The sequence below is a fragment of the Haliotis asinina genome, chromosome 1 (genome assembly GCF_037392515.1).
Source record: "Haliotis asinina isolate JCU_RB_2024 chromosome 1, JCU_Hal_asi_v2, whole genome shotgun sequence".
Taxonomy (NCBI): domain Eukaryota; kingdom Metazoa; phylum Mollusca; class Gastropoda; order Lepetellida; family Haliotidae; genus Haliotis; species Haliotis asinina.
In genome coordinates, this window is record NC_090280.1 from 18,399,721 (window position 1) to 18,543,899 (window position 144,179).

At 39.6% G+C, this 144,179-nt stretch overlaps 10 protein-coding genes and 1 pseudogene across 11 annotated transcripts; all 11 read left to right on the forward strand.

Annotated features, from left to right (window-relative positions):
- The first annotated feature begins 5,643 nt into the window (after positions 1-5,643).
- Positions 5,644-15,262, forward strand: LOC137258304 (fibrinogen-like protein A). Its single transcript, XM_067795977.1, has 5 exons — positions 5,644-5,819; positions 13,519-13,637; positions 13,753-13,849; positions 14,498-14,662; positions 15,048-15,262. Exons 1-5 carry the CDS (start codon positions 5,651-5,653, stop codon positions 15,260-15,262), a joined length of 765 nt encoding a protein of 254 aa, XP_067652078.1. The 5' UTR covers positions 5,644-5,650.
- Positions 15,263-20,361: 5,099 nt separating this feature from the next.
- Positions 20,362-22,791, forward strand: LOC137255253 (fibrinogen C domain-containing protein 1-like; annotated as a pseudogene).
- Positions 22,792-34,225: 11,434 nt separating this feature from the next.
- LOC137259368 (fibrinogen C domain-containing protein 1-like) lies at positions 34,226-39,439 on the forward strand. The gene is made up of 5 exons (XM_067797070.1): positions 34,226-34,432; positions 35,276-35,394; positions 35,511-35,607; positions 36,583-36,747; positions 37,142-39,439. The coding sequence occupies exons 1-5, from the start codon at positions 34,264-34,266 to the stop codon at positions 37,354-37,356; spliced, it is 765 nt and encodes a 254-aa protein (XP_067653171.1). The 5' UTR covers positions 34,226-34,263; the 3' UTR covers positions 37,357-39,439.
- A 4,069-nt stretch (positions 39,440-43,508) lies between these two features.
- Positions 43,509-47,963, forward strand: LOC137287958 (fibrinogen C domain-containing protein 1-like). The gene is made up of 5 exons (XM_067820327.1): positions 43,509-43,714; positions 44,273-44,391; positions 44,508-44,604; positions 45,750-45,914; positions 46,294-47,963. The coding sequence occupies exons 1-5, from the start codon at positions 43,546-43,548 to the stop codon at positions 46,506-46,508; spliced, it is 765 nt and encodes a 254-aa protein (XP_067676428.1). The 5' UTR covers positions 43,509-43,545; the 3' UTR covers positions 46,509-47,963.
- A 4,034-nt stretch (positions 47,964-51,997) lies between these two features.
- LOC137287980 (fibrinogen C domain-containing protein 1-like) lies at positions 51,998-63,354 on the forward strand. Its single transcript, XM_067820348.1, has 5 exons — positions 51,998-52,208; positions 52,680-52,798; positions 52,915-53,011; positions 54,463-54,627; positions 61,062-63,354. Exons 1-5 carry the CDS (start codon positions 52,040-52,042, stop codon positions 61,274-61,276), a joined length of 765 nt encoding a protein of 254 aa, XP_067676449.1. The 5' UTR covers positions 51,998-52,039; the 3' UTR covers positions 61,277-63,354.
- A 3,397-nt stretch (positions 63,355-66,751) lies between these two features.
- Positions 66,752-71,404, forward strand: LOC137287939 (fibrinogen C domain-containing protein 1-like). The gene is made up of 5 exons (XM_067820314.1): positions 66,752-66,951; positions 67,606-67,724; positions 67,841-67,937; positions 68,592-68,756; positions 69,126-71,404. Exons 1-5 carry the CDS (start codon positions 66,783-66,785, stop codon positions 69,338-69,340), a joined length of 765 nt encoding a protein of 254 aa, XP_067676415.1. The 5' UTR covers positions 66,752-66,782; the 3' UTR covers positions 69,341-71,404.
- Positions 71,405-74,647: 3,243 nt separating this feature from the next.
- LOC137287927 (fibrinogen C domain-containing protein 1-like) lies at positions 74,648-77,501 on the forward strand. Its single transcript, XM_067820304.1, has 5 exons — positions 74,648-75,037; positions 75,690-75,808; positions 75,925-76,021; positions 76,672-76,836; positions 77,219-77,501. Exons 1-5 carry the CDS (start codon positions 74,869-74,871, stop codon positions 77,431-77,433), a joined length of 765 nt encoding a protein of 254 aa, XP_067676405.1. The 5' UTR covers positions 74,648-74,868; the 3' UTR covers positions 77,434-77,501.
- Positions 77,502-90,676: 13,175 nt separating this feature from the next.
- LOC137287969 (fibrinogen C domain-containing protein 1-like) lies at positions 90,677-95,145 on the forward strand. The gene is made up of 5 exons (XM_067820338.1): positions 90,677-90,951; positions 91,795-91,913; positions 92,030-92,126; positions 92,782-92,946; positions 93,332-95,145. The coding sequence occupies exons 1-5, from the start codon at positions 90,783-90,785 to the stop codon at positions 93,544-93,546; spliced, it is 765 nt and encodes a 254-aa protein (XP_067676439.1). The 5' UTR covers positions 90,677-90,782; the 3' UTR covers positions 93,547-95,145.
- A 3,817-nt stretch (positions 95,146-98,962) lies between these two features.
- LOC137287949 (fibrinogen C domain-containing protein 1-like) lies at positions 98,963-102,103 on the forward strand. Its single transcript, XM_067820320.1, has 5 exons — positions 98,963-99,169; positions 99,710-99,828; positions 99,944-100,040; positions 100,698-100,862; positions 101,249-102,103. Exons 1-5 carry the CDS (start codon positions 99,001-99,003, stop codon positions 101,461-101,463), a joined length of 765 nt encoding a protein of 254 aa, XP_067676421.1. The 5' UTR covers positions 98,963-99,000; the 3' UTR covers positions 101,464-102,103.
- An 18,754-nt stretch (positions 102,104-120,857) lies between these two features.
- On the forward strand, positions 120,858-136,603 carry LOC137287890 (fibrinogen-like protein A). Of its 2 annotated transcripts, XM_067820271.1 has the most exons (5): positions 132,304-132,579; positions 133,217-133,335; positions 133,445-133,541; positions 135,392-135,556; positions 135,959-136,603. In XM_067820271.1, the coding sequence occupies exons 1-5, from the start codon at positions 132,411-132,413 to the stop codon at positions 136,180-136,182; spliced, it is 774 nt and encodes a 257-aa protein (XP_067676372.1). In that variant the 5' UTR covers positions 132,304-132,410; the 3' UTR covers positions 136,183-136,603. The 2 variants fall into 2 exon arrangements, with proteins under 2 accessions (XP_067676377.1, XP_067676372.1); XM_067820276.1 differs by lacking the exons at positions 132,304-132,579; positions 133,217-133,335 and adding an exon at positions 120,858-120,899.
- LOC137287991 (fibrinogen-like protein A) lies at positions 124,043-129,341 on the forward strand. The gene is made up of 5 exons (XM_067820355.1): positions 124,043-124,336; positions 125,063-125,181; positions 125,298-125,394; positions 126,976-127,137; positions 128,044-129,341. Exons 1-5 carry the CDS (start codon positions 124,168-124,170, stop codon positions 128,256-128,258), a joined length of 762 nt encoding a protein of 253 aa, XP_067676456.1. The 5' UTR covers positions 124,043-124,167; the 3' UTR covers positions 128,259-129,341.
- Positions 136,604-144,179: the final 7,576 nt, after the last annotated feature.

The following is a 144,179-nucleotide window of genomic DNA, read 5'->3' on the forward strand; positions in this document are numbered from 1 at the left end:
AGTTATGGCTTCAGTAAAGCTGCTATGCTTCACGTTTCGTCCTACTTATTTTACGGGAAGATACCTTTGTGTAAACAGCTATATGTTCATTCTGGTAAAAAGGGAGAATATATCTCGTGAAAATGAATTTTGGAAGACTGCAGATCAACAGTTCCAGATGTCTCAACAACATAATTTCTAAAATACTTAGAGACCACAATCACGGAAGCCAAAGTAAATCTGTTCGAGTGTAGCAAAAATAGGGAAAATTTATTTCAAAAATAGAAAAGTAAACGCAAAGTCAATCTTGATTACATTACGTATTCCTCATAGCCCGATATAATGATTATACATTAATAGTATGGATACGTTAATGTATAGTTTAAACTAATCTCCTCAAGTAATCGGGACTGGATTGTCAAGCATAAACATACATATCAATGCCGCTCCATACCAATAATATAATTACATAACATACATGATAACACCACTTCATGTTCCGCTCGTCAAACGTCAGAATAAATTTACAGTTATCAAAGCAGACTAACAGGCCCACTAGCAGTAAAAAACAAAACAAAAACAAATAAATTAATATATCCAAATGAATAGATGGAATACTAAACACCACCAAAATATGCACACACCCTTTAAAAAGGTAGAGTGCAAAAGTGGCAAACCAGTAAAATATGCCAAGATTCAAACTCAAAACTATACAATCGTATTTTACTCGATAAATCAGAATGGTCTCAATGTCATAATGTGGGTAGTTATAGAATCGAAGCAAAATATTGTACATATATGCATCATGAAATAATAATTTATCAACTGAATAACACATAAAAATACTCTTATGATATGTATAACATCACATTTGAGTAAAGAAATGCATGCGTTGAGCTTGTTAGATGTTTTGAAGATCAATGGAATAGGTAGAGAAGGACACCCCCACTTGGGAACTTGGGAGCAGAGAGACGCCACGGTTCAGTGGTTACAGCTATAGGGCCTTCTGTGCTCTCTGCTCAATATATTAAGGGTGGTGATTAAGGTTACGCAGGAAAAGTAGGTGATGTGGGTATACTACGTCAACAGGTAGCTGTGCAGTCAACCAGATAGTTTGTTGTTTTAACCTGTCTGACAATTGTTACGCCTGACCAGGGAGACAATAACAAGCTGATGTTAACACATGTGATCTAACGATAGTTTTGCGTCCTTTAGCATGTTTTGGAAGGGATGGCCGTGATGTATCATTTATTCTTTCATTCATTCACATATGTACTTCTTTCTTTGATTATTTCTTTCATTCATTCACATATACTTCTTGCTCTTCATTCATTCATTCATTCATTCATTCATTGTAAGATTTCGACTGATACAGTAAACTGGCTGAAGTACTGTTAAACGCAGCCTAAGTTGCGATGGAGACGAATCAGGTCACTGTGTGCATTGGAGCAGGAGGAGGCGCATACTAATTAGTACAAATGGTAAAGAAAACAAGCGAGTGACCTACCCCTGTTGTAGATAATTTCTGGTCTGACAAATAGGAGATACCCCATAAAACCTCGGACGAGGAAAAGCCGGGACGGGCAAACGGGAATTACTAAAAATGGAGACCACACTATTCAAACGAAACATGCTAAACTGGGTAGGTACACTTAAAACTACTAGGTAGATACATTTGGCGAATGTCAGTGGAATTGACAAGACATATTTCAATACACTTTAAAGATCTCACAACACCGTTTATTAATGTGTCCCAGTATAGTCACTGGAGTTTGGTCACTCTTGATTAGGGCTTTCACAAACAACTTCAACTTCATGGATATAGGTTGAATTTTGGTATATTTATAGAATACCTAAATTCAAAAGAATCTCAAGGCTTAGTATTCTAAGTGCATTGTATATGTTGCTGGAAGTAAAGCTCTGTGTTCGGGACCCGTGAAGATCTGGAGTAGAAGAGGGCCTCAACAACCCATGCTTGCCATAAAAGGCGACTATGCTTGTCGTAAGAGGTGACTAACGGGATCGGGTGGTCAGGCTCGATGACTTTTGCTGGCACATGTCATCAGTTCCCAGTTGTGCAGGTAGATGCTCATACTGTTGATCACTGGATTGCCGTCGCCATATTTCTCGGATATTGCTGAGTGCGACATAAAACTACACTCACGAAATTAAACTGAATTTTCATTAGAATTTCATCTATTTTTAAACCATATGTTTGCAAAATAAAGAAAACGAGCAAACGAAAATATTTTCGTCCACGAGAGAGATTAGTCGAATTAAGACCGGAATGATTTCATTTTTTTTGGTCGTGATACTTATAAACAGATTTAAGTGGAAATCCAGATCCCATACTTGTTACAAATTAGCAGAATTAAGTCAAAATGAGTTGAATTTTGTGTCATGATACTTACAAATATATCCTCATTCATTTACAAAATCCAAAACACAGGAAAAGATATTCTCGCTCATGGGCCCAATGTTTTTCGCCCATGGGCGAGATGTTTTTTGAAAATCGGTCTCAATTAGCAGAATTAAGTCATAATGAGTTGGATTTTGTGCCATGATACTCATATATATATCATCATTCATTTACACCTCCAAACCACAGGAAAAGATGTATTTTGAGTGAAGGCAAATATTCTCGCTCATGGGCCAAAATGTCTTTCTCCCATGGGCGAGAGTTTTCAAAATTGCTCCCATTTAGAGGAATTAAGTCAAAATGAGTTGAAATTTCTGTCATGATACTCATAAATGTACTTTCATTCATTTACATCCTCCAAATACTGGAAAAGATGTGTTTGGGGTAAAAGGAAATATTCTCGCCCATGGGCTAAAATGTTTTTCGCCCATGGTTGAGATTTTCTTAAATAGCTCTAAATTAACGGAATTAATTCAAAATTAGTTGAATTTTGTGACATGATACTTATGAACATACTTTCATCCATTCACAACCTCCAAAACATGGGAAAAGGTGTATTTTGAGTAAAAGTAAATATTCTCACCCATGGGCCAAATGGTTTTCGCCCATGGGCGAGTCTTTTTGAAAAATCACTCTTAATTAGCCGAATTAAGTCAAAATAAGCTTAATTTCGTGTCAAGACAATAATAAATACACGTTCATGTATTGAAAGACTGCACAGCCTGGAAAAAAACATGTAGTTTCAATGAAATTAATTATTCTCGTCCATGGGCTAATATGTTTTTCACCCATGGGCGAGATTTTTCAAAATCGCTGTCAGTTAGCAGAGTCAAGTCACAACAAGCTGAAATTTGTGTCATGATACTTATTAACATTTTTTCATTCATTTACAACCTCCAAAACATTCATTCTAGATGAAATGAAACACTTTCGCCCATGGGCCTGCCCATGGGCCTACCCATTGGCCACTGTTCGCCCATGGGCGTGCCCATGGGCGAGCGAGTTTAAATTTTGAGTTTTCGAAAAAATTTTTTTTCATTTTTTCATCCTTAGCACACATACATAACAGCTGCCTGTTTAATTTTGCGAAATCCCTTGTGCGAGAGTGGCCACAGTGCTGAGAGTTTCTGGACTATTGTGAGTCCAGAATTAAATTGTGACGTGTTATACTAATAACCACACTAAATGAAATAAATTTTATCTAATTCCATTGAAGTGTTTTCGTTTTACATGCTCTCAGGTGTGAAAATTTGAATGAAAATCATGAATGGAATGAGTGATGAAAGTAGTACCAGTTATGTCAAAGTTCACGTATTAGCCAATCAAATCACTCGAAGGTGTTATGACACTCGATATAAAATGAAGATCAACTACATTTTGTGAAGAATATATATTATAGGATGTACAGACCAACGGTAGGTATTTAGGTATTAAGCTTTCCGAAGCTGGATATATCATAACAAAATGGAATTCATCGTCAATCCTGGCTATGTTACACTTTTCACACAGTCGCAGTGTTCTCATTAGTTATGATATCGCCCACGTTGTAGTCTAGCCATGCCAAGTCGCGACGATATAAGGAACAGTCACCATGTGTTAAATACACTTGCAGTTGTAAGTTCAGTATGAAAGAAGCATAAGAGTCATACTGCTACTACACTGCAGACTAGATTTCCATTCCTGATTTAAAATATCAGTAACACGTTGCTTAAACTCTGACAAATATACTTCAGGACTGCCAACACCTTATCCAGTGAATACATCATTTCATATGCTTTACGTAGATACCTATGATTAGGCATACGGGTAACTCTCAGCCAAAATTTGACACATCTCAACAGAGAAGACGGAGAATATACTTGGAATCTGCCACATTCGCCCATAACTAGAACATTTGGAGCCCTTGCACGAATGCTAAGAAACCGTTTGATAGTACTGTAGACGTTAAAAGCCCCACAACTCGGATCCGTATAACAGTGGCATGATTTGGGAGTCAAATAATGTAAAGAAAACCTTGAAGGTAAACTGCCAATAGGAATAAATCGTTCTTAAAACTTCAAACAAGGCTTTCTTGACCTTTATAGCAAGGGAACTGCAGCGCTGTGGAAAACGTAACTGACCTTTTAGACATATTAAGAGTCAAATCCCATGATTCACAATACCTTTGGAGACTATCAAGACGTCTCTATGTCCTGATTTCGCTATCTGCAACATGTAGACATGAAGGGAAGCAATTACAAGGAAATGATCAGATACATGGAAAGGGGATGAATCATAAACATGTGAAGTGATGACCGACTGACATAGCTGTTTGGGAACAAATGTGTAATCAATTTTGGTGTATTGTGTATTTCTCCTGTTTCCTGTTATCATCATGTTGTCATTTGTCCCACTTCTTTGCCGCCGTAACAGGAAGGTATCCTATTCCGCACAGAGAGATAACCGTTGACGTAAGCGTGACCTGTGCGAGGTTTGATAATTGATAATGTCGGTGTTGAAATCGCCTCACAAGACTGTGTGACTAGTTTCAGAGAGTTCATCAACAACGTCAGATGTTTCATTTAACCGGTCTTGATAGGCAGACAGTGCTATTGGTGGTCAGCCTCGCTGGGTTGATTGACACAGTTGAGCAGATCGATGCTCATGTTGATCACTTGATTGTCCAGACTCGATTATTTACTGACCACCTCCGTAACTAAAGTAAACTCACTCACTCACCCAAACTCACTCACTCACTCACTCATTCACACATTCAGAGTGTACTTTCACAAACAAATGTGATGTACGGCTGTAGACACGAAGTCCCTATGTAATTATTGCGATACATAGGTTTAGCTGGTGACCTGACAACTGAACGATCCACTTTGAAACCGGATCTATTTGGTTTACGTGTTGAATAATGGTTATACAAGTGTTCAGCTCATGTTCATCAAATGGCGTTAGATAAGTGGAAGACAAGTGTGTGCACCATGAGGAGATGGATACCAGAGAGGGCCGGGATTATGACTTACTTTAGTTACAGCAGAGGTCCACTTGTCCTGGCACTGTTTGTCAGTTCAATGTACAAGTACCTCTCGGTGTGTGATACAGCATATAAACACCACAAGTGTTGCCATTGTATGAATCTTATTCCTGTTACATATATAGGGTGTTTTGATTGGCACTGACGTTAGCCTTTAAATACACAGTACTCCACACTCAAGCACCCATTCACTCGGATTCAGTCCGTACAAACCGCTATCATAGAGAAGCATGGTGTTCCGACTATGTCTGTGTGTAGTGCTGGTGGTTGCTTGTGGATATGCTAACATATCCGGCGACTACTGTCAGGTTCTGGACAACTACGACACTTTCAAGACATCCATGGATAACTTCCTGGCTTCCAGGGATGAAACCTGTGGAAACACGGACAGGCGCAGTGGTGAGTACGTCGTAGTGTAGAAAGTTGCGGCATCACTGACTTTACAGATTTGTTAGTATTCTGACAGCTCTATATCTATGCATTTCAACCAGTGGTGAAGGTTTTTCCGAATAGACACACCTCCAAAATGTCACTGGAAAAAAAGTTCACCTTTACAAGCTTGTAAATCTCTTGTAAAGATGATGTTTACAAGACATTTACAAGCTTGGAAAGATGATGTTTACAAGACATTTACAACTTGTAAAGATCCACAAGGGGAGATAACTGGTGGGTGATAGTAAAACGGTCCGCAAGGCCTCAAAGTCACACCTAATAAATCCCAAAGGCTAATTACAGATTGACCCCTGGACATAATTAATGAGGTAATTGGGGCGTGAAATGAGAGTGGGACAGACCACTGTTCAGTGGAGAGTGGTCACTCTGTTACGGGTAGGATACTGATGCTCTTACCACAGTGTTCGGTGGAGTGAAGATGCATGGGTGTTTCTTTCTCTATGCGCAAGCTGTTTAGAAAATAATTCCGACTCAATATCCCACTTATTTTGTGTTTTTGGAACAGTGAATAACAATAACCATAAACAATATCACCTTGTCACCTCTGATAATATGCTAAATGATACAGATTGTGTTGTGATAACATAACACATGACAGTATATGTTGCTATGAATCATGTGGTCGATCCAACCTTTACCAATAGTACCAGTGATACAGATGGATAGGTCACCTTTTGAAATACTTTACAATCATATTTGATTTCTGTTGTTTCTGTTGATTCTTCCCTTCTGTGGTCAGCCAAGCAACAATCAACATAATCCCATAAAATCATTGAGGCATGAAGTCCAATAAGCCGAGTGAACTGTACCTAACTGAATAAGTTTAGGCTTCGTGGGACTACACCTGTTGTACACGGGCTAGTTGCAGTTAACACATACTGCTATATTTAACATAACTAAACAACAACCTTCAGGAATGGAACTCCATGACAGAAATGTGCCCTGGACAAATAACAGGTAAGAGGTTGGCATGGGAGGTTAAAGTAACTTGTTTGAAAAACCCATCCAAACGTTTTCGAGGTGATAAATTTCATGTTGGACTGGGGACGCAAATTAATAAACTGAACATGGTGCAACATAGTGCTGGTCAGACACTGTCCCCAAAAAAGAGAAACATCAAGACCTCCAGAGAGAACTGCCCACCCTGGAGCATAGGGCATTTTTGATATGTTGTATTATTTTGACAGGTTATCTCATGGAACGAAACTTTCTAAAAGGTCACATAAAAAAGGAAAACACAACTTTGCAGATTCTGATACCTTTCGGTATGCAGTTACCAAAACAAATCATAGAAAATGCCAATTCAGCCTATAAAGAAAAAAAACCGCGATGGAAAAAAAATCCGCGAATTCGGAGTTCAAGCGATTCACTAAATTTCACCCAGCGCTGGGGGAAGAAGTAGTTTCAACAGTTGTGCTGCGCTGCGCCCATAACATATACTCAGTGAATAGGTTCGCGGAGCTTGAAACAGTATGCATGCCCGGAGTATGAGATCGTGAGCAGTAGTCTAATCTTGGTTGTGTACACAAACAAGTAAATAATCTACTCGTTACATAAAAAAAACATGTTGATTGTAAGAAGCAGCCTCTACCACAGAGAAAGCTTAATGTCTGGTTTATTGACACCTGTATGTATGGCTGCCTGTCTGCTAAAGACAATATACAATACACAGCTTCAATCATTGACCACATGCCATTTGAACTTAACACCTATCAGGCTATACGCCATAAACAAAATAAATTGATTGATGTCTCATGCACCCGAGTCCTGTCTCAGCCACATTATGCTATAAAGCAGGTGTGATACTTGTAAATATTACGTTTTTTATGTCTCTGGGTTGCAAACAAACTACATCCATTTTTCATGGATGACTGGATCTCACGGAAACTGGTGCAAACGCTTGTCAGTTTCAAGTCCTGCTTTGTACTTGGACGAATGACAGTTTCCAGTAGTTCACCATCTCTACTGAGATGATTTTTGATTGGATCAAATTCAGAGATTTACAAAACCCAACATCTCTACATACATTCTTTATGGATAACAACATAGTGTATTTGATTTTGTTTGACAACGGTATATCAATCCATACTGAAACGATGCATCATATACAATACAAAAAGTTGATATCCACAAAGAATCTTACTTTCTTGTGACTCGCCATACTTCTAAAATGCCCATCAAATACATCTTTCTGAACACACTATGGGCCCCACCTTATGAGCGCTCGGCGTATCAGCAAATGAAGCAGACAATCGGTTGCCGTCGTTACACTTGAGTACACAGCCACCAGCTATGACTGGGTTTGGTCTCCCGCGGGCTTCCTTACGAGGGACGAAAGTCCAAGTACAACCAGGGATACTCTACAATACTCTATATAGGCTCCCTGGTACAACATATTGCACTTCTGAATCGCGATTGTACGCTTGCAATTTTATTTATTTTCTTACAAACAGCAGAACTGATATAATGGAATATATGTTACTAGTACTAGTACTTACAGTGGTGGAATATTTGACATGTTGATATTTCATATGTTTTGGGGTTTTTTTTATCTCGTGATCAATACTAGTAAGTTCTTATCCGCCTTGTGCCTGTAAAATACACAGAATGGCCTTCGTTCGGCTTTGTGCATTGTCATTTTATTCATATGGCATAGGAACCATATTTGAGGTGTGGCTAGTCACACTGCTTCCATTTCCCCCGCAACTCTACTGCATCTTTCTTGGATAAAAAATTGGATAAAAAAACATTTTGAGTTTTAGGCTGGTTTGACATCTTGTAGTGTCATCATCGCGATAATGCGCCGAGGAGTGGGTTGTTTAGGTGGTGAAAGTTGTAATGTGCTGAATGTGTTGCATGACGCGTGAACAAGGAATTTAGCATATCATAACATTGGAATAAATTTGATGTTCGCTTGATAGCGCTCCGTGGTCAATACTGCAGTGTTGGTGGAAATGGTATTCTATAATGCGGAATTTGTTTCACTTTTATAATACTCATGTCTTTCATGCGAATGAAATTACCCCAAAACAAATAGACAGTGTCAAGCTTACACTAGATGTTTATTTACAGATTACAACAAGAAAGAGGAAGATTAAATTTCATACAAAAACATTCCATTTACAAATTTACGGAAAACATGTTGCACATTATTATCAAATATACAATAAAAAAACAATGGGGTAGCATTGTAGTTGTGCATTCTTTAAAACTGGTTTATATTTTGCATTCTTATGGCTCGGGAGGTCTGCCTGTCGCATCCCTTCGACTCGATTTCTGAAGAAAACAGTCAGTATGATTATACTTGCATTAAGTGAATGGTAAACCAATGTGAAAATAGAATCAATGGTTATTCCCATAATCTCATATCAAGTATTATTGATACTTGTGTATTTAGTGCATTAGAACACAGGTGTTGTATGGTACAACCTTTTTTCTCCTTTGAAAGATCACACGGATTAATACAGACTAACAGCTAGTCTCTGAAATGAACATATTTTACTGAAAAACGTTCATAGTGAAAAAAATAATGAAATGGAGCCCTGAGACTTTCTTCATTTTCTGAAGCTAAGGAAATCTAGACTTGCCACATTTTCTAGACTTGCGTGGGCTTTCTTGGATATATATACTTCAGGGTCTGTACGACAGACTAGGATTAATACTGTGGAGTGATTGTTACTGTATCTCCCAGCCTTGAACAAAGCCTCAACACATAACAAGGCCTAATCCCTTGTTCATTGATGAGCAAGTCATGCCAGTAAGGGTTCATTAATTAACAAGGCCTAATGCCTTGATATCATCTCAGTTGAGATTCATCAATTAACATGCCTTCTTCCTTGTTATTTGATGGTAAGCTAAGTTACATAGTGCATCCTCTTAAAACAGTTTCATCTAATTCTTGATTCCCGAAAGCTAGTTAAATTGGTTTTCATGTTTACTTACTGTAGTTTTTCTGGAACATTTTCTCATGACATCACTGTGTTTGTTTTGGTTGTTTTTCTTTCTTGAGACGGTTTCCTTTTTTGTCTGCAAACATCTTGTCATAGCCATTGCAACAAACAAGATACAATACCCTGACAGAAACTTTATGTTTCAATAAAACTAACGTATATTATAGAGTGATTACAGAATTATAACAAGAAGTCGTCACCAAACACATGCAACCGATTCAAACGGTTGAACAAAATCGCCCTTGAACATCACATTTTGTTGCATAATTTTATTGTGCAACAAAAGTCACGTTTGGAGCTCAAGAAAAGAGCATTCTTATTTATATGACAGTAGGTTGTGCTCATTTTTTGCTGTGCACTGATGCATATAGGACAGAGCATTAAGCAGAACTGCAATACCTTGAAACTCAGCGTGCGGAATAACAGGGAGAGCTGCCTTAGCGTTCTTATTCTGTCCTGTTTCCAACCTGAAAAAATACAATTCAAAATTTATTGCACAATGAAGATAAATTCATGTAGAGGTTATTGTAGAAACACCAGACGTTTTACTTGTTGAATGGTTTAATGCATTGAAACTCTTGCAGTTACTGTATTTAAATCATATCAAATTATATTCTTACATCTGTTGTGGATTTAGGGTCATTCCTCTTACAGACTCAGCATTCCGTAGAGCCTGCCTCACAGTTGTCTGTGAAAGTAAATTCATGGGAAAAATGCAATTAGCATTTTGAAAACCTAACAAAATGAATAGCAGGTATTACAACTAAAGTCTTAAATAAAGTCGAATTACTGCTAATACAACATCGTCTAAGAATTTCCTGTCTGAAAACGTTACAAACATTTACAAAGAGATAAACAATCAATTTAGTTTTTAAAATATATTTGTGTTAAATTTGATTTTGAAATGCCTCAGCGATTTTGAAAAGGATATATCTATTAAGGTCACTATTCCATCCATATAATGACGTGTGATATTGGAGCTCAAAATACGTATATGCATAAATACTGGGATTAGTCTGTATTGCTCCGTCATTGTTGTTTTTGATGAAACCTATGTCTGAAAACATAAAGAAGAACGTTTTACGTCTGTAAGAATACGTCCAAAATCAGTCTTATACTAATTATACATTATAATTGAAATTACATGCAACAGGTAATCCTTCAGCTCAACCACAAAAAAAAAACAAAAAAAACAGCTGGTGTTACCTGGGGAATATATTCCACCCCCATAGCCTGATTAAGTCCCAGGAAGGATATTTATGACATGTAGGAAACCTTTGATCAGCCAATTAGTCGAGCTGTTGTTCTCATATCGTGATTCAATATACTAAACACTTACTGAATGGCAGGGATACTCTACGACTCTGTCACAAATATCGCTGACAGATATTCTGAACGGGTTTGTAGATGTAAAGTCTCAAATTCACGGCAGCAAAAATGTCCGTATGTTGGTGTGCAATGATCAACTGCATTTTCCAAACGGGTGTTCATATATGTATTTAGATCTCAAAAGGCCATCAAATTACTTTGAGTTACTCTTCCTCTCTGTAACTTCTCCAACCAAGAAATACCATGGACAGTGCACGTGTACACAACGGTTTGTGAAACATGTAAATAGAGGTATGTCACTTTAATATGAATTTTACCAATTGACCATGTTGTTGAAATAGACTATTGTTCATCAAGACTAAGCGTTATCAAAACACTAACTCAAATCAGCCAAATAATCCCACTAGTGATATCCTCGTTGGACTGAAGTTGTTTATTTTAAGTGTAAGAGGATTATAATAAGGCCTGCTCAACTGGGTTTGGTCGTTTAACTAATCCCACACAGCCATCACCAGCAGAGGGAATGATTTACACATTTCATTTTTTGTGCTTAATTATTGTGTTTGTTTTTAATTGAAAAAAATTAAATGGGATTGTGAACAGTTTTACAGTTTATATCGACACCGGTACCATACAACATACAATACAAAATTTAAATGCAGCATGTGTTGTCACATATGTATATAAATTTGAATTACAAACATGGGTAAAGCTTGAAGACAATCTTATATGGAAATAGTGAATTATCTGATCTTAATAATCTGTCCATCTTAAGATCTGCCTACCTCTTCGTCACTTCTTCTTTTAGATTTGATACTAAACATGATTGAAGAATTAACCTCGTGGTTTGTCATATGATAATCTTTTATTAGAACTTTGGTATATTTACCTTTGTAAAGTGCATTCCACACATACAAACTAATTGTATTAATATAGAGCATTTATGAGAATGTTATTGGTAAGATAATTATTTTTGGTGTCTTGATAGTTAAATTATGGATACTCACCGAAGTAACCATAGACTAAAGACAAAAAACATCTTCAAGCAGAAAGGAAAACCATGACAGAGTATGGAAAAGTTTTTTCCCATCTTGTTGAGTCAGTTGTGTATAAAGTGAAGTAGAAAGTGTAGAACTTTAAGAATTTCTTATATTTGCGAAAGTTACCAAATGCAAAACAGAGTGTACAGTTATGTAAGTTATGTTTTATGTATGAATGATAAATTAAAAAATTATGTACGCCGAACATAAACAAACAAATGATAGACCGGCACGCACCATTTAAATATTCTGTAACATACTTCTTGTAAATGATTATATAAATCTTGTTACACAATGATTTGTCTTAATTCATTTGAGTATTTGCTCATTCCACAGGTACTGACATCACAACCAATTATCTATTGACATGTTTATGAGATTTCTTGAATACGCCAATTACATAACACCGTTAATGAGCACCAACATAAAAGGTCTAGTGACATGTGTTAGTTAGAGAATGCATATAGTTCCCACGGAGTAGAGTGGTAAAATCACCGGAATGAGCTTGGGATGATGATCTCGAACAAAGGTAAGACATCTGTTTTAACAGGCACAAGTACTTGGTATATAGATCAATGCTGGCCGTACACATCAACTTTCATGTTTTCTCGCACCAGACGCAGTTGCATTGATATAAAGCACAAATGGACTATACAAATTATGGCTTATTCCTTTCCATTATTCCATTCAGTTTTCATGAATAAATATGTCACATGCAAGATCTATTATGCATATCAACAGTAAGAACTATAACAGAACAAAAAATATAATCAATTAGTAAGTATACAGATTCATGGGGATTCTTGAGAAATGGAAAAATTGAAAGAAGTAGTGGTAAAATCCTTCCTAAATTTACAAAAGTTTACAAGCCTTGTAAACATCACCTTTACAATCGTTGTAAATGTTTGTAAATATGACATTTAAATTTTGTAAATTTTTGTAAATCACCATTTTTTTTCTTGTGTGTCTTTGTACAATGGACATAGAAAAGCGGCACATTCCTCGCTCCTTGTTAAGGATTGTCACATGATGTCATGGCTCCGAGCTTGGTTGGTGAAAGTTACATTGTTATATGCTTCAATAAAATGTTATTCAGCTTTCTCCTGTTATTAAATTTAACATTCACTTTTCACCTCGATAGAATAATAAATGGTTGAGAATTTTGCGTTGATCCTGATTTTCAAGATGCAAGTAAAGAAGGATTAATTCCAGGAACAACATTCACTGTTCCAAGTGGTTGATATACGCCGAGACTGCAAGAGACATTATGTAAATGAGGAAATATCGAAATAACCCCAAATACACTAAGGTCTTCATATTGAACAGACTGTAAGAGCATGTTGGACGAGTTTCCCGAAGCTGAGGACGGAGTTTACCGAATCAACCCGACAGATGGGAAGGGATCATTTCTGGCCTACTGTGACATGACTGGCGGAGGATGGTTGGTAAGTTCCAGACAATATCTGCAGGATGACAATTCTTCCTTCATGTGTAATGGTAATGTCAATTTGTCATATATCTCAATATTCGCACAATGGGACACTGATTTTCCATGAACAGGTATTTCAAAGGCGACTGGACGGGTCAGAAGATTTCTATCGAACCTGGTTTGAATACATGGACGGATTTGGAAACCTCACCCGAGAGTTTTGGCTTGGTTCGTACAAACATCAATTTCCCGTCAGAACCAAGAAGGCTTCGTACTTCCGTGACATTATACTCTTTTCATGGTTTAAGTGTTGAGTATTTGACCACAAAAACACAGTGAAGCATATGATAGTGTTCTTCTGTCTTAGTTCTGGGTCTGTGATAACTTGGTGTCTGATATGTTGTATGTCAAATTGGTTTTCTGTAACTAGTATACAAAGAAACTGTTGTTACCGAGGTTTAAGACAAATATGCACAGCTTTCATATATAAGGTCGAAGAGATAGAATAGCGCTTCTTAAAAACGGATTTCGAAAAAAGTCGTGATAAATATTTTATTATATTTAAGCCAAAAGTAAATCATTCCCGTACAATTATGCATTTGCGACTGGATTGTGTGTTGGAGTGTGAACAGAGAGATCCTTCTTGTCGTCAGGTTGTACACAACGGCTGGATTCCCGACATGGAACAACTGAAGAAACTCAGGGTCTCTATTGCGGTTTTTCAGTAATACTCCATAGTATCTTGCTGTACTGACTGACTCGCCTCCTTGACCCGGGGTGTCACTAAAACCCATGATTGAGTTTTCATGTCATACAGTGTGTGACTGGAGTCTTCTCCAGAACTTCGTGAGAACTTAAGATGTGGTCATATTTCAGGAAATGAGAAGATACACAGAGTGACAAAGCAGAAAACCTATGAACTGAGAATCGATCTGGTGAACAAATCAGGAAATCACTTCTTTGCTGAGTACAACAATTTCCACCTGGGCAGCATGTCAGAGTTCTACACTCTCTTCATCGGGAAATATTCAGGAACAGCTGGTGAGTATGTTGGAAATATTACTTTGTGTTTGTTTCAGAATGTCATATATTCTTATTGTGTTGATTAAATCATTGTTCCTTCTAACTGGATGATTAGAATGAAGGAATGTAATACCCTATTGTGAAGGTACACATTTCTCCATAAAGGAAGCTATGAATCAGTTAATCGTTATGTGAAACGGGAGATGACACGTGAGCATGTTGCTCAATTTTAGCATAAATCTGTTTGTACACAGCTCTCGTTGACACTGTGTTCATACTATTCTGTGTTTGGCTCAGACGCATACAGTGTTGTTAAACAAGCCAGGACTGAGCAGTATGTTACGGCTCAGAATGGAGTGTTCAAGTAATAGTCAGAAATATGCTAATGTTTGTGTATTTTCAGGAGACAAGATGTTGTATCACAACAACACCAGATTCAGTGCAAAGAATTTGGATCTGGATGCACAATCCGGGAACTGTGCTGTGACACATAAAGGGGCTTGGTGGTTCAAATCGTGCTACAACTCACACCTGAATGGTCTGTACAGTGTGAGACCTCGATGGTTTGGTTTGTCAGGACTTAAGTTTTCCTCCATGAAGATTCGACCTCTCAACTAAATGATGATTACTTGGTCACGTAGAGTATCACCACCACAACAATAACACATTTACATCACACTATCACAACACGGACACTGACTCTTTTACATCACACTACACTGAGATCAAACAACTACGTAAAAATAAGAATTATTGAATCAATATTTAGTTATGAATGCAGGAGACATGTGGATGACAGTCTTAATAAACCAGAACTCAGAGCAACAGTAAAGTGTACTGACATGGAAGTTGAATCTGAAATCCAATCAATGTTAGGAATAATTATCCGACATTATCCTGGTTAGAGCGGTGTTTGAGGTAACTGCAGAAGTTACGTCACTTTACGCAATGAATACGAGAATGCCAATCAAGGTAGGTATGCAATGTTGTTGACTTTAACAGTGAAGGGTATTTTATGTGCGCTTGTATCAGTTCCTTTGAGCAAAGGGTGGTGAGGACGTTTGTGTGTGCACGTTTGTGTGTGCACGTTTGTGTGTGTAATGTGTGGTGTGTACATGCTTTTGTGAGTACAGCGTGCACAGTTCAGCTGCAGCTCACATAAACTAGCCATTGAAACTGGCAGATGTTCAGATATGCCAAGGCATGAAAGACTGTGTAAAGTCTGTAACACTGAATTCGTCGTGACTAAATGTCACTTCCTGCTGACTTGTGTAACTTATGGTAACCTCCACCAAAGATACACACCCCTTAAATATTCTGCATTCCTAACTATGGCAAAGTTAAACCTACTCATATCTTCCCACGACGAATCAGTTATAGGAACCGTGACCTGCTACATTTTCCATGCCTCCAACCTCAGTAACAAAGCTCTCGTATAGAATAAATCCTATGTAGCATACATCACTGATTATTAATATGGGACCTTACTATCCCAGCCTCTTGTGGTACCTGCACTCGTGTTTTGGATGTGTAAAACTTATTTCTATGCCCCGATATATCTGTACCTTGTCAAAACCCATGAATTACCGGTTACGAACCGTTCTATTTTCCAAGTCTTGATGACTTGTATGGGTATCCATGGTAACAGGTTGCATTTGATATGGTCTGTTATAACTGTTAGGACTCAAACCTCTTTTTTGTACCTTGTAATGTTGTATTATGCATCATTGATCGTGGAATGCTATATATTCCATGCGTGGACACACCTGTATAAACATTCTGTGACTATCGATTGTATGTATTTGTCGTACCTGCATAAGTCTTGATCACTGAACGTAGAATACAATGGCCTTCGTGCCCTGGTACACATAAATAGGTATTTTGCAATACAGATCGATAGTACCATCATATAGCCTTGCTTGCATTCCTGTATTATGCATAGACTATGCTGTACAGTGGGCTCTGTCATAAACGTTTGTACTTAGTAGTATGAAACTAGGTGTTTTGGATTGTGGAATGCTATATTTTTCATGCTGGGACACACTTAGATAAATTCTCTATCAAATAGCTTGTTTTGCTGTGCTTGCTTAAGTCTTTGTATAATGCATGGTCCTTGTTGTTGTACATAGGACGCACTCATTGTACTGAATAAGGAGAATTGAATTGAGTACAGCGTGGTGTGCATGTTTGTGTGTAAAGTGTGTTGTGTAGATGCTAGTGTGTGTACAGGGTGGTGAGTACAATGAATGAATGAGTGAATGAATGAATGATCTTTACTTCCTCCAGTAACTTCGGCGAGTGCTTTTTCTGTTAACCCAACGCACATACTTAACACAACGCACACAGTGATGTATTGTAAAGAGAAAAAGGGAAGTTTTACAATGGATCATTGTCTATAGCTCACTGTCTATACATGTACCAGTGATTTCAGGATCTTGGAGCTTCGAAGGCTCTGTGATTGCTTCGGCATAACCTCCCAAGGAACATCGGCTTCATTGTGTCTACAGTAGCTGTCACAGTCCTATAGCTAATCTTTTTGAATAGTTGGAACGATCGAAGATCTCTGACGAACATTTTACACAGTTGGTGTAAAGTGACGCTATATAGTTTCAATGTTATTTGTTCTTGTCCGAGACATATTTGACCACCGCTCACTCGCGTAGAAGGAGCATGGAATTATTACTCTACGTCATACAGTAAGACCACAGGGGCTTGTTTTGCTGAAAAGAATACGTCCTGGGTCCAACAAGCGTACACTGACATCCATATACGTGTACCTTCTTTGTATGTATGTGGATATGAGTGTACACGTGTTCTACCCAGGACATATTATTTTCAGTAGTACAAACCTCTGTGGTTTAGCCAACAGGTTGGATTTAGGCCACCAGCTCTAAGACCAATATCTCCAAGTGAGTTCAAGGTTTCTCTCGCCTTAGCACGAGATCTCGTACTCCTTTCGGATTCCGAATGAGTACTCATAAAGGATCCTGCGTATATTGTGTTCGATTTCATGGACGGTATGTGATTACCCAGGCTGAAAGGGCATGACTGGTCAATTATACCTTAACCCTGGAATGCTAGGACACAGTGTTTGCTGTATATGTCAGTCTCCATTGGCAAGCATATTGATGGTTAGTTTCTAAGGACACATGTGTCGGCCACTACTTATGACTTATGAGAGTCGTGATTAGGACTACTGTATGGTGATCACGTCCAAGAATAAGACCTTGTCGTAAATGATGAAGGCGTGCGACAAGGGCGTGTCTTATAGGCTACATATATGTTCATTTATATACACAAATAACATCCATGCGGATAAGACACACCCTTGCCGTACGCCTTGTCTGACTTTGAACGTTCGACTTGTCTTGTCAGTATGTTTGACACATCCAGTCGATTCATGGTACGACTGACGTATTATGTGTCAGTCTTTCCCTTGCACACCAAGCATAAATAGGTTTAGCATCAGCCTGTTGTGGCAGATGCGATCGAAAGCTTTCTCGTTGTCGAGAAAGAAAGTGGATCCGTTGGAGGACCTTTCCGAGTAAAAAGATATCACTTCTTTGAGTACATAGGTAGCCAAGTTTGCACCATCCTCTGGTTGCAATCCACACGGCAGTCTATGTGGAAAATCAGGTTCCATATATTTTACATACCTCTCAGTTCCGTCCAACTGTATCTTCTCAAACATTTTTTTCCGATGACGGAGATTAAGGTGATAACTCTGTAATTCGCTGGATCTGATCTGTACTTTTTGTTTCCTTTGTATATTGGAAGAACTGTTCCGGGTCTTAACAAAGCAGGGATATAACAGGCATGTGCCATCATGTTAAAGAATTTCCTTAATTGTTTGAGGACCACACCGAGAACGACACAAATATGTCCATTAGTGGTTTGGTTCGTTCGAGCTGATTTTCTCATTTTTTGGCATTGTTTCAATAGTTTAGTTCACACACGTCAATGTCCATTTTGAGTATAGTGGTATCGTCATGTATAGTGGTATTCTTAAGATCTGGTCTACCCTAGAGTGGGTCTCATTACGAAAGTCCTTATCAATCTCTGGCAGTTCAAGAGGTGATAATAGATCTGCATAGTTGTCTGCCCACAAATTACTAACTTCAGCCTTGTACTTCAGGTGTGTTCTAACGGTCTTAGTTTTTCTTTGAATCCTAACAATCCGGTTGAATTCAGGAATATCTACTTCGCGAGCAGAGTTTAACTCCATGTACATATCTTTATCCCACTGTCTCCCGGATTGTCTCCCTTTTACAATGCCGAAAGTCACATTTAACCTGTTTGTATAAGGTATACGAGTCGTTATCAGCACCTCGGGCCTGCCTTCAGTTGGTCAAAACCTCCCTGTTTCGTGCATCCTGTAGTGATACAGATCGAGATTCGACCGTTTCCAGTAAGGTTTCAGGTACGGTCTGTGGTGTCCACTAGGCATTTGCTCATCAGCAGACTTCTTTAATGCACTGACAATTTCGTCAAAGTAGTTCTCTATCATATCTGTTCCTGCAGTCCCAGTCACTGGCGTTATGTCACCTAGCAATCTATGTACCTCGGCTTCGAACATATCAGTTTGTAGTTGACTAGCTTTTGATCTCTTGTGGGGAGTAGATGGTATACTACCTTTACATGTAGTACTATTGAGCATGTCGACATGAAGGGAAACAGATAAAGGGAAATGATCAGATATATGGAAAGGGGGTGAATCATAAATATGTGAGTTCATGCCCGACTGTCCTAGGTGTTCGGGCACAAATGTGTAATCAATTTTGGTGTATTGTGTGTTTCTCCTGTTTCAGTGTTATCATCATTTTATCTTTTGTTCCACTTTGTGCCGCCATAACAGGAAGGTATCATATTCTGCTAAGAGGGATACTGTTGAAGTAAGCGTGACCTGTACGAGGTTTAATAATTGATAATGTCGGTGTTAAAATCGCCACACAAGATAGTGTGACTAGTTTCAGAGAGTTCATCAACAACGTCAGATGTTTCATTTAACCGGTCTTGAAATATGGACAGTGCTATTGGTGGTCAGCCTGGCTGGGTTGATTGAGACAGTTGCGCAGATCTTTGATCATGTTGACCACTTGATTGTCCAGTCTCCATTATTTACTGAATATCGCCCAATAACTGGACTATTGCTGAGTGCGACTTAACTAAACTAAATTAAAAACTAAAGTCACTCACTCACCCGAACCCATTCACTCACTCAGAGTGTACTTTCACAAACAAATGTGATGTACGGCTGTAGACATAAAGTCCTTGTGTAATTGTTGAGATGATACATAGCTTTAGTTGGTGACCTGACAACTGAACAATCAGTTTTGAAACCCGGATCTACTTTGTTTTAAGTGTTGAATAATGGTTATACAAGTGGTCGACTCATCAAGTGTAGTTAGATAAGAGGTAGAAAAGTATGTGCACCACGAGGAGATGGATACCAGGAAGAGCCGGGATTATGACTTACTTTAGTTACAGCAGAGGTCCACTTGTCATGGCACTGTTTGTCAGTTGAATGTACAAGTATCTATCGGTGTGTGATACAGCATATAAACACCACAAGTGTTGCCATTGTGTATATCATATTCCTGTTACATATGTAGGATATTTTGATTGGCACTGAAGTTAGCCTTTAAGTACATAGTACTCCACACTCAAGCACCCATTCTCTCGGATTCAGTCCGTACAAACCGCTATCAGAGAGAAGCATGGTGTTCCGACTATGTCTGTGTGTAGTGTTGCTTGTTGGTGGTGGATATGCTAACATATCCGGCGACTACTGTCAGGTTCTGGACAACTACGATACTTTCAAGACATCCATGGATAACTTCCTGGCTTCCAGGGATGAAACTTGTGGGAGTACGGACATGCGCAGTGGTGAGTACGTCGTAGTGTAGAAAGTTACGGCACCACTTACTTTGAAGCTTTGTTAGTCTTCTGACAACTCGATATTAATGCTTTTTTTTAACCAGTGGTAACAGCTTTTCCGAATACACACACCTCCCAAATGTCTTTGTACACTGGATAGTAAGACTTAGGAAAGTGGCAGATTCCTCGCTCCTGCTTGTTTTTGAAACTTACAATACATTTTCAGTTTCTGTTTTCTTACATACTTTTTGAATAAACAGTATTAGGAGCGTCATATGATGTCATGACTCTGACCTTGTTTGGTGAACGTTACATTGTTATGAGACTTTAACATTCACGTTTCACCTCGATATCTACAGTGTTTTAAATTTAATCGTATTGATAGAAGTATTGCCATAATTCTACGTCAATGCTGATTTTCAAGATACAAGTTACGAAACGTTGATTCCAGGAACAACATTTACTGTTCTAAGTGATTGATATACACTGAGACCGCAAGAGACATTATGTAAATGAGGAAATACCGAAATAACCCCAAATACACTAAGGTCTTCATATTGAACAGACTGTAAGAGCATGTTGGACGAGTTTCCCGAAGCTGATGACGGAGTTTACCGAATCAACCCGACAGGGGTCATTTCTGGCCTACTGTGACATGACTGGAGGAGGATGGTTGGTAAGTTCCACACAATATCTGTAGCATGACAATTCCTCCTTTAGTGTGTAATGGCAATGTCAGTGTGTCATATATTTGTGTCAACAGGTATTTCAAAGGCGACTGGACGGGTCAGAAGATTTCTATCGAACCTGGTTTGAATACATGGACGGATTTGGAAACCTCACCCGAGATTTCTGGCTTGGTTCGTACAAACATCAATTTCCCGTCAGAACCATAAATGCTTCGTATTTCTGTGATGATATACTCATTCCATGGTTTAAATTTTCAGTATTTCACTACAAGTGATCTTTGTTCTCGGTCTGTGATAAGTTGGTGTCTGATATGTTGTAAGACATAATTAGTTGTATCTGTCTGTAATTAGTATACAAAGAAACTGTCATTATTGTTTAAGGCAAATAAGTATAGATTTTATGTATAAGGGCGAAGAGATAGAATATGACTTTTTGAAAACGAATTTCGTGAAAAGAAAGTCGTGATAAATATTTTATTGATATTTAAGTCAAAAGTAAATCATTTCCGTAAAATTAAGCATTTGCGTCTGGGTTGTGTGTTTGGGTGTGAACAGAGAGATCCTTCTGGTCGTCAGGTTGTACACAACGGCTGGATTCCCGACATGGAACAACTGATGAAACTCAGGGTCTCCATTGTGGTTTTTCAGTAAGACTGCTGTATCTTGCTGTACTGATTGACTCGCCTCCTTGACCCGTGGTGTCACTAAAACCCATGATTGAGTTTTCATTTCACACAGTGTGTGACTGGAATCTTCTCCAGAATTTCGGGATAACGTACGCTGAGGTCATATTTCAGGAAATGAGAAGATACACAGACTGACGAAGCAGAAAACCTATGAACTGAGAATTGACCTGGTGAACAAATCAGGAAGTCACTTCTATGCCGAGTACAACAGTTTCCACCTGGGCAGCATGTCAGAGTTCTACACTCTGTTCATCGGGAAATATTCAGGAACAGCTGGTGAGTATGGTGGTAATATTGTTTCAGAATGTCATATATTCTTATTGTGTTGATTAAATCATTGTTCCTTCGAATTGGATGATTAGAATACCGCGAATGAAGGAATGTAATAAATTATTGTCAAGGTACACATTTCTACGTAAAAGAAGCTATGAAACCGTAAATCGTTATGTAAAAAGAGAGAGAACATGTAAACATGTCAATTTCAGCATAAATCTCTGTGTACACAGGTCTCGTTGACGCTGTGTTCATACTATTCTCTATTTCGCTCAAACGCATACAGTGTTGTCAAACAAGCCATGACTGAACGGTGTGTTACAGTTCAGAATGGAGTGTTCAAGTAATAGTTAGAAATCTGCTGGTGTTTTCAGGCGATCAGATGTTGTATCACAACAACACCAGATTCACAGCAAATAATCTGGATCTGGATACAAACTCGAAGAACTGTGCTGTGACGTATAAAGGGGCTTGGTGGTTCAACTCGTGCTACAACTCACACCTGAATGGGCTGTACAATAAGGGACCCCAATGGAGTGGTTTGTCAGGACTTAAGTCTTCCTCCATGAAAATTCGACCTCTCAACTAAATGAGGATTACTTGGTCACGTAGAGTATCACCACCACAGCAATAAAACATTTTCAGTTTGAATGTCAATTTGAATAATTTTGTAATCTATCTGCAAACCATAAAGAACAACATTTATCCTTCATCTTCCACCAGTGTTTTCTTGTTTACAACACATTCATAACCTGAACCGTGTACTCTTGCATACACAGTCTTAAACAGAGAAGTGCGCTTTCAGCAATTTATTTCCATAAATTCGTCATTCAGACAATTGCTTTGTTTCAGTTCCGTTAATGATACTGGGACTGCCTTATTTCCAAACGTCGAATGGCGATATTTCGGTCAGTAGCATTGAAAGTTTTATATTTTAAAACATATCTTTATCTCGAAATGTTTGTAAAGAAATTTGGTTTGGATTTTAGAGTCGATGTCGTCATTCATGTTTCCGACATATTGCTCGTGCATTACTGAGAAAAAGTTTTCGACATGCACTTTCAAGTATCATTTTCATGTTTAATAACTAACGTTTACAAGCATATTGTGTGATGCGTTGGCACATTAGTACGATTAATGGGACTCAAACATCGGAGTTGTCTTAATAAGGATAGCTGTCAAAATGTATCGAAATCAGCTTCTAAAAACGCCTATTCTATCATGAGGGTAACTTCATGAGGTAAACAAGTATCTTATCGCTACACAAACAGATTTACATGTACGCCTACGTTTGTTGTGGCTTCATCTTTGACAAGGACCAGTGCACTCAACAGTACTTCGGGTTATTGGTAGAACTGAATAGTGGTAGTGCAATAGCTGCGACAACTTCTATCTCAACAGAGTTAACAGAAGGCAACCTGACCGGAATGGATGGACCGGTGCAACGTCTTTATTTATGAAGTACGACCTCTCAACTAACTGGCGATGTTCCCAACATGTCTTGCTTCAAAACGAACACTTATTAAAGTGTCGTTTTAAGTCGCGAATGCTGACATAGATAGTTATAAATACACCAGAGGAGATAAGAGGACGCATCACACCCTCGGATGTTTCATTGTGATATCATCACATCTGATCCATGTGATGATACATTGATGTTCTTTTCAGTTACAATGTTCTGTGTACAGGGTTCTCTGTTCAGCATTCACTGTTCATTTTGTTTATTGTTCGGTGTTCGGTGTTCACTGTGTTCAAAGCGGAGTGTTCACTGTTCGGTGTTCAATGTTCAATATCTGTGTTCACTTTTCAGTCACAGTGATCCGTTTTGAATGATCGGTGATGGGTGTTTTCTGTTCAGTACTCAACGTTCGATGTTCATCGTTCAGTGTTTACTGTTATATTCAGCATTCAATATTAAGTTTAGAAATCACTGTTCGGTGTTCACTGTTCAGTGTCCATGTTCACTTTTCATTTACAGTTTTCCACGTTGAGTGATCGGTGGTCGGTGGTTGGTGGTTACTGTTCAGTAATCACTGTTCACTGTTCAGTAACAGTTTTAAGTGATCAGTGATCAGTGACGTTTGTTCACTGTTCAATATTCATAGAATGGTGTTGAGTTGAAGAGTATGTTTACAGAGTGAAATCTTCATACAGGGTATTGAAGACACAAATAAAGGCAGGGTTAGATTCATTCGAATATAATTTGGTAATGTATTGTAAAGACAACTTTATACGTCTTTGTGCAACGTAGAGACTGTCAACAGGTGAAGTTCTGGAAGACTCAAGACAAAGTCTTTGACCTTGGTGATGGAGAGAATCAAGAAGTTTAAGGTTGCTTTTGCAGGCTCCATCATAAACGATGAAGCCATAATCAAGTTTTCAACGGACCAGCGATCGGTATAGGTCTAGGAGGGTAGCTTGATCCCCTCCCCACTTGAGCCGGAAACAACTTTCAACAAATCGAGTGCTTTCAGGCGTTTGGCTTTACGAGACTTGATATGCGGCAAAAAAGTTAAATGGGAATCGCAAACTAGGCCCACGAACTTGGCCTTCTTTACAACTTTAATAAAAGTGCCATTTAAAGATCGTTCTGGGTCCTTATGGGGCTTATATTTTCTACAGAAATGTATACAATTCGATTTGGATTTAGAAAATTTAAAGCCGTTTTCAAGACACCATTTATTTATTTTGTTCTATATAAGTTTTGATCTATATAAGTGAAGGAGGGTAGCTTGATCACCTCCCCACTTTGAATTAGAAACGACTTTTAATAAATCCAGCGCCTTCAGGCATTTATTTTTAGGGACTTGATATGGGGGAGAAACGTTAAATGTGAGTCGAAAATCAGACCCAAGAACTTTGCCTCCTTAACAACTTTGATGGGAGTACTATTTAGAAACAATTCTGGATCTTTATGCGGTTTGTATTTCCTACAGAAATGTATACAATTGGTTTTCGTTTTAGAAATTTTAAAGCCGTTTTCTAGACACCATTTGTTAATTTTGTTTAAACATAACTGCAGTTGTCGTTCAATAGTATGCATATTTTTCCCGAGACAAGAAATATTAAAATCATCCACAAATAATGATCCATCAATTGAATCATTTAAAACCTTAGATAAGCATGGAATCCGAGAAGGGACATTGTCGCGTTGTCGCATTGTCGCGTTGTCGCCCTCTCAAAACCAAGCAAAATGAGGCAAAAATTAACCAAAGCGCGACAATGCGACAACGCGACATTTCGCCTGTTTGTCGCATTGTCGCGATGTCGCGTGTCGCGTGTCGCGTTTCGAATAACATTTTCTCTGTTCCTCCAAAGTACGACACGCGACATAGCGACACTTTTCAAGGTCAAAATATGTCGCGTTGTCGCATTGTCGCCCTATCTACGATGTGTAAAAAAACCTAAACATTTACTAAAACGCGACATGCGACAATGCGACATATTGAAATGTCGCATTGTCGCCCTTTCCGATTACCGATGCGATGATAAATGATAGTTTTTGGATTCCGCCGTAACTAATAAAACGCGACACGCGACAATGCGACAAAGCGACATTTTGACGAAATGTCGCGTTGTCGCATTGTCGCGTGTCGCGTGTCGCGTTTTAGTAAATATCTTATAATACATACTGTGGTCAATATTTTAACCAAACGCGACGCGCGGTAATGCGTGAATACATTTCATCAAAATTTTATTAGTTACGGCGGAATGTAAAAAAAAAAAACTATGACAAGCATGATTATTTTTCGATATTTTTAAAGGGTTCAGATAGCCAGGGATCGACATCAGAACAATGATAAATGAACGTACATCTAGTCGTAAAGTCCAGAGGGGTTGAGTGTCGTTGCTTAACGGGATGGTTCTATTCAGACTGACCCTTTTGCTGAATTTTTTTTGATACAGCAGCCGTAGGTTTGAAACGATACAAGTACATTTGTACATGTGTATCGCTGGATCTAGTATCCGTATGAAAAAATTATGAGGCATATTGTGAATCGGGTTATGTGCAGGATTAATAATATAGGATTCAAACGGAAATGAAAACGGGCATCACAATACATCATTGTAATGAAATACCGTGCTATTTATACCAATAAACCTTGGGTCAGTGGAGTGGAGCGGCGAGAAGAGTGAGAGGAGTGAGGGAGGGAAAGCTGGTTCCTGGCACTACAAGTGTACGCAACTCTACCAAGTGATGTCATTGTTTCTAATATCTTACTGCTAACAGTCCATTCGTAAGGCTTTTTCCCACTATGACGTTCAAAGTCGACCTAAACTGTCATTGAGGTGACGGATGGTTAAGTGATATCTCATTCTACTTGGTATCCATCCACTGCTGGCTGAACAGAGGCAGATCTCAGACAAATTCATCAGCGTCGGACAGGACTGTACCACGAAACTGTCAGGAGCCACATTATGGGACATAGTGACCCATTCGAGGACATCACCTGATGAATTTGCCGATGTGGCTTGAATTTTAACAATATTTTAGTTTTTCACAACCTGTAATCACAACCTGTCATGGAAATGTCCAAAGTGATTAATGTGTATGGTGCTGGTATTCGAACGTATGATAATAACTATCTGGTGTGACTAAGAGACTAACTCTGCTCAGCAAACTGCCCCGCCTTGAATGACAGGGGTACAGTGCGCCGTGATTACAATGAATAGTTGCGCTACTAATTCGATTTGCTGCAAGAACACACTTGACTGGCTAAATCCATTTGCAATATGTAAAACAATAAAGAAAGATTTGCATTAAGTTCAAGAAGAGAAGGCCCATTGCCATTTCGAGCACTACTTCATTTCAAAAACCATTGGAGGTAAGGAAGACCAGTGAAGTCTGGAATAGAGTATAACATTTTCAGCGCATGCGTAGATTAATTCACTTTCTACACATGCGCACCGGTAACAAAAAGGGCGACAACGCGACAATGCGACATACATTTTGTCGCATTGTCGCGTGTCGCGTTTCAGTCAATTTGTTAAATGCAGATTATGGTCAATATTTTAACAAAGCGCGACACGCGACAGTGCGACATCGCGACATTGAAATGTCGCGTTGTCGCATTGTCGCGTGTCGCGTTTTAGTGAATTCTTACATATCTTAGATAGGGCGACAATGCGACAACGCGACATATTTTGACCTTGAAAAGTGTCGCTATGTCGCGTGTCGCACTTTGGAGGAACAGAGAAAATGTTATTCGAAACGCGACACGCGACATCGCGACAATGCGACAAATAGACGAAATGTCGCGTTGTCGCATTGTCGCGCTTTGGTTAATTTTTGCCTCATTTTGCTTGGTTTTGAGAGGGCGACAACGCGACAATGCGACAACGCGACAATGTCCCTTCTCGGATTCCATAGATAAGCTATTGATCTTAATGCTAAACAATGTGACAGACAAAATACTGCCTTGGGGGACACCCTGATCCTGATTGTAATGATCAGACACGGTTGAATCCACTCGGACTTGAAATCTTCTATCTTTTAGGAACTGTGAGATAAAAAGAGGTAAACGACCTCTCAAAACAAAATCATGCAAATCCTTTAAAATACCATGCTTCCAGGTCGTATCATGAGCCTTTTCAAGATCAAAGAAAATTGATACAGCGTGTTCTTTATTAACTATGGCATTTTTGACAAAGGATTCTAATCGTACCAAATGATCAATGGCACTACGATTTTTCCTGAAACCACATTGATTGTTTGTTACAAGGTTATTGGTTTCAAGATACCAAGTCAATCTATTATTCACCATACGTTCCATGGTTTTGCGGACACAGTTAGTTAGAGATATCGGTCTGTAATTCGACGGATCTGTATGATCCCTGCCAGGTTTTGATATCAGGACTACAATGACATTACGCCATGAAGGTGGAAGTTCTCCAGACGTCCATATTTGGTCAAATATATCTAAAAGTGTCATCAGACATGGTTCAGATAAATGTTTCAGTAGCTGGTAATGGGTCACCAGTTGCAGTGTCATGAGCTTGCTTAAGGGCAGTTTGTAGCTCATGTAATGAAAACACTTCATTGTAATCTTCACCATTATTTGAGTCGAAATTAACTTTTGTCTTTTTCTTCTGTTTCTGATATTTCTGACACTCAGGGACATAATTTGCCGATGATGAATTCTTTGAACCATGTTCCAGACCTAGCCCATTGGTGTGCGTGAATTAATTTGGAGACAGTTCCTCCAAGGTTGTCGTTTGTTTTGTTTAAAGGTACGACGTGCCTTTGCATTCAATATTTTAAATTTGTTTAAGTTGAGGACAGTTGGGTGATATCGGAAATATTTTTCTGCCCTTTTCCTCGCTTTCCTGGCTTGTCTACAATCTGTATTAAACCATGGTTTCCGTACATGTGGAGTTGTAGAGGATTTTGGTATACACGCATCAGCAATTTCATTTAAAACGTCAGAAAAACACTTAACAGAATCAGTTATATCGCTGAAACATTCGGGTCTTAGTTTAAAAGTCGGTAAAGTTTGAAACAAGGACCAGTCTGCCTTAGAAAAGTTCCATCTTGTATATGATGGAGAGCCATATGGATTAATTTCTGATAAAATAGTTGGAAAGTGGTCACTTCCGCAGAGGTCATTGTGGACTGACCAATCAAATTCATTAAGTAGATTAGAGTCTGCAAGCGACAAATCTAGAGAAGAGTGAATGGCAGTTGCAGGATGCAGATAAGTGCTTGAATCGTCATTAGATATACACAAGTCATTATTGGATATAAAATCTCCCAATATTTTACCTTTAGTGTTAGTGTTTGCACCGCCCCAGATCGAGTTATGGCCATTGAGATCACCCATTATGATACAGGATTTAGGGAGTTGGTCATAGAGAGCTTGAAGATCAGACAGCTGGAGTGTCAAAGAAGGCGGAATATACAAAGAGCACAGTGTAAAGGTAACGTGAAGAGTTAGTCTCACAGCAACAACTTGGACATTAGTTGTGAGTGTTAGAGGACTGTGGATAACGTCCTGCTTTACAAGGATTGAAGGTGAAAAAGAATGATAAGCAAAGAACTGACGTAAATTAAAAGTATCTATCTGCTTCAGATAGGTTTCCTGCAGACAGAAACCTGATGGAGCAAAATCTTGGACTAATAACTGTAACTCATTAAAATTGGTCCGTAATCCTCTACAATTCCACTATATTATATTTTTGGAATGGACTATCTTTTAGGCAGAATAATTGGGGATCTATCCCGCCCCATTTTAGAGGGCGACAGTTATGTGCCCTGGAATGGGAGTGTTCGGACACGTCCATATCCTCAAGTGAACCATATTTATTATATAGCTGAACTGGATTTTCTGATCCCTTTGATACTCTGCTACTTTGAAGTTTTTTAGTTGAATCTGACCTTGGTTTCGGCTTGCTTTTAATGGCCTGTTGAACATTTGTTGATTGTTGATTGAGATGGTGATTTGTCCTGTGGTATGAACGTTTCACCTTGAGACTCAGATTGGATTTGGGATGAAATAACAACTGTTGTTTGAGTGGATTGTTCTGGGGAAAATCTCTCGGGAGTATCAGTTTTCACCCATGTCGAATCTGTTTGACAGGTGATTGACGTAGTTGGGACTTCGGCCTGTTTAAAACAAAAGGTTGTATCAGATAGCGTTCTGGAGACTGATGCGCACGTTTCGGTCTGTCCTTGGGTTTGTAGGAGTCTTTTAGCTTCTGCATAACTGATGTTTTTACTGAATTTAATCGTATTAATCTCCATCTGCTGTTTCCACATCGGGCAGTCCTTAGAGGAAGATGAGTGTGTTCCAAAGCAGTTGGCGCACTTTTTTAAAATTGCTGTCACAGTCTTCTGTTACATGTGTCTTCTCACTGCAGTGAGCGCATGTAAAAGACAATGTGCAGGTGTTCATACCGTGGCCAAACTTCTGACATTTGAAACATCTGAGAGGGTTAGGAATGTATGTATCAACCCTGATATTGCAGTATCCTGCCTTAAGTGACTGAGGTGCAGATATGTGTTTGTCTGGTGGATGTCTGATGGATGGTGATAAACCGTTTTACAAGGGTAACTCCTTGATCTTTCATTTTTGTGACTATATCCAGTTCTGTCATGTCAGCGAACAATCGATCCTGATCTCGTACAATACCTTTGCTGGTGTTAAGAGTTCGGTGCGCAGAAACTGAAACGGGTACACCTACAAACGATTGAAGGGAAAGGAGGTTTGATGCTTGCTGTCGTTTGCTACATTCGACTAACAAAGCACCGGAACGTAAGCGTCTAATGTTTTTCACGTCCCCTACAATGCCCTGAATTCCTTTAGAAACTGCAAACGGATTTAATTTCAGAGGCATTTTATCAATAGCCTCAATGACTATAAACCATGGCCACTAATCGATAGACTGTGAAGTGCGCTGTTCATCATTATTGTCGAGTGGACGTTTATTTATTTATTTTTTTAGGGAGTATCGTAAGCCATATTGAATTTTTATTGTTTCATCATCCGAGCTCCCCACCCACCACGAAGTATCACAAGGACAATGCTAAAAACAAGCGAATCTCCAGTTTGCAGCATCAAGGATACCCGGATGATTTACTAAAGTAGAAAAATCAATAGATTAATGATTCCACCAGACAGGCCTATGAGCCACTGCCCTCTGGCACACAACTCTGGGCAAAACCGTTATTGAATAATGTATTGAAATTCAGAGTCCAAAAAATTCGCCAAGACTTTAAAACATATCATATGATAATTCTCAGAATTTGGTGCAACAGTGTATTAATGTAGAACAGGGCTTGTCGTGACCAGCCGATTGATCGAATCGGGCCTATTCAACCACCCGTCTAGGTGAAGTTAGGGCCAAAGTGGTGTGTTGGGCAACAGGATCACCTAGTCCTTGTTCCAGTACCCTCAACCACCATGATTCCCTCCTCCACCGCCAACTGGTTGCCCAATTTGGTCGCCTCTTACGACCAGCAATGGGGTGCTGTGGACACATTCAGCCTCGAGTCCACACGGGAGAAGAGCACTTAGCGTTACCCAGCACCCACCACGAGCAGGCGGTTCTTCGCCGATGCCATGTTTACTGAGTAGAATGTAAGTAGAGATTATGGTAAAACATAAATCAGACCTACTATTATTACATAACTGACACGACAGGACAGGAGTTTCAGAAATAGCTGTCTGAAATGTATTTATCTGTGAGATGGGTTTAGTTTATTACATAATGCGTATGTTTTCTACATTATAAAAGAACGGATAAATATTGTATCTCGTTGTTTAAGGACATCTCAGTAACGTTAACGTCCAGGAAGGTGCTACTTTGTGTTAATGTAAACAAACATAGTGTCGTGCTTCTCCTTTGGCAACATATTAAAAAATCATATGTTGAAAGAGTTCTACAGTCGAACTTGTTGCATTGATAGAGAAAATATAATTCAATATATCAATTCAATTGTTTGTTCAGCATGTGTGGCCTCCGGTCTGTAGACAGATGATACTGCTGCAGGTTGGACGTTGTATGTTACAACCGTGGTTGTATGAGACTTAGGGCGTAGTAAACATGATGTTGTAGCTTGATAATAACTTTGTGTTTATACGTTTATATCATAGGATATGTAGGTAAACGGCATCGTTTGAGATCATACACTGGACATCCTAACATGAAGTTCACCTTCAATAATGGCCAACTTACACACTTTCCACAGTTGTGATCCATTTATTACATTACAATATTGCCCATATACGGATGATATAACCAGCAGGTTGAGATTTGCAGTTTACAACATTTGACATCTCAGACGTAGTGCACAGTGAACATAAAGTTGTAGCTTTATAACAACGTTTGTATCACTAGATGCCATTAAGTTAATAAAACTAGATTTTATACTCTTCAAAAACGTAGGGAATAATGAACAACTACGTTTGTAAGGAAATGGTGATGCACTCTCAAAACGTTCAATAATACCATGTGAACATTGATTGACTCCGAAAAATCTCCTAAATATTTTTAATCGTAAATTATAAAAAATGAAGATCCCCTACCTTTTTGACGAGTATATATTATAGAATGTACAGACCAACGATAGGTATTTAGTTATTTAGCTTTCATAAGCTGGACATATCATAACAAAATGGAATTCATCTTCAATCCTGGCACTTTTTACACAGTCGCAGTGTTCTCATTACGTTATGATATCGCCCACGTTCAACTCGTAGTCTAGCCATGCCAATACGCACTTTCGTCAAGTCGCGACGATATAAGGAACAGTCACCACGTACTAAATACACTTCCGGTTGTAAGTTCAGTATGGAAGAAGCATAAGAGTCATACTGCTACTACACTGCAAACAAGATTTCCATTCCTGATTTAAAATATCAGTAACACGTCGCTTAAACTCTGACAAATATACTTCAAGACTGCCAACAAACTGAAACACCCAGACGTACTGTAACTAAATAAAACTTGCCTAACTAATGAAGCCCATGTATGACGATCGACCTTATCCAGTGAATACATCATTTCATATGCTTTACGTGGATACCCATGACTAGGCATACGGGTAAATCTCAGCCAGAATTTGACACATCTTAATAGAGAAGACACAAAACTGGGAATCTGCCCCATTCGTCCATAACTAGAACATTTGGAGCCCTTGTACTAATGTTAAGAAACCGTTTGATAGTACTGTAGACGTTGAAAGCCCCACAACTCGGATCTGTATAACAGTGGCATGACTTGGGAGTCAAATAATGTAAAGTAAACCTTGTAGGTAAACTGCCAATAGGAATAAATCGTTGTTAAAACTTCAAACAAGGCTTTCTTGACCTTCATAGCAGGGGAACTGCAGCTCTGTGCAAAACGTATTTGACTTGTAAGAACTAAGCCCAAATAATTGTAGCTAGAAACTACATCCATATTAATCAGACTGTAGGTCGACTTTTCCACACATGATATTTTTTCACGCTCCGGAAAACCATTATTTTAATTTGAAACATACTAAGAGTCAAAGCCCATGATTCACAGTACCTTTGGAGACCATCAAGACGTTTCTGTGGACAATTTACGCTATCTGCAACATGTAGACATGAAGAGAAGCAATTACAAGGAAATGATCAGAAACATGGAAAGAGGGTGAATCATAAACATGTGAAGTGATGACCGACTGTCCTAGGTGTTCGGGAGGAAATGTGTAATCAGTTTTGTAGGATTGTGTGTTTCTCCTGTTTCAGTGTTATCATCATGTTATCATTTGTCCCACTTCTTTGCCGCCGTAACAGGAAGGTATCATATTCTGCTCAGAGAGATACTGTTGAAGTAAGCGTGACCTGTGCGAGGTTTGATAATTGATAATGTCGGTGTTGAAATGTCGCCACACAAGATACTGTGGCTAGTTTCAGAGAGTTCATCAACAACGTCAGGTGTTTCATTTAACCGGTTTTGATAGGCAGACAGTGCTATTGGTGGTCAGCCTCGCTGGGTTGATTGAGACAGTTGCGCAGATCGATGCTTATGTTGATCATGTGATTGTCCAGACTCGATTATTTACTGACCACCTCCGTAACTAAACTAAACTCACTCACTCATCCAAACCCACTCACTCATTCACACATTCAGAGTGTACTTTCACAAACAAATGTGATGTACGGCTGTAGACACGAAGTCCCTATGTAATTATTGCGATACATAGGTTTAGCTGGTGACCTGACAACTGAACGATCCACTTTGAAACCGGATCTATTTTGGTTTAAGTGTTGAATAATGATTATACAAGTGTTCAGCTCATGTTTATCAAGTGTATTTAGATAAGTGGAAGACAAGTGTGTGCACCACGAGGAGATGGATACCAGAGAGGGCCGGGATTATGACTTACTTTAGTTACAGCAGAGGTCCACTTGTCCTGGCACTGTTTGTCAGTTTAATGTACAAGTACCTCTCGGTGTGTGATACAGCATATAAACACCACAAGTGTTGCCATTGTGTATATCATATTCCTGTTACATATGCAGAGTGTTTTGATTGGCACTGAAGTTAGCCTTTAAATACACAGTACTCCACACTCAAGACCCATTCACTCGGAGTCAGTCCGTACAACCAGCTATCAGAGAGAAGCATGGTGTTCCCACTATGTCTGTGTGTAGTGTTGCTGGTTGCTTGTGGATATGCCAACATATCCGGCGACTACTGTCAGGTTCTGGACAACTACGATACTTTCAAGACATCCATGGATAACTTCCTGGCTTCCAGGGATGAAACCTGTGGGAACACGGACAGGCGCAGTGGTGAGTACATCGTAGTGTAGAAAGTTACGGCACCAGTGACTTTACAGCTTTGTTAGTACTCTGAGAGCTCTATATCTATGCTTTTCAACCAGTGGTAGAAGCTGTTCCAGATACACACACCTCCCAAATGTCTTTGTACACTGGACAGTAAGACATAGGAAAGCGGCACATTCCTCGCGCCTTGTTTTTGAAACTTTAAATACATTTTTGTACAGATTTGTTTGTATTCTGACAGCTCTATATCTATGCTTTTCAACCAGTGGTGAAAGCTGTTCCAGATACACACACCTCCCAAATGTCTTTGTACACTTTACGATAAGACATAGGAAAGCGGCACATTCCTCGCTCCTTGTTTTTGAAACTTTAAATACATTTTTGTACAGATTTGTTAGTATTCTGAGAGCTTTATATCTTTGCTTTTCAACCAGTGGTGAAGGTTTTTCCAAATACACGCACCTCCAAAATGCCTTAGTACACTGGATAGTAAGACATAGAAAAGCGGCACATTCCTCGCTCCGTGTTAAGGAGCGTCATATGATGTCATAGCTCTGACCATGTTACATTGTTATATGCCTCAATAAAATGTTATTCAGCTTTCTCCTTTGATCAAACTTAACATTCACTTTTCACCTCGATATCTTTTAATTTAATCGTATTGGTAGAAGTATTGCTAGAATAATAAATAGTTGCGAATTTTGCGTTGATCAAGAGGCAAGTTAAGAATTATTAATTCCAGCAACAACATTCACTGTTCCAAGTGGTTGATATACGCCGAGACTGCAAGAGACATTATGTAAATGAGGAAATATGGAAATAAGCCCAAATACGCTTCATATTGAACAGACTGTAAGAGCATGTTGGACGAGTTTCCCGAAGCTGATGACGGAGTTTACCGAATCCACCCGACAGATGGGAAGGGGTCATTTCTGGCCTACTGTGACATGACTGGCGGAGGATGGTTGGTAAGTTCCACACAATATCTGCAGCATGACAATTCTTCCTTCAATGTGCAATGGTGATGTCAATGTGTCATATATCTCAATATTCACACAATGAGACACTGATTTTCAATGAACAGGTATTTCAAAGGCGACTGGACGGGTCAGAAGATTTCTATCGAACCTGGTTTGAATACATGGACGGATTTGGAAACCTCACCCGAGAGTTTTGGCTTGGTTCGTACAAACATCAATTTCCCGTCAGAACCATGAATGCTTAGTATTTATGTGACATTCCATGGTTTAAATGTTGAGTATGTGACCACAATTGATGATATAGTGAAGCATCTGATAGTGTTCGTCTATGTGTGTTATGGGTCTGTGATAACTTGGTGTCAAAAATGTTGTATACCACAAGTGGTTGTATATGTCTGTAACTAGTATACAAAGAAACTGTCGTTATCGAGGTTTAAGACAAATAAGAGTCGATTTTATACTTGAGGGCGAAGAGATAGAATAGGGCTTCTTGAAAACGGATTTCTAAAAACAGGTTGTGATAAACATTTTTGCTGATGATTAAGCCAAAAGTAAACCGTTTCCGTAAAATTATGCATTTGCGCCTGGGTTGTGTGTTGGGGTGTGAACAGGCAGATCCTTTAGGTTTTCAGGTTGTGTGTTGGGGTGTAAACAGACACATCGTTTTGGTCGTCAGGTTGTGTGTTGGGATGTGAACAGATAGATAATCTAGGTCGTCAGGTTGTGTGTTGGGGTTTGAACAGACAGATCCTTTAGGTTGTCAGGTTGTGTGTTAGGGTTTGAACAGACACATCGTTTTGGCCGTCAGGTTGTATGTTGGGGTCTGAACAGACAGATCCTTTAGGTCGTCAGGTTGTGTGTTGGTGTTTGAACAGACAGATCCTTTAGGTCGTCAGATTTTGTGTGTTGGGGTGTAAACAGACATATCGTTTTGTTCGTCAGGTTGTGTGTTGTGGTTTGAACAGACAGATCCTTTAGGTCGTCGGATTGTACACATGGGCTAGATTCCCTACATAGAAACACTGATGAAACTCAAGGTCTCCATTCTGGTTTTTCTGTAAGACTGCATGACCCGGGGTGTCACTACAACCCAAGATTGAGTTTTCATTTCTTACAGTGTGTAACTGGAATCTTCTACAGAACTTCGGGATAATGTAAACTGAGGTCATATTTCAGGAAATGAGAAGATACACAGAGTGACGAAGCAGAAAACCTATGAACTGAAAATTGACCTGGTGAACAAATCAGGAAGTCACTTCTATGCCCAGTACAGCAGTTTCTACTTGGGCAGTATGTCAGAGTTCTACACTCTGTTCATCGGGAACTACTCAGGAACAGCTGGTGAGTATGTTGGAAATAGTACTTTGTGTTTGTTTCAGAATGTCATATATTCTTATTGTTTTGATTATGTCATTGTTCCTTCTAACTGGATGATTAGAATACCGCGAATGAAGGATTGTGATGAATTATTGGGAATTTACATATTTCTCCGTAAAAGAAGCTATGAAACCGTAAATCGTTATGTAAAACGAGAGAGAACATGTAAGCATGTCGCTCAATTTCAGCAGGAACCTGTATGTCCACGGCTCCAAATGACGCTGTGTTCATACCATTCTCTATTTCGCTCAAACGCACGCAGTGTTGTCAAACAAGCCAAGACTGAACCATATGTTACAGTTCAGAATGGGGTGTTCAAGTAATAGTCAGAAATATGCTGGTTTTTGTGTATTTTCAGGAGACAAGATGCTGCATCACAACAACACCAGATTCACAGCAAATAATCTGGATCTGGATACAGCCTCGAACAACTGTGCTGTGCAATATAAAGGGGCTTGGTGGTTCAAATCGTGCTACCAGTCACACCTGAATGGTCTGTACAGTAAGGGACCACGATGGATTGGTTTGTCAGGACTTAAGTCTTCCTCCATGAAGATTCGACCTCTCAACTAAATGATGATTACTGGGGGCATGCTTGGTCACGTAGAGTATCACCACCACAGCAATAACACATTTTCATCACACTACCATCAAGACGGACACTGACTCTTTTACATCACACTACACTGAGATCAAACAACAACGTAAACGATAAGAATAGTTAAACCAATATCTATTCATGGATGTGGGAGACATGTGGATACCAGTCTTAGTAAACCAGTACTCGGGGCGACAGTAAAGTGTACTGATATGGAACTTGAAATTGAAATCCAATTAATGTTAGGAATACGTATGCGACATAACTGCTTAACTGGTTTTAGCGGGTTTTGAGGCAACTGCAGAAGTTAATTAAACGTTACGCAATGAATACGAGAATGCCAATCAAGGTAGGTATTCAATGCTGTTGACTTTCACAGTGAATGGGTAGTTCATGTGCGCTTGTATCAGTTCTTTTGAGCAAAGGGTGGTGAGGATGTTTGTGTGTGCACGTTTGTGTGTGTAATTTGTGGTGTGTACATGCTTCTGTGAGTACAGTGTGCACAGTTCAGCTACAGCTCACACAAACTAGCCATTGAAACTGGCAGATGTTCAGATATGCCAAGGCATGAAAGACTGTGTAAAGTCTGTAACAGTGGGTACATGGAGACTGAATATCACTTCCTGCTGACTTGTGTAACTTATGATAACCTCCAACAAAGATACATGCCCATTAAATATTCTGCATTCCTAACTATGGTTTAATCTTCTCAAGTCTTCCCAACACGAATCAGTTATAGGAAACTTGGCCTGCTACATTTTCCGTGCCTCCAAGCTTAGTGGGAAAGCTCTCGTATAGAATAAATACTATGTAGTATACATCACTGATCATTAATATGGGACATTACTATCCCAGCCTCTTGTGGTACCTGTACTTGTCTTATGTATCACATTGTTGCATTTGTAGAAGTGCTCGGTATATTATCCACGTACCATTGATAGTGGCCTGAGTATATTTTCTGTGCTGCACTTAACTTCATGCACTCGTGTTTTGGATGTGTAAAACTTATTTGTATGCCCCGATATATCTGTACCTTGTTAAAATCCATGAATTACCGGTTACAACCCGTTCTATTTTCCACGTCTTGATGCCTTGTATGGGTATCCATGGTAACAGGTTGCATTTGATATGGCCTGTTGTAACTGTACGGCCTAAAACCTCTTTTTGTACCCTGTAATGTTATAGTATCCATCATTGATCGTAGAATGTTATATATTCCATGCGTGGACACACCTGGATATCATCCTGTAAAACTGACTGTATGTACATGCTGAACTTGCATATGCCCTCTTAAAACTTTTGTATGTCCACTTTGTAGTGTAATATTCGGTATCATTAAACTTATAATGTATAGTCTTTACGCCTGGATTCACATGACTAAAGAGTCTGTATAACTGATTGTTCCATAATATAGTCTATGTATGTGTTTGGACCATGTTGCCAACAAGACTTAGATTTAAAATTTTAAAATTAGGCATCACTCAATGTGGAATGGTATATCTCTGTAACAATGATAGTGGTGTCTGATATGTTATCCAGGCTGCACAGGTAGCATCCAATATTGTCTGTTATTTCCGCTAGGAGTCAAGCGTTTTTTTATTTTCTTGCATATCTACCCTGTAGTGTAAACTTGTTATCATTGATGATGGAATGGTGTATACCTCATGCTTGGACACACCTGTATAAACATTGTGTGACTATATCTTTTGTATGCATTTGTCGTACCTGCATGAGTCTTGATCACTGAACGTAGAATACAATGGCTTTCATGCCCTGGTACACATAAATAATTATTTTTCAATACAGATCGATGGTATCATCATATAGCCTTGCTGTTTTAGCATGCATTCCTGTGTTTTGTTTAGACAATGCTGTACAGCGGGCTCTGTCATTAACGTTTGTATTTAGTAGTATAAAACTAGGCATTTTGGATTGTGGAATGCTATATTTTTCATGCTGGGACACACTTGGATAAATTCTCAGTTCTCAAAAAACCTTTTTGCTGTACATAGGGCCGATGGCCCATTCATTGTACTGAATAAAGAGAATCGAGTTGAGTACAGCGTGGTGTGCATGTTTGTGTGTACAGGGAAGTGTGTGCATCATTCTGTGTGGTGTGGTGTGTAGATGCTTGTGTATGTACAGGGTGGTGTGTACAATGAATGAATGAGTGAGTGATTGATTCAATGATCTTTATTTCCTCCAGTCACTTCGGCGACTGATTATTCTTTTAACACAACGCACATACTTAACACAACACACACAGTGATGTATTGTAAAGAGAAAAAAGAAAGTTTTACAATGTCTGATATTTACATCATTCTGTTGAGAATTAAGTCACTGTCTACAGATGCAGCAATGATCTCAGGATCCAGGAGCTTCGCAGGCTCTGTGATTGCTTCGGCATAACCTTCCAAGGAACATCGGCTTCATTGTGTCTATAGCATCTGTCACAGTCCTATAGCCCTTCTTTTTGAATAGTTGGAACGGTCGAAGATCTCTGACGAACATTTTACACAGTTGGTGTAAAGTGACGCTATATAGTTTCAATGTTATGTGTTCTAGTCCGGGACATATTTGACCACCGCTCACTCGCGAAGAAGGAACATGGTATTACTCTACGCCATATGGTAAGACCACAGGGGCTTGTTTTGCTGAAAAGAATACGTCCTGGGTTCAACAAGCGTACATTGACATCCATATACGTGTACCTTCTTTGTATGTATGTGGATGTCAGTGTACGCTTGTTGGCCTCAGGACGTATTCTTTTCAGCAATGCAAGCACCTGTGGTTTAGGCAACAGGCTGGTTTTGGGCCAATATCTCGAAGTGAGTTCAACAGCGCCCCCCACCCCCAAAATAATTGAAGGAATTACAGCAAATTTGAAGGAATTGCATCTCAAATGTAAACAAACTCAGCCCACTCGCGAAACTATTGCAGGCATATCGGCAATTTAGTGGTAATAACAGAAACATATCGGCCATGTCGGAAGCAATATCGGTAATACTTGAAACATGCTCGGCCATCTTCGGAGATTTTTCGTCTCACTTCCCTGATTTGTCGGTCGCGAGCGGAAACTCACCAAGCAAAACATGGAGTCGTTGGAAGAAGTACTCGTCTCGGTGAGTTTTGTTTTTAGTTCCTACTGTTACATTTTTATACTTATCCATCTTTGACCACCCGTGTTGAATGCGTTTAGGTATGAGGTGTTGTTGGGGCTATGGCGTGTGTTTTTTAGGAAAAGACTGTCCCTGCAGAAGAGTGTCACAAGTCAGACCCTTCCAAGGATATTCTTCTGCAATGACAGTCTTTTCCTTAAAAAAAATCAGCTATAGTCCCAACATCACCTCATACCTAAACGCATTCGACGTCTGTTATTACCGCTAAATTGGCGATATGGCTGCAATTGTTTCACGAGTGGGCTGCGTTTGTTTACTTTGAGATGCAATTCCTTCAAATTTGCTGTAATTCCGTCAGTTACTTGGGGGGCCTGTTCAAGGTTTCTCTCGCCTTAGCACGAGATCTCGTGCTCCTTTCGGATTCCGAATGAGTACTCATAAAGGATCCTGCGTATATTGTGTTCGATGTCATGGACGGTCTGTGATTACCCAGGCTGAAAGGGCATGACTTGTAAATGTTACTTTCACCCGTGATTGCAAGGACACAGTTTTTGCTTGCATTATATGTCCATTGGCAAACATATTGATGGTCAGTTTCTAAGGACATACGTCGGCCACTACTTGTCGGACTTATGAGAGTCGTGAGTAGGACTACTGTATAGTGATCACGTCCGAGAATAAGACCTTGTCGTAAATGATCAAGGCGTACGAGATGGACGTGTCCTATATATGCTCATTTATATACACAAATAACATCCATGCAACTTGTCTTGTCAGTATGTTTGACACATCCAGTCGATTCATGGTACGACTGACGTATTATGTGTCAGTCTTTTCCTTGCACACCAAACATAAATAGTTTTAGCATCAGCCTGTTGTGGCAGATGCGATCGAACACTTTCTCGTTGTCGAGAAAGAAAGTGTATACATTGGAGGACCTTTCCGTGTGTATATAGGTGGCTAAGTTTGCACCATCCTCTGTTCGGAAACCACACAGTAGTCAGTGAGAAGTCAGGTTCCATATATATTTAACGTTCCTCTCAGTTCCGTCCAACAGTATCTCCTCAAACAGTTTCCCAATGACGGAGGTTAAGGTGACACTGCTGTAATTGGCAGGATCCGATCTGTACTTTTTGTTTCTTCTGTATATTGGAATAATTGTCCCCGATCTTAACAATGCAGGGATATAACAGGCATGTGCCATTCTGTTAAACATTTCCTTAAATGTTTGAGGACCACACCGAAAACGACACAAATATGTTCATTTGTGGTTTGGTCCGTTCCTGTTGATTTTCACATTTTAGGAATTGTTTCAATGGTTTAGTTCACACACTTCAATGTTCATTTTGAGTATAGGGTCATCGTCATGTGTAGTGGTATTCTTAAGATCTGGTCTACCCTAGAGTGGATCTCATTACGAAAGTCGTTATCAATCTGTGGCCGTTCAAGAGGTGATAATAGATCTGCATAGTTGTCTGCCCACAAATTACTAACTTCAGCTTTGTACTTTAGGTGTGTGCTAACGGTCTTAGGTTTCCTTTGAATCCTAACAATCAGGATTGAATTGAATTCAGGAATATCAACTTCGCAAGCAGAGTTTATCTCCACGTACATGTCTTTATCCCACTTTCCCCCGGATTGTCTCCCTTTTACAATGCCGAAAGTCACATTTAACCTGTTTGTATAAGGTATACGAGTCGTTATCAGCACCTCAGGCCTGCCTTCAGCTGACCAAAACCTGTCTTTTTCGTGCACCCTGTAGTGATACAGATCGAGATTCCATTGTTTCCAGAAGGGTTTCAGGTACGGTCTATGGTGTCCACTTGGCATTTGTTCATCAGCAGACTTCTTCAGTACACTGACACTTTCGTCAAAGTCGTTCTCTATCATATCTGCTTCTGCAGTCCCAGTCACTGGTGTTATGTCCCCTAGCAATCTGTGTACCTCGGCTTCGAACATATCAATTTGTAGTTGACTAGCTTTTGATCCCTTGTACAAGCAGTAGTATTGAGCATGTCGACGTGAAGGGAAGCAGATAAAGGGAAATGATCAGATACATGGATAGGGGGTGAATCATAAACATGTGAAGTGATGACCGACTGACATAGCTGTTCGGGAACAAATGTGTAATCAATTTTGGTGTATTATGTGTTTCTCCTGTTTCAGTGTCATCATCATGTGATCATTTGTCCCACTTCTTTGCCGCCGTAACAGGAAGGTATCCTATTCCGCACAGAGAGATACTGTTGAAGTAAGCGTGACCTGTACGAGGTTTGATAATTGATAATGCTGGTGTTGAAACCGCCTCACAATACAGTGTGACTAGTTTCAGAGAGTTCATCAACAACGTCAGATGTTTCATTTAACCGGTCTTGATAGGCAGACAGTGCTATTGGTGGTCAGCCTGGCTGGGTTGACTGAGACAGTTGCGCAGATCGATGCTCATGTTGATCACGTGATTGTCCAGACTCGATTATTTATTGACCACCTCCGTAACTAAAGTAAACTCACTCACTCACCCAAACCCACTCACTCATTCACACATTCAGAGTGTACTTTCACAAACAAATGTGATGTACGGCTGTAGACACGAAGTCCCTATGTAATTATTTAGGTGGTGCATAGCTTTAGCTTGTGACCTGACAACTGAGCAATCCACTTTCAAACCTGGATCTACTTTGTTTTAAGTGTTGAATAATGGTTATACAAGTGTTCAGCTCATGTCCATCAAGTGTATTTAGATAAGTGGAAGACAATTGTGTGCACCACGAGGAGATGGATACCAGGAAGAGCCGGGATTATGACTTACTTTAGTTACAGCAGAGGTCCACTTGTCATGGCACTGTTTGTCAGTTGAATGTACAAGTACCTCTCGGTGTGTGATACAGCATATAAACACCACAAGTGTTGCCATTGTATATATCATATTCCTGTTACAGATGCAGGGTGTTTTGATTGCTACTGACGTTAGCCTTTAAATACATAGTACTCAACACTCAAGCACCCATTCACTCGGATTCAGTCCGTACAACCAGTTATCAGAGCATGGTGTTCCGACTATGTCTGTGTGTAGTGTTGCTGGTTGCTTGTGGATATGCCAACATATCCGGCGACTACTGTCAGGTTCTGGACAACTACGATACTTTCAAGACATCCATGGATAACTTCCTGGCTTCCAGGGATGAAACCTGTGGAAACACGGACATGCGCAGTGGTGAGTACATCGTAGTGTAGAAAGTTACGGCACCAGTGACATTACAGCGTAAACAGCTCTATATCTATGCTTTTCAACCAGTGGTAAAAGCTGTTCCAGATACACACACCTCCAAAATGTCTTTGTACAGTGGACAGTAAGATATAGAAAAGCGGCACATTGCTCGCTCCTTGTTTTTGAAACTTAAAATACATTTTCAGTTCCAGTTTTCTATCTGTTGGCGCACATACGTTTTGAGTAAACATTTTAACTAGAATCACATGTAATATGCCTCAGTAAAATGTTATTCAGTTTTTTCTTTTTTCTAAACTTAACATTCACTTTTCACCTCGATATTTACAGGGTTTTAAATTCAATCGTATTGAGAGAAGTATTGCTAAAATAATAAATGGTTGAGAATTTTGAGTTGATTCTGATTTTCAAGATGCAAGTTAAGAAGGAATGATTTCAGGAACAACATTCACTGTTCCAAGTGGTTGATATACGCCGAGACTGCAAGAGACATTATGTAAATGAGGAAATATGGAAATAACTCCAAATACGCTTCATATTGAACAGACTGTAAGAGCATATTGGACGAGTTTCCCGAAGCTGATGACGGAGTTTATCGAATCAAACCGACAGATGGGAAGGGGTCATTTCTGGCCTACTGTGACATGACTGGCGGAGGATGGCTGGTAAGTTCCAGACAATATCTGTAGCATGACAATTCTTCCTTCAAAGTGTAATGGTAATGTCAATTTGTCATATATCTCAATATTCGCACAATGAGACATTGCTTTTCCATGAACAGGTATTTCAAAGGCGACTGGACGGATCAGAAGATTTCTATCGAACCTGGTTTGAATACATGGACGGATTTGGAAACCTCACCCGAGAGTTTTGGCTTGGTTCGTACAAACATCAAGTTCCCGTCAGAACCATGAATGCTTAGTATTTCCGTGACATTCCATGGTTTAAGTGTTGAGTATATGACCACAATTGATGATATAGTCAAGCATCTGATAGTGTTCGTCTATGCTTGTTCTGCGTCTGTGATAACTTGGTGTCAAACATGTTGTATACCACAACTGGTTGTATGTGTCTGTAACTAGTATACAAAGAAACTGTCGTTATCGAGGTTTAAGACAAATAAGAGTCGATTTTATACTTGAGGTCGATGAGATAGAATAGGGCTTCTTGAAAACGGATTTCTAAAAACAAGTTGTGATAAATATTTTTGCTAGATGTTTAATCCAAAAGTAAACCATTCCCGTATGCCATTATGCATTTGTGCCTGTGTTGTCTGTTGGGGTGTAAACAGACGCATCGTTTTGGTCGTCAGGTTGTGTGTTGGGGTGTCAACAGAGAGATCCTTTAGGTCGTCAGATTTTGTGTGTTGGGGTGTAAACAGACACATCTTTTCTGTTCGTCAGGTTGTGTGTTGGGGTGTCAACAGAGAGATCCTTTAGGTTTTAAGGTTGTCTGTTGGAATGTAAATCGACACATCGTTTTTGGCGTCAAGTTGTGTGTTGGGGTGTGAACAGACAGATCCTTTAGGTCGTCAGGTTGTGTGTTGGGATGTAAACAGATTGATCCTTTAGGTCGTCAGTTAATGTGTTGGGGGTGTAAACAGATTGATCCTTTAGGTTGTCAGGTTGTGTGTTGGGGTGTAAACAGATTGATTCCTTAGGTTGTCATGTTGTGTGTTGGGGTGCAAACAGATTGATCCTTTAGGTCGTCAGGTTGTGTGTTGGGGTGTAAACAGATTGATCCTTTAGGTCGTCAGGTTGTGTGTTGGGGTATGAAGAGACAGATCTTTTAGGTCGTGAGATTGTACACATGGGCTAGATTCCCGACATGGAAACACTGATGAAACTCAAGGTCTCCATTCTGACTTTTCTGTAAGACTGCATAGTATTTTACTGTACTGATTGACTTGCCTCCTTGACCCGGGGTGTTACTAAAACTCATGATTGCGTTTTCATTTCATACAGTGTGTGACTGGAATCGTCTCAAGAACTTCGGGATAATGTAAACTGAGGTCATATTTCAGGAAATGAGAAGATACACAGAGTGACGACGCAGAAAACCTATGAACTGAGAATCGACCTGGTGAACAAATCAGGAAGTCACTTCTATGCTGAGTACAACAGTTTCCACCTGGGCGGCATGTCAGAGTTCTACACTCTGTTCATCGGGAACTACTCAGGAACAGCTGGTGAGTATGTTGGAAATATTACTTTGTGTTTGTTTTAGAATGTCATATATTCTTATTGTTTTGATTAAATCATTGTTCCTTCTAACTGGATGATTAGAATACCACGAATGAAGAAATGTGATGAATTATTGTGAATTTACACATTTCTCTGTAAAAGAAGCTACGAAACCGTAAATCGTTATGTACATGTATGCATGTTGCTCAATTTCAGCAGGAATCTGTATGTCCACAGCTCTGGTTGACGCTGTGTTCATACAATTCTCTATTTCGCTCAAACGCACACAGCGTTGTCAAACAAGCCAAGACTGAACGGCATGTTACAGTTCAGGATGAAGTTCAAGCAATAGTCAGAAATATGCTGGTGTTTGTGTATTTTCAGGAGACAAGATGTTGTATCACAACAACACCAGATTCAGTGCAAATAATCTGGATCTGGATACAGCCTCGAACAACTGTGCTGTGCAATATAAAGGGGCTTGGTGGTTCAAATCGTGCTACAAGTCACATCTGAATGGTCTGGACAGTAAGGGACCACGATGGAGTGGTTTGTCAGGACTTAAGTCTTCCTCCATGAAGATTCGACCTCTCAACTAAATGATGATTACTGGGGGCATGCTTGGTCACGTTGAGTATCACCACCATAGGCAGTAACACATTTTCATCACACTACCATCAAGACGGACACTGACTCTTTTACATCACACTACACTGAGATCAAACAACAACGTTAAAAATAAGAATTGATTAATCAGTATCTATTTATGGATGTAGGAGACATGTGGATGGCAGTCTTAGTAAACCAGAACTCAGGGCAACAGTAAAGTGTACTGATATGGGACTTGAAATTAAAATCCAATTAATGTTAGGAATACGTATGCGACATAACTGCTGAACTGGTTTTAGCGGGTTTTGAGGCAACTGCAGAAGTTAATTAAACGGTACACAATGAATACGAGAATGCCAGCCAAAGTAGGTATGCAATGCAATGTGAATGGGTATTTTATGTGCGCTTATATCAGTTCCTTTGAGCAAACGGTGGTGAGCACGTTTGTGTGTGCACGTTTTTGTGTGTACGTTTGTGTGTGTAATGTGTGGTGTGTACATGCTTCAAAGAGAAAATCAACTCGACCGGACCAAACCACAAATAAACATATTTATTTCGTTCTCGGTGTGGTCCTCAAACATTTAACGAAATCTACTCAAGTGTTCCCAACACGGATCAGTTATTAGAAACTTGACCTGCTACATTTTCCATGCCTCAAACCTTAGTAGGAAAGCTCTCGTATAGAATAAAGCCTATGTAGCACACATCACTGGTCATTAATATGGGACATTACTACCCCAGCCTCTTGTGGTACCTGTACTTGTCTTATGTTTCACATTGTTGCATTTGCAGAAACCCTCGATATATCATCCTTGTAGCATTGACAGTGGCCTGAGTATATTTTCTGTGCTGCACTTAACCGACCTTCAACCACTCGTGTTTTGGATGTGTAAAACTTATTTCTATGCCCCGATATATCTGTACCTTGTCAAAACCCATTTATTACCGGTTACAACCCGTTCTATTTTCCAAGTCATGATGCCTTGTATGGGTATCCATGGTAACAGGTTGCATTTGATTTGGTCTGTTATAACTGTTAGGACTCAAACCTCTTTTTTGTACCTTGTAATGTTGTATTATGCATCATTGATCGTGGAATGCTATATATTCCATGCGTGGACACACCTGTATAAACATTCTGTGACTATCGATTGTATGTATTTGTCGTACCTGCATTAGTCTTGATCACTGAACGTGGAATACAATGGCTTTCATGCCCTGGTACACATAAATAATTATTTTGCAATACAGATCGATGGTATCATCATATAGCCTTGCTGTTTTAGCATGCAGTCCTGTTATAAATTCTCAATCAAATAACTTGTATTGCTTTCACGGATTTCCTGTGCTTGCTTAAGTCTTTGTATAATGCATGGAAATTGTTGCTGTACATAGGGCCGATGGCCCATTCATTGTACTGAATAAAGAGAATCGAGTTGAGTACAGCGTGGTGTGCATGTTTATGTGTACAGGGAAGTGTGTGCATCATTCTGTGTGTAAAGTGTGGTGTGTAGATGCTTGTGTGTGTACAGGGTGGTGTGTACAATGAATGAATGAGTGAGTGATTGATTGAATGATCTTTATTTCCTCCAGTCACTTCGGCGACTGATTATTCTTTTAACACAACGCACATACTTAACACAACACACACAGTGATGTATTGTAAAGAGAAAAAAGAAAGTTTTACAATGCCTCATATTTACATCATTCTGTTGAGAATTAAGTGATTGTCTATAGCTCACTGTCTATAGATGCAGCAATGATCTCAGGATCCAGGAGCTTCGAAGGCTCTGTGATTGCTTCGGCATAACCTTCCAAGGAACATCGGCTTCATTGTGTCTATAGTGTCTGTCACAGTCCTATAGCCCTTCCTTTTGAATAGTTGAAACGGTCGAAGATCTCTGACGAACATTTTACACAGTTGGTGTAAAGTGACGCTATATAGTTTCAATGTTATTTGTTCTTGTCCGGGACATATTTGACCACCGCTCACTCGCGAAGAAGGACGTGGAATTATTACTCTACGTCATACAGTAAGACCACAGGGGCTTGTTTTGCTGAAAAAAATACGTCCTGGGTACAACAAGCGTACATTGACATCCATATACGTGTACCTTCTTTGTATGTATGTGGATGTCAGTGTACGCTTGTTGGCCTCAGGACGTATTCTTTTCAGCAATGCAAGCACCTGTGGTTTAGGCAACAGGCTGCTTTTGGGCCAGTATCTCTCTCCCCCCCCCCCCCCCCCCAAAATGATTCAAGGACTTACAGCAAATTTGAAGGAATTGCATCTCAAATGTAAACAAACGCAGTCCTCTCGCGAAACAATTGCAGCCATATCGCCAATTTAGTGGTAATAACAGACGTCGAATGCGTTCAGGTATGAGGTGATGTTGGGGCTATAGCTGATTTTTTTAAAGGAAAAGACTGTCACTGCAGAAGAGTGTCCTTGGAAGGGTATGACTTGTGACACTCTTCTGCAGGGACAGTCTTTTCCTAAAAAAAATAAGCTATAGCTTCAACAACACCTCATACCTAAACGCATTCAACACGGGTGGTCAAAGATGGATAAGTATAAAAATGTCATAGTAGGAACTAAAAACAAAACTCACCGAGACGGGTACTTCTTCCAACGACTCCATGTTTTGCTGGGTGAGTTTCCGCTCGCGACCGACTAATCACGGAAGTGAGACGACAAATCTCCGAAGATGGCCGAGCGTGTTTCAAGTATTACCGATATTGCTTCCGACATGGCCGATATGTTTCTGTTATTACCGTTAAATTGCCGATATGGCTGCAATTGTTTCGCGAGTGGGCTGCGTTGTTTTTTTACTTGGGGGGCCTGTTCAAGGTTTCTCTCGCCTTAGCACGAGATCTCGTGCTCCTTTTGGATTCCGAATGAGTACCATAAAGGATCCTGCGTATATTGTGTTCGATTTCATGGACGGTATGTGATTACCCAGGCTGAAAGGTAAATGTTACTTTTACCCGTGATTGCAAGGACACAGTTTTGCTTGCATTATATGTCCATTGGTAAGCATATTGATGGTCAGTTTCTAAGGACATACGTCGGCCACTACATGTCGGGCTTATGAGAGTCGTGAGTAAGACTACTGTATAGTGATCACGTCCAAGAATAAGACCTTGTCGTAAATGATCAAGGCGTTCGAGAAGGGTGTGTCTTATATACTCATTTATATACACAAATAACATCCATGCAACTTGTCTTGTCAGTATGTTTGACACATCCAGTCGATTCATGGTACGACTGACGCATTATATGTCAGTCTTTTCCTTGCACACCAAACATAAATAGTTTTAGCATCAGCCTGTTGTGCCAGATTCGATCGAACGCTTTCTCGTTGTGAATACACTGGAGGACCTTTCCATGAGTATGTATGTAGGTACGTTGGCACCATCCTCTGTTCGGAAACCACAAAGTAGTCTGTGTGGGAAGTCAGGTTCCATATATATTTAACATACCTCTCAATTCTTTCCAACAGTATTTTCTCAAATAGTTTCCCAATGACGGAGGTTAAGGTGAAACCGCTGTAATTCGCAGGATCCGATCTGTACTTTTTGTTTCTTCTGTATATTGGAATAATTGTCCCCGATCTTAACAATGCAGGGATATAACAGGCATGTGCCATTCTGTTAAACAAAATCCTTAAATGTTTGAGGACCACACCGAGAACGACACAAATATGTTCATTTGTGGTTTTGTCCGTTCCAGTTGATTTCTCATTTTTCGGAATTGTTTCCATGCTTTAGTTCACACACTTCAATGTCCATTTTGAGTATAGGGTCAACGTCATGTGTAGTGGTATTCTTAAGATCTGGTCTACCCTAGAGTGGGTCTCATTACGAAAGTCGTTATCAATCTGTGGCCGTTCAAGAGGTGATAATAGATCTGCATAGTTGTCTGCCCACAAATTACTAACTTCAGCTTTGTACTTCAGGTGTGTGCTAACGGTCTTAGGTTTCCTTTGAATCCTAACAATCAGGACTGAACTGAATTCAGGAATATCAACTTTGCGAGCAGAGTTTATCTCCATGTATATGTCTTTATCCCACTCTCTCTCTCTCTCTCGGATTGTCTCCCTTTTACAATGCCGAAAGTCACATTTAACCTGTTTGTATAAGGTATACGAGTCGTTATCAGCACCTCAGGCCTGCCTTCAGCTGACCAAAACCTGTCTGTTTCTGCAACCTGTAGTGATACAGATCGAGATTCCGTCGTTTCCAGAAGGGTTTCAGGTACGGTCTATGGTGTCCACTTGGCATTTGCTCATCAGCAGACTTCTTTAATGCACTGACAATTTCGTCAAAGTAGTTCACTATCCTATCTGCTTCTACAGTTCCAGTCACTGGCGTTATGTCACCTAGCAATCTGCGTACCTCGGCTTTGAACAAACCAGTTTGTAGTTGACTAGCTTTTGATCCCTTGTGGGGAGTAGATGGTATACTAACCATACATGCAGTACCATTGAGCATGTCGACATGAAGGGAAGCAGATAAAGGGAAATGATCAGATACATGGATAGGGGGTGAATCATAAACATGTGAAGTGATGACCGACTGTCCTAGGTGTTCGGGAACAAATGGGTAATCAATTTTGGTGTATTGTGTGTTTCTCCTGTTTCAGTGTTATCATCATTTTATCTTTTGTCCCACTTCTTTCCCGCCATAACAGGAAGGTATCATATTCCGCACAGAGAGATACTGTTGAAGTAAGCGTGACCTGTACGAGGTTTGATAATTGACAATGTCGGTGTTAAAATCACCTCACAAGATACTGTGCCTAGATTCAGTGAGTTCATCAACAACGTCAGATGTTTCATTTAAGCGGTTTTGATAGGCGGACAGTGCTATTGGTGGTCAGCCTGGCTGTGTTGATTGAGACAGTTGCGCAGATAGATGCTCATGTTGATCACGTGGTTGTCCAGACTCGATTATTTACTGACCACCTCCGTAACTAAAGTAAACTCACTCACTCACCCAAACCCACTCACTCATTCACACATTCAGAGTGTACTTTCACAAACAAATGTGATGTACGGCTGAAGACATGAAGTCCCTATGTAATTATTGCGATACATATGTTTAACTGGTGACCTGACAACTGAACGATCCACTTTGAAACCGGATCTATTTTGTTTTAAGTGTTGAATAATGATTATACAAGTGTTCAGCTCATGTTCATCAAGTGGAGTTAGATAAGTGGAAGACAAGTGTGTGCACCACGAGGAGATGGATACCAGAGAGGGCCGGGATTATGACTTACTTTAGTTACAGCAGAGGTCCACTTGTCCTGGCACTGTCAGTTCAATGTACAAGTACCTCTCGGTGTGTAATACCGCATATAAACACCACATGTGTAACCATTGTGTGAATCATATTCCTGTTACATATGTAGGGTGTTTTGATTGGCACTGACGTTAGCCTTTAAATACACAGTACTCCACACTCAAGCACCCATTCACTCGGATTCAGTCCGTACAAACCGCTATCAGAGAGAAGCATGGTGTTCCGACTATGTCTGTGTGTAGTGTTGCTGGTTGCTTGTGGATATGCCAACATATCCGGCGACTACTGTCAGGTTCTGGACAACTACGATACTTTCAAGACATCCATGGATAACTTTCTGGCATCCAGGGATGAAACTTGTGGGAACACGGACATGCGCAGTGGTGAGTACGTCGTAGTGTAGAAAGTTACGGCATCACTGACTTTACAGATTTGTTAGTATTCTGACAGCTCTATATCTATGCTTTTCAACCAGTGGTGAAGGTTTTTCCGAATACACACCTCCAAAATGTCTTTGTACAATGGACATAGAAAAGCGGCACATTCCTTGCTCCTTGTTAAGGATTGTCATATGATGTCATGGCTCTGAGCTTGGTTGGTGAAAGTTACATTGTTATATGCCTCAATAAAATGTTATTCAGCTTTCTCCTATTATTGAACTTAACGTTCACTTTTCACCTCGATAGAATAATAAATGGTTTTGCGTTGATCCTGATTTTCAAGATAGAAGTAAAGAAGGATTAATTCCAGGAACAACATTCACTGTTCCAAGTGGTTGATATACGCCGAGACTGCAAGAGACATTATGTAAATGAGGAAATATGGAAATAACCCCAAATATTGATATTGAACAGACTGTAAGAGCATGTTGGACGAGTTTCCCGAAGCTGAGGACGGAGTTTATCGAATCAACCCGACAGATGGGAAGGGCTCATTTCTGGCCTACTGTGACATGACTGGCGGAGGATGGTTGGTAAGTTCCAGACAATATCTGCAGCATGACAATTCTTCCTTCAATGTGTAATGGTAATGTCAATGTGTCATACATCTCAATATTCGCACAATGAGACATTGATTTTCCATGAACAGGTATTTCAAAGGCGACTGGACGGGTCAGAAGATTTCTATCGAACCTGGTTTGAATACATGGACGGATTTGGAAACATCACCCGAGAGTTTTGGCTTGGTTCGTACAAACATCAATTTCCAGTCAGAACCATGAATGCTTAGTATTTCTGTAACATTCCATGGTTTAAATGTTGAGTATATGCCCACAATTGATATAGTCAAGCATCTGATAGTGTTCGTCTATTTTTGTTCTGGGTGTGTTATAACTTGGTGTCAAACATGTTGTATACCACAACTGGTTGTATGTGTCTGTAACTAGTATACAAAGAAACTGTTGTTATCGAGGTTTAAGACAAATAAGAGTCGATTTTATACTTGAGGGCGAAGAGATAGTATAGCTCTTGAAAACGGACTTCTAAAAACAGGTTGTGATAAACATTTTTGCTGATGATTAAGCCAAAAGTAAACCATTCCCGTAAAATTATGCATTTGCGCCTGGGTTGTGTGTTGGGGTGTAAACAGACACATCGTTTTGTTCGTCAGGTTGTGTGTTGGGGTGTGAACAGACAGATCCTTTAGGTTTTCAGGTTGTGTGTTGGGGTGTAAACAGACACATCGTTTTGGTCATCAGGTTGTGTGTTGGGATGTGAACAGACAGATCCTTTAGGTCGTTAGGTTGTGTGTTGGGGTTTGAACAGACAGATCCTTTCGGTCGTTAGGTTGTGTGTTAGGGTTTGAACAGACAGATCCTTTAGGTCGTCAAGTTGTGTGTTATGATGTAAACAGACACATCGTTTTGGTGGTCAGGTTGTGTGTTGGGATGTGAACAGACAGATCCTTTAGGTTTTCAGGTTGTGTGTTGGGGTGTAAACAGACACATCGTTTTGGTCGTCAGGTTGTGTGTTGGGATGTGAACAGACAGATCCTTTAGGTCGTTAGGTTGTGTGTTGGGGTTTGAACAGACAGATCCTTTCGGTCGTCAAGTTGTGTGTTAGGGTTTGAACAGACAGATCCTTTAGGTCGTCAAGTTGTGTGTTAGGATGTAAACAGACACATCGTTTTGGTCGTCAGGTTGTGTGTTGGGATGTGAACAGACAGATCCTTTAGGTCGTTAGGTTGTGTGTTGGGGTTTGAACAGACAGATCCTTTCGGTCGTTAGGTTGTGTGTTGGGGTTTGAACAGACAGATCATTTAGGTCGTCAAGTTGTGTGTTAGGATGTAAACAGACACATCGTTTTGGTCGTCAGGTTGTGTGTTGGGATGTGAACAGACAGATCCTTTAGGTCGTTAGGTTGTGTGTTGGGGTTTGAACAGACAGATCCTTTCGGTCGTCAGGTTGTGTGTTGGGGTTTGAACAGACAGATCCTTTAGGTCGTCGGATTGTACACATGGGCTAGATTCCCTACATAGAAACACTGATGAAACTCAAGGTCTCCATTCTGGTTTTTCTGTAAGACTGCATGACCCGGGGTGTCACTACAACCCAAGATTGAGTTTTCATTTCTTACAGTGTGTAACTGGAATCTTCTACAGAACTTCGGGATAATGTAAACTGAGGTAATATTTCAGGAAATCAGGAGATACACAGAGTGACGACGCAGAAAACCTATGAACTGAAAATTGACCTGGTGAACAAATCAGGAAGTCACTTCTATGCCCAGTACAGCAGTTTCTACTTGGGCAGTATGTCAGAGTTCTACACTCTGTTCATCGGGAACTACTCAGGAACAGCTGGTGAGTATGTTGGAAATAGTACTTTGTGTTTGTTTTAGAATGTCATATATTCTTATTGTTTTGATTATGTCATTGTTTCTTCTAACTGGGCACCCGTGGCGAGCCACCTCCTCGTGGTGGGTGCTGGGTAATGCTAAGAGCTCGCCGACACCCCCGGAGTGGACCCGGGGGAATATTTGGTCCACCGACCCGTTTGCCGTGGGTTGCGTCCCTGTGTCGGCGGAGGAGGGGATCCTGGTGGTTGAGGGCAATAGGGACCTGTAACCGTGTTCCTGTTGCTCAATACACCACTTTGGCCCTGACTTCGCCTAGACGGGCGGTAGAATGGGCCCGGTTCGATCAATCGGCTGGAGTATTTTTTATATTTATCAATGCACACATGTCATTTGGAATTTTGAAAATTTGGACTTGGTTTTATTATCTAAAACATTTTTGATTTTGAAATATGTTGTTCTATAATTTGCCTAGAGTCCTATGCCAGAAGGCGATGGCTCATGGGCCAATCTGGTGGAATTATTAATCTTTTAATTCTTCTGCTGGAGTATATCATCCGGGTATCCTTGGTGCTGCAAGCTGGAGGCCCACTTGTTTTTAGCATTGTCCTTGTGATACTCCGTGGTGGGTGGGGAGCTCGGATGATGAACCATTTACACTAACCATGGCTTATGAAAACACAACCAAAAAAAACCAAAACGTCCACTTGATATTGACCCTGTTGATAGTGACCACAGACCGTCTGCATCGATTGAGTATTGGCCGCGTTTCATCGTGATTGAGACTCCTGACAAGACACCGTTGAAGTTGAACCCCTTTGCTGTATCCAAGGATATTCAGGGTATTGCAGGGGACGTGAAGAACATAAGACGCTTACGTTCAGGTGGCCTACTAGTAGAGTGCGGGAAAAAGCAACAAGCAACTAATTTGCTGAACATCAAATCTTTCGTGGGCATTCCGGTCACGGTCTCTGCACACAAAACCTTGAACTCCAGCAAAGGTATCGTTAGAGATCGCGACCGATTGTTTGATGATATGTCGGAACTTGATATAGGTTCTGAAATGAAGGATCAAGGTGTACTCTACGTCAAGCGCTTTTCAACTCGCAGAAACAACGAAACCATCAAAACGAACACGTATCTGTTTACTTTTTCATGTCCCAATGCTCCCAAATCAGTGAAGGCAGGCTATTGTAATATTCCAGTTGATACCTACATCCCCAACCCGTTAAGATGTTTTAAATGTCAGAAATATGGACACGGTGTGAATACGTGCACATTGTCTGTTGTGTGTGCTCACTGTGGTGAGAAGACACACACAACAGAAGATTGTGACAGTGATTATAAAAAATGTACCAATTGCTCAGGCGATCATTCTTCATTTTCTAAACAGTGTCCAATTTGGAAAGAACAAATGGAGATCAATAAAATAAAATTCACACAAAATATCTCTTTTTCTGAGGCCAAAAAACTGGTAAAAAGATCTGATCTTCCAGAAAGTTATGCTACAATAGCAAAAACATCATCGGGTTCTAGCTCTAAAACAACATCAAGGCTGCCAAACTACCTTGACTTGGGTCAATTGTGATTCTCCACAGCCTTTGTACCCAGCTATATCATCACAGACTGAGGAGTCACTTTCAAGTACCTCAAAGTCGTCTTCTGATCACAAATCATCATCGTCTCAGTCACATTCAAAGTCTCAATCAACAGCTGATAATCAACAAACTGTGAAAAGTAAACCGAAGCCAAAGCCTGATGCTTCAAAACAACAAAGTGGCAGACCTCCTAAAGGGTCACAAAATAAAGTTCAATTGTTTAATAAATATGGGTCTCTTGAAGACATGAACGTTTCTGAAAACGTCCATTCTAGGGCACATAGCTTGTCGCCCTCCTAAAGAGTGCGGGGTAGATCCCCAATAAATCCCCCCAAAAGATAGTTTATTCCAATAATATTGTACAGTGGAACTGCAGAGGATTGAGGACTAATGTACATGAATTACAGCTATTAGTCCAAGATTTCACACCTTCAGCGTTATGTCTCCAAGAGACATATTTAAAACAAACAGATACATTTGACCTTCGTCATTTTAATGCATATCACTGCTTTTCACCTCCAGGTGATAGGGCCACTGGCGGATCATCCATTGTAGTCAGACAAAACGTTATTCAAAGCCCTGTTCCACTTAATACTAATATGCAGGCTGTTGCTGTGAGAATTACCTTACATGTAGCGTTTACACTATGCTCTCTTTATATTTCACCGTCTTTGGTGTTTACCAAAACCGATCTTCAAGCTCTATATGACCAACTCCCGAAGCCCTGTATTATAATGGGAGATTTAAATGTGCACAACCCACTTTGGGGAAGTGTAACTACAAACGCTAAAGGTAAGTTGTTGGAGGACTTTTGTTCTAACAATGATTTATGTATTTATAATGATGGTTCCAACACATATTTACACCCTGGGACAGGGACCTATTCTGCTCTTGACTTGTCATTGACAAATTCAGAACTACTAAATGAATTTGAATGGTCAGTCCACGATGACCTCTGTGGAAGTGACCATTTTCCTACTGTATTAAAAGCTGTAACTCCATCCGATGTTCCTCCATCATCAAGACGAAATTTTAAAAAGCCTAACTGGGCTTTATATGAAACACTGTGTGCTGAAAAACTTAAACCTGAACGTTTTATTGACGTTCCCGATTCTATTAAATGCTTTTCTGATGAACTGAATTCCATAGCTGATGAGTGTATACCAAAGTCCTCTGCAGTTCCACACATAAGAAAACCATGGTTCAACGATGAGTGCAAACAAGCTAGGAAGGCAAGGAAAAAAGCAGAACATTATTTCCGTCGCCATCCTATGGTGCATAATTTAATTAATTTAAAATTTTAAATGCGAAAGCACGGCGTACTTTTAAACAGAACAAACGCCAATCATGGCAAAATTATGTATCCAAAATAAATTCTCGGACACCCATGTCCAAGGTGTGGAAAATGGTCCAGAAAATCAAAGGTAAAGGTACTAAATCTACTGTCCATCATCGTACACATGGAGATCAGTTACTTACTGATAAATCAGATATCGCAAATAAACTGGGCGAAACTCTCGCTAGACACTCTTCCTCTTCTAATTATATACCTAAATTCCAGCAGTATAAAAAACAACAAGAAAAGAAAACTATTAATTTCAATTCTGATAATGGGGAAGATTATAATGAAACGTTTTCTATTCATGAACTGTATACTGCTCTTGATCAAGCTCATGACACTGCTACAGGTGCTGATAACATACATTATCAACTCCTGAAGCACTTACCAGAAACCTGTTTAGAGACGCTCTTATCAAGTTTTGATGATATTTGGACTTCCGGGAAATTTCCTTCTTCATGGCGTGATACCATAGTAGTACCAATACCTAAACCTGGACGTGATCACACGGATCCGTCCAATTATCGTCCGATTTCATTAACTAGCTGTGTTTGCAAGACCATGGAACGCATGTTAAATAATCGACTTGTTTGGTACTTGGAAACCAATAACCTTATCACTGATATACAATGTGGTTTCCGTAAAAATAGAAGTACTTTCGATCACTTAGTGCGACTGGAATCATTTGTTAAAAACGCACTACTTCATAAACAACATGCTGTGTCTATCTTTTTTGATCTAGAAAAAGCATGACACAACCTGGAAATATGGCATTTTGAGAGATCTACATGATTTCGGTTTGCGGGGTCGTTTGCCTCAATTCATAGCCAATTTTTTAAATGACAGACAATTTCAGGTTCGCGTAGGTTCTACCCTGTCTGATCATTATAATCAGGATCAGGGTGTTCCACAAGGCAGTATTTTGTCAGTCACACTTTTTAGTATCAAGATAAATAGTTTGTCAAAAGTTTTAAACGATTCAATTGATGGATCATTATTTGTGGATGATTTTAATATTTCTTGTCGTGGTAAAAATATGCATACTATTGAACGGCAACTGCAGCTGTGTTTAAATAAAATAGATAAATGGCGTCTTGAAAACGGCTTTCAATTTCAAATCCAAAACTAATTGTATACACTTTTGTAGAAAATATAAACCGCATAAAAATCCTGAACTGTTTCTAAATGGATCTCTCATAAAAGTTGTAAAGGAGGCAAAGTTCTTGGGAATAATTTTTGACTCGCATTTAACGTTTCAACCACATATCAAATCCCTCAAAACTAAATGCCTGAAGGCACTTGACTTGTTGAAAGTCGTTTCAAATTCTAAGTGGGGAGGGGATCAAGCTACCCTCCTGCATGTTTATCGATCACTGATCCGGTCAAAACTTGATTATGGCTCCATTGTATATGGTGGAGCCTGTAAAAGCAGCCCCAGGCTATTAGATTCTGTCCACCACCAAGGTCTAAGACTTTGTCTTGGATCTTTTAGAACCTCACCTGTTGCTAGCCTCTATGTTGAGGCTGATGAATCATCTCTTTCACAACGCCGTATAAAATTGTCTTTACAATACATTACTAAATTATATTCTAATAAATCTAACCCAGCCTATGACTGTGTGTTCAATCCGCTTTATGAACATTTGTACGACAAGAGGTCTTCTCTTGTTCCACCTCTAGGACACAGAATTAAACCCTTTCTTTCTTCGGCCGGCATTGAGCTGGAAAACATAGCTCCCTTCCGTCTCCTTTCGTCTCCTCCTTGGCAGCTGGTTAGGCCACAAGTTGACCTAACATTAACTACAGTTAAAAAATCGGAAACTAATGAATTACAATATAAACAAGAACATAATCAATTAAAAACTAAATATAGCAACTATAAATCCTTATTTACAGATGGTTCCAAGGACGGTGGTGCAGTAGCTTGTGCCCCTGTCATTGGATCCAGAACAATATCTTCTAGACTTCCAGATAACAGCTCTATATTTACTGCAGAAGCTAACGCCATATTAACTGCTCTTAAATATATTCAAAGACACCCTAAACATAAACAATATATAATCTATTCCGACTCTCTTTCTTGCCTTCAGGCTATTAAAAATATTTCTTGTAAACGTCCACTTTTAATAGAAATTATTGAATTGTACAATAATCTTGCTACTGGCTAGTGCAACGTCGTCCTTTGTTTGGTTACCTAGTCACGTAGGCATTTCTGGTAACACAATGGCCGATCTTGCTGCTAAAGCAGCACTCAACAAATCTGTGACACCACTTCTTATTCCATACTCAGATTATAAAGCTACAATAAGATCTTATATCCGTGATCTGATGCAGAAGAAGTTGGACACCCAAGTAGGTATAAATAAATTACATGAAATAAAACCTTATATCGGTTATACTTACTTGGGTTGTCAGTCCAGATTTGAGGAGGTCATTATGCGACGATGTCGCATTGGCCATACGAGGTATACTCACGAGTATCTATTAAAAGGTGAAGATCCTCCGTTTTGTATCCCTTGTGATGAAAGAATCACAGTCAAACATGTCCTGCTTGACTGTGTTGAATATTCCATCACAAGGGATAAATATTTTAATTCACGAACTTTGAAGAATCTTTTTAATTCTGTTAGCTTTCATTTAATTATTGCATTTTTAAAAGAATTAGATTTGCTAAATGAATTGTGAATAGATAAATATTTTATGCTTGGAAGTTTGAATTAGTAACTTAGAGTGTTAGTGGCTGTATCCTCGAGGGGGTTAAAGCACTGTAAAATTATTGTCCTCCTGAGAGGGTACGTAAGTCCCAAAACATTTGAAGTCAAATTTCATCTTCCATTTTGTCTTAGCCGTAGAATATGTGTCATTTTAATTTGTGGCTAATCTTGCATACAATCACCATCAGCTGAGGGGATGATGTAAATCCAGCTAGGGACCATGCAGGTAGCAGAAGTACTGTAAGTCCCCATGGCCCCTAGTATGGTGATATACATTCAGTTGTTGGTGATCTATATAGCCTGTTTTTATATTGTATTGTCTGAATAGGAATATTAGTTTTAACTTTTCACGCTAGTTTTATTTCTTATTGTGATATTCTAGTTGTTTTACTGTCCTTCGTCGACAGGTTTTTACCATATACATAGATTCCTTTTTTAAGAATGCTCTCGTCACGATATGGCTGCAATACTGCCGATGTGACGTTAAATGTTAACTCACTCACTCACTCACTCCTTCTAACTGGATCATTAGAATTGCGCGAATGAAAGAATGTGATGAATTATTGTGGATTTACATATTTCTCCGTAAAAGAAGCTATGAAACCGTAAATCGTTATGTAAAACGAGAGAGAACATGTAAGCATGTCGCTCAATTTCAGCAGGAATCTGTATGTCCACGGCTCTAATTGACGCTGTGTTCATACCATTCTCTATTTGGCTCAAACGCACGCAGTGTTGTCAAACAAGCCAAGTAATGGTCAGAAATATGCTGGTTTTTGTGTATTTTCAGGAGACAAGATGCTGCATCACAACAACACCAGATTCACAGCAAATAATTTGGATCTGGATACAGCCTCGAACAACTGTTCTGTGCAGTATAAAGGGGCTTGGTGGTTCAAATCGTGCTACCAGTCACACCTGAATGGTCTGTACAGTAAGGGACAACGATGGAGTGGTTTGTCAGGACTTAAGACTTCCTCCATGAAGATTCGACCTCTAAACTAAATGATGATTGCTGGGGGCATGCTTGATCACGTTGAGTATCACCACCACAGCAATACCACATTTTCATCACACTACCATCAAGACGGACACTGACTCTTTTACATCACACTACACTGAGATCAAACAACAACGTAAAGAATTGTTAAAACAATATATATTTATGGATGCAGGAGACATGTGGATACCAGTCTTAATAAACCAGAACTCAGGGCAACAGTAAAGTGTACTGACATGGAACTTGAAACTGAAATCCAATCAATGTTAGGAATAATTATCCGACATTATCCTGGTTAGAGCGTTGTTTGAGGTAACTGCAGAAGTTACGTCACTTTACGCAATGAATACGAGAGTGCCAATCAAGGTAGGTATGCAATGCTGTTGACTTTAACAGTGAATGGGTATTTTATGTGCGCTTATATCAGTTACTTTGAGCAAAGGGTGGTACATGCTTCTGTGAGTACAGTGTGCACAGTTCAGCTGCAGGTCACACAAACTAGCCATTGAAACTGGCAGATGTTCAGACATGCCAAGGCATGAAAGACTGTGTAAAGTCTGTAACAGTGGGTACATGGAGACTGAATATCACTTCCTGCTGACTTGTGTCACTTATGATAACCCCCAACAAAGATACATGCCCCTTAAATATTCTGCATTCCTAACTATGGTTTAATCTACTCAAGTCTTCCCGACACGGATCAGTTATAGGAAGCTTGGCCTGCTACATTTTCCATGCCTCCAACCTTAGTAGGAAAGCTCTCGTATAGAATAAATACTATGTAGCATGCATCACTGATCATTAATATGGGACATTACTATCCCAGCCTCTTGTGGTACCTCTACTTGTCTTATGTATCACATTGTTGCATTTGTAGAAGTGCTCGGTATATTATCCACGTACCATTGATAGTGGCCTGAGTATATTTTCTGTGCTGCACTTAACTTCATGCACTCGTGTTTTGGATGTGTAAAACTGATGTCTATGCCCCGATATATCTGTATCTTGTTAAAATCCATGAATTACCGGTTACAACCCGTTCCATTTTCCAAGTCTTGATGCCTTGTATGGGTATCCATGGTAACAGGTTGTATTTGATATGGTCTGTTATAACTGTTATGACTCAAGCCTCTTCTTTGTACCCTGTAATGTGATATTATCCATCACTGATCGTGGAATGTTATATATTGCATGCGTGGACATACCTGGATAATCCTCCTGTAAAACTGACTGTATGTACATGCTGAACCTGCATATACCCTCTTAAAACATTTGTATGTCCACTTTGTAGTGTAATATTCGGTATCATTGAACTTATAATGTATAGTCTTTATGCCTGGATTCACATGACTAAAGAGTCTGTATAACTGATTGTTCCATAATATAGTCTATGCATGTGTTTGGACCATGTTGCCAACAGGACTTGCTTTAAAAGTTTAAAATTAAGCATCACTCAATGTGGAATGGTATATCATCTCTGTAACAATGATAGTGGTGTCTGGTATGTTATCCAGGCTACACAGGTAGCATCCAGTAAGGTCTGTTATTTCCGCTAGACTCAAGTTCTTTTTGATATTTTTCTAAAAAAAAAACAATCTTGTATATCTACCCTGTTGTGTAAAATTACTCTCCACTGATCATGGAATGGTATATTCTGTGAATATCGATTGTATGTATTTGTAGTCCTTGCATAATAAGTCTTCACCATTGAACGTAGAATACAATGGCTTTCATGCCAGGGTACACATGGACAATTATTTTGCAATTCCGATCGATTGTATCGTCATATAGCCTTGCTGTTTTCGCATGCATTCCTGTGTGATGTATTGACTATGGTGTACAGTGGGCTCCGTCTTAAGTATTTGTACATTTGCTTGGCAAGATAAAACTAGGCATTGTGGATTATGGAATGCTATATTTGTTTCATGCTGGGACACACTTGGATAAATTCTCAGTCAAATTGATTATATTGCTTTCACAGTTTTCCTGTGCTTGCTTAAGTCTTTGTTTAATGCATGGACCTTGTTGTTGTACATAGGGCCGATGGTCCACTCATTGTACTGAATAAAGAGAATTGAATTGAGTACAGCGTGGTGTGCATGTTTGTGTGTACAGGGAGGTGTGTACATCATTCTGTGTGTAAAGTGTGTTGTGTACATGCTTGTGTATGTACAGGGTGGTGTGTACAATGAATGAATGAATGAATGAATGAATGAATATCTTTATTTCCTCCAGTAACTTCGGCGAGTGATTATTCTTTTAACACAACGCACACACTGATGTATTGTAAATAGAAAAAAGAAAGTTTTACAATGTCTGATATTTACATCATTCTGTTGAGAATTAAGTCATTGCCTATAGTTTACTGTCTATAGATGCAGCAATGATCTCAGGATCCAGGACCTTCACAGGCTCTGTGATTGCTTCGGCATAACCTTCCAAGGAACATCTGCTTTTTTGTGTCTATAGTAGCTGTCACCGTCCCCAGCCGTACAGTTAGTTACCGCGGTCGAAGATCTCTGACGAATATTTTACGCAGTTCGTGTAAAGTAGCGCTGGATAGTTTCAATTTTATTTGTTTCTCTTCGGGACATATTTAACCACCTCTCTCTCGCGAAGAAGGCACATGGAATTATTATTCTACGTCATATAACTAATGCTCAAAAGAAAGTATACACTTGAACAAGTACATAAAAACGTTTTAAAGTAAAAACTTAAGACATTATCCATACTGAGCCATGTTACCAATGTAAAGACCCATCCTTTCAGAGAACAAACTGAAGCAAAATTTTACGATTCGCATAAACGCAGCATAAAATAGAAAAACAGCATTTTCGTGTGCAACACGAAATGGACGTGTATTTTGGCGGTATTACTAAGTCGATGGGACACGTTAGGGACACAGTGATCAGAAAATCACAAGAGGTATGCCAGGTTTGAAAGGATCCTGCCTTTATTGTGTTCGATTTCATGGACGGTAAGTGATTACCCAGACTGAAAGAGTCGTGTCATCCGCGAGAGTCGCGAGTAGGACTACTGGATAGTGATCACGTCCAAGGATAGGACCTTGTCTTAACTGACCAAAGCGACGTATAAGCTCATTCATATACACAAGGAACATCTATGCGGATAAGACACGCCCTTGCCGTACGCCTTGTCTGACTTTGAAGATTCGATTTGTCTCTTCAGCATATCTGACACATCCAGCTGATTCATGCTGACGGCGTATTATATGTCAGGCTTTTCCTTGCACATGAAGCAGAACTACTTTTAGCAGCAGTCCGTTGTGCCAGATTAATTTTCTCGTTGTCGAGAAAGAAGGGTATAAATTGGGGGACCTTTCGGAGTAAAAAGGTATCACTTCTTTGAGTATATAGGTAGCTAAATTTGCACCATGGGAAGTCACGTTCCATATACTTTACATACCTCTCACTTCCTTCCAACAGTATCTCCTCAAACAGTTTCCCTGATGACGGAGATGAAGGTGATCCCTCTGTAATTCGCAGGATCCGATCTGTTGTTTTTGTTTCCGTTGTGTATTGGAATAACTGTTCCGGATCTTAACAATGCATGGATATAACAGGCATGTGCCATCATGTTAAAGAATTTCGTTAATTGTTTGAGGACCACACCGAGAACGAAATAAATATGGTCATTTGTCGTTTGGTCCGGTGCAGTTGATTTTCTCATTTTTTGGCATTGTTTCAATAGTTTTAGTTCACACATTTCAATGTCCGTTTTGAGTATAGGGTCATCGTCATGTATAGTGGTATTCTTGAGATGTGGTCTCTCTTAGAGTCTGTCTCATTACGAAAGTCGTTATCAAACTCTGGCAGTTCAAAAGGTGATAATAGATCTGCATAGTAGTCTGCCCACAAATTACTAACTTCATTTCAGTCAGTGTATCGCATGAAGGTTCCTTGTACTTCAGGTGTGTGCGAACGGTGTTTCTTTTGAATCCTTACAGTCTCGTAGAATTCAGCAATATCTACTTCGCATGCAGAGTTTATCTCCATACTTGTCTTTATTCCACTGTCTCCCGTCTTGTCTTTTTCGATGCCAAAAGTCACAGTTAACGTGTTTGTATAAGGTTTACGAGTCGTTATCAGCACCTCGGGGTCTGCCTTCAGTTGACCAAAACCTCCCTGCTTCGCCCATCCTGTAGTGATACAGATCGAGATTCGAACGTTTCTTGTAAGGTTTCAGGTACGGTCTATGGTGTCCATTTGGCACGTGCTCATCAGCAGACCTCTTTAATGCACTGACAATGGCTTCAAAGGACAATGGCAGTCCACGCACTGGCGTTATGTCACCAAGCATGTCACCTAGCAATCTGTGTACCTCGACTTCGAACATACCAATTTGCAGTTGACTAGCTTTTGATGACTTGTGGGGAGTAGATGGTATGCTAACCATACATGCAGTACTACTCAGCATGTCCACATGAAGGGAAGCAATTACATGGAAATGATCAGATATATGGATAGGGGGATGAAGCATAAATACGTGTAAGATGAGCGACTGACATACGTGTTCGGGATCAAATGTGTAACCAATTTTAGTGTATTGTGTATTTCTCCTGTTTCAGTGTTATCATCCTGTTATCATTTGTCCCACTTCTTTGCCGCCGCAACAGGAAGGTATCATATTCTGCTCTGAGGGATACTGTTGAAGTAAGCGTGATCTGTGCGACTTTTGATAACTGAAAATGTCGGTGTTAAAATCGCCACACAAGATAGCTTGACTAGTTTCAGAGAATTGAAAACAACTTCAGATGTTTCATTTAACCGGTCTTGATAGACAGACAGTGCTATTGGCGGTTAGCCTCGCTGGGGTGATTGACACAGTTGCGCAGATCGATGCTCATGTTGATCACTGGATTCTCCAGTCTTCATTATTTACTGACCACCGCCATATAACGGGACTTTTGCTAAACTAAAGTCTAAACTAAAACTCACTCACTCACTCACTCACTCAATCAGTCACTCAATCACTCACTCACTCACTCAGAGTGTACTTTCACAAACATATGTGATGTACGGCTGTAGACATGAAGTCCTTGTGTAATTGTTGAGATGATACATAGCTTTAGGTGGTGACCTGACAACTGAACAATCAATTTTGAAACCCAGATTTACTTTGTTTTAAGTGTTGAATAATGGTTATACAAGTGTTCGACTCATGTCCATCAAGTGTATTTAGATAAGTGGAAGACAAGTGTGTGCACCACGAGGAGAAGAATACCAGAGAGGAGAGATATTATGACTTACTTTAGTTACAGCAGAGGTCCACTTGTCATGGCACTGTTTGTCAGTTCAATGTACAAGTATCTCTCAGTGTGTGATACAGCATATAAACACCACAAGTGTTGCCATTGTGTGATTCATATCCCTGTTACATATGCAGGGTGTTTTGATTGGCACTGAAGTTAGCCTTTAAATACGCTGCACTCCACACTCAAGCACCCATTCACTCGGATTCAGTCAGTACAACCAGCTATCAGAGAGAAGCATGGTGTTCCGACTATGTCTCTGTATAGTGTTGCTTGTTGGTGGTGGATATGCCAACATATCCGGCGACTACTGTCAGGTTCTGGACAACTACGATACTTTCAAGACATCCATGGATAACTTCCTGGCTTCCAGGGATGAAACCTGTGGGAGTACGGACATGCGCAGTGGTGAGTACGTCGTAGTGTAGAAAGTTACGGCACCACTGACTTTGAAGCTTTTTTAACCAGTAGTAAAAGCTTTTCCAGATACACACACCTCCCAAATGTCTTTGTACACTGGACAGTAAGACTTAGGAAAGCAGCACATTCCTCGCTCCTTCTTGTTTTTGAAACTTAAAATACATTTTCAGTTTCTGTTTTCTGTCATAGGATTTGAATAAACAGTAATAGGAGCGTCATATGATGTCATGGCTCTGACGTTGTGTTGGTGAAGGCTACATTCTTAAATGCCCCAGTAAAATGTTATTCAGTTTTCTCCTGTTATGGAACTTTAACATTCACTTTTCACCTCGATATCTACGGTGTTTTAAATTTAATCGTATTGGTAGAGGTATTGCCATAATTCTACGTCGATGTTGATTTTCAAGATACAAGTTACGAAACATTGATTCCAGAAAGAACATTCCCTGTTCCAACTGGTTGATATACACTGAGCACTACAAGAGACATTATGTAAATGAGGAAATACCGAAATAATCCTAAATACGCTTCATATTGAACAGTTGATAGACGTTAACACTTGAAGGGAAACCATAAAAATTTGACATCAGACAAATTATCATTGTTTCTGAAATAGCCTCGGATACATTCCATATTGAACAGATTGTAGGAGCATCTTGGACGAGTTTCCAGAAACTGAGGACGGAGTTTACCGAATCAAACCGACAGACGGAAAGGGGTCATTTCTGGCCTACTGTGACATGACTGGCGGAGGATGGTTGGTAAGTTCCAGAAAATATCTGCAGCGTGAGAGTTCTTTCTTCAAAGTGTAATGGTAATGTCAATATGTCAGATATCTTAATATTCGCACAATGAGACATTGATTTTCAATGAACAGGTATTTCAAAGGCGACTGGACGGGTCAGAAGATTTCTATCGAACCTGGTTTGAGTACATGGACGGATTTGGAAACCTCACCCGAGATTTCTGGCTTGGTTCGTACAAACATCAATTTCCAGTCAGAACAATGAATGCTTCGTACTTCCGTGACATTATATACAATCATTCCATGGTTTAAATGTTGAGTATTTGTCCACAACTGATATAGTCAAGCATCTGATAGTGTTCGTTTGTCTTTGTACTGGGTCTGTGATAACTTGGTGTCTGATATGTTGTAAGTCATAATTATATGTATGTGTCTGTAATTAGTATACAAAGAAACTGGCGTTATTGAGGTTTAAGACAAATATGTATCGATTTTATATATGATATCGAATAGATAGAATAGGGCTTCTTGAAAACGAATTTCGTGAAAAGAAAGTCGTGATAAATATTTTATTGATATTTAAGTCAAAAGTAAATCAATCCCGTAAAATTATGCATTTGCGTCTGGGTTGTGTGTTTGGGTGTGAACAGACAGATCCTTCTGGTCGTCTGGTTGTACACAACGGCTTTGTTTCCGACATGGAAACACTGATGAAACTCAGGGTCTCCATTGTGTTTTTTCTGTATGAATGCACAATATCTTGCTGTACTGATTGACTCGCCTCCTCGACCCGGGGTGTCACTATTACCCATAACTGAGTTTTCATTTCACACAGTGTGTGACTGGAATCTTCGGTATAACGTAAGCTGAGGTCATATTTCAGGAAATGAGAAGATACACCGACTGACGACGCAGAAAACCTATGAACTGAGAATCGACCTGGTGAACAAATCAGGAAGTCACTTCCATGCTGAGTATAACAGTTTCCACCTGGGCAGCATGTCAGAGTTCTACACTCTGTTCATCGGGAAATATTCAGGAACAACTGGTGAGTATGTTGTAAATATTACTTTGTGTTTGTTTCAGGATGTCATATATTCATATTGTGTTGATTAAATCATTGTTCCTTCTAACTGGATGGTTAGAATACCGCGAATGAAGGAATGTAATAAATCACATTTCTACGTAAAAGAAGCTATGAAACCGTAAATCGTTATGTAAAAAGAGAGAGAACATGTAAACATGTCAATTTCAGCATAAATCTCTTTGTACACAGGTCCCGTTGACGCTGTGTTCATACTATTCTCTGTTTCGCTCAAACGCATACAGTGTTGTCAAACAAGCCATGACTGAACGGTTTGTTACAGTTCAGAATGGAGTGTTCAAGTAATAGTTAGAAATCTGCTGGTGTTTTCAGGAGATCAGATGTTGTATCACAACAACACCAGATTTACAGCAAATAATCTGGATCTGGATACAAACTCGAAGAACTGTGCTGTGACGTATAAAGGGGCTTGGTGGTTCAACTCGTGCTACAACTCACACCTGAATGGTCTGTACAGTAAGGGACCACGATGGAATGGTTTGTTAGGACTTAAGTCTTCCTCCATGAAAATTCGACCTCTCAACTAAATGATGAATACTTGGTCACGTAGAGTATCACCACCACAGCAATAACACATTTTCATCACACTATCACAAGACGGACACTGACTCTTTTACATCACACTACACTGAGATCAAACAACAACGTAAAGAATTGTTAAAACAATATATATTTATGGATGCAGGAGACATGTGGATACCAGTGTTAATAAACCAGAACTCAGAGCAACAGTAAAGTGTACTGACATGGAACTTGAAACTGAAATCCAATCAATGTTAGGAATAATTATCCGACATTATCCTGGTTAGAGCGTTGTTTGAGGTAACTGCAGAAGTTACGTCACTTTACGCAAGAAATACGAGAATGCCAATCAAGGTAGGTATGCAATGTTGTTGACTTTAACAGTGAATGGGTATTTTATGTGCGCTTGTATCAGTTACTTTGAGCAAAGGGTGGTACATGCTTCTGTGAGTACAGTGTGCACAGTTCAGCTGCAGGTCACACAAACTAGCCATTGAAACTGGCAGATGTTCAGACATGCCAAGGCATGAAAGACTGTGTAAAGTCTGTAACAGTGGATACATGGAGACTGAATATCACTTCCTGCTGACTTGTGTCACTTATGATAACCTCCAACAAAGATACATGCCCCTTAAATATTCTGCATTCCTAACTATGGTTTAATCTACTCAAGTCTTCCCGACACGGATCAGTTATAGGAAACTTGGCCTGCTACATTTTCCATGCCTCCAACCTTAGTAGGAAAGCTCTCGTATAGAATAAATACTATGTAGCGTACATCACTGATCATTAATATGGGACATTACTATCCCAGCCTCTTGTGGTACCTCTACTTGTCTTATGTATCACAGTGTTGCATTTGCAGAAGTGCTCGGTATATTATCCACGTACCATTGATAGTGGCCTGAGTATATTTTCTGTGCTGCACTTAACTTCATGCACTCGTGTTTTGGATGTGTAAAACTGATGTCTATGCCCCGATATATCTGTATCTTGTTAAAATCCATGAATTACCGGTTACAACCCGTTCTATTTTCCAAGTCTTGATGCCTTGTATGGGTATCCATGGTAACAGGTTGTATTTGATATGGTCTGTTATAACTGTTATGACTCAAGCCTCTTTTTTGTACCCTGTAATGTTATATTATCCATCACTGATCGTGGAATGTTATATATTCCATGCGTGGACATACCTGGATAATCCTCCTGTAAAACTGACTGTATGTACATGCTGAACTTGCATATACCCTCTTAAAACGTTTGTATGTCCACTTTGTAGTGTAATATTCGGTATCATTGAACTTATAATGTATAGTCTTTATGCCTGGATTCACATGACTAAAGAGTCTGTATAACTGATTGTTCCATAATATAGTTTATGCATGTGTTTGGACCATGTTGCCAACAGGACTTGCTTTAAAAGTTTAAAATTAAGCATCACTCAATGTGGAATGGTATATCATCTCTGTAACAATGATAGTGGTGTCTGGTATGTTATCCAGGCTACACAGGTAGCATCCAGTAAGGTCTGTTATTTCCGCTAGACTCAAGTTCTTTTTGATATTTTTCTAAAAAAAAAACAATCTTGTATATCTACCCTGTTGTGTAAAATTACTCTCCACTGATCATGGAATGGTATATTCTGTGAATATCGATTGTATGTATTTGTAGTCCTTGCATAATAAGTCTTCACCATTGAACGTAGAATACAATGGCTTTCATGCCAGGGTACACATGGACAATTAGTTTGCAATTCCGATCGATTGTATCGTCATATAGCCTTGCTGTTTTCGCATGCATTCCTGTGTGATGTATTGACTATGGTGTACAGTGGGCTCCGTCTTAAGTATTTGTACATTTGCTTGGCAAGATAAAACTAGGCATTGTGGATTATGGAATGCTATATTTGTTTCATGCTGGGACACACTTGGATAAATTCTCAGTCAAATTGATTATATTGCTTTCACAGTTTTCCTGTGCTTGCTTAAGTCTTTGTTTAATGCATGGACCTTGTTGTTGTACATAGGGCCGATGGTCCACTCATTGTACTGAATAAAGAGAATTGAATTGAGTACAGCGTGGTGTGCATGTTTGTGTGTACAGGGAGGTGTGTACATCATTCTGTGTGTAAAGTGTGTTGTGTACATGCTTGTGTATGTACAGGGTGGTGTGTACAATGAATGAATGAATGAATGAATGAATGAATGAATATCTTTATTTCCTCCAGTAACTTCGGCGAGTGATTATTCTTTTAACACAACGCACACACTGATGTATTGTAAATAGAAAAAAGAAAGTTTTACAATGTCTGATATTTACATCATTCTGTTGAGAATTAAGTCATTGCCTATAGTTTACTGTCTATAGATGCAGCAATGATCTCAGGATCCAGGACCTTCACAGGCTCTGTGATTGCTTCGGCATAACCTTCCAAGGGACATCTGCTTTTTTGTGTCTATAGTAGCTGTCACCGTCCCCAGCCGTACAGTTAGTTACCGCGGTCGAAGATCTCTGACGAATATTTTACGCAGTTCGTGTAAAGTAGCGCTGGATAGTTTCAATTTTATTTGTTTCTCTTCGGGACATATTTAACCACCTCTCTCTCGCGAAGAAGGCACATGGAATTATTATTCTACGTCATATAACTAATGCTCAAAAGAAAGTATACACTTGAACAAGTACATAAAAACGTTTTAAAGTAAAAACTTAAGACATTATCCATACTGAGCCATGTTACCAATGTAAAGACCCATCCTTTCAGAGAACAAACTGAAGCAAAATTTTACGATTCGCATAAACGCAGCATAAAATAGAAAAACAGCATTTTCGTGTGCAACACGAAATGGACGTGTATTTTGGCGGTATTACTAAGTCGATGGGACACATTAGGGACACAGTGATCAGAAAAACACAAGAGGTATGCCATGTTTGAAAGGATCCTGCCTTTATTGTGTTCGATTTCATGGACGGTAAGTTATTACCCAGGCTGAAAGAGTCGTGTCATCCGCGAGAGTCGCGAGTAGGACTACTGGATAGTGATCACGTCCAAGGATAGGACCTTGTCTTAACTGACCAAAGCGACGTATAAGCTCATTCATATACACAAGGAACATCTATGCGGATAGGACACGCCCTTGCCGTACGCCTTGTCTGACTTTGAAGATTCGATTTGTCTCTTCAGCATATCTGACACATCCAGCTGATTCATGCTGACGACGTATTATATGTCAGGCTTTTCCTTGCACATGAAGCAGAACTACTTTTAGCAGCAGTCCGTTGTGCCAGATTAATTTTCTCGTTGTCGAGAAAGAAGGGTATAAATTGGGGGACCTTTCCGAGTAAAAAGGTATCACTTCTTTGAGTATATAGGTAGCTAAGTTTGCACCATCCTCTGGTCGGAATCCACACGGTAGTCTGTGGGAAGTCAGGTTCCATATACTTTACATACCTCTCACTTCCTTCCAACAGTATCTTCTCAAACAGTTTCCCTGATGACGGAGATGAAGGTGATCCCTCTGTAATTCGCAGGATCCGATCTGTTGTTTTTGTTTCCTTTGTATATTGAAAGAACTGTTCCGGATCTTAACAAAGCAGGGATATAACAGGCATGTGCCATCATGTTAAAGAATTTCCTTAATTGTTTGAGGACCACACCGAGAACGACACAAATATGGTCATTTGTCGTTTGGTCCGGTGCAGTTGATTTTCTCATTTTTTGGCATTGTTTCAATAGTTTTAGTTCACATATTTCAATGTCCGTTTTGAGTATAGGGTCATCGTCATGTATAGTGGTATTCTTGAGATGTGGTCTCTCTTAGAGTCTGTCTCATTACGAAAGTCGTTATCAAACTCTGGCAGTTCAAAAGGTGATAATAGATCTGCATAGTAGTCTGCCCACAAATTACTAACTTCATTTCAGTCAGTGTATCGCATGAAGGTTCCTTGTACTTCAGGTGTGTGCGAACGGTGTTTCTTTTGAATCCTTACAGTCTCGTAGAATTCAGCAATATCTACTTCGCATGCAGAGTTTATCTCCATACTTGTCTTTATTCCACTGTCTCCCGTCTTGTCTTTTTCGATGCCAAAAGTCACAGTTAACGTGTTTGTATAAGGTTTACGAGTCGTTATCAGCACCTCGGGGTCTGCCTTCAGTTGACCAAAACCTCCCTGCTTCGCCCATCCTGTAGTGATACAGATCGAGATTCGAACGTTTCTTGTAAGGTTTCAGGTACGGTCTATGGTGTCCATTTGGCACGTGCTCATCAGCAGACCTCTTTAATGCACTGACAATGGCTTCAAAGGACAATGGCAGTCCACGCACTGGCGTTATGTCACCAAACATGTCACCTAGCAATCTGTGTACCTCGACTTCGAACATACCAATTTGCAGTTGACTAGCTTTTGATCACTTGTGGGGAGTAGATGGTGTGCTAACCATACATGCAGTACTACTCAGCATGTCCACATGAAGGGAAGCAATTACATGGAAATGATCAGATATATGGATAGGGGGATGAAGCATAAATACGTGTAAGATGAGCGACTGACATACGTGTTCGGGATCAAATGTGTAACCAATTTTAGTGTATTGTGTATTTCTCCTGTTTCAGTGTTATCATCCTGTTATCATTTGTCCCACTTCTTTGTCGCCGCAACAGGAAGGTATCATATTCTGCTCTGAGGGATACTGTTGAAGTAAGCGTGATCTGTGCGACTTTTGATAACTGAAAATGTCGGTGTTAAAATCGCCACACAAGATAGCTTGACTAGTTTCAGAGAATTGAAAACAACTTCAGATGTTTCATTTAACCGGTCTTGATAGACAGACAGTGCTATTGGCGGTTAGCCTCGCTGGGGTGATTGACACAGTTGCGCAGATCGATGCTCATGTTGATCACTGGATTCTCCAGTCTTCATTATTTACTGACCACCGCCATATAACGGGACTTTTGCTAAACTAAAGTCTAAACTAAAACTCACTCACTCACTCACTCACTCAATCAGTCACTCAATCACTCACTCACTCACTCAGAGTGTACTTTCACAAACATATGTGATGTACGGCTGTAGACATGAAGTCCTTGTGTAATTGTTGAGATGATACATAGCTTTAGGTGGTGACCTGACAACTGAACAATCAATTTTGAAACCCAGATTTACTTTGTTTTAAGTGTTGAATAATGGTTATACAAGTGTTCGACTCATGTCCATCAAGTGTATTTAGATAAGTGGAAGACAAGTGTGTGCACCACGAGGAGAAGAATACCAGAGAGGAGAGATATTATGACTTACTTTAGTTACAGCAGAGGTCCACTTGTCATGGCACTGTTTGTCAGTTCAATGTACAAGTATCTCTCAGTGTGTGATACAGCATATAAACACCACAAGTGTTGCCATTGTGTGATTCATATCCCTGTTACATATGCAGGGTGTTTTGATTGGCACTGAAGTTAGCCTTTAAATACGCTGCACTCCACACTCAAGCACCCATTCACTCGGATTCAGTCAGTACAACCAGCTATCAGAGAGAAGCATGGTGTTCCGACTATGTCTCTGTATAGTGTTGCTTGTTGGTGGTGGATATGCCAACATATCCGGCGACTACTGTCAGGTTCTGGACAACTACGATACTTTCAAGACATCCATGGATAACTTCCTGGCTTCCAGGGATGAAACCTGTGGGAGTACGGACATGCGCAGTGGTGAGTACGTCGTAGTGTAGAAAGTTACGGCACCACTTACTTTGAAGCTTTTTTAACCAGTAGTAAAAGCTTTTCCAGATACACACACCTCCCAAATGTCTTTGTACACTGGACAGTAAGACTTAGGAAAGCAGCACATTCCTCGCTCCTTCTTGTTTTTGAAACTTAAAATACATTTTCAGTTTCTGTTTTCTGTCATAGGATTTGAATAAACAGTAATAGGAGCGTCATATGATGTCATGGCTCTGACGTTGTTTGGTGAAGGCTACATTCTTAAATGCCCCAGTAAAATGTTATTCAGTTTTCTCCTGTTATGGAACTTTAACATTCACTTTTCACCTCGATATCTACGGTGTTTTAAATTTAATCGTATTGGTAGAGGTATTGCCATAATTCTACGTCGATGTTGATTTTCAAGATACAAGTTACGAAACATTGATTCCAGAAAGAACATTCCCTGTTCCAACTAGTTGATATACACTGAGACTACACGAGACATTATGTAAATGAGGAAATACCGAAATAATCCTAAATACGCTTCATATTGAACAGTTGATAGACGTTAACACTTGAAGGGAAACCATAAAAATTTGACATCAGACAAATTATCATTGTTTCTGAAATAGCCTCGGATACATTCCATATTGAACAGATTGTAGGAGCATCTTGGACGAGTTTCCGGAAACTGAGGACGGAGTTTACCGAATCAAACCGACAGATGGGAAGGGGTCATTTCTGGCCTACTGTGACATGACTGGCGGAGGATGGTTGGTAAGTTCCAGAAAATATCTGCAGCGTGAGAGTTCTTTCTTCAAAGTGTAATGGTAATGTCAATATGTCAGATATCTTAATATTCGCACAATGAGACATTGATTTTCAATGAACAGGTATTTCAAAGGCGACTGGACGGGTCAGAAGATTTCTATCGAACCTGGTTTGAGTACATGGACGGATTTGGAAACCTCACCCGAGAGTTCTGGCTTGGTTCGTACAAACATCAATTTCCAGTCAGAACAATGAATGCTTCGTACTTCCGTGACATTATACTCATTCCATGGTTTAAATGTTGAGTATTTGCCCACAATTGATATAGTCAAGCATCTGATAGTGTTCGTTTGTCTTTGTACTGGGTCTGTGATAACTTGGTGTCTGATATGTTGTAAGTCATAATTATATGTATGTGTCTGTGATTAGTATACAAAGAAACTGGCGTTATTGAGGTTTAAGACAAATATGTATCGATTTTATATATGAGGTCGAAGAGATAGAATAGGGCTTCTTGAAAACGAATTTCGTGAAAAGAAAGTCGTGATAAATATTTTATTGATGTTTAAGTCAAAAGTAAATTAATCCCGTAAAATTATGCATTTGCGTCTGGGTTGTGTGTTTGGTCGTGAACAGACAGATCCTTCTGGTCGTCTGGTTGCACACAACGGCTTTGTTTCCGACATGGAAACACTGATGAAACTCAGGGTCTCCATTGTGTTTTTTCTGTATGAATGCACAATATCTTGCTGTACTGACTGACTCGCCTCCTCGACCCGGGGTGTCACTATTACCCATAACTGAGTTTTCATTTCACACAGTGTGTGACTGGAATCTTCGGTATAACGTAAGCTGAGGTCATATTTCAGGAAATGAGAAGATACACCGACTGACGACGCAGAAAACCTATGAACTGAGAATCGACCTGGTGAACAAATCAGGAAGTCACTTCCATGCTGAGTATAACAGTTTCCACCTGGGCAGCATGTCAGAGTTCTACACTCTGTTCATCGGGAAATATTCAGGAACAACTGGTGAGTATGTTGTAAATATTACTTTGTGTTTGTTTCAGAATGTCATATATTCATATTGTGCTGATTAAATCATTGTTCCTTCTAACTGGATGGTTAGAATACCGCGAATGAAGGAATGTAATAAATTATTGTCAAGGTACACATTTCTACGTAAAAGAAGCTATGAAACCGTAAATCGTTATGTAGAAAGAGAGAGAACATGTAAACATGTCAATTTCAGCATAAATCTCTTTGTACACAGGTCTCATTGACGCTGTGTTCATACTATTCTCTATTTCGCTCAAACGCATACAGTGTTGTCAAACAAGCCATGACTGAACGGTTTGTTACAGTTCAGAATGGAGTGTTCAAGTAATAGTTAGAAATCTGCTGGTGTTTTCAGGAGATCAGATGTTGTATCACAACAACACCAGATTTACAGCAAATAATCTGGATCTGGATACAAACTCGAAGAACTGTGCTGTGACGTATAAAGGGGCTTGGTGGTTCAACTCGTGCTACAACTCACACCTGAATGGGCTGTACAATAAGGGACCCCAATGGAGTGGTTTGTCAGGACTTAAGTCTTCCTCCATGAAAATTCGACCTCTCAACTAAATGAGGATTACTTGGTCACGTAGAGTATCACCACCACAGCAATAAAACATTTTCAGTTTGAATATCAATTTGAATAATTTTGTAATCTATCTGCAAACCATAGAGAACAACATTTATCCTTCATCTTCCACCAGTGTTTTCTTGTTTACAACACATTCATAACCTGAACCATGTACTCTTGCATACACAGTCTTAAACAGAGAACTGCGCTTTCAGCAATTTATTTCCATAAATTCGTCATTCAGACAATTGCTTTGTTTCAGTTCCGTTAATGATACTGGGACTGCCTTATTTCCAAACGTCGAATGGCGATATTTCGGTCAGTAGCATTGTAAGTTTGATATTTTAAAACATATGTTTATCTCGAAATGTTTGTAAAGAAATTTGGTTTGGATTTTAGAGTCGATGTCGTCATTCATGTTTCCGACATATTGCTCATGCATTACTGAGAAAATGTTTTCGACATGCACTTTCAAGTATCATTTTCATGTTTAATAACTAACGTTTACAAGCATATTGTGTGATGCGTTGGCACATTAGTACGATTAATGGGACTCAAACATCGGAGTTGTCTTAATAAGGATAGCTGTCAAAATGTATCGAAATCAGCCTCTAAAAACGCCTATTCTATTATGAGGGTAACTTCATGAGGTAAAGAAGTATCTTATCGCTACACAAACATGTAAACAGATTTACATGTACGCATACGTTTGTTGTGGCTTCATCTTTGACAAGGACCAGTGCACTCAACAGTACTTCGGGTTATTGGTAGAACTGAATAGTGGTAGTACAATAGCTGCGCCATCTCCTACCTCAACAGAGTTAACAGAAGGCAACTTGACCGGAATGGATGGACCGGTGCAACGTCTTTATTTATGAAGTACGACCTCTCAACTAACTGGGCATTTCCCAACATGTCTTGCTTCAAAACGAACACTTATTAACGTGTCGTTTTAAGTCGCGAATGCTGACATAGATAGTTATAAATACACCAGAGGAGATAAGAGGACGCATCACACCCTCGGATGTTTCATTGTGATATCATCACATCTGATCCATGTGATGATACATTGATGTTCTTTTCAGTTACAATGTTCTGTGTACAGGGTTCTCTGTTTAGCATTCACTGTTCATTTTGTTTATTGTTCGGTGTTCGGTGTTCACTGTGTTCAACGCGGAGTGTTCACTGTTCGGTGTTCAATGTTCAATGTCTGTGTTCACTTTTCAGTCACAGTGATCCGTTTTGAATGATCGGTGATGGGTGTTTTCTGTTCAGTACTCAACGTTCGATGTTCATCGTTCAGTGTTTACTGTTATATTCAGCATTCAATATTAAGTTTAGAAATCACTGTTCGGTGTTCACTGTTCAGTGTCCATGTTCACTTTTCATTTACAGTTTTTCACGTTGAGTGATCGGTGGTCGGTGGTCGGTGGTTACTGTTCAGTAATCACTGTTCACTGTTCACTGTTCAGTAACAGTTTTAAGTGATCAGTGATCAGTGACGTTTGTTCACTGTTCAATATTCATAGAATGGTGTTGAGTTGAAGAGTATGTTTACAGAGTGAAATCTTCATACAGGGTATTGAAGACACAAATAAAGGCAGGGTTAGATTCATTCGAATATAATTTGGTAATGTATTGTAAAGACAACTTTATACGTCTTTGTGCAACGTAGAGACTGTCAACAGGTGAAGTTCTGGAAGACTCAAGACAAAGTCTTTGACCTTGGTGATGGAGAGAATCAAGAAGTTTAAGGTTGCTTTTGCAGGCTCCATCATAAACGATGAAGCCATAATCAAGTTTTCAACGGACCAGCGATCGGTATAGGTCTAGGAGGGTAGCTTGATCCCCTCCCCACTTGAGCCGGAAACAACTTTCAACAAATCGAGTGCTTTCAGGCGTTTGGCTTTACGAGACTTGATATGCGGCAAAAAAGTTTAATGGGAATCGCAAACTAGGCCCACGAACTTGGCCTCCTTTACAACTTTAATGGGAGTGCCATTTAATGATCGTTCTGGGTCCTTATGGGGCCTATATTTTCTACAGAAATGTATACAATTCGATTTGGATTTAGAAAATTTAAAGCCGTTTTCAAGACACCATTTATTTATTTTGTTCTATATAAGTTTTGATCTATATAAGTGAAGGAGGGTAGCTTGATCACCTCCCCACTTCGAATTAGAAACGACCTTTAATAAATCCAGCGCCTTCAGGCATTTATTTTTAGGGACTTGATATGGGGGAGAAACGTTAAATGTGAGTCGAAAATCAGACCCAAGAACTTTGCCTCCTTAACAACTTTGATGGGAGTACTATTTAGAAACAATTCTGGATCTTTATGCGGTTTGTATTTCCTACAGAAATGTATACAATTGGTTTTCGTTTTAGAAAATTTAAAGCCGTTTTCTAGACACCATTTGTTAATTTTGTTGAAACATAACTGCAGTTGCCGTTCAATAGTATGCATATTTTTCCCGAGACAAGAAATATTAAAATCATCCACAAATAATGATCCATCAATTGAATCATTTAAAACCTTAGATAAGCATGGAATCCGAGAAGGGACATTGTCGCGTTGTCGCATTGTCGCGTTGTCGCCCTCTCAAAACCAAGCAAAATGAGGCAAAAATTAACCAAAGCGCGACAATGCGACAACGCGACATTTCGCCTATTTGTCGCATTGTCGCGATGTCGCGTGTCGCGTTTCGAATAACATTTTCTCTGTTCCTCCAAAGTACGACACGCGACATAGCGACACTTTTCAAGGTCAAAATATGTCGCGTTGTCGCATTGTCGCCCTATCTACGATGTGTAAAAAAACCTAAACATTTACTAAAACGCGACATGCGACAATGCGACATATTGAAATGTCGCATTGTCGCGTTGTCGCCCTTTCCGATTAACGATGCGCATGCGTAGAAAGTAAATTATAGTACGCATGCGCAGGAAAAGTTAAACTACAGTTAAACTACAGTTTTACACTTCAATGGTCCTTTTGCTACTTCCAATGTTTTTTTAAAATGCAGTAGTGGTTGAAATGGCAGTTGGACCGCTTTTCTTGAACTTAATGCAAATCTTCATTGTTGGTTTGAAAATTATTTTATATATAAATGTATTTAGTGATTGAAGTGTGTTTTAGGAGCAAGACAAATATTTGATACTTTTCATTGTAATCAGGGCACACATTTGCCCTGTCATTCAAGGCGGGGCAATTTGCTGTGCAGATTAATGTCTCTTTGTCACACCAGATAGCTATTATCATAAGTTCGAATACCAGCACCATACACATTAATCACTTTGAACATTTCGGCGATATCCAGATGACAGGTTGTGAGAAACTGAAATATTGTTAAAATTCTAGCCACATCGGCAGAAACATCAGGTCATGTCCTCGTGTTCCATAATGTGGCTCCTGACACAGTTTCATGGCACAGTCCTGTCCGACGCTGATGAATTTGTTCGAGATCTGCCTTTGTTCAACCAGCAGTGGATGGATACCAAGTAGAATGAGATATCACGTAACCACCCGACACCTCAAAGACAGTTTAGGTCGGCTTTGAACGTGATGATGGGAAAACGCCATACAAATGGACTGTTATCATTGTGATATACTATCCCAAGAAATAAACGCATAGACGAGAAAACTGTTGAGAAAAGTTTCAAACGTGTATAACTCGTCCATAAATAGACTTTAGTGCATGAATTTTACATCAGTAATGAGTGCATGTGCTTTAGAAGAAGGTAATGTCTATAAAACAAATAAATAATAAGCGAAGACGTTGATGACGACGCAGCACGACCCTGGCGTCGGGTTTTCTGGTTCTCAAACGAATCTCTTTCAGCCTGTTCCGTACAGTTTGACCTGACATCCTCTGAAGCCCAGGTGCCCTGGCCGTTGTGTTCTCACCCGTGGGAGTACCCGTGGGAGTAATGTCTATAAAACAAATAAATAATAAGCGAAGACGTTGATGACGACGCAGCACGACCCTGACGTCGGGTTTTCTGGTTCTCAAACGAATCTCTTTCAGCCTGTTCCGTACAGTTTGACCTGACATCCTCTGAAGCCCAGGTGCCCTGGCCGTTGTGCTCTCACCCGTGGGAGTACCATCACGCAACTGTAGTACCCGCATGTACCTGTTTGAGCTGCAGTGGCAACTCTAGGTCTGCCTGAAAGGGGGCGGTGATTTCTTATATCTGTTTGGCTGCAACGAGCTGCAAGTCATTATATCTTGCTCAGACTAACATTCAGACGCCTGGCAACAGAAGAGTTGTGAAAATACAAATCGTCTATGCGTTTCTTTTGGAGGAATGGTTTATTAGAAACGATGAAATAGCTTGGTATCGTTGCGTACCCTTGAAGTGCCAGAAACCAACTCTCCCTCCCTCACTCCTCCTACTCTGCGAAGCTCCACTCCATTCCACACCACACCTCTCCTCGCCCCTCCTTCTCCTTCACTCCTCCGGCGCTCCGTTCTACTCCACTCCACCCTAGCGCACTCCTCTCCGCTTCGCTCCACACCACTCCTCACTCCTCCACCGCTGCACTCACTCAAGGTTTGGGAAGCTTCGTAAATTAGCCAGGTATTTCAATACAATAATGTGTTGTCATGTCTGTTTTAGTTCTATTTGAATCCTGTCTTATTAACCCTGCACATGAGATAATTCACAATATATCTCATACTTTTCTCATATGGATACTTGATCAAGTGATACTTATGTACTACTTTCAAACATGCACCTACTGAATCATAATATTCTTCAGCAAAATGGACAGTTTGAATGCGCCATTAACCACGCACCCTTAACCCACACACTACACGGCAACATGGATGTTCATTTATCATTGTTCTGAGTTCGAATCACGGGTATCTCAGCTCTTAAAAAGCATATAAAAATGATCATGCTTGTGATAGTTTTTGGATTCCGCCGTAACTAATAAAACGCGACACGCGACAATGCGACAAAGCATTTAGTCATTAGTAAATATCTTATAATACATACTGTGGTCAATATTTTAACCAAACGCGACGCGCGGTAATGCGTGAATACATTTCATCAAAATTTCATTAGTTACGGCGGAATGTAAAAAAAAAACTATGACAAGCATGATTATTTTTCGATATTTTTAAAGAGTTCAGATAGCCAGGGATCGACATCAGAACAATGATAAATGAACGTACATCTAGTCGTAAAGTCCATAGTGGTTGAGTGTCGTTGCTTAACGGAATGGTTCTATTCAGACTGACCCTTTTGCTGAATTTTTTTTGATACAGCAGCCGTAGGTTTGAAACGATACAGGTACATTTGTACATGTGTATCGCTGGATCTAGTATCCGTATGAAAAAATTATGAGGCATATTGTGAATCGGGTTATGTGCAGGATAAATAATATAGGATTCAAACGGAAATGAAAACGGGCATCACAATACATCATTGTAATGAAACACCGTGCTATTTATACCAATAAACCTTGGGTGAGTGGAGTGGAGCGGCGAGAAGAGTGAGAGGAGTGAGGGAGGGAAAGCTGGTTCCTGGCACTACAAGTGTACGCAACTCTACCAAGTGATGTCATTGTTTCTAATATCTTACTGCTAACAGTCCATTCGTAAGGCTTTTTCCCACTATGACGTTCAAAGTCGACCTAAACTGTCATTGAGGTGACGGATGGTTAAGTGATATCTCATTCTACTTGGTATCCATCCACTGCTGGCTGAACAGAGGCAGATCTCAGACAAATTCATCAGCGTCGGACAGGACTGTACCACGAAACTGTCAGGAGCCACATTATGGGACATAGTGACCCATTCGAGGACATCACCTGATGAATTTGCCGATGTGGCTTGAATTTTAACAATATTTTAGTTTTTCACAACCTGTAATCACAACCTGTCATGGAAATGTCCAAAGTGATTAATGTGTATGGTGCTGGTATTCGAACGTATGATAATAACTATCTGGTGTGACTAAGAGACTAACTCTGCTCAGCAAACTGCCCCGCCTTGAATGACAGGGGTACAGTGCGCCGTGATTACAATGAATAGTTGCGCTACTAATTCGATTTGCTGCAAGAACACACTTGACTGGCTAAATCCATTTGCAATATGTAAAACAATAAAGAAAGATTTGCATTAAGTTCAAGAAGAGAAGGCCCATTGCCATTTCGAGCACTACTTCATTTTAAAAACCATTGGAGGTAAGGAAGACCAGTGAAGTCTGGAATAGAGTATAACATTTTCAGCGCATGCGTAGATTAATTCACTTTCTACACATGCGCACCGGTAACAAAAAGGGCGACAACGCGACAATGCGACATACATTTTGTCGCATTGTCGCGTGTCGCGTTTTAGTGAATTCTTACATATCTTAGATAGGGCGACAATGCGACAACGCGACATATTTTGACCTTGAAAAGTGTCGCTATGTCGCGTGTCGCACTTTGGAGGAACAGAGAAAATGTTATTCGAAACGCGACACGCGACATCGCGACAATGCGACAACTAGACGAAATGTCGCGTTGTCGCATTGTCGCGCTTTGGTTAATTTTTGCCTCATTTTGCTTGGTTTTGAGAGGGCGACAACGCGACAATGCGACAACGCGACAATGTCCCTTCTCGGATTCCATAGATAAGCTATTGATCTTAATGCTAAACAATGTGACAGACAAAATACTACCTTGGGGGACACCCTGATCCTGATTGTAATGATCAGACAGGGTTGAATTTACTCGGACTTGAAGTCTTCTATCTTTTAGGAACTGTGAGATAAAAAGAGGTAAACGACCTCTCAAAACAAAATCATGCAAATCCTTTGAAATACCATGCTTCGAGGTCGTATCATGAGCCTTTTCAAGATCAAAGAAAATTGATACAGCGTGTTCTTTATTAACTATGGCACTTTTGACAAAGGATTCTAATCGTACCAAATGATCAATGGCACTACGATTTTTCCTGAAACCACATTGATTGTTTGTTACAAGGTTATTGGTTTCAAGATACCAAGTCAATCTATTATTCACCATACGTTCCATGGTTTTGCGGACACAGTTAGTTAGAGATATCGGTCTGTAATTCGACGGATCTGTATGATCCCTGCCAGGTTTTGATATCAGGACTACAATGACATTACGCCATGAAGGTGGAAGTTCTCCAGACGTCCATATTTGGTCAAATATATCTAAAAGTGTCATCAGACATGGTTCAGATAAATGTTTCAGTAGCTGGTAATGGGTCACCAGTTGCAGTGTCATGAGCTTGCTTAAGGGCAGTTTGTAGCTCATGTAATGAAAACACTTCATTGTAATCTTCACCATTATTTGAGTCGAAATTAACTTTTGTCTTTTTCTTCTGTTTCTGATATTTCTGACACTCAGGGACATAATTTGCCGATGATGAATTCTTTGAACCATGTTCCAGACCTAGCCCATTGGTGTGCGTGAATTAATTTGGAGACAGTTTCTCCAAGGTTGTCGTTTGTTTTGTTTAAAGGTACGACGTGCCTTTGCATTCAATATTTTGAATTTGTTTAAGTTGTGGACAGTTGGGTGATATCGGAAATATTTTTCTGCCCTTTTCCTCGCTTTCCTGGCTTGTCTACAATCTGTATTAAACCATGGTATCCGTACATGTGGAGTTGTAGAGGATTTTGCTATACACGCATCAGCAATTTCATTTAAAACGTCAGAAAAACACTTAACAGAATCAGTTATATCGCTGAAACATTCAGGTCTTAGTTTAAAAGTCGGTAAAGTTTGAAACAAGGACCAGTCTGCCTTAGAAAAGTTCCATCTTGTATATGATGGAGAGCCATATGGATTAATTTCTGATAAAATAGTTGGAAAGTGGTCACTTCCGCAGAGGTCATTGTGGACTGACCAATCAAATTCATTAAGTAGATTAGAGTCTGCAAGCGACAAATCTAGAGAAGAGTGAATGACAGTTGCAGGATGCAGATAAGTGCTTGAATCGTCATTAGATATACACAAGTCATTATTGGATATAAAATCTCCCAATATTTTACCTTTAGTGTTAGTGTTTGCACCGAACCAGATCGAGTTATGGCCATTGAGATCAACCATTATGATACAGGATTTAGGGAGTTGGTCATAGAGAGCTTGAAGATCAGACAGCTGGAGTGTCAAAGAAGGCGGAATATACAAAGAGCACAGTGTAAAGGTAACGTGAAGAGTTAGTCTCACAGCAACAACTTGGACATTAGTTGTGAGTGTTAGAGGACTGTGGATAACGTCCTGCTTTACAAGGATTGAAGGTGAAAAAGAATGATAAGCCAAGAACTGACGTAAATTAAAAGTATCTATCTGCTTCAGATAGGTTTCCTGCAGGCAGAAACCTGATGGAGCAAAATCTTGGACTAATAACTGTAACTCATTAAAATTGGTCCGTAATCCTCTACAATTCCACTATATTATATTTTTGGAATGGACTATCTTTTAGGCAGAATAATTGGGGATCTATCCCGTCCCATTTTAGAGGGCGACAGTTATGTGCCCTGGAATGGGAGTGTTCGGACACGTCCATATCCTCAAGTGAACCATATTTATTATATAGCTGAACTTGATTTTCTGATCCCTTTGATACTCTGCTACTTTGAAGTTTTTTAGTTGAATCTGACCTTGGTTTCGGCTTGCTTTTAATGGCCTGTTGAACATTTGTTGATTGTTGATTGAGATGGTGATTTGTCCTGTGGTATGAACGTTTCACCTTGAGACTCAGATTGGATTTGGGATGAAATAACAACTGTTGTTTGAGTGGATTGTTCTGGGGAAAATCTCTCGGGAGTATCAGTTTTCACCCATGTCGAATCTGTTTGACAGGTGATTGACGTAGTTGGGACTTCGGCCTGTTTAAAACAAAAGGTTGTATCAGATAGCGTTCTGGAGACTGATGCGCACGTTTCGGTCTGTCCTTGGGTTTGTAGGAGTCTTTTAGCTTCTGCATAACTGATGTTTTTACTGAATTTAATCGTATTAATCTCCATCTGCTGTTTCCACATCGGGCAGTCCTTAGAGGAAGATGAGTGTGTTCCAAAGCAGTTGGCGCACTTTTTTAAAATTGCTGTCACAGTCTTCTGTTACATGTGTCTTCTCACTGCAGTGAGCGCATGTAAAAGACAATGTGCAGGTGTTCATACCGTGGCCAAACTTCTGACATTTGAAACATCTGAGAGGGTTAGGAATGTATGTATCAACCCTGATATTGCAGTATCCTGCCTTAAGTGACTGAGGTGCAGATATGTGTTTGTCTGGTGGATGTCTGATGGATGGTGATAAACCGTTTTACAAGGGTAACTCCTTGATCTTTCATTTTTGTGACTATATCCAGTTCTGTCATGTCAGCGAACAATCGATCCTGATCTCGTACAATACCTTTGCTGGTGTTAAGAGTTCGGTGCGCAGAAACTGAAACGGGTACACCTACAAACGATTGAAGGGAAAGGAGGTTTGATGCTTGCTGTCGTTTGCTACATTCGACTAACAAAGCACCGGAACGTAAGCGTCTAATGTTTTTCACGTCCCCTACAATGCCCTGAATTCCTTTAGAAACTGCAAACGGATTTAATTTCAGAGGCATTTTATCAATAGCCTCAATGACTATAAACCATGGCCACTAATCGATAGACTGTGAAGTGCGCTGTTCATCATCATTGTCGAGTGGACGTTTATTTATTTATTTTTTTAGGGAGTATCGTAAGCCATATTGAATTTTTATTGTTTCATCATCCGAGCTCCCCACCCACCACGAAGTATCACAAGGACAATGCTAAAAACAAGCGAATCTCCAGTTTGCAGCATCAAGGATACCCGGATGATTTACTAAAGTAGAAAAATCAATAGATTAATGATTCCACCAGACAGGCCTATGAGCCACTGCCCTCTGGCACACAACTCTGGGCAAAACCGTTATTGAATAATGTATTGAAATTCAGAGTCCAAAAAATTCGCCAAGACTTTAAAACATATCATATGATAATTCTCAGAATTTGGTGCAACAGTGTATTAATGTAGAACAGGGCTTGTCGTGACCAGCCGATTGATCGAATCGGGCCTATTCAACCACCCGTCTAGGTGAAGTTAGGGCCAAAGTGGTGTGTTGGGCAACAGGATCACCTAGTCCTTGTTCCAGTACCCTCAACCACCATGATTCCCTCCTCCACCGCCAACTGGTTGCCCAATTTGGTCGCCTCTTACGACCAGCAATGGGGTGCTGTGGACACATTCAGCCTCGAGTCCACACGGGAGAAGAGCACTTAGCGTTACCCAGCACCCACCACGAGCAGGCGGTTCTTCGCCGATGCCATGTTTACTGAGTAGAATGTAAGTAGAGATTATGGTAAAACATAAATCAGACCTACTATTATTACATAACTGACACGACAGGACAGGAGTTTCAGAAATAGCTGTCTGAAATGTATTTATCTGTGAGATGGGTTTAGTTTATTACATAATGTGTATGTTTTCTACATTATAAAAGAACGGATAAATATTGTATCTCGTTGTTTAAGGACATCTCAGTAACGTTAACGTCCAGGAAGGTGCTACTTTGTGTTAATGTAAACAAACATAGTGTCGTGCTTCTCCTTTGGCAACATATTAAAAAATCATATGTTGAAAGAGTTCTACAGTCGAACTTGTTGCACTGATAGAGAAAATATAATTCAATATATCAATTCAATTGTTTGTTCAGCATGTGTGGCCTCCGGTCTGTAGACAGATGATACTGCTGCAGGTTGGACGTTGTATGTTACAACCGTGGTTGTATGAGACTTAGGGCGTAGTAAACATGATGTTGTAGCTTGATAATAACTTTGTGTTTATACGTTTATATCATAGGATATGTAGGTAAACGGTATCGTTTGAGATCATACACTGGACATCCTAACATGAAGTTCACCTTCAATAATGGCCAACTTACACACTTTCCACAGTTGTGATCCATTTATTACATTACAATATCACTCTTATACAGATGATATAACCAGCAGGTTGAGATTTGCAGTTTACAACATTTGACATCTCAGACGTAGTGCATAGTGAACATAAAGTTGTAGCTTTATAACAACGTTTGTATCACTAGATGCCATTAAGTTAATAAAACTAGATTTTATACTCTTCAAAAACGTAGGGAATAATGAACAACTACGTTTGTAAGGAAATGGTGATGCACTCTCAAAACGTTCAATAATACCATGTGAACATTGATTGACTCCGAAAAATCTCCTAAAAATTTTTAATCGTAAATTATAAAAAATGAAGATCCCCTACCTTTTTGACGAGTATATATTATAGAATGTACAGACCAACGATAGGTATTTAGTTATTTAGCTTTCATAAGCTGGACACATCATAACAAAATGGAATTCATCTTCAATCCTGGCACTTTTTACACAGTCGCAGTGTTCTCATTACGTTATGATATCGCCCACGTTCAACTCGTAGTCTAGCCATGCCAATACGCACTTTCGTCAAGTCGCGACGATATAAGGAACAGTCACCACGTGTTAAATACACTTCCGGTTGTAAGTTCAGTATGGAAGAAGCATAAGAGTCATACTGCTACTACACTGCAAACAAGATTTCCATTCCTGATTTAAAATTTCAGTAACACGTCGCTTAAACTCTGACAAATATACTTCAAGACTGCCAACAAACTGAAACACCCAGTCGTACCGTAACTAAATAAAACTTGCCTAACTGATGAAGCCCATGTATGACGATCGACCTTATCCAGTGAATACATCATTTCATATGCTTTACGTGGATACCCATGACTAGGCATACGGGTAACTCTCAGCCAGAATTTGACACATCTTAATAGAGAAGACACAAAACTGGGAATCTGCCCCATTCGTCCATAACTAGAACATTTGGAGCCCTTGTACTAATGTTAAGAAACCGTTTGATAGTACTGTAGACGTTGAAAGCTCCACAACTCGGATCTGTATAACAGTGGCATGACTTGGGAGTCAAATAATGTAAAGTAAACCTTGTAGGTAAACTGCCAATAGGAATAAATCGTTGTTAAAACTTCAAACAAGGCTTTCTTGACCTTCATAGCAGGGGAACTGCAGTTCTGTGCAAAACGTATTTGACTTGTAAGAACTAAGCCCAAATAATTGTAGCTAGAAACTACATCCATATTAATCAGACTGTAGGTCGACTTTTCCACACATGATGTTTTTTCACTCTTCCTGAAAACCATTATTTTAATTTGAAACATACTAAGAGTCAAAGCCCATGATTCACAGTACCTTTGGAGACCATCAAGACGTTTCTGTGGACAATTTACGCTATCTGCAGCATGTAGACATGAAGAGAAGCAATTACAAGGAAATGATCAGAAACATGGAAAGAGGGTGAATCATAAACATGTGAAGTGATGACCGACTGTCCTAGGTGTTCGGGAGGAAATGTGTAATCAGTTTTGTAGGATTGTGTGTTTCTCCTGTTTCAGTGTTATCATCATGTTATCATTTGTCCCACTTCTTTGCCGCCGTAACAGGAAGGTATCATATTCTGCTCAGAGAGATACTGTTGAAGTAAGCGTGACCTGTGCGAGGTTTGATAATTGATAATGTCGGTGTTGAAATGTCGCCACACAAGATATTGTGGCTAGTTTCAGAGAGTTCATCAACAACGTCAGATGTTTCATTTAACCGGTTTTGATAGGCAGACAGTGCTATTGGTGGTCAGCCTGGCTGGGTTGATTGAGACAGTTGCGCAGATCGATGCTTATGTTGATCATGTGATTGTCCAGACTCGATTATTTACTGACCACCTCCGTAACTAAACTAAACTCACTCACTCATCCAAACCCACTCACTCATTCACACATTCAGAGTGTACTTTCACAAACAAATGTGATGTACGGCTGTAGACACGAAGTCCCTATGTAATTATTGCGATACATAGGTTTAGCTGGTGACCTGACAACTGAACGATCCACTTTGAAACCGGATCTATTTTGGTTTAAGTGTTGAATAATGATTATACAAGTGTTCAGCTCATGTTTATCAAGTGTATTTAGATAAGTGGAAGACAAGTGTGTGCACCACGAGGAGATGGATACCAGAGAGGGCCGGGATTATGACTTACTTTAGTTACAGCAGAGGTCCACTTGTCCTGGCACTGTTTGTCAGTTCAATGTACAAGTACCTCTCGGTGTGTGATACAGCATATAAACACCACAAGTGTTGCCATTGTGTATATCATATTCCTGTTACAGATGCAGAGTGTTTTGATTGGCACTGAAGTTAGCCTTTAAATACATAGTACTCCACACTCAAGACCCATTCACTCGGATTCAGTCCGTACAACCAGCTATCAGAGAGAAGCATGGTGTTCCGACTATGTCTGTGTGTAGTGTTGCTGGTTGGTGGTGGATATGCCAACATATCCGGCGACTACTGTCAGGTTCTGGACAACTACGATACTTTCAAGACATCCATGGATAACTTCCTGGCTTCCAGGGATGAAACCTGTGGAAACACGGACAGGCGCAGTGGTGAGTACATCGTAGTGTAGAAAGTTACGGCACCAGTGACTTTACAGCTTTGTTAGTATTCTGAGAGCTCTATATCTATGCTTTTCAACCAGTGGTAGAAGCTGTTCCAGATACACACACCTCCCAAATGTCTTTGTACACTGGACAGTAAGACATAGGAAAGCGGCACATTCCTCGCGCATTGTTTTTGAAACTTTAAATACATTTTTGTACAGATTTGTTTGTATTCTGACAGCTCTATATCTATGCTTTTCAACCAGTGGTGAAAGCTGTTCCAGATACACACACCTCCCAAATGTCTTTGTACACTGGACGGTAAGACATAGGAAAGCGGCACATTCCTCGCTCCTTGTTTTTGAAACTTTAAATACATTTTTGTACAGATTTGTTAGTATTCTGAGAGCTTTATATCTTTGCTTTTCAACCAGTGGTGAAGGTTTTTCCAAATACACGCACCTCCAAAATGCCTTAGTACACTGGATAGTAAGACATAGAAAAGCAGCACATTCCTCGCTCCGTGTTAAGGAGCGTCATATGATGTCATAGCTCTGACCATGTTACATTGTTATATGCCTCAATAAAATGTTATTCAGCTTTCTCCTTTTATCAAACTTAACATTCACTTTTCACCTCGATATCTTTTGATTTAATCGTATTGGTAGAAGTATTGCTAGAATAATAAATAGTTGCGAATTTTGCGTTGATCAAGAGGCAAGTTAAGAATTATTAATTCCAGCAACAACATTCACTGTTCCAAGTGGTTGATATACGCCGAGACTGCAAGAGACATTATGTAAATGAGGAAATATGGAAATAAGCCCAAATACGCTTCATATTGAACAGACTGTAAGAGCATGTTGGACGAGTTTCCCGAAGCTGATGACGGAGTTTACCGAATCAACCCGACAGATGGGAAGGGGTCATTTCTGGCCTACTGTGACATGACTGGCGGAGGATGGTTGGTAAGTTCCACACAATATCTGCAGCATGACAATTCTTCCTTCAAAGTGCAATGGTGATGTCAATGTGTCATATATCTCAATATTCGCACAATGAGACACTGATTTTCAATGAACAGGTATTTCAAAGGCGACTGGACGGGTCAGAAGATTTCTATCGAACCTGGTTTGAATACATGGACGGATTTGGAAACCTCACCCGAGAGTTTTGGCTTGGTTCGTACAAACATCAATTTCCCGTCAGAACCATATGTGCTTCGTACTTCCGTGACATTGCACTCATTCCATCGTTTAAATGTTGAGTATATGCCCACAATTGATATAGTGAAGCATATGATAGTGTTCGTCTATCTTTGTTGTAAGTCTGTGATAACTTGGTGTCTGATATATTGTAAGTCATAATTGGTTTTATCTGTCTGTATCTAGTATACAAAGAAACTGTTGTTATCGAGGTTTAAGACAAATATGCACAGCTTTTATATATGAGGTCGAAGAGATAGAATAGGGCTTCTTGAAAACGGATTTCGAAAAAGAAAGTCGTGATAAATATTTTATTGATATTTAAGCCAAAATTATTACCATACAATTATGCATTTGCGACTTCATTGTGTGTTTGGGTGTGAACAGAGAGATCCTTCTGGTCGTCAGGATGTACACAACGGCTGGATTTCCGACATGGAACAACTGATGAAACTCAGGGTCTCCACTGTGGTTTTTCAGTAATACTGCACAGTATCTTGCTTTACTGATTGACTCGCCTCCTTGACCCGGGGTGTCACTATAACCCATGATTTAGTTTTCATTTCATACAGTGTGTGACTGGAATCTTCTCCAGAACTTCGTGATAACTAAAGATGTGGTCATATTTCAGGAAATGAGAAGATACACCGACTGACGAAGCAGAAAACCTATGAACTGAGAATTGACCTGGTGAACAAATCAGGAAGTCACTTCTTTGCTGAGTACAACAGTTTCCACCTGGGCAGCATGTCAGAGTTCTACACTCTGTTCATCGGGAAATATTCAGGAACAGCTGGTGAGTATGTTGTAAATATCAATTTGTGTTTGTTTCAGAATGCCATATATTCCTATTGTGTTGATTAAATCATTGTTCCTTCTACCTGGATGATTAGAATGAAGGAATGTAATACACTATTGTGAAGGTACACATTTCTCCGTAAAGGAAGCTATGAAACCGTTAATCGTTATGTGAAACGGGAGATGACATGTGAGCATTTTGCTCAATTTCATAAGAAATCTGTTTGTACACAGCTCTCTTTGACGCTGTGGTCAGACTATTCTGTGTTTGGCTCAGACGCATACAGTGTTGTCAAACAAGCCATGACTGAACGGTATGTTACAGTTCAGCATGGAGTGTTCAAGTAATAGTCAGAAATATGCTGGTGTTTGTGTATTTTCAGGAGACAAGATGTTGTATCACAACAACACCAGATTCAGTGCAAAGAATTTGGATCTTGATGCACAATCCGGGAACTGTGCTGTGACACATAAAGGGGCGTGGTGGTTCAAATCGTGCTACAACTCACATCTGAATGGTCTGTACAGTGTGAGACCTCGATGGTTTGGTTTGTCAGGACTTAAGTTTTCCTCCATGAAGATTCGACCTCTCAACTAAATGATGATTACTTGGTCACGTTGAGTATCACCACCACAACAATAACACATTTTCATCACACTATCACAAGATGGACACTGACTCTTTTACATCAGACTACACTGAGATCAAACAACTACGTAAAAAATAAGAATTATTGAATCAATATTTATTTATGGATGCAGGAGACATGTGGATACCAGTCTTAATAAACCAGTACTCAGAGCAACAGTAAAGTGTACTGACATGGAAGTTGAAACTGAAATCCAATTAATGTTAGGAATAATTATCCGACATTATCCTGGTTAGAGCGTTGTTTGAGGTAACTGCAGAAGTTACGCCACTTTACGCAAGAAATACGAGAATGCCAATCAAGGTAGGTATGCAATGTTGTTGACTTTAACAGTGAATGTGTATTTTATGTGCGCATAAATCCGTTACTGTGAGCAATGGGTGGTGAGGACATTTGTGTGTGCACGTTTGTGTGTGTAATGTGTGGTGTGTACATGCTTCTGTGAGTACGGCGTGCACAGTTCAGCTGCAGCTCACATAAACTAGCCATTGAAACTGGCAGATTTTCAGATATGCCAAGGTATGAGAGACTGTAAAGTCTGCAACACTGAATTCGTCGTGACTAAAAGTCACTTTCTTTTGTAACTTATGGTAACCTCCAACAAAGATACACGCCCCTCTAATATGCTGCATTCCCAACTGTGGCAAAGTTGAACCTATTCGTATCTTCCCAACACGAATCAGTTATAGGAAACTTGGCCTGCTACTTTTTCCATGCCTCAAACCTTAGTAGGAAAGCTCTCGTATACAATAAATCCTATGTAGCATGCATCACTGATCATTAATATGGGACATTACTATCCCAGCCTCTTGTGGTACCTGTACTCGTGTTTGGGATGTGTAAAACTTATTTCTATGCCATGATATATCTGTACTTTGTTAAATCCGATGAATTACCGGTTACGAACCGTTCTATTTTCCAAGTCTTGATGCCTTGTATGGGTATCCATGGTAACAGGTTGCATTTGATATGGTCTGTTATAACTGTTATGAGTCAAACCTCAGTTTTGTACCCAGTAATGTTGCATTATGCATCATTGATCGTGGAATATTATATATTCCATGCGTTGACACACCTGGATAATCATCCTGTAAAACTGACTGTATGTACCTGCTGAACTTGCATATACCCTCTTAAAACTTTTGTATGTCTACTTTGTAGAGTAATATTAGGTATAACTGAACTTTATGCCTGGATTCACATGACTAAAGAGTCTGTATAACTGATTGTTCCATAATATAGTCTATGTATGTATTTGAACCATGTTGCCAACAGGACTTAGCTTTAAAATTTTAAAATTAAGCATCACTGAATGTGGAATGGTATATCATCTCTGCAACAATGATAGTGGTGTCTGGTATGTTATCCAGGCTGCACAGGTAGCATCCAATATTGCCTGATATTTCGACTAGGACTCAAGCTTTTATTTAGTTTTTTTAAAAAATAATCTTGTATATCTACCCTGTAGTGTAAAATTGTTATCATTGATCATGGAATGGTGTATACCTCATGCTTTGACACACCTGTATAAATATTCTGTGAATATCGATTGTATGTATTTGTCGTACTTGCATAAGTCTTGATCACTGAACGTAGAATACAATGGCTTTCATGCCCTGGTACACATAATAATTATTTTGCAATACAGATCGATAGTATCATCATATAGCCTTGCTGTTTTAGCATGCATTCCTGTGTTATGTATAGAATATGCTGTATAGTGGGCGCTCAATGTGTGCATGTTTGTGTGTACAGGGAGGTGTGTACATCATTCTGAGTGTAAAGTGTGTTTTGTAGATGCTTGTGTGTGTACAGGGTGGTGTGTACAATGAATGAATGAGTGAGTGAATGAATAAATATCTTTATTTCCTCCAGTAACTTCGGCTAGTAATTATACTGTTAACACAACGCACATACTTAACACAACGCACACACTGATGTTTTGTAAAGAGAAAAAAGGAAGTTTTAAAATGGATCATTGTCTATAGCTCACTATCTATAGATGCAGGAATGATCTCAGGATCCTGGAGCTTCGCAGACTGTGTGATTGCTTCGGCATAACCTTCCAAGGAACATCAGCTTCATTGTGTCTATAGTAGCTGTCACAGTCACAGTCCCCTTAAGTTTGAATATTTGGAACGGTCGAAGATCTCTGACGAACATTTTACACAGTTCGTGTAAAGTAGCGCTGGATAGTTTCAGTGTTATTTGTTCTTGTCCGGGACATATTTGACCACCTTTCTCTCGCGAAGAAGGAGCATGGAATTATTACTCTACGTCATATGGTAAGACCACAGGGGCTTGTTTTGCTGAAAAGAATACGTCCTGGGTCCAACAAGCGTACACAGACATCCATTTTTGTGTACCTTCTTTGTATGTATATGGATATGAGTGTACGCGTGTTCTCCCCAGAACATATTATTTTCAGTAATACAAGCCCCTGTGGTTTAGCTCTAAGACCAATATCTCCATGTGAGTTAAACAGGCACCCCTCCCCCCTCCCCCCACCCCAGCCCCCACCCTTCAATTGGTACATGGCTGCAATTGGTACGTGAGTGGCCTGCGTTTGTTTACATTTGAGATGCAATTCCTTCAAATTTGCTGTAATTCCTTCAATTACTTGGGGGCCTGTTCAAGGTTTCTCTCTCCTTAACACGAGATATCGTACTCCTTTCGGATTCTGAATGTGTACTCATAAAGGATCCTGCGTACATTGTGGTCGATTTCATTGACGGTCTGTAATTTCCCAGGCTGAAAGGGCATGACTGGTAAATGTTACTTTCACCCTTGATTGCTAGGACACAGTTTTTGCTTGCAATATATGTCAGTCTCCATTGGCAAACATATTGATGGTCAGTTTCTAAGGAGACACGTCGGCCACTACTTGTCGGGCTTATGAGAGTCGTGAGTAAGACTACTGTATAGTGATCAAGTCCAAGAATAAGACCTTGTCGTAAATGACCAAGGCGTACGTGTCTTGTCCGCGACATATATGCTCATTTACATGCACAAAAAACATTCATGCGACTTGTCTTGTCAGCATGTTTGACACATCCAGTCACTTCATAGTACGACTGATGTATTATATGTCAGTCTTTTCCTTGCACACAAAACATAAATAGTTTTAGCATCAGCCTGTTGTGCCAGATACGATCGAATGCTTTCTGGTTGTCGAGAAAGAAAGTGTATACATTGGAGGACCTGTCCGTAAGTATATAGGTAGCTAAGTTTGCACCATCCTCTGTTCGGAAACCACACAGTAGTCTGTGTGGGAAGTCAGGTTCCATATGTATTTAACGTACCTCTCAATTCTTTCCAACAGTATCTCCTCAAACAGTGTCCCAATGACGGAGGTTAAGGTGACACTGCTGTAATTCGCAGGATCCGATCTGTACTTTTTGTTTCTTCTGTATATTGGAATAATTGTCCCCGATCTTAACAATGCAGGGATATAACAGGCATGTGCCATTCTGTTAAACAATTTCGTTAAATGTTTGAGGACCACACCGAGAACGACACAAATATGTTCATTTGTGGTTTGGTCCGTACCAGTTGATTTTCTCATTTTTCGGAATTGTTTCAATGGTTTAGTTCACCCACTTCAATGTCCGTTTTGAGTATAGGGTCATCGTCATGTGTAGTGGTATTCTTAAGATCTGGTCTACCCTAGAGTGGATCTCATTACGAAAGTCGTTATCAATCTGTGGCCGTTCAAGAGGTGATAATAGATCTGCATAGTTGTCTGCCCACAAATTACTAACTTCAGCTTTGTACTTCAGGTGTGTGCTAACGGTCTTAGGTTTCCTTTGAATCCTAACAATCAGGATTGAACTGAATTCAGGAATATCAACTTCGCGAGCAGAATTTATCTCCACGTACATGTCTTTATCCCACTCTCCCCCGGATTGTCTCCCTTTTACAAAGGTCACAGTTAACCTGTTTGTATAAGGTATACGAGTCGTTATCAGCACCTCGGGCCTGCCTTCAGCTGACCAAAACCTGTCTGTTTCTGCATCCTGTAGTGATACAGATCGAGATTCCATCGTTTCCAGAAGGGTTTTAGGTACGGTCTATGGTGTCCACTTGGCATTTGCTCATGAGCAGACTTCTTTAATGCACTGACAATTTCGTCAAAGTAGTTCTCTATCATATCTGCTTCTACAGTCCCAGTCACTGGTGTTAGGTCACCTAGCAATCTGTGTACGTCGGCTTCGAACATATCAGTTTGTAGTTAACTAGCTTTTGATCCCTTGTGGGGAGTAGATGGTATACTAACCATACAAGCAGTAGTATTGAGCATGTCGACATGAAGGGAAGCAGATAAAGAGAAATGATCAGATACATGGAAAGGGGATGAATCATAAACATGTGAAGTGATGACCGACTGACGTAGGTGTTCAGGAACAAATGTGTAATCAATTTTGGCGTATTGTGTATTTCTCCTGTTTCAGTGTATCACCATGTTATCATTTGTCAAACTTCTTTGCCGCCGTAACAGGAAGGTATCATATTCCACACAGAGAGAGTGAGTGAGTGAGTGAGTTTAGTTTTACGTCGCACTTAGCAATATTCCAGCTATATGGCGACGGTCTGTAAATAATCGAGTCTGGACCAGACAATCCAGTGATCAACAACATGAGCATCGATCTGCGCAATTGGGAACCGATGACGCCACACAGAGAGATACTGTTGAGGTAAGGGTGACCTTTACGAGGTTTGATAATTGATAATGTCGGTGTTGCAATCGCCTCACAATACAGTGACAGTGGTCAACCTCGCTGGGTTCATTGACACAGTTGCGCAGATAGATACTCATGTTGATTGTCCAGACTCGATTATTTATTGACCAGCGACGTAACTAAACTAAACTCACTCACTCACCCAAACCCACTCACCCATGCAGAGTGTACTTTCACAAACAAGTGTGATGTACGGCTGTAGACATGAAGTCCCTATGTAATTATTTAGATGATGCATAGCTTTAGCTGGTGACCTGACAACTGAACAATCAATTTTGAAACCGGATCTACTTTCTTTTAAGTGTTGAATAATGGTTATACAAGTGTTCGACACATGTCCATCAAGTGTATTTAGATAAGTGGAAGACAATTGTGTGCACCATGATTAGATGGATACCAGAGAGGTCCGGGATTATGACTTACTTTAGTTACAGCAGAGGTCCACTTGTCCTGGCACTGTTTGTCAGTTCAATGAACAAGTACCTCTCGGTGTGTGATACAGCATATAAACACCACAAGTGTTGCCATTGTATATATCATATTCCTGTTACATATGCAGAGTGTTTTGATTGGCACTGAAGTTAGCCTTTAAATACTTAGTACTCCACACTCAAGACCCATTCACTCGGATTCAGTCCGTACAACCAGCTATCAGAGAGAAGCATGGTGTTCCGACTATGTCTGTGTGTAGTGTTGCTGGTTGGTGGTGGATATGCCAACATATCCGGCGACTACTGTCAGGTTCTGGACAACTACGATACTTTCAAGACATCCATGGATAACTTCCTGGCTTCCAGGGATGAAACCTGTGGAAACACGGACAGGCGCAGTGGTGAGTACATCGTAGTGTAGAAAGTTACGGCACCAGTGACATTACAGCGTAAACAGCTCTATATCTATGCTTTTCAACCAGTGGTAAAAGCTGTTCCAGATACACACACCTCCAAAATGTCTTTGTACACTGGACAGTAAGACAGGAAAGCAGCACATTCCTCGCTCCTTGTTTTCGAAACTTAAAATATATTTTCATTTCCAGTTTTCTATCTGTTGGCGCACATACGTTTTGAGTAAACATTTTAACATGCCTCAGTAAAATGTTATTCAGCCTTTTCTTGTTATTAAACTTTACATTCGTTTTTCACCTCGATATTTACAGGGTTTTAAATTTAATCGCATTGAGAGAAGTATTGCTAAAATAATAAATGGTTGAGAATTTTGAGTTGATTCTGATTTTCAAAATGCAAGTTAAGAAGGAATGATTTCAGGAACAACATTCTCTGTTCCAAGTGGTTGATATACGCCGAGACTGCAAGAGACATTATGTAAATGAGGAAATATGGAAATAAGCCCAAATACGCTTCATATTGAACAGACTGTAAGAGCATGTTGGACGAGTTTCCCGAAGCTGAGGACGGAGTTTACCGAATCAACCCGACAGATGGGAAGGGGTCATTTCTGGCCTACTGTGACATGACTGGCGGAGGGTGGTTGGTAAGTTCCAGACAATATCTGCAGCATGACAGTTCTTCCTTCATGTGTAATGGTAATGTCACTGTGTCATATATCTCAATATTCGCACAATGTGACACTGAATTTCCATGAACAGGTATTTCAAAGGCGACTGGACGGGTCAGAAGATTTCTATCGAACCTGGTTTGAATACATGGACGGATTTGGAAACCTCACCCGAGAGTTTTGGCTTGGTTCGTACAAACATCAATTTCCCGTCAGAACCATGAATGCTTCGTACTTCCGTGACACTGTACTCATTCCATCGTTTAAATGTTGAGTATTTGACCACAATTGATATAGCCAAACATATGATAGTGTTCGTCTATCTTTGTTCTAGGTATGTGATAGCTTGGTGTCTGATATGTTGTATGTCATAATTATATATATGTGTCTGTGATTAGTATACAAAGAAATTGGCGTTATTGAGGTTTAAGACAAATATGTATCGATTTTATATATGAGGTCGAAGCGACAGAATAGGGCTTCTTGAAAACGAATTTCGTGAAAAGAAAGTCGTGATAAATATTTTATTGATATTTAAGCGAAAAGTAAATCATTCCCGTAAAATTATGCATTTGCGTCTGGGTTGTGTGTTTGGGTGTGAACAGAGAGATCCTTCTGGTCGTCAGGTTGTACACAACGGCTTTGTTTCCGACATGGAAACACTAATGAAACTCAGGGTCTCCATTGTGTTTTTTTCTGTACGAATGCACAGTATCTTACTGTACTGGTCGCCTCCTTGACCCGGGGTGTCACTATTACCCATGATTGAGTTTTCATTTCACACAGTGTGTGACTGGAATCTTCTCCAGAACTTCGGGATAACGTAAGCTGAGGTCATATTTCAGGAAATGAGAAGATACACAGAGTGACGAAGCAGAAAACCTATGAACTGAGAATCGACCTGGTGAACAAATCAGGAAGTCACTTCTATGCCGAGTACAACAATTTCCACCTGGGCGGCATGTCAGAGTTCTACACTCTGTTCATCGGGAAATATTCAGGAACAACTGGTGAGTATGTTGGAAATATTACTTTGTGTTTGTTTCAGAATGTCATATATTCTTATTGTGTTGATTAAATCATTGTTCCTTCTAAATGGATGATTAGAATACCGCGAATGAAGGAATGTAATAAATTATTGTCAAGGTTCACATTTCTCCGTAAAAGAAGCTATGAAACCGTAAATCATTATGTAGAACGGGAGAGGACATGTAAGCATGTCGCTCAATTTTAGCATAAATCTGTTTGTACACAGCTCTCGATGATGCTGTGTTCATACTATTCTGTGTTTGGCTCAGACGCATACAGTGTTGTCAAACAAGCCATGCCTGAACCGTATGTTACAGTTCAGAATGGAGTGTTCAAGTAATAGTTAGGAATATGCTGGTGTTTTCAGGAGATCAGATGTTGTATCACAACAACACCAGATTTACAGCAAATAATCTGGATCTGGATACAAACTCGAAGAACTGTGCTGTGACGTATAAAGGGGCTTGGTGGTTCAACTCGTGCTACAACTCACACCTGAATGGACTGTACAGTAAGGGACCAAAATGGAGTGGTTTGTCAGGACTTAAGTCTTCCTCCATGAAGATTCGACCTCTCAACTAAATGATGATTACTTGGCCACGTAGAGTATCACCACCACAGCAATAACACATTTTCAGTTTGAATATCAATTTGAATAATTTTGTAATCTATCTGCAAACCATAAAGAACAACATTTATCCTTCATCTTCCTCCAGTGTTTTCTTGTTTACAACACATTCATAACTTGAACCATGTGCTGTTGCATACACACTGTTACACAGCAGTTCATTTCCATTTGTCATTCAACTGCTTTGTTTCAGTTCCTTTAATGATATTTCGGTCAGTAACATTGAATGTTTGGTATTTTAAAACATATCTTTATCTCGAAATGTTTGTAAAGAAATTTGGTTTGGATTTTAGAGTCGATGTCGTCATTCATGTTTCCGACATATTGCTCGTGCATTACTGAGAAAAAGTTTTCGACATGCACTTTCAAGTATCATTTTCATGTTTAATAACTAACGTTTACAAGCATATTGTGTGATGTGTTGGCACATTAGTACGATTAATGGGACTCAAACATCGGAGTTGTCTTAATAAGGATAGCTGTCAAAATGTATCGAAATCAGCTTCTAAAAACGCCTATTCTATTATGAGGGTGACTTCATGAGGTAAAGAAGTATCTTATCGCTACACAAACAAGTAAACAGATTTACATGTACGCATACGTTTGTTGTGGCTTCATCTTTGACAAGGACCAGTGCACTCAACAGTACTTCGGGTTATTGGTAGAACTGAATAGTGGTAGTGCAATAGCTGCGACAACTTCTACCTCAACAGAGTTAACAGAAGGCAACCTGACCGGAATGGATGGACCGTTGCAACGTCTTAATTTATGAAGTACGACCTCTCAACTAACTGGGCATTTCCCAATATGTCTTGCTTCAAAATGAACTCTTATTAAAGTGTCGTTTTAAGTCGCGAATGCTGACATAGATAGTTATAAATACACCAGAGGAGATAAGACGATGCATCACAACCTCGGATGTTTCAAGGTGATATCATCACATCTGATCCACGTGATGATACATTGATGTTCTTTTCAGTTACAATGTTCTGTGTACAGGGTTCTCTGTTTAGCATTCACTGTTCATTTTGTATATTCCTCGGTGTTCGGTGTTCACTGTGTTCCCCGCGGAGTGTTCACTGTTCGTGTTCAATGTCTGTGTTCACTTTTCAGTTACAGTGTTCCGTTTTGAATGATCGGTGATGGGTGTTCTCTGTTCAGTACTCAACGTTAGATGTTCAGTGTTCAGTATTCACTGTTCACTGTTCAGTGTTTACTGTTATATTCAGCATTCAATATTCAGTTTAGAAATCACTGTTCAGTGTTCACTGTTCAGGGTCCATGTTCACTTTTCATTTACAGTTTTCCATGTTGAGTCATCGGTGGTCGGTGTTTACTGTTCAGTGTTCAGTGTTCACTGTTCACTGTTTAACATTCACTGTTTAGTGTTCACTGTTCAGTAACAGTTTTAAGTGATCAGTGATCAGTGATGTTTGTTCACTGTTCAATATTCATAGAATGGTGTTAAGTTGAAGAGTATGTTTACTGAGTGAGTGAGTGAGTTAATATTTGACGTCACATCGGCAAATATTGCAGCCATATCGTGACGAGAACATACGTGATATAAAAACGAAATATATATGCATATTATGAAGAACTTGTCGACAAAGGACAGTAAACCCACTAGACTATCACAATTAGTATGTGAAACTAGCGTGGAAACTTAAACAATAGTAGTATCACTATTTGACAGTACAATGTAAAACAGGCCATAGATCGCCAACAACTAAAGGTAGATCACCATACTAGAGGCCATGGGGACTTACATTACTTCTGCTACCTGCATGGTCCCTAACTGGATTTACACCATCCTCTCAGCTGCTGGCGACTGTATGCAAGATTAACCACAAATTAAACTGACAGAAATACTACGGCGAAAAAGGAGCAGGATTAAATTTGACTTCAAATGTTTTGGGACGTACGTACCGTCTCAGCAGGACAATAATTTTACGGTACTTCAACCCCCTTCGAGGATACAGCCACTAACAATGTCAGTTACCAATTTAACTTCCAGTCATAAAATACTTATCTATTTACGAGTCACTCAACAAATCTAATTCTCCTAAAAATGCAATAATTAAATGGGAACTTACGTTACTAAAAAGGTCCTTCATAGTTCCTGATTTGAAATAATTATCCTTTGTGATGGAATATTTCATCACAAGGGATGCAGAATGGAAGATCCTCACCTTTCAATAAGTATTAATGAGTACATCTTGTATTGCCAATACGACATCGCCGCATGATGACCTCTTCAAATCTGGACTGACAGTCCAAGTAGGTGTAACCAATATACGGTTTTATTTCATGTAATTTAATTATACCTACTTGGGTGTCCCACTTCTTCTGCATCAGATCACGGGTGTAAGTTCTAATGGTAGCTTTGTAATCAGAGTATGGAATAAGAAGTGGTGTCACAGATTTGTTGAGTGCTGCCTTGGCAGCAAGATCGGCCATTGTGTTACCAGAAATGCCTACGTGGCTGGGTAACCAACAGAAGACGATGTCGCATTGGCCAGTAGCAAGATCGTTATACAGTTCAATAATTTCAGTTAAAAGTGGATGTTTACAAGACAAATTGTTAACAGCCTGAAGACAAGAAAGAGAGTCGGAATATATTATATATTGTTCATGTTTAGGAATATGTTTTAGAGCCGTTAATATTGCGTTTGCTTCTGCAGTAAAATTAGAGCTGTTATCTGGCATTCTAGAAAATGTTGTTCTGGATCCAGTGACAATGATGCGTCCCCGTCCATGGACCCATCTGTAAATAAGGGTTTGTAATTGCTATATTTATCTTGTAGTTCATTATATTCTTGTTTATATTGTAAGTCATTTGTGTCTGATTTTATAAAATGCAGTTAATGTTAGGTCCACTTGGGGCCTAACCAACTGCCAAGGAGGAGGAGACGGGAGGGAGCTATGTTTTCCAGCTTAATACCAGCCGAAGAAAGAAAGGGTTTAATTCTGTGCCCTAGAGGTGGAACCAGAGAAGATTTCTTCTTGTATAAATCTTCATATAGGGTATTGAAGACACAAATAAAGGCAGGGTTAGATTCATTCGAATATAATTTCGTAATGTATTGTAAAGACAAGTTTATATGTCGTTGTGTAACGTAGAGTCTGTCAACAGGTGAAGTTCTGGAAGTCTCAAGACAAAGTCTTAGACCTTGGTGATGGACAGAATCAAGAAGTTTTAGGTTGCTTTTGCAGGCTCCACCATAAACGATGAAGCCATAATCAAGTTTTCAACGGACCAGCGATGATATAGGTGTAGGAGGGTAGCTTGATCTCCTCCCCATTTTGAGCTGGAAACAACTTTCAACAAATCGAGTGCTTTCAGGCATTTAGCTTTACGGGACTTGATACGCGACACAAAAGTTAAATGTAAATCGAAAACTAGGTCCACGAATTTGTCCTCCTTTACAACTTTGATGGGAGTGCCATTTAAAGATAGTTCTTGGTCCTTATGGGGCTTATATTTTCTACAGAAATGTATACATTTCGTTTTGGATTTAGAAAATTTAAAGCCGTTTTCAAGACACCATTTACTTATTTTGTTTAAACATAACTGCAGTTGCCGTTCAGTAGTATGCATATTTTTCCCGCGACAAGAAATATTAGAATCATCCACAAATAATGATCCATCCATTGAATCATTTAAAACCCTAGATAAGCTATTGACCTTAATGCTAAACAATGTGACAGACAAAATACTACCTTGGGGGACACCCTGATCCTGATTGTAATGATCAGACAGGGTTGAATTTACTCGGCCTTGAAATATTCTGTCTTTTAAGAACTGTGATATAAAAAGAGGTAAACGGCCTCTCAAACCAAAAGTATGGAAATCCTTTGAAATACCATGCTTCGAGGTCGTATCATAAGCTTTTTCAAGATCAAAGAAAATTGATACAGCATGTTGTTTATTAACTATGGCATTTTTTAAAAAAGGATTCTAAACGTACGAAATGATCAATGGTACTACGGTTTTTCCTGAAACCACATTGAATATTTGTTGTAAGGTTATTGGTTTCAAGATACCAAGTCAATCTTTTATTCACCATACGTACCATGGTTTTGCAGACACAGCTTGTTAGAGATATCGGTCTGTAATTCGACGGATCTGTATGATCCCTGCCAGGTTTTGGTATCGGGACTACAATGACATTACGCCATGAAGGTGGAAATTCTCCAGACGTCCATATTTGGTCAAATATATCTAAAAGTGTCATTAGACACGGTTCAGGTAAATGTTTCAGTAGCTGGTAATGGATATTATTATCACCAGTTGCAGTGTCATGAGCTTGCTTAAGGGCAGTTTGTAGCTCATGTAATGAAAAAACTTCATCGTAATCTTCACCATTATTTGAGTCGAAATTAACTTTTGTCTTTTCCTGCTGTTTCTGATATTTCTGAAACTCAGGGACATAATTTTTGCCTATGATGAATTCTTTGAAACATGTTCCAGACCTTGCCCAATGGTGTGCGTGAATTAATTTTGGAGACAGTTCCTCCAAGGTTGACGTTTGTTTTGTTTAAAGGGACGATGTGCCTTTGCATTTGAATTTATTTAAGTTGTGGACAGTTGGGTGACGGCGGAAATCATTTTTTTGCCCTTTTCCTCCATTTCCTGGCTTGTCTACAATCTGTATTAAACCATGGTATCCGTACATGTGGAGTTGTAGAGGATTTTGCTATACACGCATCAGCAATTTCATTTAAAACGTCAGAAAAACACTGAATAGGATCAGTTATATCACTGAAACATTCGGGTCTTAGTTTAGAAGTGGATAAAGTTTGAAACAAGGGCCAGTCTGCCTTAGAAAAGTTCCATCTTGTATATGATGGAGAGCCTGATGGATTAATTTCTGATAAGATCGTTGGAAAGTGGTCACTTCCACAGAGGTCATTCTGGAGTGACCAATCAAATTCATTAAGTAGATTAGAGTCTGCAAACGACAAATCTAGAGAAGACTAAGTGCCAGTCGCATGATGCAGACAAGTGCTTGAATCGTCATTATATATACACAAGTCATTATTGGATAATAAATCTTCCAATATTTTACCTTTAGTGTTAGTGTTTGTACCGCCCCAGATCGGGTTATGGCCATTGAGATCACCCATTATGATACAGGATTTAGGAAGCTGGTCATAGAGAGCTTGAAGATCAGACAGCTGGACTGTCGAAGTAGGCGGAATATACAAAGAGCACAGTGTAAAAGTAACGTGAAGAGTTAGTCTCACAGCAGCAGCTTGGAGATTAGTTCTGAGTATTAGAGGACTATGGATAACGTCCTGCTTTACAAGGACTGAAGGTGAAAAAGAATGATAAGCAATGAACTGACGTAAATTAAAAGTATCTATCTGCTTCAGATACGTTTCCTCCAGACAGAAAGTTGATGGAGCAAAATCTTGGACTAATACCTGTAACTCATTAAAATTGGCCCGTAATCCTCTACAAGTCCACTGTATACTTTTGGAATGGGCCATCTCTCAGGCAGAATAATTGGGGATCTATCCCGTCCCATTTTAGAGGGCGACAAGCTATGTGCCCTGGCATGGGAGTGTTCGGACACGTCCATATCCTCAAGTGAACCATATTTATCATATAGCTTAACTTGATTTTCTGATCCCTTTGATACTCTGCTACTTTGAAGTTTCTTAGTTGAATCTGACCTTGGTTTTGGTTTGCTTTTAATGGTCTGTTGAACTTCTGCTGTTAATTGAGATGGTGATTTGTCCTGTGGTATGAATGTTTCACCTTGAGACTCAGATTGGATTTGGGATGAAATAACAACTGTTTGAGTGGATTGTTCTGGGAAAAATCTCTCGGGAGTTTTAGTTTTCACCCATGTCCAATCTGTTTGACAGGTTATTGTCTGTCCTAGGGTTTGTAGGGGTCTTTTAGCTTCTGCAAAACTGATGTTTGTACTGAATTTAATCTTAGTAATCTCCATCTGCTGTTTCCACATCGGTCAGTCCTTAGAGGAAGATGAGTGTGTTCCAAAGCAGTTGGCGCACTTTTAAAAACTGCTGTCACAATCTTGCGCTCACTGCAGTGAGAAGACACATGTAACAGACAATGTGCAGGTGTTCATACCTTGGCCAAACATCTGACATTTGAAACATCTGAGAGGGTTAGGAATGTATGTATCAACCCTCATATTGCAGTATCCCGCCTTTACTGACTGATGTGCGGTTGGCAAGGAAAACGAAAACAGGTATGTGTTTGTCTGATGGATTTCTGAGTTTTTACGGGTGATAAACCTTTTTACAAAGGTAACTCCTTGATCTTTCATTTCTCTAACTATATCCATTTCTGCCATGTCAGCGTACAATCGATCCCGATCTCGTACAATACCTTTGCTGGTGTTAAGAGTTCGGTGCGCAGAAACTGAAACGGGTACATCTACAAACGATTCAAGGGAAAGGAGGTTGGATGCTCGACTAACAAAGCACCGGAACGTAAGCGTCTAATGTTTTTCACAACTCCTGCAATGCCCTGAATTCCTTTAGAAACTGCAAACGGATTTAATTGCAGAGGCATTTTACCAATAGCCTCAATCACTATAGATCGTGGCCAGTAATCGATAGACTGTGAAGCGCGCTGTTCATCATCATTGTCGAGTGGACGTTTATTTCATTTTTTTGAGGGAGTTTCGTAAGTCATATTGAATTTTTATTGTTTCATCATCCGAGCTCCCCTCCAACCACGGAGTATCACAAGGACAATGTTAAAAACAAGCGGATCTCCAGCTTGCAGCACCAAGGATACCCGGATGATTTACTCAAGTAGAAAAATTAATAGATTAATGATTCCACCAGATTGGCCTATGAGCCACCGCCTTCTGGCACACAGCTCTAGGCAAAACCGATATTGAATTATGTATTGAAATTCAGAGTCCAACAAATTCGCCAAGACTTTAAAACATATCATATGATAATTTTCAAAATTTGGTGCAACAGTATATTAATGTAACACAGGGCTTGGCGTTCCCAGCCGATTGATTGAATCGGGCCTATTCAACCACCCGTCTAGGTGAAATTAGGGCCAAAGTGGTGTGTTGGGCAACAGGATCACCTAGTCCTTGTTCCAGTACCCTCAACCACCAGGATCCCCTCCTCCACTGACACAGGCACCCGTGGCGGACCACCTCCTCGTGGTGGGTGCTGGGTAACGCCAAGAGCTCGCCGACACCCCCGTAGTGGACCCGGGGGGATATTTGGTCCACCAACCCGTTTGCCGTGGGTTGCGGCCCTGTGTCGGTGAAGGACGGGAGTCAGGGGGTTGAGGGGACTGGGGACCTGTGACTGCGTTCCCTTTGCCCAACACACCCCTTCGACCCTTACTTCACCTAGACGGGAGGTTGAATGGGCCCGGTTCAACCAATCGGCTGGTCATGCCAAGCCCTGTGCATGGAATCTATATATATTTATCATTGCACAAGTATAATTTGAAATTGATGTAATTTTGGTCTTGGTTATATTTTTATAAACATGTTTGATTTGAATTATGAGGTTTAGAACTTTACCTAGAGTCTTATGCCCAGAAGGCGATGGCTCATGGGCCAATCTGGTGGATCAATTATACATAATTCTTCTGCTGGAGTATATCATCCGGGTATCCTTGGTGCTGCAGGCTGGAGGCCTGCTTGCTTTAGTATTGTCCTTGTGATACTCCGTCGTGGGTGGGGAGCTCGGATGATGAACCCTGAATAACTTACCATGGCTTACGAAACCCCCACTAAAAAGAGCAAACGTCCTCTTGAAAATGACCCTGTTGATGACCTCAGACCGTCTAAACACATTGACTACTGGCCACGTTTTATTGTCATTGAGACCAAAGATAATGCACCTTTAAAGTTAAACCCTTTTGCGGTGTCTAAGGGTATCTAAGGCATTGCCGGTGATGTAAAGAATATTAGAAAATTACGTTCTGGTGCTCTGTTGATCGAGTGCGCCAAAAGGCAACAGTCGACGAACCTTTTGAACACTGATACTTTCGTTGGCACTCCGGCTACTGTCACGGCCCACAAAACACTGAACACGAGTAAGGGAATCGTACGTGATCGAGATCGCTTGCTGGCAGACATGTCTGAACTTGACATTGCTTCCGAAATGAAAGACCAGGGTGTATTATATGTCAAACGTTTCACAACCCGTAAAAACAACACAACTATTCAAACCAATACCTATCTGTTTCCATTCTCCTCACCTACTGCTCCAGCATCACCTAAAGCTGGATACTGTAATATCAGTGTGGAAAAGTACATTCCGAACCCCCTTCGGTGTTTCAAATGCCAAAAGTTCGGCCACGGTGTCAATACTTGCACATTGTCTGCTGTGTGTGCTCACTGCAGTGAAAAGACACACACAACAGAAGATTGTGACAGTAACGTCAAAAAATGCACCAACTGCTCAGGCGACCATTCCTCATTTTCAAAACAGTGTCCTATTTGGAAAGAGCAAATGGAGATAAACAGAATAAAGTTTACTCAAAATATCTCCTTTTCTGAGGCAAAAAAATGGTAAAGAGGTCTGATCTTCCAGAAAGTTATGCTGCAGTAGCAAAAACATCATCGGAGTCTACCTCTAAAATAACAAAATCAGCCACAGGCTGCCAAACTACTTTGACTTGGGTAAATTGCGATTCTCCACAGCCTTTGTACCCTGCTATATCATCTCAGACCGAGGAATCACTTCCTAGTACATCAAAGTCTTCTTCTGATCACAAATCATCATCATCTCAGTTACACTCAAAGGCTCAATCGACAGCTGATAGTCAACAAACGGTGAAAAGTAAACCGAAGCCACAGAATGATGCTTCAAAACAACAAAGTGCCAGAGATCCTAAAGGGTCACAAAATAAAATTCAATTGTACAATAAGTATGGGTCTCTTGAAGACATGGACGTTTCTGAAAACGTCCATTCTAGGGCACATAGCTTGTCCCCCTCCAAAAGAGTGCGTGGTAGATCCCCAATAAATCCCCCCAAAAGATAGTTTATTCCAATAATATTGTACAGTGGAACTGTAGATGATTGAAGACTAATTTACCTGAATTACAGCTATTAGTCCAGAATTTTACACCTTCAGCGATATGTCTCCAAGAGACATATTTAAAACAGTCACATACATTTGACCTTCGTCATTTTAATGCATATCATTGTTTTTCACCTCCGGGTGTAGAGTGACTGGCGGATCATCCGTTCTAGTCAGACAAAACGTTATTCAAAGCCCTGTTTCACTAAATACTAATATGCAGGCTGTTGCAGTGAGAATTACGTTACATGTAGCGTTTATGCTATGCTCACTCTATATTTCGCCGTCTTCGACATTTGCCAAAACCGATCTTCAAGCCCTGTATGACCAACTCCCGAAGCCCTGTATTATAATGGGAGATTTAAATGGGCACAACCCACTCTGGGGTAGTGTAAATACAAACACTAGAGGCAAATTGTTGGATGACTTTTGTTCTGACAATGACTTATGTATTTATAATGATGGTTCCAACACATATTTACACCCTGGTACAGGGACTTATTCTGCTCTCGACTTGTTATTGACAAATTCAGAACTATTAAATGAATTCGAATGGTCAGTCCACGATGACCTCTGTGGAAGTGACCATTTTCCTACTATATTAAAAGCTGTAACTCCATCTGATGTTCCTCCATCATCAAGACGGAATTTTAAAAAGGCTAACTGGGCTTTATATGAAACACTGTGTGCTGAAAAACTTAAACCCGATCGTTTTATTGACGTTCCTGATGCTATTAAATCTTTTTCTGATGAACTGAATTCCATAGCTGATGAGTGTATACCAAATTCCTCTGTAGTTCCACACATAAGAAAATCATGGTTCAACGATGAGTGCAAACAAGCTAGGAAGGCAAGGAAAAAGGCAGAACATTAGTTCCGTCGCCATCCTATGGTACATAATTAAAATAAATTTTAAATTTTAAATGCTAAAGCACAGCGTTCTTTTAAACAGAGCAAACGCCAATCTTGGCAAAATTATGTGTCCAAAATAAATTCTCGGACACCCATGTCCAAGGTATGGAACATGGTCCAGAAAATCAAAGGTAAAGGTTCTAAATCTACTGTCCATCATCTTAAACATGGAGATCAATTGCTTACTGATAAATCAGATATTGCTAATAAACTAGGTGAAACCCTTGCTAAACACTCTTCCTCCTCAAATTATGTACCAAAAGTCCAGCACTATAAAAAAAAAGAAGAAAAGAAAACTATTAATTTCAATTCTGATAATGGGGAAGATTATAATGAAACGTTTTCTATTCATGAACTCCGTACTGCTCTTGATCAAGCTCATGACACTGCTACTGGAGCTGATAACATACATTATCAACTCCTGAAGCACTTACCGGAACCCTGTTTAGAGACGCTCTTATATATATTTGATGATATTTGGACTTCTGGTAAATTTCCTTCTTCATGGCATGATGCTATAGTAGTACCCATACCTCAACCTGGACGTGATCATACTGATCAATCCAATTATCGGCCGATTTCATTAACTAGCTGTGTTTGCAAGACCACGGAACGAATGATAAATAACCGACTTGTTTGGTACTTGGAAACAAATAATCTCATAACAGATATACAATGTGGTTTCCGTAAAAACAGAAGTACAGTCGATCACCTAGTGCGTTTAGAATCATTTGTGAAAAACGCGCTGATTAATAAACAACATGTTGTCTCTATCTTTTTTGATCTTCACAAGGCATATGACACAACCTGGAAATATGGGATTTTGAGAGATTTACATGATTTCGGTTTGCGAGGTCGTTTGCCTGAATTCATAGCCAAATTTTTAAACAACAGACAATTTCAAGTCCGAGTGGGTTCTACCCTGTCTGATCATTACAATCAGGATCAGGGTGTTCCACAAGGCAGTATTTTGTCAGTCACACTTTTTAGTATAAAGATAAACAGTTTATCAAAAGTTTTAAACGATTCAATTGATGGATCGTTATTTGTGGATGATTTTAATATTTCTTGTCGTGGTAAAAATATGCATACTATTGAACGGCAACTGCAGCTGTGTTTGAACAAAATAGATAAATGGTGTCTTGAAAACGGAAAAGTTTCTAAATCGAAAACTAACTGTATACATTTTTGTTGTAAATACAAACCGCATAAAGACCCTGAACTATCTCTAGATGGCACTCCCATTAAAGTTGTCTTGGAGGCCAAATTCTTGGGCCTAATATTTGACTCACACCAAACGTTTCTGCCCCATATTAAATCTCTGAAAACGAAGTGCCTGAAAGCACTTGATTTGTTGAAAGTGGTGTCAAATTCTAAATGGGGAGGTGATCAAGCTACCCTCCTCCACCTATATCGATCACTTGTCCGTTCTAAACTTGATTATGGCTCCATCGTATATGGTGGAGCCTGTAACAGCAACATTAAAATTGTTAGATTCTGTTCACCATCAAGGTCTAAGACTTTGTCTTGGGTCCTTTAGAACTTCTCCTATCGACAGTCTATATGTTGAAGCTGATGAACCATCCCTTACACAACGCCGTATAAAATTATCTTTACAATATATAACAAAGCTATACTCTAACAAATCTAACCCTGCATATAACTGTGTCTTCAATCCTCTTTATGAGGATTTGTATAGCAAAAAAATCTTCTCTTGTTCCACCTCTTGGGCTCAGAATAAAGCCGTTTATTGCTGCTGCTGAGCTGGGCAATATAGCTCCTTTCCGTCTTCTTTCCTCTCCCCCTTGGCAGTTGGTTGGGCCACAGGTTGACCTAACATTAACGACATTTAAAAAATCAGAAACGAATGAATTACAGTATAAACAAGAATATAATGAATTGAAACATGCATATAACAATTACAAATCCTTATTTACAGATGGGTCCAAGGACGGTGGCGCAGTAGCTTGTGCCACTGTCATTGGATCCAGAACAATATCTTCTAGATTACCAGACAATAGTTCTATTTTTACCGCAGAAACTAACGCCACATTAACAGCTCTTAAATATATTCAAAGACACCCTAAATGTAAACAGTATATAATATATTCCGACTCTCTTTCTTGCCTTCAGGCTATTAAAAATATTTCTTGTAAACATCCACTTTTAATTGAAATTATTGAACTGTATAATACTCTTGCTACTGGTCAATACGACATCGTCTTTTGTTGGTTACCCAGTCACGTAGGTATTTCTGGGAATGTGATGGCCGATCTTGCTGCCAAGGCAGCACTCAAGAAATCTGTGACGCCACTTCTTCTTCCATATTCAGATTACAAAGTTAGCATTAGGACGTATATCCGTGATCTGATGCAGAAGAAGTGGGACACTCAAGTAGGTATAAATAAATTACATGAAATAAAACCGTATATTGGCTACACCTACTTGGGTTGTCAGTCCAGATTTGAGGAGGTCATCATGCGACGATGTCGTATTGGCCACACTAGATATACACATAAATATTTACTTAAAGGTGAGTATTCCATTACAAGGGATCAGTATTTTAATTCACGAACTCTGAAGGATCTTTTTAATAACACAAGCTCTCATTTAATCATTGCATTTTAAAAAGAATTAGATGTATTGACCGAATTGTAAATAGATAAATACTTTATTATTGGAAGTTTAAATTCATAACTGTGCTTGTTAGTGGCTGTATCCTCAAAGGGGTTGAAGTACTGTAAAACTATTGTCCTCCTGAGAGGGTACAAACATTCAAAGTAAATTCTAAATTTCCACCTTTTTAATCGTAGTATAAGTGTTTTTTATTGTATGGCTAGATTTCCCAAATTGCTGACGACTGAGGGGATGATGTAAATCCAGCTAGGATTCATGCAGGTAGCAAAGGTACTGTAAGTTCCCATGGTCCCTAGTATGGTGATCTACCTTCAGTTGTTAGCAATCTATAGCCCATTTTTATCTTGTATTGTCCACTGTTTTAGGTATAGTTACTAGTTGTATATTCTCATCTGTAATATTCTAGTTGTTTTACTGTCCTTCGTTGACAGGTTTTATAATAGACATATATTTCATTTCAGTATTAAATGTTCTCGTCACGATATGGCTGAGATATTGCCGATGTGACGTAAAATATTAACTCACTCACTCCACTGACACAGGGGCGCAACCCACGGCCAACAGGTTGCCCAATTTAGTCGCCTCTTACGACCAGCAATGGGGTGCTGTGGACACATTCTGTCCCGGGTCCACACGGAAGAAGAGCACTTTGCGTTACCCATCACCCACCACGAGCAGGTGGTTCTTCACGGATGTCATGTTTACTGAATAGAATGTAAGTAGGGATTGTGGTAAAACGAAAATCAGACCTACTATTATTACATAACTGACAGGACAGGACAGGAGTTTCAGAAATAGATGTGTCGTAATACCTGGATGTCATTCATACATGCTATCTAGACAACACTGTCGTTTAACTGAATAAACACTTGGCCTCTGTTTTTTTCATCCCTACCTTCTAAGAATGTAGCTGTCTGAAATGTATTTATCTGCGAGATTTTTAATTTTAATTTAATTTAATTTTAATATATTTTTTTATCTATGTTTAATTTATTACATAATACCTATGTTGTCTACAGTATAAAACAACGGATAAATGTTGTATCTCGTGGTGTTGTTTAAGGACATCTCAGTAACGTTAAGGTCCAGGAAGGTGCTACTTTCTGCTTATGCAAACACACATAGTGTCGTGCTTCTCCTATGGCTGTTAGCTTAAAGACACATATGCTGAAAGTCGAACTTGTTGCATTGATAGAGAAAATATAATTCAATATATCAATTCAATTGTTTGTTCAGCATGTGTGGCCTTCGACCTTTAGACAGATGATACAGCTGCAGGTTGGACGTTGTATGTTACAAACGTGGATCTCCCAAACTTAATGCGTAGTAAACATGATGTTGCAGCTTGATAATAACTTTGTGTTTAGAAGTTTACAGGATGTGTAAGCAAACGGTATCGTTTGAGATCATACACTGGGCATTATAACATGAAGTTCACCTTCAATAATGGCCAACTTACACACTTTCCACAGTTGTGGTCCTTTTATTACATTATAATATCACTCTTATACAGATGATATAACCAGCAGGTTGAGATTTGCAGTTTACAACATTTGACATCTCAGACGTAGTGCACAGTGAACATAAAGTTATAGCTATATAATAACGTTTGTATCACTAGATGCCATTGAATTAATACAACTAGATTTTATACTCTTCAAACACGTAGGGTATATTGAAAAACTACGTTTGTAAGGAAATGATGATACACTCTCAAAACATTCAATAATATCATGCGAACATTGATTGACTCATTGATTGAAAAATCTCCTAAATATGTTTAATCGTAAATTATAAAAAAAATGAAGATCCCCTACCTTTTTGAAGAGTTTATATCATAGGATGTACAGACAAACGGTAGGTATTTACGTATTAAGCTTTCATAAGCTGGATATAACATAACAAAATGGAATTCATCTTCAATCCTGGCTAAGTCACACTTTTCACACAGTCGCAGTGTTCTCATTACGTTGTGATATCGCCCACGTTCAACTCGTAGTCTAGCCATGCCAAGACGCACTTTCGTCAAATCGTGACGATATAAGGAACAGTCACCACGTGTTAAATACACTTCCGGTTGTAAGTTCAAAATGGAAGAAGCATAAGAGTCATACTGCTACTACACTGCAAACTAGATTTCCATTCCTGATTTAAAATATCAGTAACACGTCGCTTAAACTCTGACAAATATACTTCAAGACTGCCAACACCCTGAAACACCCAGACGTACTGTAACTAAATAAAACTTGCCTAACTAATGAAGCCCATGTATGACGATCGACCTTATCCAGTGAATACATCATTTCATATGCTTTACGTGGATACCCATGACTAGGCATACGGGTAACTCTCAGCCAAACTTTGACACATGTCAACAGAGAAGACACAAAACTGGGAATCTGCCCCATTTGTCCATAACTAGAACATTTGGAGCCCTTGTACTAATGTTAAGAAACCGTTAAATCGCTAAATGTTGTATTCTCTCTAAACACTGTAGACGCCGAAAGCCCCACAACTTGGAGCCCTATAATAACATTGGCATGATTTGGGAGTCAAATATTGTAAACAAAAATCCTTGTAGGTAAACTGTCCATAGGAATACATCGTGCTTCAAACTTCACACGAGGCTTTCTTGACCTTAATAGCAAGGGAACTGCAGCTCTGTGAAAAACGTAATTGGCTTGTAAGAAGTAAGCCCAAATAGTTGTAGTTAGAAACTACATCGATATTAATCCCACTGTAGGTCCACTTTTCCACACGTGATAATTTTCCACTCTACCTGAAAACCATTATTTTAGTTTTAGACATATTTACCGTGAAATGCTGTGATTCACAATAACCCTGGAGAGTATCAAGTCGTTTCTATGGAAACTTTTCGTTATCTGGAACAAGAACAACGCCGTCTGCAAAATGTAGGAAAAAAACAAAAACAACAAAAAACAAAAGAAAAAAATACCTCCAATGATATCGGGATACAATTGGATACCTCTACTGTTTGAATTAATTATTTCATTCACAAATCTGCACAATGACCATTGTTTGTGGCTAGAAAACAGAAATTTTTTGCTGCTTTCTTGTTGAATATCTGCTTTTTACCCCTAACAGTTGACTTACAATTATACAAAACCGGTTTATACTGAGCATAAGTATTGCGCGTTTTACAGTTCCTATGATATCTAAGCAACTTTCTACTTTAAACCGTAATATTCTTTATCATACCACACATTTTCAACACCTTGGGATGTACAATGGGATGTTTCAACAAAACATTTACATGCATCAGATGAGATATTATTAATCACAGAAAGAGACACATCAACATCAGCATGATGCGCATCAGTTGCATTACATATCGCTAACCGAGTTTCCTCACAGGAAAGGTTGTTCATATATACATCCACCTTTGACTCATCCCAAACATACGAGGGTTGGCTGAAAAGTTCTCAGTCTGAGTGGTTTTTCCCCACCAGGTAGAGACAGGTGTTTGCCACCAATGAGGACAATCATTTAGTGAATCATAGATACAAGAACTACAAAAGTACTAATAGTTTTATCTCAACTACAGCTCTTTTGGTAAACCTACCCTCTGAAATCATCAGAAATGGACAAAACTGAATACAGGGCAGTCATCAAGTACTTGCAAAAGAAAGGGATGTCCCCATCACAGATACATGCTGACATGGTCTCCACTCTAGGGGATGATGCTCCTTCATTTTCCACAGTTAAAAAGTGGGCTGCAGAATTTAAGCGTGGCAGACAAAGCCTTGATGATGACCCACGCTCAAGAAGGCCTTCAACGGCAACCACTCCAGAAAACATCACGCGAGTGCTCGATATGTTGATGGATGATCGACGATTGACTACTCGACATATTGCTAGTGTAGTGGGCATCTCTCATGAGAGGGTTGAGCATATTATCACCAACGAATTAGGAACGACTAAAGTTTCTGCAAGATGGGTGCTAAAGCTATTGACAGCAGAACAGAAACGTGTCAGGTTCCAGACGTCCCTTGACAATTTGCGTCGTTTTGAAGCAGATCCCGATGATTTTGTGGCACGATTTGTAACCATGGATGAGACCTGGATACATTACTTTCAACCAGAAACAAAACTACAGTCAAAACAGTGAAAGCATCCTGATTCACCAGCTCCGAAGAAAGCCAAGTCTGTTCCTTCAGCTGGAAAGGTGATGGCATCAGTCTTTTGGGATTCCAGGGGTATTCTGCTCATTGATTATCTTGAAAAAGGTCAAACTATCAACGGCAGATACTATGCTGATCTACTGAACCAGTTGCGAGAAGCAATCAAAGCCAAACGACGAGGGATGATCGCTAAAGGTGTCCTCTTCCACCAAGACAATGCGCCTGTTCACAAATCGGTGGTGGCCATGTCAACAATCCTTGATTGTGGCTTTGAACTCATTGACCATCCTCCTTTCCCTTTCCTTATTCACCTGATTTGGCTCCTTCTGACTTCCACCTCTTCCCCAAAATGAAAAAGGAACTCGCCGGTCGCCATTTTGCAAGTAATGATGACGTCATTTCCGCTGTGACTGATTTTTTTAGGGTAGCTGAAGAAGATTTCTTCCTGACCGGGATTCGGGCCTTGCAGCATCGCTGGCAAAAGTGTGTGAACTTGGAAGGGGACTATGTAGAAAAATAAATTACAAACGTGGACTTTGTAACTTTTTTTCACAATGAGGCTTAGAACATTTCAGCCAACCCTCGTATGATACTGTACAGCTTTCAGTGACTAACATTTGAGTTCCCATTGAAAAAAGTCAGGGGCAGATGATTAGATTCAGATCTGTTTCCAAGCTCAAAGCCCCTTATATAAGAAAACAATTCAGAGGATGCAATACAAAATCTATTGAACTTGCGCCATCATCCTAGAAAAAAGTACATTTGCCAGTTGGAGTAGACACCCGACCGTTCAGAATGGATATTATTCAATATATATAATGGTAAAACATTTTCACTGCAAACCAGTACTTGTAAAAGAACGCGTCACTGTGAGTGAATATTGTAAAACATCAATTCTGCAGGTTTTGCTTCTCTCCACAACACTGTGTGATTTTAATCAGTAAGTACATGGAAACTCTCTCCACAAATGTAAACATGTGTAGACGAGTATTGTCATATGGTATATCTTCTTGTGGTCAGCCCTAAGTACATTGGGACTGGTGTAAACACTGTTACGTAAAGAAAAACATACTATCCATAACCGATCACTGAGTGTATAGTGTGATGTACACAAAAACACCTCCACACAAACACTCGTGCCTAAATGATAAGTTTAGGTGTGTTCTTTGATAAACAAACAGATATGTTGATACGTTAGGATCGTTATTTTGTGCCATACTGTAGAAAGTACTTAGTGGATTGTGACCTTTAAGAAATTTGTATTAAACAATGATTTTGACTACTGTTAAACATGTGTAGTTAGATAAGTGGTAGACAAGTGTGAACACCATGCGGAGAAGGATACCATTGAGCACCGAGATGATGACTTACTTCTGTTTCAGCGGAAGTCCATTTCTCTTGGTATTGTTTGTCAGTTCAATGTGCAAGTACCTCTCGGCGTATAATGCAGCATATGAACACCATCAGTGTTAAAATATTGTTTGAATCATATTCCTGTTACAAGTGCATCACATTTTGAATGACAGTTAAGCTTGCCTATAGATATATAGTACTCCACAACCAAGCACACATTCACTTGGATGACATACAGTCCGTACAAACAACGATTAGAGAGAATAATGGTGTTCCGAGTATGTCTGTGTGTAGTGTTGTATATATCTTGTGGATATGCTAACATATCCGGTGACTACTGTCAGGTTCTGGACAACTACGACATTTTCAAGACATCCATGGATAACTTCCTGGCATCCAGGGGTGAAACCTGTGGAAGAACGGACTTGCGCAGTTGTGAGTAGGTCGTAGGATACAAAAGCTATGACAGTATTGACTTTGAAGTTTAGTTATTTGTTATCTGTTATTTTTCTTCTGAGAATCCGATACTCGGGTCTGTGCACCACTGGTTTGTCTGATACTTGTGTACTGCACAGTAAGCCATAAAAACCCAAACAAAAACAGACAAAGCTCTTCCTTTTTTCTAAACCTCAAAATACATTTTAAGATCGTGTTTTCCCGTGTGTTGACGCACATACGTCTTGAGTCATATGACGTCATGGCTCTGAAGTGGTTTGATGAGGGTTACAACGTTCAATGTCTCAGTAAAGTGTTGTTCACCTTCCTCCTTACATTAAACCTGCATTCCACTTTCCACTTATCTACCGTGTTTTCTACGTAATCACACACATACTACATATAATGATGTACCAACGATTCTTAACCGACGTTTGTACATATAATTACGTAAAACTGCCCTCAACAAAACCATTTGGGTAAAAAGTATTTTTTCTTAGAATCAGATCTTACTGTCGCATAATCAGTCGTTGCAGTCAAATGTGTAATATGATATGCCAAATCCAGTATAGTAGACATTGTTGAAACATCGAATGGTTGATGAGTCTGCATCGATGCTTATTTTCAAGATACACATTAAGAAAGATTGGTTCCAAGAGCAATCACAGAGACTGATATACTGAGACTGATTGAAACATTATATAAATCAGACATTTCTGAACTAAGCCCTGATACCCTTCACAACAAACAAATTGTAGGATCAGTCTGGAGTTTCCGGAAGATGGGAACGGAGTTTACCGAATCAGTCCTACAGATGGGAAGCGGTCATTTCTGGCCTACTGTGACATGACTGGCGGAGGATGGCTGGTAAGTTCCAAACAATATCTGCAGCATGATAATACGTCCTTCAGTCTTAATGTGTAATGTCAATATGTCAGACATCTCAGTATTAGCTCATTGTGACATTGAATGTATAAGTGTTTCAAAGGCGACTGGACGGGTCAGAAGATTTCTATCGAACCTGGTTGAATACATGCATGGATGATTTGGAAACCTTACCCGAGAGCTCTTACAAACATCATTTCCTCCTCAGTTCCATGATCTTGCACACCATAATTGGTTTGTACTTGTGTAACCAATATGGAAAGAAACTATCGTAATGAATGTTCAAGCAAATAATTATCGATATATAAGGGTGGCGAGGTAGCCAAGTGCTGAAAAAGTTATTGAAATAGATATGAAAGGAAAAGAAATTCTTTTCGTCAGATCAACCCCCTTCATGACACATTTAATATCGCCGGTTTTGTGTTTTGGAAAGGGATATTTCCTGAATCCATTGGTTCGTATAATGAACGTTGATTTCGTAACTGGAATACGATCACACGCACGAACCAAGTCAATGCTTCTGACCCTCTAATCCAATTAGTCACGTCTAACCCCAAGCATAGGTTGCTGAAGGATTTTCACGGGACGAATCCACATTAGATTCGCTGAAACACATTACTATAAGCTAAACACTGGCTTCTGGCTAGTTATTTCATTATATAGGCATGTTAGCGACGTGCGGACGAAGAATCTGATCGATGTATTGATTGGCCGTCAAACTGCCAAAAACTCATTTTTGGATGGGTTTGGTCAAGCATGACCTTCTGAAACATTCCAGAAACAATGTGCCACCATACAAATGTTTGAGTGAGAGAGAGAGAGATCCCCCTTTACAAATCGTCAATTAGTTTAGATGTCATATGACCTAACGCACAGTTACCTTCAGCTGAGAGGAGGGGGACATGGGTTACTGACCAAGCATTGCCTTTTATACCTGAACCTATAAAACCCGCATAACATGGTCCAGGTCAGCACATCAGCTGACAGACAAGATTGTATGGCAAATCATCGACACGGTTCCGACCACCGCATTACCAACGACCGAAACTCACATGCCCTGTAAAGATGACATGGTCCGTTGGCTGCTGAGTGCGTTCACTCACGTGATAGTGTAACCTGCACCCTTCGACTCTTTGCAACAGTTGACACTAAACATGTCCGTCATTTCCGATGGTTATAGTGATTCAAATGTTTAGGACTGCTAATGGACTTTTTGCCACGACGGACGACAGCTGCTTTCCTTTGTGGAAGACAATTACCTTGCTTCATAACATGAGTCAGATGTGTTGACTTAAACAAGACTTTCACAAATGTCATCTCATGTGCTAAGGATGATTGTTTCTAGAAAGTACCAAATACTACGTTACTGGTAAAAAATGATTATTTTGCAATTGTTGGATACAATAAAGGAACCATATCAAACGTCCCATTTTAGATAAGGTGTATCACTTTGTTCTTGGTGACTAGTGTTAATTGTGTGAAAACACATTTTGTAGAAAGTATTATTACCATTAAACTGAAGGTATTGGTGGAGAATGAGTTCAGAAATATACCAGGCTGCTTTAGTTGCACAAGCATAGTCAGGAATGATAAGGGAAATGTGAAGTAACAGATTTCGTGAAGCTGTCTGACAGTATCTACCTGCAAACCTATGTGTATCGCTTTAACTTCAATGTCATTAATGTCAAGAAAGACGTCCAATAAAGATAGCCCTCCTTAATATTACCAAATTAAAAAGAAACATTGATTGTCGAAAAAAATCCTTAAGTAACATTTTCTAATCAAAAGCTGAAAAATAACAAACATTAAAATGTTTGTGATAAAATATACAAATACTGAAAGCGTTGTACAGTTTGTTGTAAATATGTGTGCAACCGTGTGCGAGTTAATAGTGTGTTACCTCAGCAGGTTTGCGGTTCTGCGAGGCAGCTGAGATAATTCATGTTTCCTTGAGGTACTTCGATCAATTATGTGGACGGAAGTTGCCTCAATATCCCTCTTAGACGTCATCAGTTTCCTTGTAAGGACATTTCAGATCATGCAAGAACCGAATGACCTTAACAACCTTGTTACTGACGTCACAAGACCTTATTTTGACGGTGACGAATCTAAACTATTTCTTTTCCAATTTACACCTCAAAGTGCTATAACCTATTGTTCAAGATTTTGATACTATGTTTGACAGGACACAGACGTCAGCTGTGGTGAGGGCCGATAAAAGTAATGGTTGTAATGGTGTGTTCAACTTCTTGATTATTTAGTCATACATGACTATGTTGAGATATTTTGCATTTTTTGAGGAAACGTATAGACGCATTGGCACTGTAATTCATCACTACTTGGTATCGAGGACATAAACAGTCAGTTGCCATAGTGCCGCTAACATCTCTTCAGTCATGGTGTTGTCAGATTCCTAGTGTTTAGAATGTTGCTGTACATTGCGAAATGGATTGGATGTTCAATTCACCTTCCGCTGAATGCACGTCATGTGCAAGGTGGTTGCCTGGGGGTGACGTCATCGACATCGCAATCTACATCAATAGTCGTCAGATGTGTTTTCTGTTGACAAACGAAGCGATGAACATTTTGAAGAGGCAACTGTGATGAGGATTTCTCGACTCTAGATCGGTAATGGAGCTACGACAAAGACGAGTTTGGGCTTCAGTTATCATATGATTTGAACACTCTGACATCGAACGTAACAGTATATACACGACCAATACTCTGCTCGTAGATTCATTGACAAAACAACAACACCAAGATCAGCAACACCCAATACAAAAGCGCACAACCTAACAGCATAATATATTCATAATATGTTAAATTTCTTAGATATTAGTAAATTGATGGATGTATTAGTGAATTTCGACATGTGACATTTAAATATTTTGTCAAATGTTAGACAATGTTCAGACAAGTGTTAGACACGTGCTGTAAGATAAGTAGTAAACAAGGGCAGCACCATGAGGAGAAGGATACCAGAGACGACCAAACGGATACCCTACTTCAGTTACAGCGGAAGTCCACTTCACTTGGTATGGTTGTCAGTTCAATGTACAAGTACCTCTTGGCATGCAATGCAGCGTCGGAATAATACAAGCATTGCCATTGCATGAGTCATATTCCTATTACAAGTGCAGAGCATTCTGATTGACAGTGAAGTTAGCCTTCAGATTTATAGTACTCGACACTCAAACATACATTTGCTTGGATGGCATTCAGTCCATACGAACAGTGATCCGAGAGAAGCATGGTGTTCCGAGTGTGTCTGTGTGTAGTGTTGCTGGCTGCCTGTGGATATGCTAACATATCCGGTGACTACTGTCAGGTTCTGGACAACTACGACAGTTTCAAGACATCCATGGATAACTTCCTGGCTTCCAGGGATGAAACCTGTGGGAACACGGACTTGCGCAGTGGTGAGTACTGAGTAGTATATAAAGCTATGACTCTGTTGACTTTGAAGCCTTGTTATATTTATCTTCTGAGACCTCGATACTTAGGCCTGTGCAGCACTGGTTTTCCTTATCCAGATACCCATATCTAATATGTTATAATTTTGTGTACTGTACAGTAAGTCATAGAGCCGTGCCACATTCTACACTCGTTCTTATTTCTAAAACCTAAAATACATTGACAATTCATATTCCCCATGTGTTGGCGTACATGCGTTTTGAGTAAACATTTTATGGAGCGTCATATGACTCTACAGGTGTTATGTTAGGGTAACAATGTTCAATGCCTCAGTAAAGTGTTATTCACCTTTCTCATGACATTAAACCTGCATTCCACTTTCCACTTATATATCGTGTTTTCTATGTAATCACACATGCACATACTACATATAAGGGAGTACCAACCATTCATTTTGTACCCCACGTTTGTACATATAATTACTTATAACTGCCCACAACACATCCATTTGGGTGAAAGTATTTTTTCTTAGAATCAGATCTTACTGTCGCATGACCAATCGTTTCAGTTAAATGTGTATGTTATGCCTCTGATGCCAAATCTAGTATAGTAGACATTGTTAAGAAAGATTGGTTCCAAGACTCCAAGTGATTGATATACCGAGACTGATTGAAATATCATATACCTGAGAGATTTCTGAACTAAGCCCTGATACCCTTCACACTGAACAGATTGTAGGAGCATCTTGAAAGAGTTTCCCGAAGCTGAGGACGGAGTTTACCGAATCAAACCTACAGACGGGAAGGGGTCATTTCTGGCCTACTGTGACATGACTGGCGGAGGATGGTTGGTAAGTTCCAAACAATATCTGCAGCATGATAATACTTCCTTCAGTCTTAATGTGTAATGTCAATATGTCAGACATCTCAGTATTAGCTCATTGTCACATTGAATCTCAATGAACAGGTATTTCAAAGGCGAATGGACGGGTCAGAAGATTTCTATCGAACCTGGTTTGAATACATGGACGGATTTGGAAACCTTACCCGAGAATTCTGGCTTGGTGCGTACAAACATCAATTTTTCGTTAAATCCATGATCTTGCACAACATAATTGGTTTGTACTTGTGTATCTGCTATGGAGATAAACTATCATTATGAATGTATAGGGAAAAAAACATCGATATATAAGGGTGGAGATGTAGCCAAGTGCTGAGGGAAACGTTGTTGAAGTAGATATTAAAGATAAAAAAAACATTCTTGTAGAAAAACCTTGTACGCCTGTTTTGTGGAGAATGTAGAGGTTTGAACATCCAGATCTTTTTGGTTGTACACATAGGTGCTGGATTCTCCATATGGAAGAACTGATGAAGCTGGTGGAACTGTAAAACTGTAGATATAACCGACATAGGGTTTTATTGCATGTAATTTATTTACACCCATCGGGGTGTCCCACTTCTTCTGCATCAGATCACGGATGTAAGTTCTAATGCTAACTTTATAATCCGAGTATGGAATAAGAAGCGGTGTCACAGATTTGTTGAGTGCTGCCTTGCCAGCAAATTCGGTCATTGCGTTAGCGGAAATGCCTACGTGGCTGGGTAACCAACAAAAGACGACTGGCCAGTGGCAAGATTATTATACAATTCAATACTTTCTGTTAAAAGTGGATGTTTACAAGAGATATTTTTAATAGCCGGAAGGCAAGAAAGAGAAAGTCGGAATAGATTATATATTGTTTACGTTGAGGGTGTCTTTGAAGATATTTAAGAGCTGTTAATATGGCGTTAGCTTCCGCTGTAAAAATCGAACTATTACCTGGTAATCTAGAAGATATTGTTCTGGATCCAATGACAGTGGCACAAGCTACTGCGCCACCGTCCTTGGACCGTCTGTAAATAAGGATTTGTATTTGCTATATTTACGTTTTAGTTGATTATATTCCTGTCTATATTGTAAGTCATTTGATTTTATAAATTTTGCCAGTGTTAGATCAACTTCTGGTTTAACCAACTGCCAAGGAGGAGAAGAAAGCAGACGGGAAGGAGCTATATTTTCTAGCTGAATGCCAGGAGCAGTTATGAAAGATTTCACTTTTACACCCAAAGGCGAACAAGGGAAGACTTTATATTGTATAGATCCTCATGAAGAGAAGTTAAATGCACGATTTGATTCATTAGAATATAGTTTTGTCATATACTGTAAGGATTTTATATGTCGTTGGGTAAGAGATGGGTCATCGGCCTCAACACAGAGACTATCGATGGGAGTGGTTCTGAACGATCCAAGAGTTTAGCCCTTGGTGGTGTACAGAATCAAACTGTTTTAGGTTACTGTCGCAGGCACCCCCATAGACGGTGGATCCATAATCAAGTTTGGAACGGATTTGTGGTCGATATAGATGAAGGAGTTTAACTTGACTCCCTCCCCATTTAGACTTGTTGAAAGTCGTTTCCAGTTCAAGTGCCTTCAAGCATTTAGTTTTAAGGGATTTTATATGTGGAAGAAACGTTAAGTGGGAATAATTAGACCCAAGAAGTTGGCTTCCTTCACTACTTTTATGGGTGTGCCATCAAGAGATAGTTCAGGGTCTTTATGTGGTTTGTATTACTTCGGAATAACGTGGGCTGTGGATATGTTTCAGGAAATGAGAAGATACACAGACTGACGAAGCAGAAAACCTATGAACTAAGGATCGATGTGGAGAACAAATCTGGAAGTCTCTACGCCGAGTACAACAGTTTCCATTTGGGCAGTATGTCGGAGTTCTACACTCTGTTCATAGGGACCTACTCGGGGACTGCTGGTGAGCATTTGACACACAATTTAAGTTACATGATGTTGCTAGTCAAGATGTGTGTTGCACAAATATCAACAGGAGGACAAGTGATGTGGATGTTGGTCCACATCATGTTGATGAACTCTGATGGTGGAAATAGAATGAAGGGTTGTATCTTATTACCTTACTACCCCATCACAATAAGGACTCTGCATGAGACCTGACATCAAGTGTGTCCATTAGCCCTATGTGATGCCATCCTCAAGTCACTCGAATGTGTCACCATCGATAAATTCTATGATTTCACTCTTAATTCAATACTTTAGACATAACTGCATGCCTCGAAGCCATGCCATGCATGTCGATTGCTACATTTGTATTACGTTATGGCCGTAATTTTGTCTTTTGTGTATTTAGGTAGTTTTGGCTTTTGGTCAGATCAACCACCTCCATGACATATTTAACATCACCGGTTTTGTCTTACCCCAAGCATAGGTGCGTTGAAGGATTTTCACAGGTCGATTCCACATTAGTTTTACTAATGCCCGTTATGTCTCTGTATGTTTGAAACATATTGTTATAAGTTACACAAATCCCCATAAAGAGTTCCGTAATAAGAAAATACCAGAGTATGATTTAATTCTAAATGAGGTCATTACCTGCTGGTGATAACAGCTGTTTTTCTATCCTTCACATGGCAAGGTGTGGTACAAGCTAACCTAAACCCTTACTTCTGGCTAGCCGTTTCCGTATGTAGGCATGTTAGTGATTATGTTCCAAGTAAAGTCCTTATGTTATGTTGGAAGCGTCCACATAGTCAAACTGTTTCTTTTTTCGTCGTGGAATCATGAAAGTATCTAAACGAGGACACCAGTTAACAATGCGTATACAGTCCATACAGTAGACTAAGACTTTCTCTTCGGTTATTTTCAGGAGACAAAATGTTGTACAGCAACAACACCCGATTCTCTGCACAGAATCTGGATTTGGATACCTTTCCCCGTAACTGCGCAGACGAAAATAGAGGCGCGTGGTGGTACAATGCATGCGCCAAAGCAGAACTCAATCGTTTGTACAGTAAAACAATTTACTGGCAAGGAATGTCAGGCATAATATCTTCATCCATGAAAATTCGACCTCTCCTCTGAACGTGATTCGGAGTGAAAGGTGCCGCTTGTTTCTTCCAATCATGTATTTCTGGGCTGAAAGTTCCTCGTCTTCCTGTATGAAGAATGTTAGCCTAATGTTGTTGTTTGGAGAATCACACGCTTGCCGTTTATATCGGCACGATGATTGAAGGATATCACGTTTGTATGTTCACATTTGACAAGTTATGGAAACAAATCGAGCTGCTCTTTTTATCAGACTTTCAGAGAGTTATGCCACTCTTGATCAGAGGTTGTTTGATCAAGGCTACAACATTCAATGCTTAAGAAAAAGTTTCATGCACTTTTGTGGTAGACACCTGGAGGAACGTTTGTACCATCAATGACATAAAGGATGTCGGGTGCATTTCCCTATTTTTACCCTATCTGCCTAAAATATGTCAGATGTACAACTGAATAGACTTAGCATATCTATGTGACAGGTGCCACTGGCGGGCCAGGATACGCTCACCTAATCGAGAACACCTCGTCTCACAACGGCTTTCTGGTTCTCCATAAACACATGCTTTGTCATCGTTTCGCAACCTGTCACTGAAAACATCACTGGATTATCTGGTCCAGACTCGATTTGTTGACATCTGTAATTCTTCTGAAACAAATATATGCTCCTGATGTAGTCACAGTTGTTCAATAAGCTCTGATTTTAGCATAGATTTCTTATGAATGTGGAAAGGGTTTTGTCGCTTCTATCTATTGAGATGGTAACATCCTGCATTCGTAAAAACAAGAGGATTGTATTTAGCAAGCCCTGACCGTTTTCTGCATGGTGTTTATTCCTTCAGTTGGATATCCCAAAACACAGAAACACGATAACCTCAATATGTTGTGATGCCTGTTTGGCATTTTGTCGTCAAACACATGTTCCCATCTTTCACAAACTGTACTGACATTGCACGTTTTCTTGGAAAGTGTGTATTGTCAAAACTCTGACATCGCTTTTGTTGGCACTGGTGTCACTTCATAGAATTAAGTTTTCCCTTTTGCCTGCAAATTTCTGATAATATGCCCACTCCTGAGGCTCCCTGTGGCGTTTATAGCCTTTAATAAAGTCTTTACTTATCAACAGATATGAGTCTTGGCTTCATTTTACAATTAAATAATACAACAGGAATAAGTACACTCTTCAAAAAAAGAAACGCAAAACCCAAATGTCAGTGAAAACTTGGTGTTATTCAAGGACGTGTAGATCAGCGGAAAATAGATATGCATGAATAAAATTGTGTGGTGCAATGTATTGCTATTGTGTCCATAATTCATGAACATAAGCCATCATAGTCATTACTGCTGTCCACCAGGTGGTGGTGAAGTCAGTGTCTCGTATGCCCACCTCCAGCTGCTACCACTGCCTGACACCTTCTGGGTACAGATCGAATCAGTCGTTGGATGTTTGTTTGTGGAATTCTTCTGCATTTCTCCTGCAGCATATGAAACAACGGCTGAAGATTCTGTGGTGGATTGCGACGCCGACGTACCCGCCTATCGATCTGATCCCAAAGGTAATCGATTGGGTTTAGATCCGGGAATGTGGAGGGCTAGGGGAGGGTATTGATGTTGTGATTGGCCAGGTAGTCCACGGTAGCACGTGCTGTGTGGGGCCTGGCGTAGTCCTGTTGGAAGTGCTGCCGTTGACGGTCAACAAGGTGAAGGACGTGCGGACGAAGAATCTGGTCGATGTATTGATTGGCCGTCAGACTGCCTTGGACAGCACGAGTTCCGATCTCCTTGTGTTTGAGATCGTTCCCCACACCATAACACACCTTCTACCTAATCTGTCCACCTGTCTGATGCATTTAGGAGCAAAACAGTCATCATGCCGTCTGTAGACACGATCTCCCATCACGTCAAATAAGGAGATAACGGGATTCATCGCTGAACCATATGCGTCTCCAGTTTGCCAGCCTTCATGGCAGCACCGTGTTACACCATCTCACTCGTCGATGTAGTCGTGTGAAGGAGGGGTCAACTTTTGGATGTTTGGCACGCATTCCTACTTCTCGGAGACGATTCCTGATTGTATGATCGGACGCTCTTCGGGCTCCAAACTCTTCTTGTGCTGTGTCCCGGGCGGTACGATGGCGTAGTGTAGGTGGGTTACCTGGATGTACCGGTTTTGGGTGTGATGACTGTCTTCCTGATCTTGGACGGTCATTTGTCGAATTTGTTTGACGAAATCGATCCCACAATCGAGTTATTGTGTTTGGATGGACGTTGAAGATCCTTGCGACCTCATTCTTTGATTCGCGAGATTGCAGTCGTCGAACAGTCTGATTTCGATCGGCAGCATTGGGACACCCCTTTTTCATACGATAAAGGAACCATATCAAACGTCCCATTTTAGATAACGTGTATCACTTTGCTTTTGGTGACTAGTGTTAATTAATATTGTGTGGAATTAATGGTGTAGAAAGTATTATTACCATTAAACTGAAGGTGTTGGTGGAGAATGAGTTCAGAAATATACCAGACTGCTTTAGTTGCACAAGCAGCGTCAGGAATGATAAGGGAATGATGGGAAGTAACAGATTTCGTGAAAACGTGAAACTGTCTGACAGCATGTACCTGCAAACCTATGTGCATCTCTTTAACTTCAATGTCATTAATGTCATAAAAAGACGTCCAATAAAGATAGCCCACCTTAATATATATTTTATACAATTACAATATTTAAAAAAAGATAACTTGATTGTCCAAACAAATCATCAACTAACATTTTCAGATTAAAAGCTGAAAAATAAGAAACAATAAAAATGTTTGTGATAAAATATACAAATGCTGACAGTGTTGTACAGTTTGTTGTAAATTTGTGTGGAACTGTGTGTGAGTTAGTTAATAGTGTGTTACCTCAGCAAAGGTGCTGTTCTGCGAGGCAGTTGAGATATTTCATGTCTCCTTGGGGTATTTCAATCATTTATGTGGGCGGAAATCCCCTCAATATCCCCATTGAACGTCACCATTTTTCATGTAAGGACATTTCAGAGCATGCAAGAACCAAATGACCTTAACAACCTTGTTACTGACGTCACAAGACCTTATTGTGACGGTGTCACTTCATCTTTGTCCAATTTACACCACACTGTGCTGTATCCTATTGTTCAAGATTTTGATACTGTGTTTGACAGGACACAGGTGTCAGCTGTGGTTTTAAGGGTGTGATCAACTTCTTGATTATATAGCCATAGATGTTGAGATTTTGTGCATTTTGTAAGGAAACGTATAGACGCATTGGCACTGTAATTCATCACTACTTGGTATCCAGAACATGAACAGCCGTTAACACCTCTTCAGTTGTCGCGCGGTCAGATTCCTGGTGTTTAGAGTCACCCATCGCTGAATCCACGTCATGTGCAAGGTGGTTGACTGGGGATGACATCATAAACATCGAAATCTACATCAACAGTCGTCAGATGTGTTTTCTGTTGACAAACGAAACGGTGAACATTTTGAAGAGGCGCTCTGGCAGCTCTAGATCGGTAATTAGTTACTACACGATGTTTGGACTGTGAAAACGATCCGTTTGGGCTTCAGTTATCATGTGATTTGAACACTCCAACATCAAACGTAACATTATATACACGACCAATACTGCAAGTAGATTTATTGACAAAACAGCATCACCAACGTCAACAACAGCACACACAGAAAAGTGCATAAACGTACAGCATCATAAATGTATGACTGTCCTTGGAAAATAATGTACGCGTGGAGATCTCGTATATATTAAATTTCAACCTTTAGATATTAGTACATGGATGAATATATAAGCAAATTTGGACATGCAACCTTTAAATATTTCGTCAAATGCTAGACAATTATTCTACACATGTTAGACACGTGCTGTAAGATATGTGGTAAACAAGGGCGAGCACCATGAGGAGAAGGATACCAGAGACGAGCAGACGGATGCCCTACTTCAGTTACAGCGGAAGTCCACTTCACTTGGTATGGTTGTCAGGTCAATGTACAAGTACAGTACATACAAGCGTTACCATGGCATGAGTCACATTACTGTTACAAGTGCAGAGTATTGTCACTGACCAATTTGAATTTGGCAAATATATAGATATACAGTACTTTCAAGCACACACTCACTCGGACGACATTCAGTCCGTAAAGGTACAAGCGTCTATCAACAATATGGTGTTCCGTCTGTGTCTGTGTGTAGTGTTGCTGGCTGCCTGTGGATATGCTAACATATCCGGCGACTACTGTCAGGTTCTGGACAACTACGACAGTTTCAAGACATCCATGGATAACTTTTTGGCTTCCAGAGATGAAACCTGTGGGGACACGTATACACGCTGTGGTGAGTACGTCGTAACATAGAAAGTTACGGCACTATTGACTTTAAAGCCATGTTAGGTTTGTCATCTGACGACTCAGTATCCATGTTTTTCAACCACATTTCCTACTTGTTCTTCTTCCTGAAACTCAAAATGCATTTTAGATGAGTGTGTCAGTGCACATGTTCTTTGAATAAACGTTTTATAGAGCGTTATATGACTCTCGCTCTAAAGTTTTTTTAATGAGGGCTGCAACGCTCAGTGTCTCAGTAAAACGCCCTTCAGCTTTCTCGTGTTCTTTTTCCCCAAGATGCACTTTCACGTAGATATTTACCGTATTTTCTGAAACGCACAGACACACTACATACGATGTACTACCCACGACTCATTTTGTAATTCCTTTTTGCACATACATTTCCCTGAAAACGCCTATGCTGCAAAAATCAAAGCATCTACGTAAGAAGTATTTTGTTTGGAATATCAGCTCCCGTTGCCGCCAAACCACGTTGTTTCAATCAAATGTGCAGTTGATACTTGTGTTAATACCAAGTGGTTGATAGACGTTGACACTTCAAAGGACACCATATAAATTTGACAAAAGTCATCAGACAAATTGTCATTGTTTCTGAAATAACCTCGGATACATTTCATATGGGACAGATTGTAGAAGCATCTTGAAAGAGTTTCCCGAAGCTGAGGACGGAGTTTACCGAATCAAACCGACAGACGGGAAAAGGTCATTTCTGGCCTACTGTGACATGACTGGCGGAGGATGGTTGGTAAGTTCCAGACAATATATGCAGCATGTTAATTCTTCCCTCAATGTGTAATGTTAATGTCTTATAATTTCGATATTAGAACATTCTGATATTGAATTTAAATGCACAGGTGTTTCAAAGGCGACTGGACGGGTCAGAAGATTTCTATCGAACCTGGTTCGAATACATGGACGGATTTGGAAACCTGACCCAAGAATTCTGGCTTGGTTCGTACAAGCATAACCTGTATAGAACCATTTCCTATATCCGTGGCATTAGTCAGGAAATGATATAAACAACCAGATCACGGCGTGCGGCTATCTTTGTGGTATGTCATTGATATCTTGGTGTCCCATATTTTGTATATCATAATGGGTTTGTATGTGTCTGTGACTAGTACGGAAAGAAACTGCCGTTATAGATGTTTGACACAAATAAGTAAAAACTTGTATATGAGGGCGAAAAGGCAACAAGTTGGCTGCTGAAAACGAAATTCGAACAAGAGTCATCAGAATGATGAGATATCCCCCAGCCCCAACATATTTTAAAGAACAATTCATCTGACAGTTCCATGGAAATCATGAAATATATAAATGCCGTATGTCTGTAAACAGCAAAAGGCACCACCTCAAGACATGCCTTATATATCTGCCAAGATCTGTTGAAAGATATGAAACGAAGCCCACCCCTCCATTGGGAGATTAAGTCCGAATTGTTTCCATGGAAACCGGGACAAATAAAAATGCCCAAACTTTGTAAATAGCACAAGGCACCACTTTGTGGTCTGAATCGGGTATCTGTCAACTTTTGCTGAAATATATTAACTCTATTTTGATTTGTGCTCCTGAAACGAAGCCCATCCCTCCATTTTGAGACTAAGTTCCATGGAAACTGGGAAAATGATGAATCACCAAAATCTGTAAATAGCAAAAGGCAGCACTTTAGGGGCTTCCTCACATATCTGCCAAGTTTTGCTTAAAGATATTCAGAAGCTTTTGAGTTCTGCTCAGGAAACGATGCCCACCCCTCCATTTTGACACAAATCTGCATCGTTTCCGTGGAAGCACAGAAAATGATAATTCACAAAAACCTGTAAATAGTAAAAGGCACCACTCTGGGGGTCTGCCACAGATATCTGCCAAGTTTTGCTGGCAGATTTTAAGTTTTTGAGTTGCGCACCGGAAACGAAACACACCTGTCACTTTTGAGTCTCAAAGGTTTCTATGGAAACCCAGAAACTAATAAATCACAAATAGCAAAAGGCACAACTTTAGGTTCTGATTGATATATCTACCAAGTTTTTCAGAAAAATATTGAACGGTATTTTTGAGATATGTTCCCAGAAACGAATCCCACCCCATCATTAGACTAAACCAAAACGTTTCATGGATAAAATAAAATAAAATAAAATAAAATAAAATAAAATAAAATAAAATAAAATAAAATAAATAAAACGCTAGAAATCTGTAAATAGAAGAAGGCACATGGTTCAGTTTATGATATCTGCCAATTTTGGTCTTAAAATATTTGGTCTTAAATATTGATTTATGCACCGGAAACAAAATGATCACGGATGGGGGGACAGACGAGGCGTCGACTACATCCCCCGGCATGCAATGCGGGATGATATAGTCGACGCCTCGTCTGTAAAAAGATTGTTGTTGTAAATACATAGTAAACAGTTCCTGTAAAAAAGAAACAACAACAACAAAAACAAACAAAAACATGCACGCACGTCTGTGTTGGGTGTGTCAGTATTTTAACAGCCAGACCTCCCTGGTCGTCACGTTTACACATCGACTGGATTCCCCACATGGAACAATTGATGAAAGTCAGGGAGACCAATCTAGTATTACCGTACTCGTTTTCTCGCCTCCCTGACACGGGCGTGTCATTTTATTATCACTGGTGTTGGAGTTTTGGCCTCATAGAGAGTGTGATTGGTGTCCAAAGGACTTCGGATAATATACGCCGAGGCCATATTTCAGAAAATGAGAAGAGTGTTTTCATTTCATACAGACTGTGACTGGAGTCTTCTCAAGAACTTTGGGATAACGTAAGGTGTGTCATATTTCAGGAAATGAGAAGATACACAGACTGACGAAGCAGAAAACTAATGAACTAAGGATGGACCTGGTGAACAACACAGGAAGTCACTTCTATGCCGAGTACAACAGTTTCCATCTAGGTAGCATGTCAGAGTTTTACACTCTGTTCATAGGACACTACTCCGGCACAGCTGGTGAGCATGTCAAACAATTTAGACGAATACATTGTCATCTTTGAAGTACAGGTTAAACCCCGAAACCTCAAACATAGTTCCGTTTATATCCGATTGACATAGAGTGCAAACAGACACCTTTAGAAGTCAAAATAAAACAAAAAACAATTAACTGCAGAAATTAGGCCCACAGTGTTGGTGTGAATCTTTGGTGACTGGTGAAAGATGGTGGTCCATGTTAGAGACATATTTGCCGCCAAGGAACTGTTCACATATTGCTGGGCAAACCGCCAGAATGCTACCACACACTGAAATGACCACCTGATTAAAAGAAAACCACACCCACACGACATGTTAACAAACACTCTTTACTAAAACAGTTATGTTAGGACACGAGTGATCTATTAGTACGTTCCTTTCCAGGAGACCAGATGCTGTATCATAACAATAGCCGATTTAGTGCAAAGAATCTGGATATGGACACACATCCGACCCAAAGCATCAACTGTGCTGCTTACCATACAGGGACGTGGTGGTACAAAGCTTGCATGCACTCAGGCCTCAACAGGCTTTACAGCAAGACTCCTTACTGGAGTGGACTGACGGGAGTAAAGACTACATCTATGAAAATACGACCTCTCAACTAACTGGTGGTTTTCATGATGTTGCACATTTAATTGCATAATTTCAATTGCACATGATTTGAATTGAGCACATAAAAGGAGCACATGCAAATCTGCATGAAATGCTGTGGAGTTCGTATGTTCGTATGTTCGTATGTTCGTATGTTCGTATATATTCTCGAAATTAACAATGCCGTATAAAAGAGTGCATGGAAATCTGAGAGGAAACAAGACCATGTAGCACACTATGAAGTGCTTCGGTATGTATGTACGTGTCACCAGCATCCAGGAACATGTTACGTACAGTGTTCAGTGTGAAAATTTAATACTTAAAACGATGCTGTGAGGAGAAAACATTCAGCTGACATGCTACTATAGAATAACCGAGGAGAGAGGAGTGTTTAGGTACACCTTGTTCTGAATGAAATAGTTTCGAAGCAAAGCCTATATGGTATTTTTCACTCAAGACCTAGACAATACTGTCAATTAACTGAATAAACACATTACTTATATTTGTTGTTCTCTTTAACATCGATCAATATAGGTGCATGTCATCTGTGTGTGGTCCTGGATTCATCGAAGAGCTTCACATACATCATGACTTGTAAATGACTTGTAAAGTTTAAAGCGTAATGTGACACAGAAGAGAAATGCAAACAAACTGAACAGTAATAAGACGAATAAAGTGAATGCCAATTGTATGGATAGTAAATACATGTATACTGTATCAGGAACACTCTGTGTTTAGATCAACAAAGCTCGTTAACATGATTCCAAATAAAAGGACAGGCCAAACGTCTCTTGCGACACTTGCAACGGAATATAATACACAACAGAAACGAGAATTCCTGTGGAATCTTGTAGAAGGAGGGGGTCCCACTATAGCCAAAACGTTTTGAAAAGTGAACATGACCTTTTAGAGTATTGCTTGAGATCAAATGAGAACAAAGTAGTTTCGGAATGGTTATACCTTCGAGATGGAATCGTCATATCCGATGAAACCTTCAGGCTTTGATTCACGTGTTTGCAGATAGGAAAATAAGTATCGACTATGTTACGTATAAAACGAACAGGAATAATACTATATAGGTAAGATAAACGAACCAGTCCGTTTTGCAAAAAGTGTTACCCCTGTCCTACATATGACTTTCAGCCCCATAGGCTACAAGGTACTTTCTGGGACAGCTTAACAAGAATACTGGTGTTGAGAATCCTGCTGCACATTATAGAATGGATGAGCTGCCTAGTCGTGACACAGATATTCTCTGGTCACCATTCTCCTCGTGCAGCAATTTAAACATCACAGTCTCTACGTCAGAGGAAAGGTCGTTGACTGAGACTAACGTCATCTACGTGAATCTACACCAGCAGTCGTCAGTCTTGTTGTATGTTGAGAGACGGAATATTTTGAAGAGGCGTCTGTAATGGAGCTACGGCCAAGGCAATTACATCTTAAGACTTGTGTTGAGAAGAAGAAGAAGAACCCAGTGTTTAGATTTTTATTAACTGGTAAATTGTAAATTAGAGTAAACAGTCTTTAAACATTTCTTTAATGTTACACAAGGATGTACGAGATAAATATACAATTGTGAGATACATGTACATCAAGTATCGTTCAATGGATATCCTCGCAATCGTTCTGCCACTTTTCAGGTTTTGTATTTTCAGACATGCTTGTACATGACTGTGTAATCAGATAAATCGTATCTAATTGTGTATACTAAATATAAAGGTCCTTTGGTATGCTTTTACCTTTGGTATAATTTTACATTTGAAAAAAACCCCGGATTAACTTTATCTGACTTTATGTATCAAGGACATACAGCCATGGACGTTTACTTACTTTGGCTAATAGTGTGCCATTCTTGAACGTGCCTGTACAACTCCATTCAGATAAATCATATATCTGACCTTCATATGTCCCTCACTTTATAAACAGCATGTTTTGAACTTTATTTCAAACACATCTGGTACAGCCATAGAAATGAAATAACATATAAAATAAACCGGAAACGAACACGTTTACATTTAAGTTGATAAACGTGATAAGGGTGTCTGTGGCTTTGGTGCTGGAGATTTTTGGTGGTGAATTCCTTTGGCCGTGGTCACGTGTCCAACTTCTCCACCATCGGTGCCAACTCTTATTCTTAATGACTGTTCTAGGAGATAATTTTCAAATCAAGTATTTCATTTCTTGTCTCTCATTTGCGTTCATTATGATGAAGGAGATGCTTCATCAGGGAAGGTGGGACTGATTCTGGTCATTAGTTTCAGAGTTGACGTTATAGAAAAACACGTTAAACTGCATCTTTTGAGAAACTTGAAGGTATTTGTGGCTGTGTTACAGAAGATTTCTGTCCTTAAGAAGCATGGATAACTTTCTGGGGGTCACGTATCCAATCTCACCACAACTGATACCTTCTCTTACGTTCAAAACTCGAATCTTAATTGTCATTTCAAGCAGACAATTTTCACCTCATTATTTCATTTCTTATCTTTTATTATGCTTTGCCACTGGCGGAAAGAAAAGTAAATCGTTCACATCAGTGTCAGTGAAAAAATACACATAATAACGCGAAGGACCCATTTTAATGGTGGAGTGAGTGAGTGAGGTGAGTTAATATTTAACATCACATCGGCATTTAATGGTGGATAATACAAACATAGCTATATCACAAGTGATATATAGATAGCGAATTATGGTTGTAACTAAATATCTGTATCGTTCTGCATTCTTAACGCAGAATTACCCTACATCAAAAAAGGGAAATTGAAATGGCCTTAGAATCATGTCTACATTAATTGACGCCACCTCTGAGGTTCAGCGGATAAGGTCTCTCCCTGTACAGCTGAAGGTCTGATTGCATGACAGCAACTGACGTCGTCCAGAGCTGCAAATTAAGTATGCGAGTGAATGAGTTCATATTTACCGTCACATCGGCAATATTGCAGCCATATCGTGACGAGAACAATTCATTTAAAATAATGAAAATACAGGAGTATCTGGAAGAGTAAAACAATGGACAGTAAAAATACTAGACTATCACAGATATGAACATAAAACTAGCATGTAAAACTAAAACACAGAGAAGACAACACGGGCTATATGTCACCAACAACTGAAGGCAGATCACCATACTAGGGACCATGGGGACTTACATTACTTTTGCTATCTGTATGGAACATAGCTGGATTTACACCATCCCCTCAGCTGCTGGCGACTGTAAGACAATTTAACCAAAACTTAAAATAAAAAATATACTATGTTTAAAACCTTGGTACGTGAAAATGTTCCTTTGAAAGTTCTGGGACATTTTGAGAAACTTGAAGGTATTTGTGGCTGTGTTACTGAAGATTTCTGTCCTTAAGAAGCATGGATAACTTTCTGGGGGTCACGTATCCAATCTCACCACAACTGATACCTTCTCTTACGTTCAAAACTCGAATCTTAATTGTCATTTCAAGCAGACAATTTTCACTTCATTATTTCATTTCTTATCTTTTATTATGCTTCGCCACTGGCGGAAAGAAAAGTAAATCGTTCACATCAGTGTCAGTGAAAAAATACACATAATAACGCGAAGGACCCATTTTAATGGTGGAGTGAGTGAGTGAGGTGAGTTAATATTTAAATAAAAAATATTCTACGTTTAAAACCTTGGTGCGTGAAAATGTTCCTTTGAAAGTTCTGGGACTTATGTGCTTTCTCAGGGGTACAATAAGTTTACGATACATTAACCCCCTTTGAAGGCACAGCCACTAACAATCGGTGTTTTCTAATTTACACTACATTAATAAAATAACATTTATCTGTATACAAAACATGTTGTTCAAAATTTATCCAACAATTCAATTTTTTAAGGAACCAGTTAACAAAAGACAATTTACTTTATTAAAAACTTCCTTAATTGTTTTGACACTGAAATATTTATCCGTTGTGATAGCAAATCAATACAGTCAAGCAAGACATGCTTGACCGTGATTCTCTCATCACAAGGGATAGAAACAGGGGGATCTTCGCATTTTAACAAATACTCATGAGTGTATCTTGTATGGCCAATGCGCCAGCATCGCATAATGACCTCTCCAAATCTGGACTGACAACCAAAGTAAGTATAACCTATCGTTGGCTTGACTTTGTGTACTTTATTGATACTTGCTTGGGTCTCCTACTTCTTTTGCATCAGAAAACGGATATAAGATCTAATAGCAGCTTTATAATCAGAGTATGAAATCAGAAGTGATGTTACACAAGATCAGCCATTGCGTTACCAGAGACTCTAAAATGGCTAGGCAACCAACAAGGGACGATGTCGCATTGGCCAGTAGCAAGGGCATTATACAATTCAATAATGTCTAATAAAAGTGAATGCTTGCAAGAAAGATTCTTAATAGCCTGAAGGCACAAAATAGTCAGACAAGAGTATGTATTCAGTTTGTTTATATTTGGAGTGTTCGGGTATGTGCCACTAAAGCAGAATTCCCTAAAGATTCAGGGCTTCTACTATGATGGAAATAGTTCTCTTCACAGTTAATGGGAAAGTGAAGACGTCAATAGGTATACTTTCACTCTGCCTTTTTCAATCTGTCATAATTTGTATGTCTTGTTTGCTTTGCTATTGATGTCATATACACTTGGTTTGTTAAAATAGGGAGTATTTAGAAAGGCATTATTTAACATAATTTGTACAGACTTATCTGGTTATCAAGAGTGCTTGTGTTTGAAACATAGGTACGATATCTAATTCCTCCATCTCTTGTATCGCACTGTATTTGTGACCATTTTGTTTGTTTTTCCCTCATGGGAAACATAACAGCTGGTTGTCACCGTTCAATAAGAACAAAGCACACGTAGATAGAATTACAATATAGGATGACATGCTAACATTATATTCAGTTACGCCCGCTAGTTCACAGCGACAGTATGTGTTCTTAACGAAAGTCTGTAAATCTACAGACCTATCACGTTACGTGAAATGAAATGTATAAATATCTGAATGACCTCATTCCGCTTTCTGGCGATTCCTGCTGACATGGAGAAGACATCGCTCTGCGTGCCCCTGGTCACTGAGTTTGCCTTTAAAATACCTCGCATGTCTGCAAATTTCCAGGCATCATATTTGTCGAGTCAGGCTAGTGTTTCCAGTGGGAGGAGGCCCCATGCTAGGTAGTATATGACTGAGGTACTCATTCAACAATTTAAGCGCCAGTTAAGAGATCTAAAACTTATCTCATTCCTTTCAAAGTAATCTTTTTGTATTCTCTACTATTGTGAAAATCAAACTCGAAAGTTCATGCACGAAAACGGTTTAGCAACTTGTTCGAGGAACTGCGTCTTCATATATTATTGTTTATTGACCTTGATAATAAGGCCATACGTATGGACAAGCTTTCATGAAATGCCGATGCATATTTTCTCTTTTAGAGACATCAGGATCTGTTATTGCCACGATGAATCCGGCTGTATCAAACTTGGCCAAGCGTGTCGAAAAAGACAGGGAAGATGAATGTAGGTGTTTTATATATTTTATTTTCACATTTTGACTGTTGAGACTAAATTAATTACAATTTCAGCTGTCACATTATCTTTTTCATATTTATATCACAACACTATCGTACACATGTCAGTAATATCTTAGGAAGGTCATATATTCATTAAAGAGGAAGGCGAAACAAAAATATCATTTTAATACATTTGATGGAATGCTGGGGACGGACTACAGTCGTTCTGATGGAACAGAGATTGTCAGTCAATATGTCTCTTGTACAAACATTGCAGAGTGCGAGAAAATGATCTCTTCACTCAAATGTAACACACTAATGACACTTAAATCGTCACAATTGATAACAACAATAACAGAGACAGCACTGTGTCTTTGATTCCAAGATGAAACTGTATTTCAAATTAATGGAGAAACGCAACGATATTTTCCTTGAACTCTCAATCAACATAGATCACGAACTACTCGAAAGTTCTGGGTTATCGCAATGATATGCACGGAGAAAAAACAAAACAGACGACACCAGTCAGTATCCGAGATCAGGAGGCAACTATCAGGAGGAAGGGGCGCTAGCATTACGTTTTGTCACTCACTTAAATTACCGGGCAAAAGAAATATGTTACTGACGTACGTGGCATCTATGAAATCACAAACAGAATTCATTCTGACTGAAAATTATTTGTATTTATCTTAGCTCATTAAGAGTCTATGGATCAAAATTACAACGTTACAATTACACAAATCAGAATTCATTGAGAAAGTTCATAAGACTCACACAATGACGCCAAAGTGAGGGACAAATTATCAACGGTGACTGTGGCCACCCTGGGTATCCATGCAAGCCAAGACAGTGTCTCATTGACAGCGTCAGTGGGGGATGACGTCAGCAGGAAACCTGTTCCAATAGTCCAAGCAAGTCAGTTCAAGCTCCCGTCGGTTCGTTGGAAGCGGTACATGCTGTCCCAGTTCATGTTTAAGATGGTGAAGCTCCCATAGATGTTCAATGGGTTCATGACTGAAGTAGTAGGTATTCCCGAACAATTCTGGCAGTGAGTCCTCTTGGCTGTTGTCGACTATATGGCATCAACTCTAGAAGTTTTTATCTCTGTACAGCTTTGCAGCCAAGGACGTTGAGTTCGTGTCCATTTCAGTCTGCGTTGACGTAGAAGACGGATCAATGTCGTTCCCTGGGGGCATCGGCAGGCTTGCATACCAGACATATCATATCGTCGAGGGACTGTTCGTCTGTTGATGGCATGTCCTTGTGCTGTCTTCGCCATTGACATCTCTGTGATGTATTTGTTCTGGAGGTGGATCTGCTGGGAGCAGCGGTGTTTGGTCATGACTCTTGCATTTAACGATCTTGGGTCTGGTTTACGGAATCTTATGCCGTTTTAGGTGCGTTTGGTCGATATGCTTTTTCATCAGAAACCACACTGATGTTGATTATGAATGCCAGTTTGGATTGGAAAAAAATGTTAACAAAACGAAACAATCACGCTAAAACACCATTTTGTAAGAAGAAATTCTTCCATTTGGTTTTGAATAGTTAGGTTCCTTTCGTGCTTTAGAATATATAAATGTGTTTGCGTTAACCATGTCAAAGGAACTCCTCCAATCCTCAGTTAAACTTATTGAGGGCAAACTGACAATTAAAGAATATTCAAATTGCGAAAAGGAAGAAACCCTATAGTTTATTCACAAAAGCGACCATGGTAATGTACTGACACATTTTGCTGATAAACGTTGTCAGTTGATGCTAGCTTTTTCTGGCATGGAGTTATCTACAAGTCAGACAAGTATCGATAACCAAGCACTATGTCAATATCTTGTATAACTTTCGGGAACTGCAATAACATCACTCAACCTCCATCAGTTATGATATCATTCAGACTGCACTCAAACCCAATAATATTTATGCCGGTAATATCTAAGGAATATACTTTTATACTGCGTTTTATGTGCATAAGTGACTGGCCGTTTGTGACGGGTACCACTAGGACACACTCACTCAGCAGGACACCTTTCTCCTTTGTGTAAATGCATGTATTGAAAATGGTATCGACTGATAGCAGTTATTTCAAAAGATGAAAGCATATTAGTCAAAATGGAGAGTCAGTATGTGTAAAGTGATCAGTTTCGTTGCAGAGAAGATGTTAAATGCCACCCAAAACAAAGAGGTTCGTCTGAGTCACATGAAGACGGTACTAGGTAATGCATTGCTAAATCAGATAACACAGTCTTACCTACATAGTGCATCATAACAGGTATCATACAAACTTCAATCCCGCGGGGTGGAGATGAAGGAATTTGAGGCCTTCATGGGCAGAGTTTGTTAAACGCAAGTACATTACTAATATTAACCCGCTAATTCCATATTTATACCACCATATAGCTTGAGTATACCATTTTTCTGTGTTTAGGTAATTAATTGTGATGGTGCCACCATTTGAGCAGGACATTCTTTTTGGTAAAACTGATACATCATAGTGTTACCACATTTGATGGTGATTTGTAAGG

Excerpts from the sequence above, each read along its gene's own strand:
- LOC137258304 (XM_067795977.1), top strand. The coding sequence starts at position 5,651 with ATGGTGTTCCGACTATGTCTGTGTGTAGTGCTGGTGGTTGCTTGTGGA. Across the intron at positions 13,638-13,752 it reads TGACTGGCGGAGGATGGTTG|GTATTTCAAAGGCGACTGGA; the intron begins GTAAGTTCCAGA and ends TTCCATGAACAG. Across the intron at positions 13,850-14,497 it reads CACCCGAGAGTTTTGGCTTG|GAAATGAGAAGATACACAGA; the intron begins GTTCGTACAAAC and ends GTCATATTTCAG.
- LOC137259368 (XM_067797070.1), top strand. The coding sequence starts at position 34,264 with ATGGTGTTCCCACTATGTCTGTGTGTAGTGTTGCTGGTTGCTTGTGGA. Across the intron at positions 34,433-35,275 it reads GAACACGGACAGGCGCAGTG|ACTGTAAGAGCATGTTGGAC; the intron begins GTGAGTACATCG and ends CATATTGAACAG. Across the intron at positions 35,395-35,510 it reads TGACTGGCGGAGGATGGTTG|GTATTTCAAAGGCGACTGGA; the intron begins GTAAGTTCCACA and ends TTCAATGAACAG.
- LOC137287958 (XM_067820327.1), top strand. The coding sequence starts at position 43,546 with ATGGTGTTCCGACTATGTCTGTGTGTAGTGTTGCTGGTTGCTTGTGGA. Across the intron at positions 44,392-44,507 it reads TGACTGGCGGAGGATGGCTG|GTATTTCAAAGGCGACTGGA; the intron begins GTAAGTTCCAGA and ends TTCCATGAACAG. Across the intron at positions 45,915-46,293 it reads GAACTACTCAGGAACAGCTG|GAGACAAGATGTTGTATCAC; the intron begins GTGAGTATGTTG and ends GTGTATTTTCAG.
- LOC137287980 (XM_067820348.1), top strand. The coding sequence starts at position 52,040 with ATGGTGTTCCGACTATGTCTGTGTGTAGTGTTGCTGGTTGCTTGTGGA. Across the intron at positions 52,209-52,679 it reads GAACACGGACATGCGCAGTG|ACTGTAAGAGCATGTTGGAC; the intron begins GTGAGTACGTCG and ends GATATTGAACAG. Across the intron at positions 54,628-61,061 it reads GAACTACTCAGGAACAGCTG|GAGACAAGATGCTGCATCAC; the intron begins GTGAGTATGTTG and ends GTGTATTTTCAG.
- LOC137287939 (XM_067820314.1), top strand. The coding sequence starts at position 66,783 with ATGGTGTTCCGACTATGTCTCTGTATAGTGTTGCTTGTTGGTGGTGGA. Across the intron at positions 66,952-67,605 it reads GAGTACGGACATGCGCAGTG|ATTGTAGGAGCATCTTGGAC; the intron begins GTGAGTACGTCG and ends CATATTGAACAG. Across the intron at positions 67,938-68,591 it reads CACCCGAGATTTCTGGCTTG|GAAATGAGAAGATACACCGA; the intron begins GTTCGTACAAAC and ends GTCATATTTCAG.
- LOC137287927 (XM_067820304.1), top strand. The coding sequence starts at position 74,869 with ATGGTGTTCCGACTATGTCTCTGTATAGTGTTGCTTGTTGGTGGTGGA. Across the intron at positions 75,809-75,924 it reads TGACTGGCGGAGGATGGTTG|GTATTTCAAAGGCGACTGGA; the intron begins GTAAGTTCCAGA and ends TTCAATGAACAG. Across the intron at positions 76,837-77,218 it reads GAAATATTCAGGAACAACTG|GAGATCAGATGTTGTATCAC; the intron begins GTGAGTATGTTG and ends TGGTGTTTTCAG.
- LOC137287969 (XM_067820338.1), top strand. The coding sequence starts at position 90,783 with ATGGTGTTCCGACTATGTCTGTGTGTAGTGTTGCTGGTTGGTGGTGGA. Across the intron at positions 90,952-91,794 it reads AAACACGGACAGGCGCAGTG|ACTGTAAGAGCATGTTGGAC; the intron begins GTGAGTACATCG and ends CATATTGAACAG. Across the intron at positions 92,947-93,331 it reads GAAATATTCAGGAACAGCTG|GAGACAAGATGTTGTATCAC; the intron begins GTGAGTATGTTG and ends GTGTATTTTCAG.
- LOC137287949 (XM_067820320.1), top strand. The coding sequence starts at position 99,001 with ATGGTGTTCCGACTATGTCTGTGTGTAGTGTTGCTGGTTGGTGGTGGA. Across the intron at positions 99,829-99,943 it reads TGACTGGCGGAGGGTGGTTG|GTATTTCAAAGGCGACTGGA; the intron begins GTAAGTTCCAGA and ends TTCCATGAACAG. Across the intron at positions 100,863-101,248 it reads GAAATATTCAGGAACAACTG|GAGATCAGATGTTGTATCAC; the intron begins GTGAGTATGTTG and ends TGGTGTTTTCAG.
- LOC137287991 (XM_067820355.1), top strand. The coding sequence starts at position 124,168 with ATGGTGTTCCGAGTGTGTCTGTGTGTAGTGTTGCTGGCTGCCTGTGGA. Across the intron at positions 125,182-125,297 it reads TGACTGGCGGAGGATGGTTG|GTATTTCAAAGGCGAATGGA; the intron begins GTAAGTTCCAAA and ends CTCAATGAACAG. Across the intron at positions 125,395-126,975 it reads TACCCGAGAATTCTGGCTTG|GAAATGAGAAGATACACAGA; the intron begins GTGCGTACAAAC and ends GATATGTTTCAG.
- LOC137287890 (XM_067820271.1), top strand. The coding sequence starts at position 132,411 with ATGGTGTTCCGTCTGTGTCTGTGTGTAGTGTTGCTGGCTGCCTGTGGA. Across the intron at positions 133,336-133,444 it reads TGACTGGCGGAGGATGGTTG|GTGTTTCAAAGGCGACTGGA; the intron begins GTAAGTTCCAGA and ends TTAAATGCACAG. Across the intron at positions 135,557-135,958 it reads ACACTACTCCGGCACAGCTG|GAGACCAGATGCTGTATCAT; the intron begins GTGAGCATGTCA and ends GTTCCTTTCCAG.